This window comes from Eimeria tenella, genomic scaffold, assembly GCF_000499545.2.
Source record: "Eimeria tenella Houghton genomic scaffold, Eth_scaff30, whole genome shotgun sequence".
Lineage (NCBI taxonomy): Eukaryota > Apicomplexa > Conoidasida > Eucoccidiorida > Eimeriidae > Eimeria > Eimeria tenella.
In genome coordinates, this window is record NW_013542871.1 from 200046 (window position 1) to 322178 (window position 122133).

Genomic DNA, 122133 nt, shown 5'->3' on the forward strand with positions numbered 1-122133 from the left:
ATAAGCTTTCACGTGCCACCCGTGGCCCTATCGGAATTGGTTGTGTACATTTTTGTATTTGCAGGAAAGCACATCGTTGCTGCCTTGGATCGCCTTGATATTAGCGGCGGCTGTTCTGGTGAGGTGCCGGTGTCTACACCGGTCGGCAACGCGGCAGCGGCGGCGCTTCCAGTAAGGCGACGCGGGTCAACACTGCAGCCGCAGCATCAACAAACAGCACTTGCCTCTCCAGGCCGGCGCAGGACTGTGCCCCAAGAGCAACGCAGCCAGCGGCAAGGACGGAAGCAGCAGAAGCAGCAGCAGTCGTCTCCCCGAATGGGAGCCAGACCAAAGGCAACGAAGAATGAGGGAGGCCCACAGGAGACCTTTGACGGACTTCTAGACCGCAGCCTTCCTAAAGGATGGCGCAGCTCAAGGAAAGCCGCAGGAGTCCAGCGCAACCTTTCCGCTACGGCTCCTGCGGGAGCAATGCAGCAAAAGCAGCAGCAGCAGCTGTTCATGTTGCTGGACGGGCGGCGAGAGTCAGCTGAAGGAAGTCCTGCTGCGTACAATCTCGGAACGAAAGGCTCCACAGCAATGGCAACAGCTGCTGCACGGCTGCTGTTGACCGACACTCCGCAACAGGCTACTGCAAAGCAGAACGTGGCAGGAGTTGAGGGTCTGGGTCTCTCATCTGAGTTGCCTGTCAGCCCAACGCCTGTCGGATTCAAGGACCAGGGGCCTTCTGGCGATGTAGTGACGGAGCCCATTGTGCTCGGAGGAGTTCGTAGTAGCGGAAGCTCCGCATCCACCAGCAACAATTCCCTGTCAGATCTGCTGGGAATATGGGGGGGACATCAGCAGCCTTCTCTATGCAATAGTGCAGATGGCCGGAATCCTGCAGTGCCTTTTGAAGGACCCGTAGGCGAGCAAACGGACGGTCTTGCAGGAAGGCAAGATGAATGGGAATGGGGGAAAACTCCCCTGTTCTTCCACCAACCTTCGCCCCCAACTTGGTGACCTTCACGGCCGTTGAGGCAGCTGCAGCAGCTCCAGCGTCAAGTGTAGAAGATGCAACAGTAGCTACTGCGCTTCGCCGTGACAAATTAATAGATCCAGCTGCATCGCAGCTTCAGCAGCAAAAGCATTTGCCGAACTACAGCGTTTTTCAATGAGGCAACAATGGAGAGTTGAGAAAGAGCGGCAACCCCAGCGTAGGCTGTAGCAGCTGCGGAGGCAGCAGCAGCAGCAATGGACTGAGAAGCCTGTTTCGCCATGTACCAACAGCAGCTGCCCCTTCTATACGGCTATAGCAGAACCAGCGAGACAGGCATTTGAGGCTGTGCGCCTCAGTTCTTCAGACTGTTCGATCACAGCGTAAGAGAGGTTGAATCTACAGGCGCTTCCAGAACAGGTGTAGATTCCGACGAAGGTGGCAGTTGTGGCTTGCCCTTCTAGGGACTGGACAGTCACAGCATGTGTGGGGAGCCACTACGTAGCGTACGGAGCCTTTTGCTCCCATACAACTAATTTCCGTCAGATGAGTCGCCGGAGGAGGCCTGTAAGGGACATATGCCCTTAAGGTGGCCTAATGTGTGCGTCGCCAACAGAGCCAGAAGGGCCCGGGGGAACAGACAACCACGGGGACAGGGGTGCTAGCTTCTCAACCTAGATCTACCACCAACATGTTCTCTGTGTATATCTTGTGCCGGTCACCATGGATCAAGGCAAGCTTGTTGAGGCCACACTAGCACTACCACTGGCAGCAAATCCAAGTGCTGCTAATGATGGTGATGTACTTTCCCGACTCCTATTGAAATAGTACCTACTGCTTGTCCCACTAATTGCATTGTTTCAAGTGCGAGTTTGTCTTACTGGGCGTGGAGACAGCAGGTGCTGCGCCCACCGCGCCATACCAGCACGCCCACCCTTGCACACCTGGTTTTTATTGAGCGAAGTATACCCTTTGTTGAATCTTGTGTAGCGACCGGCCCCGGCGATACAGGGGTCTTGTGTGTTCCTGCATGATCTCCACCGAAAGTGTGGATGACATGTGCCATGTAGAGAGCAGCAAAAACGCTGCTTCATCCCCTTCTCTTGTGACATCCTATCTTCAGCAGAGGTGTCCTGCATCTAGAAGCAGCAACCAGGCCAGCGAATGACCCCAAAGCCCACGACGGTGGAGCGGTTTTCTATCGTTTGCCTCTCACCCAGTCGCCGCCTCTTATGAACGAACTCAACAACAAACGGACCCGCGTCGTCACAGCAGTGCTGTGCCTCCAGAAGTGGCTGCAGCTGTCGACAAGGGATGAATGTGTGCCTGTAAGATTCCTTCGTGCATGCACTCCGGCGCGAGTTGGAATGCGCTGCCAGAACGCAGGAGTCATACAGGTAGTGGCAGCATCCCGCTGGGATGCAAGCCTTCCTTTGCTTGAGGGGCAGCGGCTTGAGAGGTTTTGCAGCGCGGGCAGCCAAAGTGCAGCCGTCTCTTGTCTAACAATGTGGCCTCTGGGCGAGAAAGTAGCCCTCTTTGGAAGTGTTAATTTGAGCCCTAGGTAGCTAGCTGGCGAGCAAGCTAGCTAGCCGGATGGCTCTCCACGTAGCCCCTGCTCTATAGCTCTCCCGAAGGCGCTGCGCATTAAGGGGGGCGGGGAGGACTCCAGTAGAAGTGTTTCCGGGGGGGCTCTCAGACATCCACGTCGTCAGAAAGGGGCTGCACGGTAGCGGTGCTCGGCGGCATTGGGGATACAGGCTGAACTGGACATATGAAGACACCCGGCGAGATGATTCCTTCACAGACAGACGAGGAGGAAACCATTTGTCAACTCTTCCAGCTGGAAAGGACCACTGGCGTGAAGACACAGGAGACGAGGGCACGGAGCAGCGAAACTGATCAGGTGAAGATGCTTCATTTGTGCATACATGGAAGTGCACGCTGAGAAGCCTTAGCAGAACGGCGACAGCGTTTGGCTAGATGTTGAAAAGTTGTGTGTGCTACATGTTCAAAAAATTGCGTTTTCTTCGAGTTCCTGCGGCTACCACGTGCCGTAGCCGTGTGACTACGAGGCGCCTCATCCCGCTTATTGTGACTTGGCGATAGATGTGAGCTATTCTTGTAGATGACGTGTGCGTCTAGCAGTGGTGAGGCAGTTGAAATGTATGGTCGTTGAAGCCTCACCAGACCTACACAGACAAGACTGCAGGGCGGAACAGTCGACGTACACTGCTTCCTTTGAAGTAAAGATTATTTCCTTCAATATGAAGTGCATTTTGAAGAGCATTTTACTATCCCTATTAGACCAGAAGCAGCTCGTCGAGAGCATGGGCTGGCTGCTAGGGGCGAGCTACGTCTCTTTTAAAACTGTAACCTTATCCATCGTAGGTGGTCACACGGTTGCCAAATATAGCAGAGTGGGGCGGATTCCGGGCTTCGGCTACTACTGGAGACACTCAGATGAACTAGCTGCTTAGGTCACCCAGACATGGTACCCTAGGGGACATAAGCCTCGCCAAGCAATAGCAGCAAGGCGTGCCCCAAAGTCGCTGTCGGCTCAGTTTTCACGACCGCAGACAAGGATGTAGATTTTGAACTGCCGCAAAATTGGAAGATTTGGGGTTACATAACCGTGGAAAGCAAAGTACGGCTCCAACGCTCACCCGTACAGCAATGTTGTCTGCGTGCATCTCGGTGTTTACACCGAGTCCAATCGGAAATACCAACCATTTAAAAAAGGGAATTAAGCCGAATTTTTTTTCTTTTCAAGATTCGAGGAAGGAACTTCAAGCCTGTCAGGCTCCTACGAAGACCATCACACTGCTGTCGGCTTCTTTGACCAGCTGCCAGCGCAGGCACCAATCAGTGGAAAATGCAAGCAGCAACTAGCGACGAGTAGTTTGACCCTTTCGCTGTTTGTCTATGGGTTACTGAGTGTGCAAAAGTGGTCTGTAATGCCTCGACGGCAGCATGATTCCCAGTGTCCGCTCAATACCCCACATTATGGGCCGCGTGTGCTTGTGATGCCGCGGAAGCCTTTACTCTTGAATTGTTAAGATACGAATTCTTCGTAGGGGTCAAGAGAGACGGGTTTGACTGCGACTTTGGCCGCGGGAAGGCGCTGAGACAAGCTCAATGAACGGCTAGCTTGAAGTGCTCATTCAAAGCGATATGGACCCCAGCGCGTTCCGTTTTGTGATATCGAGGGCCCTTGGCGACTAATCTGCTTCTTTTTTTCAGGACCTGACGTGCGTAGCGACTCCTTGGGGGCGCTAAGCACAGTAATCGCGTGGCGGAAGTCAACCGTCGCTAGGGCTTTCATATACCCTTCAAAACGGCGAACACGGTGCACTTATGAGCTGTCTTCAATGACTTTGGCTGGCTTCTGGCTAAATGAGCAGCGCACGCGGAAACAGTATGTAGAGGGGCAGAGGCGTGAAGCAGCATAATATCTTTGGTAATGGGGCCGCCTCCAGATACACAGCAAGGACCAGCAAACCCGACTAACGCTTCTTCGGACTGCTCTGTCGCCCCAACTAGCTGTGCGCCCTACATCAGCAGCAGCCGCAATGTAGTTTCCAGCAATGAGGCCGCAGTTAGCTTGGCAGCGGGAGCTGCAAGTTCTGAGCGCAGCGGCCAGAGCCTCGAGGGCCCGCCACGACAGCGGTGCCCACGCCGCGAGCAAAGAGGAAGAAACGCGAACACAACGGAAAGAGCAGGCTCTGCATCTTGTGACTACAAAGGCAAGCTGCAGAAGCGGCACACGCAGAATGGGTGGACGCCTGCATTGCCCCAGAAAGTGAATCCTCTTGGGGGATATGGAGGATGCGACAGCGGGAGCGGTGCGCAGGCCACTACCCCAACAAGAGCAAAAAATGTAGCTGCTGCAACAACAGCAGAAGCAGCAGCCGGCAAGGAAAAAGCGAAAGATGAGATGAACTCTTTTCAATGGAGGTCCCGTGAGAGTTTTTCCTGCAGGGACTTTGACGCCTCATCTCCGTACTTACCAATATCATATTTGGGGAGAGACGCTGTAGGGCGCGTTTTCCAGTGTATCGAAAAGTCGACCGGGGACCGGGTTACAGTTAAAGTGGTATGTTGAGTAATGGAGATATTGCCCGGCCGTCTTTGGCGACAATTTTTGCTTGGTAGAGGATAGTTTCTGCAGCCCAGTTGCGACTGCTGCAGTTGCATAGAAAACCGTAGCATGTTTGTGTGAACACGCGCTCTGCAGCTTTTCCTACGCCTAGTCTTTTCTACTTTTTGCAGCAGCAGTAAGGTCATTGCTGCTGCATACTGCAGTCCATACGTACTATGCTGCGTGCATTGTCCTGTAGGTTTCAAAGCGCCCATTGCAGTCTCGCCATCGTCTACGACGGCAAGTGTTTGTAGAAAAGGAGACCTTGTTGTCTTTAAGCTTGGGGGGTCACTCTTCGCATCCTAGCGTGGCTTATCTGAGGCAAATTTACCAGACAGAAGAAAACTTGTACTTCGTGCTCAACTATACGGGCTGTGTGCGTCTGCGAGATGTGCTGAGACGCCTGAGCCGCGCGGGAGTCAGTCTCTCTATTGGGGCTGCAAGGCTATGGGCAGCCGAGATAGTGGCGGCACTTGCTACGTTACGGCAAAAGGGTGTGTTGCACAGAGACATCCGCCCAGAGAACATCGTAGTGAGCGAGCAGGGGCACCTCACTCTTGTCGATTTTTACTCTGCGCTGCACCTTGTCCCGGGGACGCAGCAGTGGCAACAGCAGCACGAAAAATTAAGGGAACAAGAAACAGAAAGGCAGGGGCAGCAGGTATTTAACATGCACAGACACGAGCAAAAGCAAGATAGACACTCAAAACAACAGCTTCAGCAGCTGCAGCATCGCAGTACGGTGCACCAGCGAGAGCCGAAAAGAGTTGGGGGGCTTTCATTTTCGTCGAGCTCGCAACGTTTTTACCGCAACTCCAGGAACGGTAAAAAAAGGTATCAAAGCGAACCAAGTCGCTTGCAGGTTAACCTAGAAATATACAGCCGTCGGCAAACGGCTGTAATTTATCCATATGCCGTGGTGCCTGGCTACGCTGCACCTGAGGCGTCTGTTTCTGTCGACTCTGATGGCGATTCCGTAGCGCAATACGATTTCGGATGCGGGTACGGGACAGACTGCTGGTCTCTAGGGTGCCTTGTGCACGAGTTATTGGTTGGTGAGCCGCCCTTCAAAAGCGTATCATCCACGGCTGTAGCCCAGGCACTCTGTGGATATCATGAATTGTCTCTGACGCAACAGATGCCTGCGGCTGCAGTGGATTTTATAAAATCACTATTGCGACCAAAGGAGGAAGAACGATTGGGATCCAGGGACATTAAGGAGTTACTGAAACATCATTTTCTCGAAGGAGTCGACTGCATGGCTTTACATTTTCAGCCTCTTCCACTGGACGTGATGCAGTATGATTTCGCCTTCCAAGGATTTGGACATTCTTGCCGTCTAGGAGCAACAGCGGCAAAGTGCGATTGCACAGTTCCCGTAGAGCGTGAACATAATGCGGTGAGAGCAGCTGCCTCAGCAGCAGGTACTCCAAGTGCCCTGGAGACTCCGGTTACGTCGTTATCAGGCAGCTGTGTCTCCACTTCGAAATCTATAGCATCTGATGCTCCACAAGCATGTTTATACCCCCAAAACAACGAGAGGTGCATCCGCAGCGGAGGACAGCCTGATATTGTACCCATATCACCTATAAGAAACTATAACTGCAGCAGGACGGGACAGCAACTGCAAATCCTTCCTGGGGAGATGTTGGATCAGGGAACGCCACTTGCTCCCAGTTGGAGCATGAAAAGTGGTAGAGGGTGCGCAGAAAACGCTGGCACCCATCAGCAACAAGAACTCACGGGCGCTCTGTTTCTTCGGCATGACGTGACAGAGGAGCCTAAAACTGTTTGCCGTCGTGCGGTCACGGAGGCAGTGCTCGGTTGGGGTCCTCCCTTGCGCCTTCGTCCCATCTCAAGCGCAGATTATTTAGAGGAAAATACTGACTGCCCTGGTGCAGCCACAGAGGAAACAGCAACATGGCGAAGCATAGGTACCAAGGATAGCATCAGGAAGATGTCCGAAGCAGCTGGTAGCAATCTTCCTCCCGAAAGCCAGCGATCATCTGGTTTGATGCTTAGCCGTTTAAGAGGGGCTGATCAGGGGCGCCTAAGTGGTTCATTTCCTGTCTCCCAGGAAGCTCCGCCGTATCTGGCAAAGTGGTTACTGAAGGGCGAGAGATTGCACTGCCATGGCGTCTTGTTGCGAATGCGCGGTGAGAAAGGTTCTTTGATATCTATCGCATACGTAGGAGACGCCCACAAAACGACGAGCAGCGGTTGCTAGTTTTGAGTAATATTTGCATTCGCCATATTTGGTCTTTGGAGCTTCCGGACGAGTGTGCCTGTTGTAGCCTCTTCAGCAGCGCGTCTAGGATGAATGCACTTGTTGTGATGCTGTATTGAATACAGAACATCGGAGCTTGTGTGAACGGCTCTTCATCCGGTTCTTTGGGGGTGATCACAAAAGGAACTGCCAGTTGCAGCCGCAGCGCTGCATCGCCTTATTGACGGACGCAGGAAGGCTTCTACTCTTGGATCCAAACGCAAGAACTCTACGCGTACGTCCACGCACACAGACAGAAAGACGAACAGATAAAAACAGGCCTTGATATGTAAGGTATTCCGGGAGCTGTAAAGGCCTAGGGCGAAAGCAATCATAACTTTTGTGAGCATACGAGAGGTCAATGTGAGGCAGTGTGAATACTCAAACGCTGCATCGGTTCCCAGCAAGAGTGTATCCACCGCAAGTAAGGTCAGTGCACCACTGAGTTGCTTGTCAGAGCGTGCCTGCCTGTTTGTTGAGTTGAATTTTTTGGATTCGCAGAAGACAGTCGTCCTTGCAACTGATGGTGAGATATATACGGAGGGGAAAGACATGCTCATTTATTCCAGTGCAGGAGACAACTGCTACTTGCTTTTCGCATCAGAGGAAGACACTGCCGCTGCTTGGGCTAGATCTCTTGCTATATCCATTGAAGTAGGTCTGTTCGTTTTCGTTCCTGTCTTCATTTCGCTTTATGCCGGCGCTTTCTGCGTATTAGCGTTGACAGAAGGGCCTGTTGCTTCCCCTTGTGCCTGAACCATGACCAGCGCTGGCAGCGCTTTGTTGCGTGCAGAGCCTGCGGTCTAGAGCAGCGTATTTTAGATCTAAAGGAGCGGTATGCAGTCTGCGAGGAAATACTGACGTCTTAACCGCTGCCTCGGTGGAGCATTCATCGCGGGGCAAGGCTGGTTCATTGTCAGCCTCTCGAGTGCAGGACAAAGGAGCTCCTGTCTCGCCGTCTTCGAGTGATGAGGGTGCGGCACGACAAAGTAACTTCAAAGGCGAACCTTTCTCCAGCGAAGGCGCGTCTGTACCGACAGCTGCCACTCCCACTGCACCACAGAATACAGACCCTTGCAGCAGCGGATTGCATAGTCCTCAGCACCCCATGGGGTGGCAGATGGAGTTGACCCGCTATCGCCGGGGTAGCGTTAGGTTGGCTTCTTCGCCAGCATGCTCGAAGAATCATAGGGCTCGCCGTCCGCTTTCGGAGGAACCCCACTTGCGCAATTCAAGCTGCGGGTAAGGCCACGAGGCTTGACGGACCTACAATGGTGATTCAGAGGAGAGCAGGAACGCTGACGGCGAGGTTGCACGCTTTTGATGTGCAAGCGCTTTGAGCGGCCGACGTGTTGCTTGCCTTCTTCCTGCTTACTTATGTGACGTCGGCGTCGGTTGTTTAAATTATTCCCAAGAAGATTAAAGCGTGTGCTGCGTTTTAGCGCTGTGTGGCTGCGAATGTCGCAGGGCGAAAGGCAATGCCTAGAAAGTGAACTCAAAGAGCGCGCACTGTCGGGCAGCTGGAAAGGAAATAGAGGATGCGGTGTAATTCATAGCCTACTGCGACACTGTACTGTGTACACAGATGTTATAGCAAAGTAGCCCGTTGGAAGAAAATGCCGACCATACGCTGCAGAGTGACCTTCAAATGCCATTCCGCGGCGGCGCATTCGGTTTTGAATCGGGGAATCCACACATTGCAGCAATGTAGAGTATGTTCTGTATTGCTTTCTTGCATATCAGCGTGGGAAAGTGATGCATTTTTCAGTTGATGTGGAGACGATGCTTGCACGCAATTGGACTAACTATAATTAGACCTTTCTCGTGTGGTCTGTCAATTTGCACGCTGTAGGACACAGTTGAAAGGAACTAGGTGGCAGAATAGCTGCCCAGATTGACCAATGTTCTAGCAGATTTTTGGCCTCTCTGAAACGGCGATATTGACGTTGATTCCTTTTCTGATTTTAGTGCGTAATCAAGGCCGTGCCGCCGGTGAATCAAGATGAATTTTGACATATTCCCGCGATTTGCAAATTTGGTAGACAGTTACACGATTTAAAAAATTTCCACACGGCTGTTTTTGCGTTGGTATTGCACGTTGCTTGTTGCGCCTGATGCTATGAAGTTTCGCAATGAACTGCATGGCCACTGTTAGCGATCGCCCAGTTGGTTTTAGTGGACGAACACCTGTTCTGTGGTAGAAGGCGAGCCATCACCTTGTTAGTGGTGTTTGGTTTATCGCGTACGACCTGAAGTTGGTTGAGTCTAAGTTAAACTGCATCTGACACTTAGCTCCTCACTACGAATGAGCAGTCCAACAAGGTAAGGTGTTCCCACCAGAGTTTTGACAACGGCCTTTTGCCATCTATTTTCAACACGCTGCGAGCGTTCAGCCTGCGCCTATTGTTGTTCCTGACGCTCTTTCCTGTCAGCTGCAAGTTTTATAACTGGATAGGGCATGGCTAAAGACTGAGCAAACAAACGCTTCGGGCAGGCAAACCCAATTTGCAGGGGAAGGCGTACTCACTATGTTTACGCATCACTTCGACAGGGGCACAAGGTCTAATTAAAAACAAAGATACCTTTGCATTGGAATTGATGCCATAGCGAAGGGACGGACAGAAGTACACTCAAATATGTACAGTTCGCTATTAATTCTGGTACCTGGAGCACACACTGAACAGGGGACCATATGGAGGCGGCAGTGCGTGCGCGTCACTGCTAGACTTTGCTCATCGGCGACTATAGTTTATTTGAAAGCATAAAGTGCGCTTCTGGACACCGGAAGTCTTTGTTGTCCACGGCAGTGGGTAGACGGAACTTCTTTATAAATGAACTTGGCATCACTAATGATTGACTCATCTTTCAACCAGGCACTTCTTCCAAAATGTATACCCGAAACTTTTCGAAGGGTGATTACGCAGGATTTTGTAATCGTCCCTTTCCAACCATTGAATCATATCTGAAAACAGCTCTGTCGACCTCAAAATATTCTCTCAGTCTGCCACAATTTGTGTTTAGGCGTGAACTCCAAGCCCGATTCGGGAGCAGCTACAAGCGTTCAAAAAACTATCATGTTCCATCGTACTTCAACACCTCATTGAATACGGGCTCACTTCCTAATTACATACATCGTCAGTCATAAGTAGAGCGAGGAGTGATTTTCGCTATCCCAGAAGAGCTCGTATCACGATTTCCGTTTCAAGCCGTACCGCAGCGTTGCGTTCCTCTGACTCTGCCAGAGGATTCGTGATACGCATTGCACTTCTAGCCTTGGGGATAGGATGCCGACACGGCTGCAGTTTATAAGGACAGCAGTTCTTTTCAAGCCCGCAGCTTTATGCCAGGCAAGTCCAATGCATCAAGTTTGGCCTTGAAAACGCAAAAGGCCTCCTAACCAACTGGGTAGCACAGGTCTGCGCAAGCTTCTGCATCTATGTGCGATGCCAGCGTTCGCAATAGATAACGGCGGAGAGCACGGGCCAGGAACTTCTGCGAATCTGGCCTTTGGCCTGCAATTGTCAACTTGCAGATTTTTAAAAATCTCAGTCTTTACGCAAGCATGCTGGACTCCACTAATTAAATCAATATTAGTGCGTGTGAAGTTGCTGACAGCAGGTCATGCGGGCACATTCAGCCAACGGAATATGCCTGAATGGTTTCATCGTGCTAGGTTGCATTACTGCGTGTGCAGCCAAATTGGCACTGTAGTCATGATTCTCCACATATACAACCAACAGGGCACTTGCTGTTTCCTCCAAGAATTAGAAACAGCCAACTCAGCTCCTGAGACTATGTGGCACTGCATGATAGGCAGTCAGCTACACTCTGCATCCGATATTTAGAGTTGCATATTGGGCCGTGTCATCAGCGCGGAGTTCGCGGCTATGACGAAGCACACATTAGAAAATAGGAGCAGCCAGAAAAAGCGTCGCGTGTCAGGATCACTAGTTGCAAACCTTTACTCTGGCAGCCCCTCTTGTTACAATCAACGTCCTCGATTTTGCTTCTGGAGTTCGTTGCAAAGTCACCTTGTTGAACGATAACTCTGCGGGATGTCCTTAGCCACGTTGACATGTTTCTTAAGCATCACGCCTACAGATGGTAAATATTGAAGATGATTCCTGACCACTTAAGCGTGTATCCTATAATAAAGCAGCAGAAGTTCGGAGTTTGTAAGCAGCTGCGCATACTCAAAGCATCCTGGCGAATCATACCAGTCACGGTTGTTTAATAAGAGATTGCAGCTGCCTACTGCAGTGACTTGTAAAACATATTTGCGCACTCCTGATGGCGTATTTGTGTATTTGTCAAGAAGCGTCAATTGAAGCACATCCAAGGCTGCAATACACTTGAACCTTGCCTGCACAAAATGCTATTTTGGATATCTTCACTGCGCAGTAACAGAGAGATACCATGAGATGCCCACACCGTAACTTGTTCCGAAGCTTCAGCACATGCTTTTGCAGCAAGGTACACGCTTGCTTCGCATTGCGAAGGCCCATTCAGTCACTGCCCCATCTTCGTGGACTCATGTACACGCGCACAATTTGTGCAGTACATGATGAAACAGTGCGCCCTGGAGTAGTTCTAGCGCTTGGAGCTTCGATTTGCCGTCGACCCGAATGGCTTATGGATACGAAACTTGAAATATATGCGCTAGCCCAACAGGCAATTGCTTCGAGGCCACACCATACGTGCCCAAGCTGAAAATGAGCCGCACATTATCAACCCAAGTCCGATACTCCACATTGTGATCATCTTTGACCAAGCCCACGGCTGCCCGCAACGAGAGCATATATTCATTTGTAAACGACTACTTGCGTTGTTCGACAGGCGGAAATGTTAGACGTTCTGCCACACCATTGTTTTGTAAGCCCACTTTCACGCCAGCGAATCCTGGCAGTGATCCCGTGCTGCATTCAGCGAGGGGAAATACTTCACAGAGGAACAGCCATAGTTGGAGTGGATCATACGGACGTTCCAAACAGCATCCTTTCAACATAATCGCAGCCTCCTTGCTCGGTTATCTTGGGAAAACAACGCAAAGGGACAGCTGTTGTTCAGTTTACGATGAGAAGAGAGCCAAATCGGAGGCGCACAACATTGGTTGCTGGCAGGCCACTCACAGTATTGCCGGTGCCAGCAAGAACGCGACAACTGCCTTCCATGCAGGACGGTAAAATCTCCACCAGGGATCTTGCCACCTGTTTTACAAGCGAGTGCCGCACTTTATTCATGATGCAGAAAAATGCAAAGTCACACATTCGGAGAGGCGACCAAAGCCTAGCTGCACTTTCGCTTGAGCGCACCATCCCTACAGATGCTTGTGCCCTACAAATGGAGTGTTGGTTTGATTCGAAGCCGAGCCATGCAAGCAACCCACGAGCACTGTTGTTTCGTTGCCAGTTCTGTCCCAATCGTGCCGAAAAATTAGCTTTTTACGCCACTTCAGTCTACGCGAGACCAGGATCTCTTCCGACACTACTTTGACGGCAGATCACGCGACCTTAATTTTAGAAGCAGTTACAGCGCTTTGAAGTAGCAGCATACTATATAGTTTGTCTATCCTGGCTTGAAGAGAGCACACGAAGAGCACATTCAAAATCGAACGATTTACAGAAGGGGAACCACTTGCTGAAAGCGCGCGTGCCGACAATTTCAATAGCAGATTTCCTTGCGAAAACCGCTGTAAATCTCCCATGCTCGTGTCTCACCTGAATCATAGCTGAGGTGCATTCTTCATAGAAACTTCAGCAATCTACTGATTTCAAGAATTCAATAACACGGGCACACCATTGTCCGCAGTCCGTGTACAGCAGGCAGAGCAATAGAGTGATCTCATAGCTCTCCTTGCTGTACACGGGCCGCAGACAATCGTGTGTCAAGTGCTTCAGGTCTTGCTGACCCAGGGTGAAGCTCAGGACCGCGAATGTCTGCTTCCTCAGCTTCCCATGCAGTGTAAAAGCTCTAAAACGATTGGCGTGATTGAAGGCTAACCTACAGTCAACATCGACAGGCGCCTACAGCACCCATTCTGCGCAGGCGTCATGATACATGCACCAACCCACTTCCTGATCCATAAAAAGAGACAGGTGGGTGCAAGTGCAATCTGCCGCGTCTTGATGTCGGCATATCCATCTGCAAGGCAGCTTCACTCTTCATTCGTCACCTTCTCTGCCAAAGCAGCCAGCAGGCTCCAACAAGCTAATCGTCGGTTCTCATTAGTTTGGAACCTAGAAATACGTACTCTCTTAGCCCATGAAACGCCAGTAAGCAAATATTATTCATCGAAGCCCGTCGGCACTTGTCAGGGTGACGTGACTGACATAGCAGCGGCAGACCACAACACCCGATAAACGGCAACTGCCCCTCATGCGCCTCGACAGATCAATGGTTCACAAATTCATTCTCGTGGCCCATTTCACTTCACAAGTTCACTGGAAGATTAGGCAAAATGAGGTGAAAAACTCACGAGCTGCAGGTCGACAAGGAGAACACCGTGCTCATTGCTGCGGTTGCGAGCATCATGTTGGTATCTGCCGCACATTGGCAAAACGCGTTGCACATTCGAAGCTTTTAAGTAGCTCAACGGGTCCAACTACCATGCGCTCGCTCTTCGAAAGCTTAGGAAGCACTGACACGCCCTGCGCCTGTTCCAAAATCAATACACTAATCAACACAAGCAGGGCCATCGAGCACGAGTCTCGCTGCATAAGACAGTGAGCTATTTGCACGCCATGCGCCTCACGAACCGCGGGCTCACCAGAACCTAATGTGGCTAGTAACGCAGTACGTACTCCCTTAAGTCATCGAACACCAGCTCCCGCGTACACCAGATCTCCTCCGTATGCAACTTAGCTGGTCACAGCTACAAGAAATGAGATAGAAACACACACGTCTGTAAACAGGAAAAAGAATGAAGAGCAACAAGCACGAACTCTGGCCATCAATGTCATGTACTAGACGTCCACATACAAAAAGCACAGATACGACGTACAGGAGCGACTGTAGGAGCACCAGCTTGTAGAGCCCCTTCGCTCATAGCTTCCCTGAAACAAGCAAGTGAAACTAGCACGATGCCGACAAACGTACCTCCTGCAAACCGTTAATAGTACAAAGAATACAGATGGGATACAGCTGACAAAGAAACCTGTGCAGAAGTGTGTGCAGTACGCTTTGGGCCAAAGAGAGCCGCAAAAACTCCCGAATGCCACGAGGCTGCAGCACTGTGTGTCATCTTCTGAAATCAGGAACAATCCGAATACTGCGCTTTTCCGCTTGCTCACAGATGATAACACGAAATTTTTTCATACACTTCGCCACATGATAGCGTCTGTATTTGCGAGTTTTAAATTGCCAGAGAATACCTCATTTCTATTCTGGTTAGGAGCTCCTGCACATTTTTGACCGTGCAAGCACACTGGAATCTTCAAGAGCAAGGAACGTGATTCTAAGTTAACTAGGCATCACAGCTTCGGCTCTAGAATGTGAACATGCAGTCCTGCAAGCAACTGGGTCCAGCGGTTTGTCATGTTCGTTGCACTTCAACACTGCGTCTTGTTAAGCAATTCCGCTTTCCGGCCGTCAACAAACCGCTGTCAAAACACTTCACAAACTGTATCTGAACGCAAGTAAAACGAATAGGATCTCAGAGCCGCTACTGCTGAGGGCCAGATACAACATGAGTACCCGACTACTCACGTTCTGCACCGGAGAAACCAAGGCTAAGTCCGCGTGACGTTCTGGGGAGATTCGACACAGTCTGTCATCGATTTCGTTGAGCAGCCCAAATAAAGATGATTAGCAGAAAACGCAGGCAGAAATGACGCGCTCAGAGCGCAACAACTCTTTTCCGTAAACGCGGCACACACGTTTCTCCAGTTCGGTACTGCAAATTCAAAAACGACAGCACACTCGAGTCTGCTGCAGGCTGAGGCTTCCGCGAGACGCTGGAAGGCAAGCAAATGGCCTACTTCCTGAACAGGTCACTTGGCATATTCTGTCAGTGTAATCTTGTTTATGTGGGTCTCCCCATTGTCTGAAGGGAAAGCTGCAGAAATTCCACGTAGAGCCTTCCATATTGCAGCATCACGTATGCCACGTCCTAAGCTTCACCTTTAGGGTCTAAAGCAACGACTGCCTCAGCAAACATCTACCTACGAGACGCCAGGCTGCCAGTCGATAACCTGCCACGACTAGATTCTGGACCAGACTACACGGTTCTGTTCCAGCGCTTCCCCACAAACACCAAAATGCACCTCAGCAGATGCAGAGAAACTCACCGCCTAAATGGCAAGCAGCGGACGCTTTATCTCAGTCAGATATAGTGTACACGTGTTGTGTCAGCCCATAAGTATGAGCGTCATTTTTAAAGGAATAAACGGATCCGAAGCTCTTCGAACCTCTGAGTCAGGTGTTCATGCGTAAGGGTGTTGCCGTTGAGGCAACTCAATCGCATAAATGTACCTACTGTACACATGCTTGAGCGCGCTAAACTTTGGCAAATGCGCGGGAAAGTTGCTGAAGAATCTTGAAGACTTGCTGCAAATGTGGTTCACAAAAGGGTAGGCCGTCAACCACTGCGTCCGCGTCAAGCTGCCGCAACTGACTTGCTGTCGCCGTACAAGGAACGATATTGGTGTGCCACATGAAATCAAAGTGACGGGTGAAAAAGCTTCGATGCATGTAACAAGCAGAGGCGCAAGTTACTAAACGAAAATGCACATCTTTAGCACTCAGCAAGTGGTGGACGCAACATACTTCCAGCCAGCGACACACTACAGACAGCCAGGGACCAACGCATCGAACATCCAGCGCAAGCTATTCAAGATACGGTAACACTGCACAGGCGGTCAGGCGACGGCCTGCAGCTGCCGCGCGGTTGTGCAACGTCACAGCAGCTGACACAATTTCGCTGCAGTGCATCGCGAGCTGCGACGTCTCGAGGCTCAGCAGTCGCAGAAAAGAAGAAGCTTTCCCTACTTGGCTCGCAGTCAACAAAGCACGCGTACCAACACAGCACACACAAGCACCATTGAGGGACCGCACGCTGGTCCGGGAAGTTAATAACAAGCACTACTGCTAAAGCTGCCAAAACGCACGCGCTAAACCAGTAGCTATTTTGCAGAAACAACGTGCAGCGTCCACATTTGCCGCTCTACAAGTTGCTCTTCCTAAGTGAAGCGGCTTCTAGCGAGCGGGACAAAAGCAAATACCTACACGACTGTCATGCTCAAGAACGCCCATCCACTGAATCCTGGTTGGCCAAATAATTGGCTTCAACGCGTTTGCACTGCGCCATGCAAGCGACTATGTAATGACTTGTACCATCACTACGGCGTTGCACGCTTTCAAGTCCCACCGGTAGCCTCTTCCTGGTGATAACCCTGGGCGACACTCAGCAGGTCGATCATTTGCAATGGGCGCCTACAGCCTGGGCACATCGCATAAAACCTTCAAGTCGGCTTCCTTCTGATATCCAAGCAGACAACGCCTGTGTGGTCCTAGCAGAATTTTATGCGCTGTGCGTGCACCAGTCTCAAACAAGATGTTCGTACTCATCACTGCCGGGCTATACGTTTGTCGCACTAATCAGAGCACTGGCCATGTCAACCGAACACGAGTGTCGGATCTCCAAGCAAACCAGTATGTACGCTGCATCGTTACACGATATTATGATGCGCAATCAGCGCGTTATGGCTTCCTCTCTGTGCATTAGTCTCAAGCCTGCCTCCCGGAAAAACGCTGCAAAATTGCAGGAGCACTGTTCTGTGCATTAGTCTCAAGCCTGCCTCCCGGAAAAACGCTGCAAAATTGCAGGAGCACTGTAAAGGTCTACAGTTTTGCGTAGAGACCCAAAACAGCCACAGCTGCGACCAGTCGGCTCAAACGGATGACAGCACATGAAGCCTTGCACCTCACGGCCATTCTGTTTTCAGCAATGGTGGGAATTGCGGGTCACAATGCGGGACGTAGCATCTGCGCCGAGATCCTAGTGCACACAAAGTACGCAGCGTCCGCAGACTTCTGCTTTGACCATAGAAACAACGAATCTTGCCTAGCCATGAATCGCGGCACCTAAACAAGGGCCAAATGAGCCAAATGCCCTAAGCCTTGAAACTCACATTCTGCACAATGCGAGCGCTTACTCAGGGCAGCAGCTACTCAAATAGAGCGCGTCTTTGTCCTCACTGCCGCCGCGTTCCTCCACGATTCCCAGATCGATTTGTTTCCCTAAAGTGTACCACAAACAGGACCAACGACTCGTTTAACAGCCACCGTCTCACTGAGAGCGACCTAATCCAAAAACACGGCACTGGGGGACACTCGGTTCGGAACAAACGAGTATTCGTCATGTTTTCATTGCATCTGCACTTCAGCTCATGCGCTTTCCCCAGGCTCTCCCAGAGTCTCGATTTTCCGCAAAGCCTCACCTCCTGCGATGCAACCTCCGCATATGCACCCTATCGCAGTATTGCTTAGGACGCTTGGCACCCCCTAACACTCGTTATTCCTCAGGCCACGGAGGGAGTCCACAGCATCCCGTTGATGCATGGCGGAAATAGGCGTTGCAGTGCCTTTCAAGTGTCCGTAAACGTACTTTCTGTTTATGCCAAATGTTTGCCATGCGCGAAACGCTTCGAAAATCACGTCGCATCCACGTAAGCCGTGTTTCCAGTGAAACTGACAAACTCTTGGAGACTCGGTTCCTTTCGGATTACACGTCGTCGTCTTCTTCGCCACACTACTCCTTATCGATCGCAACATGCTTGCTGATGTCCCTAAGATGGGATACGGTGGAGGCGTACCAATAGACATCCAGCTTTTTGCTACATCTGTCCCTATGCTGCAGTGCTCGTGCATTCTTTCTATGAATTGTGAACAACGAATCGAAAAAGAACGAACTGTCTGGCGACAAAGCAAAGATCGCCTTTTCCCATCAAGTATGATTGGGCCTCGAAAAATGCCTGAGTTGAGGCGAGCAAATACATAACACCTTAGTGTGAGCAGCAGCCGCAAAACGTCTTCGCTCTTCTCGGTGCTGTTGCAGATGCTCCTCAGTAGCAGTGGAAATGCCTGTAGGCTAGCGATGCAGCGGCACAGCATGCTGACGCACTGCATCACGGACCAAGTCAATCAAAACTTCAAGCATGGTGTCCGTTGGGGCTCCCATGTCGTTTTGCTGAGCGTTCGAGGCACTTCGAGTTCTCCATGCGTGGGAACGAGGCAAAGACTGTCCTCTTTCCTCGACCACACAAGTTCAGTTAAAACGTTCTCACGCCAGCTGCGAAGCATGACGCGACTGGCTGTAACTACACTGCAAAAATGCGGCAACCAATAGCATGTGCATTTTAAGCGCAAACAGCGGCACATTTCCTTGGATCCCACCTAAGGCGCAGGTAACAAAAAGTCAAAGCATTCACTCCATAATCGTCGAGTGGCTTGCAAAAACTCCAATGCCCACACCCAAACAAACAGGAGTAGCCGAAAGGCGCACGAGCTGCGAGGCGTACAGATTTGTTGCGTAGTGCACTTCCCTTCTTCTGTTGCAGAGCATGCAAGTGCTCCCACGCAACAAAGCCAGTCGCATCTTGGGGCTATCCAAAAACAAACGGCAAGCAGCATCAAAATATACCGACTCTATGGCGGCTGCGGCCATTCCAAGCTGTTGACGAACTGCGTGGCGTGTGCAGCCACTCATGCACGAAGTCATTTGTGGGAGGCCAAACACAAAATCGCTCAGTGTTCTCGCTGCGACACACCAAACGTCATGGAAAGTGGTGGTTTCCCGTTTTCCTTCAAATCAATATTCACCGTTATCCTAAGCGGGCTCGATAATTGAGCATCTGTGCAGCATTATGCCCAGCAGGACAAAGTAAAGCAGTGCTACGCATATATACTGAGCAGTAGCCCCTCTAAATAAATTCGCACACTCACCTTCTGTCCTCCGAAGACGGTACCGCCAAAGCTTCACGATTCGGTTCCTTCCCACAAATGCAACTTGTTTCGCGGCACTCTGCCTCGAGCAGCAGCAACACCTGCTCAACACGAAAAGACGTCCTCATTTACACCCCGCGCTTGCGATTCTAACACCGATCATGCTTCTTGCCCTCAATGCTGCCTCTTCCAACACAAACAAGTTCCAAAGTTCTAAGTCCCTCTCCGCAAACAGCTTTTTATTGGCTTCCCTGCATTGCGCGCCGGTGAACAACCCAACTAGCATACTTCCTGCGGCAAGCAGAAACAAGTGGAAGCGCGCCCGTCAACAGTCAGTGCGTTAAGCTTCAGCAGAACCAGCAGCGCGAGAGGACCAAGTATAAAATTCTTCCTGCAACGGCGACAGCCACTGAATCACTCCAGGCTCTCCTGCACTATCTGGCAGGTCCTGCTCCGCCCATTCTTCAATCACCAAGTTCTCTCTTGATCCAAGGGCTCACGAGCTGTTTACCCACGCCATACAGGCCACGTGCGTAAGCGCACTCCAAGCACAGCCTCAAACAGCGTTTTCTCTGACACACATGCACCAAGCGATGAACGTTAGCTAACGTGGACACTTTAGAAGCCACTTGGCTAACGGTTGCACTGTCACTTTGCTTCGCACAATTCGTGGCGCCGCACGCTAAACACCAGTGTCTGCAGGCTAGCTGTCGTTATTCTGCGGCCTGATCGTCGATTCGTGCATAGCCCCAAGGAAACTATGAAATACGCGATACACGTCGCGCTGCCGTGTTGTCGCGTCGCAATGGCATACATCCTGGGCAACAGGCGCCGCTCTACAGCAATTTAAACATACATCAAAGCCTTGAAGTTGCCCACTGACGCTCTTCGAGAGGCACCAAATGCTTCTAACTTGAGAAACACACTAACGCTACCTATGCCGCGTCCTTCAAGTCTTGTTGACCGAGGGTGAAGCTCAGGACCGCGAATGTCTGCTTCCCCAGCTTCCCATGCAATGTAAAAGCTCTAAAACGATTGGCGTGATTGAAGGCTAACCTACAGTCAACATCGACAGGCGCCTACAGCACCCATTCTGCGCAGGCGTCATGATACATGCACCAACCCACTTCCTGAGCCATAAAAATGAACAGGTGGGTGCAAGTGCAATCTGCCGCGTCTTGATGTCGGCATCTCCATCCGCAAAGCAGCTCCACTTCATACTCGCCATCTTGCCTGCCAAAGCACAAACTAATCGTAGGTCCTTTTCAGCCTGAGTGCCAGAAATACGTACTCTCTTTCCGCCAATAAAACACCAGTAAGCATGTATCATTTCGTAGACGTCCCTAAGAGCTTAACAGGGTCATGTGACTGAAGTCATAGCTGCACGCTGAGAGGCTCGTCGACAAGATGCTTAATTGGAACATGCGCGTGAGTCAACGTATTGTCACACTGTAACCAAGGATTCTACCAACTAAGGCGTAAACGCACGAGCTGCACATCGACGGAGAAAAACGTTGTTCACTACTGCGAATACGCACTGCACGTGGGCGTCTCCCTTACGTACGTACAGCAAGTTGCAAGCTGCAAAAGAAGTCAAGTCTCAAAGTAACTTGGCAGACCCAAGTGCATTGTAGTCACTTTTCGAAATCTGAAGGTGCGGTGGCAAGCGCATTACCTATTTAGAAGTGTTGACGCTAATCAGCGTGGGCAGGTTCGCTGTCTTGAGATAGAATTGGAAGAACGCAAGTCGCATTGAGCAATTTGTGTCTCTGCCAAGGACGATCGGAGCCTCAGCAGCCACCATTTGCATAGTTCGCCCAATTGCATAGAATGTTTGCAATAGCTTTACAAAGTGCCGCTGCAGTGAAGATGAGCTTCCTCGGCATAGTTCGCTATAGTCCTAAAAAGTTCCGTCATAGTGAAGATGAGCTTTCTCGACATAGTTTGACCAACCCTGCTCTTGAAAGAGCATCGGCCAAAGTAAAGAAGGCCAATTTCTCAATGAGTAAGGCAGTGAATTATTTATTTGTTCGGCAAACGTATAGGAGCATACGCCGGAGCCATGTGATGACTGCAGCTAATATGAAAATACCTACCTTCTGTAGAGACGGACACGTGCGCTGCATGGAGCACGTGGCGCAAACTACAAGCACCCCGAATGCACTCCTGCCCAGCGTTTGCCAAAATTTTCGTAGTTTAAACAGTTCAAGTGTGAGCAGACATGCACATAGCGACAGTGAAACGAAAACAGCACGCTTGTATCCATGATCAAACACGCCGCAATTTGCTACGAGAGCACGATACGCATAGGTATTTAAAACACTACCTTCACAGTAGTACTTTTGCCTCAGCAACCTTCTCCACAAGCAGTCCGTAAGCCGGGTAACTGGACGCGCTTGAGATTTGGCAGGCGTACGTTCTGTAGGCGCAATGAGATGCGAATTCGCAGTTGACCTGAACAGCTATACAATTCAAAATCCAGCGCAATGAGAGCAAAGCCAAGCCAAAGAAAGCTCACATTGTTGCTTCAATGCAGTAATCGTGGCATTTCCTCAAAGTGTCGCCGCAGTGAAGAAACGCTTTCTTGGTAGCGTATGCGGAGTTGCCCAAAACGTGTGCATGAGTCGGAAAAAGCAAAGACACTTTTGCTCTGCTTCTTTAAGTATTGTTAAGGGCAACAGGGCTAGCAAGAACAGCTATTCTGAAGTTGCGCCTTTGTGAAGGTCGAAACATGGATGTATGATGCTCGCTGGAAGACGTAGACTTCAAGTAACAATTCAGATTTGAGGCCACTAGCTGTTCCATGCAGTTCTGATCTAGAATGCTAGAAGTGGACTTTGCCGGGCATTTGACTTCAAACAGGATAGACGTGATATGACTTTTGCAGGTTCTACGCCAGCTTCACGATGCGCATGCGCACACGCGAATAGCTGCTTTCGCAGCAAGTGCTGGTCTGCTTTTCCTCTTTCTAACTAACGCCAAGTCTCTCGCGGCAACCAATGCCGGGAAATGCACTTATAAGGACTGTCTTTTGTTAACGACAATGAACTGTGAAGTCTTAAAAGCACTCCTTGATACGGCAAGCAACGCTTCTGGTGTCTGAATTCGTACGCTCTGAGTTAAACACGCCGCCAGTACCGTTGCGGAACGCGCACTAAAATCAGGAAGCTGCATTGCTAGTGTCCAAAACGATTGTACAGCGGAGGAACCTCAATTGACGTTTTCGCGATGCCCACCATTACTGTGCATACCACAAAATACAAGGATGAAATCTTGGTGTGTGCAAGAGAAGCTTGCTGCGCCCACGCTAGCATGCCACACGTAGGAAATAATTCCAGGCCGAATAGCAAAGTCAGCGGTGATTTGTAGTTAGCATAAAGTTACTACAAAAGGATATCCAGCACTTCAAGGTGGTGCAAAACCTTACAGGCACGGAGGCGCGTTGCAGTCTCACCTCCTGGCTCCAAAACTCGCTCTTACTCACAATCATCGTAGTCTTGGAAAAACTGCATGTCGGCTTCTACTGTTCAAATCTTCATAAAGATGATTCACTCGTAAAGATCTCTTGCTTTGTTTGAGTTATTTACGTTCATGCGTTCATGTATTGTGTCTTCCCAGCGTACACTCGAGGAAATATCATATTCAATCTACTTGGGCGGCTAACCTTTGTGAGTAGACTCCCTAATGACCCTTCATCATTGTTCTCAGGCTTAACCTGACTATTGTCTGCTCACCTGAATTGACGTACGTGCCGACCCACTTCCTGATTCATACAGGGAAATCTGCCAAGCACGTATACGATAGGTTCATCTTCGACAACGAAAATCTGAACTCCAAAGCAGGTTTGGCCGACCCCGCTACCTCGTAAGTCATTTTATCTTTTTTTGCGTGGCCATTATCAACTAAATAGAATAACCACTGGCCGTGACTCAGCTGTTGTGTGAAAGGTCATACTTCCTTAAATAAAGGAGGACACCAACAGGCACGCACATTTAGCGGGATTTCTTCAATGCTAAGATATACATATTGGAGTATGTAGCGGCAACAGGTCTCCCCAACAGAGGGAATGCCACTGCGTCCATCGTGGCTCGTTGAATGCAATTATGATTATTCTATCAAAATAAGTAGCAAAAATAAGTAGCAATCATTGAAAGCTTTCCGCTGAGCCATAGGCCCGATGAGATGGGAAACTGACAGCCTGCAGAGCGATCGAAAGACTAGGTCATCAACATGTAGATGCACTTCGTTGCACTGAATTTACAGGGGAGAGATTTATGTACTTGCGCTTCGAATGAAGCCGATCCGGGCGTCAAGGAAGCCTCTTTAAGCTGTAAACAGGGGGCTACCTAGAAATTCAGATCATACTCACGTAAACATGGATTTAAATATATATTCTTCATACTTCGATATCCGTGTGATGAGCAACGCCGGACTCACGATAAGCAACTGGAAGCCTTGGGGCTATAACATAGACGACCTGGCCGCTAACACTTATCGTGTAGCTTCAATGCTCAGTCAATGTTGCACTTTAAAACTGTCCGCTGGACCAGACAATGTCATGCGGACCAGTCGCTATTGCATCTTACGTGCATACTCCATAATTTTGCGTCAGCAAGCGTGGGAGGCAACTGGTGATGCCGCCTGTAAGGAGATTCCTACCTTCTGGTGACAGAGCAAAGCCGTGCCTTGAGCAATAAGGCGAGCAACAATCGTTCCTCTCTGCAACCGAACAAAACAAATAAAGACGCAAGTGAGCAAGAATCAAGCATTTTTTTCAACCAGCAGTTGCACCCACAGATGTTATGCCTGTACGCCGGCCACTGATATCCGTTAGCGGATACTCCATAACTTGTCGACACAAGCTAGCGTGGCTTCCAGCAGCTTGCTCAACACCAAAAGATGGACGATTTGCATGCTTTCCTGAAGCGGAAGAGCTGGATAACGGAAATATCATAGACGCACCTTCTAGAGTTCAACGCAAATGGGACATTGGCATGCCATGTAGTGCTACACATTAAATTTATTGACTGTTCTGCCCAACGTTTAAAGGTAGTAGGCCACTATTGTGAAATATAAACAACCGTGTGGACTATAGCGAACGAATCGCCATTTTTCCGATGAAATCCTTGCGTAACTATCCTACGCTCCTGGTTGACTTCGTCTATGGGCGTATCTTTGTCTGTAAAACTGTACTTGTCGGTAGACACGGTGAGGCCAGACAAGTCCAGGCGCTCACAGCCAGTCAGGCATACTTCCTGCATCAAGTACAAACATGCCACTTGGGTACTGTTAAGAATGGCCTGTTTTTTGTAGCGTACACTGTCAGTAGGCTCCACCTCCGCCAAGCCAACAACGTGCTTGCGCGGAAATAAGGATGTTTTGCACTGGCATTATTCTCGGCTGTTTCTCGTAAGACTACTCAGATTTTACCAAATTTTTCGTCTATTGCTCTGTAGTATGATAGGCACTATTATCATGACTTAATAGCAAGTTTTCTACATAGGGCGCTCCCACCACAAACAATATGTACCTATGCCTCACACTATTCCGGGGAGAAAAAGCTAGCTCCAGGCCGAAGAGTATTTCATCGCACTTTCTGTCAACCAAGCGGAGCGTCAAACGCGTTTTGAGCCTTTTGTTGGGGCATCGATGCGCTGTCCTCGAGATCAAGCTACATTTCAAGGATTAGTTTGCAGAAGCTCCATGGAGAGTGATTTGACAAATAATCGCGTAGTGTCGTCTTCCACTGCGTTACATATGATGGCAGCTATTACTGCCACTAGCTGGTAAGCACCCAAGGAAGCCAGGAGAATCATTTAAGGGAGTAAATTTCCCTGCTCTACAGTCAGCCTTCTGAGACAGGTAGACCCACGGCTGTTTCACAGGATCACGTTTTTGCGTAGCAACACTGAATCACAATTCGCAGCATTATACCCTTGTCCGTCTGCTTTGAAGTACTTTCCAAGGGTATGATGCAGGCCCATCCTACTTGTCTGCAAAACACCGGGCCGTCCCTGTGGCACATTGCAACAAAGTTCCGGATGTTGTACAGGTGGGATAAGCCCTTAAACACACAGCCTTTGCCAGATGTAAATATCGTAATGATGCACAGCAAGCCCGATGTTGCGTCTATTGATTGATTTTCCCCCAATTGAAACTCACTGAAAAATAGCATAAGGGGAAATTCGGCGTTGCACCGTATGCCAACAAGATGCACACACTCAAGCGCTGCTTTCATGTAACACCCACGCGTGCAGTAAATTGCTGTGCACGCTTGTGTCACTAGTATCGTGTTTGATTTGCATGGCTGCGGCCACGGCAATTATCTGCGCAAGGCCAGTTGCCCAAAACTTCGTAATGTGACGCATGCCGTCTAGCGGTCATCGTGCATTTTAGCCTCCACGACGCGTGTCAGTAAAATCTGACCCAAAAAGCTGCCAAAATACTTCATCGTGAGGCGGCTACACGGCGGTAAGCTATAATGCCAATGACGCAGCCCTTGGCTCAAAGGGTACAACCCACTCGCTATGGTGAGGGCAACAACCGTTTCACTGCGCACATTATGTGTCCCAATGCATTACGCTTCTACGTCAAAGTTCTGGCGTCTTTTGCATGACACAGTGTGGATATTGCTTCCAGATAACACACTGTAAAGAGCGAATGCGTGACTAAATTGCTAATATAAGACGCCTTTTGTGGGACTGTGTTAGACTATGACAGTGCTCCTGCCACCTGCGTGCTGCTGGAGTCAACAAGGAGCTTACCTCCTATATTGCGAGTGAGACACTATGTGCAAAAGCCTTTTGTTGAAGCATCCAAATTAATTATGAACGGCTGGATTCGGTGCGCGCACGCTTTACATCCAGCCCCTGGTACTGAGTCTGCAAATAGTGAGGAAAGAGCAAGACACATCACTATTCGTCTTCAGCATTGTCACAGTTGTATCGAAAGCCGACGTACCTTCTGTTGAAGGACACAGACATTCTGAACTTCCTCTAACGCGTTTAGGGACTTGCAAGTGGCAGATGAGGTCTATATGGACATGGCAAGGACCCGGGGCTTTAAAGGAAAAGAATATTTCTCTATAACTGCGACACTCTAGCTCAAATTGGAGGGACAGTTAAAATGACGTATACAAGCATGCACGGCCTTAACCAGTGTGCGTATACAAGCTGCTCACCGCCTAGCGAAGAGCCCAAGAAACCCAAAACGTCGGCGCCACTTGAAGCATGAAAGAGGAACCTATCAATTGAAAGCCATAAAAAAGCACTGAAACGCTCCAGTCTGACCCTATTTGCTTGTCTTACAAGTATGGGTGAGGCGCATGAGACGGAAAATCGGTGGAACCCACCAGCTTGACCGAAAAAGATGCTATCACCTCGGATATAGTCACTTCTGAGGCAGGCGCATGTTTTGGAAATGAATATATATACTTGAGAAATGTTCTCCTACCGCAGAAGGATGCACGTACTCTAGAGGCATGCATGCAGGAAAAAATGTAGAAGTCTAACCTGCAGTGCTGAGGGCTCAAACAAATGGTAAGATGAAGTGCATCGCAGTAAGCTAAATATTTTTGAGTACTAACCACTTGTCTTTCCAGATTACCAGGCCGAGCGATAGGCAAAAATGAAGAAATCCGTACTTCCTGCTCAGAATAGGGGGCAGCACTACATCACTTTGCTGCAGCACCTGTCTAGCTTTTGATGGCCCAGCCTGACGGTTCATAGAATATTACACATCCGAGAGCATCACGACAAAGTACGTCGAAGCAATTGAAGTGGAGGAGGTGCATCTACGCGGTCAAGCGTCAAAAGACTCTGTACCAAATTTGCCACGTAACAGCTCTGTGTTTTCGCACTGCCTGCTTTCGTGGTATATCTGCCAACAGCAATAGCTACCCCCACAAATTCTCTTGCCAGTGCACAGGTTTTCCGACTGGAAACTGCGGGGATGAAGTTTAAATACAGGGCGTTACTCCGTATGAAACTCGCTACAACTAATTCTCAAAAGCTTCGCCACTTGAACAATTGTTGTACCATAATTTGCTTTTAGAAGCTGACAGACTATGCTACCAAATGTTATAGTGCTTTATCTTCCATTGAAATAGCTACGCCTATCTCTACACGAACCCGCTAAGATGCGGACTCACATTCTGCAACCGGACAAAATGATGCGCTTAAGGCGTCACAGGGTATCAAAATGCTTCGATAAGCCAGAAGGTTATAGTGTCGCGATTAGGCAGAGGCCACTGTGAAGAGAAGCCGGAACAGCGGCAGCGACGAGCTCGACCGCTCAGGTGCCATATATCTCTTCCTTAGCTTAAACGTAAAAACGTGTGCAAAAGCGCACTAACTGAAATAATATTCAAGTCACTTAACTCCAGTGAGCAAGAGCAGGCCTGCGTAAACTACTCTGCCGCACGCCCCTAAGAACACAGTTTAAAGTGCTGTACAGATGAACAGGAAATCACACTTCATTCTATGCCTATGCCCCCGCACTGTCACTTTTGTTGAAGTTTGCCTCTAATTGTGAATACGTAAACGCACTCGCTGAAAAGCCAATGAAACAGACAGTGTGCATGTGAAGCATTCCTGAGACAACACCACATTTCAATAACTTTGTTCTCCATGGCGGCGCATATCTCAACATGCACTCTATGTGGCAGATTAATGCCGCAGCAAAAGCCTCGTAAATTCTTCAAATGCCGCAGAAGCAATCCCTTGGGTGCCAAAAAAGACCGTCCTACTGTCTGTGCACAATATGCCACCAACGTGGAATTCGAGGGATGCTTTTCGTTTTTTTTGCCGTGTTCGTCGTTTTGGCGACAAAAGCGCGTGCCTATGATGAAGCCGCAGGTAAACCACCAGCGCACCCAAGATCAGCAGGCAGCATGACACTCTCCATTCAAAGTTCATTTGACATTTGTCACTATGATTCTTACTGGATGGGACTGCAGGCTGAAAACTGCGTGCCCCATAGGTTCACTAAGATAGCTCATGCTCACAAAGCTCTTAAATCCTGGAGTCCGTGGCTTGACAATTCACCAAACTTAGTGTCACATGAATTGCTTATCGAAATGCCAGCAACAACCGGCTAATGCTCTGGTTCAGCTCAGGATGCAGTGGTTACACACGAGCTGCGGAGATTAGATGCAAGCCACAAGGAGTATACTACTGCTTTCACAAAAGAACGCTGTCTCGCTTCCTTCGACTATCCAAAGTGCATAGGAAGTAACGACAGCCAGTCCTATTCTCGAGCACAAGAAATTCTGCAGGCTTCATGAGGAATTCCTTGCACACGTTGCAACGGAGTGCTTGACTCAATTTCGGCGCGTGCAGCCGCATGAAAATCTTAAAAGCACGTTGGGAGGCGCCAAAAAAGCGCTCCCACAGGAAACACCAGTTTGCTTTGGGAAGCGCACTTCCTGGGCTAAGAGCATCAGTCATAGCTTACCGGCTCTGCAACCAGGCTCTGCGAAGGACGCTTACAGCACTTTCACGAAGCAGACTCAAACTGACTACGCACATTATTTCAACTGCTCACAGCGCAGAAATGTTTATAGCCTAAAATATGCTGTGCGGGATTCGAAGCACTTGCACCAGAGCGCACTTCCTAGCCAAGCAGCGATTTTTTTGCGCCCAGCGCTATCCATCATACAGCAGCAGGGAGCGATACCATGATCAAGAAACGCTTTCTGACTAGTGACTGGGAAGCAGCCCAATGTCGTGCATTTCATCTTGAGCCGATAGGGGAAATAAAGTGCAAACATAGAGAATCTTGCTCCTTAGTTTATGCCCTTCAGCTGGAGCGCACTTCCTGTCACAAATGTCGCGTAGCAAGTACCTTGTTGCTGCGTGTTTGCTTGCTCGCTCCACGTTCTGCTTCAATTCACTTCAAGGCGTTTGACTCATGTTAGACTGTAAGCTTCCCTATTTTTCCTCAGCTAGCCCAAACCCTTAACGGCTCTCTCAGCACATATGGCCTCAAATTGGTGCAGAAAAAACTGACGGCCTGAGGTCGAAAGTAGTGTCGCTAAATATAAACCCCGTTAAAATGAAGGTGGCACTTCTGGTGCACATGAGTGACTGTCTATGGGCTATACTTCCACTTTGAAAATCACGCAGAATAGCTGACTCTGCGTGACTTTCAAAGCGACACTAGGCCAAACCATCAGCTTGTTCACCCCAAGCTACGCTTCCAAATTAGCGCATTGGGGTGGTAAGCTCAACACAGCAACTAATTCATGAGTTTTCAGCAGAAGCACCGCCATGGAACACGCAGGGCCAGTGTCGGGACGAACTGCCTGCCGTGAAGGGAATCTTTAGGCGTTGGATTTCGTACATGCAATACGATCTCCATCTCCATTTCAAGAGGTACACCAAACATGTCAGCAACCTTCTAATGCGTACATTGGTCGGCCTGCGCAAAGTAACCCTGACCAGAATGGCGCTAAGCAATGTAACAGTTTTAACGCACTCTCTGTGCGTGAATGGTCCAGCGTCACTTAGCTTGCCTTATATGCGCCGTACTCACATCCGAATCTGCTGTGCTGCACTCTATTGAGCGCTTGTGTTTCCAGGTGTCTTTGCAGGCAAGGTCTCACTGTGCCACACTCACTGTGAAAGCGTACATCTTCCAACTGCTGGTTTCCAGCTCGCTAACTTTCATACGAAATACACAAACACAGTGTCAACACATATGAATTCTTTGTTGCATTGTGAGATGAAAGAACAAATCATAGGTTCCTACTCCCTGCGGTAGCACGCAGTGCGCCTGACGGCGATGTAACAAACACATCTTCATCCAGGCAGCTCCTAGATGCCAGAAACGTTACCCAAAATTTTGCAGAGGCACCTGCAAAAAGCAGTGATGCCTTTGAATGCATCCTCTTATAAAGGATGTTTTTCTGCAATAGTTCTCCTCCACGTGGCTAGCTCAGCAGAAAAGAACTAGTGCGAGCTCGTCAACAGTACACTCATTGAGGTTCGCAAAAGAGCCAACTTGAGGTCGATGCACTATGGCGCAAAATGGCCCCTGACGGTGGGCAACACTGAAATGCATGGCCAAGGAGATCAGTAGCTCCAGATGCCAAGCTTAACCACTGAGAGGCTTTCTCCCACGATCCCGCTAAAATTTCAGTGTCACAGGAAAGGAGGACATACCAGCTTTATCGAAACCAGTTTCAGCTAGGTAAAAAAGTTGAGAAGCCCATGACCGTCTGTGACTCATTCCACTGCTGCAATCACCTGTTTGGTAGCTTACGCACCGCCTGTGGCAAGTGAGCAATGTCCAAAAGACCGAGAAGTAATTTGTAAAGTTTTAGTAAAAAGTAGATCGCTGAAAACGCACGCTGCCTATTCCACGCACTCATTCCGTACCGCCCAATCAACAAGCAACTCTCAAGCGTAGATTCGCGCATTGACATAACACATACCCCCATACGAACGCCACAAGCTCCACGGCTACAAATTCATACCGCGCCTACTCCGCCGGTCACCCCAGCTGCACTGCGTTTTGCCTGATACCCAGCATGATACACACTGTCCCAGAACGTGGCACGCTAGAGCTCTCTGTGAATGGCGCCGCTCTGTGAACATACCCCTTGTCACGCTGCTGAAACATCACTGCTGGCCTGGCAACCAGTGCCAAACGTACTTGCTTCAGAGAGGACCACAAAGTCGCCTGCATAAGCTCGTCGGTACAAAGAAGTACCAGGCACGTCCTACCGGTGTCTCTGTAGCGTGTAGCAGTTCAGATGCCATGTTTCCCCAGTCAGCACGTCAGTGTGCAAGGACAACGCACATCCTGATCAAAATCATGCACCATCTTGCGTGATATTTGATATGTCACCCTGTAACGGGTTCTGCAGCTAGCTTTGATAATCTCGGGGAGAAATCCTCACCAGATTGGCTGTCTCTCCACAACTTTTGACTTTACACGCCTGGGTGCTTTAGAAGCTACTCCAAGTCAGCAGACCTCTTCGAAGGCACTGCAGATATGTAAATTGCATAAGAGGCACCCAATAATCTTGACGCAGCGTTCACTGTCCGACCACCGGCGAGAAAAGTAGCTATTCTCCCGCCAACTCGTTCCAGCGGCACTTCACACAGCAGAAACGAACAAGCAGTTGGGCTTTAAACATCAACTGAAACTCACGAAGAAGCACGAAGGCTCGCGCAGTTGTCTCGGAAAAGGCTTGAAATAGTCAGCCTACTTCCAAGCCACTATAGCTGAAGGCAGAGCCTTCACTAACGAGCCCCAGAGCCCCAAGCACAGCCCCAAAAACGTCACAAGAATGAGGAGCTTCAATATATGCCTCCGCAAGGGCGCCAAACGTACGGTAATGAAATGTCCAACGTTCAGTAAATAACATTGACACGCACCGCCTGCAGCGTGCATATCGGTTAAGCCTTCCAGGTCTTGAGGAAACGCAAAGTTCCGACACAACTAGCTTGCATCCCTCCACAGGCAGCAATGCTCTTGATATGCGTTCACCGGAAAATGACTTGGAGATCGCGACACAGCAGAGCTTCCCTGTGTTCAAGACAAATATCTTTTCGAGCACGTCGCCGTTCCCATTTTCACGAGATAGACACCAAATCAGAGGAGACGCAATGTTTCTTGAAGAAAGAAGGGCTCAAATATATACAAGCCTTGCTCATGCATTTTCACTTCACATTCAGGGAAACCCGCGCACCGCCTGAAAGATGTCGCATTGCGGCGTTCACAGAGGCGACATTCGTACTCCCACACAGCAAGTTGGAACATATTATCATACTAGGGGGGTTCACCATGTGGTGAAACACACACGATGAACCTGGATTGCTGAGCGGTGTGGATGTGCGAAACCGATGCACGGGCAAAAAGTACCATCAACCTGCATGAACCCACAAGTCACCACACTTTGGGTGATGCATTGCGGCTACTCCTATGGGCACAACAGCGCTGCTAATAGCGGCATCAAGTTTGACAGACTCGATAGTCAGTACGGCGACCGTTCCTCCTACGTTGTTACATCCTAAGATGCCTGACCCAGACTGACGAGCTGCAAAAAGGTTGGGTAAAGAGACGCTAGATCCTCCTATATGGTATGAATGGCTAACCTTCCTCCCGCATGCGCACTCCTTGTGATTCTTGAGTCCAACTTTCGTGTGGTTAGCTGATGAGCTTGCTGTCATCCAGAATGCGTCATATAGGCGGATGTGAGTAGGGAGAGGTGCTGTTAAGCCTTTGCATACTACGCAGGGAACGCACATCCTATAGCGCTCAGCGTAAACGCGCAGACAGCGGTCTTGCTTGTCACTGCGCACATTAGGCGTGAAAGCTATTTCGTGTCCTCAAGTATTCGTTCGTCGGGACATTCTACCACGACGAGTTGAAGGCAGCTACTGTGCGCTATTTCACGTTAATGCAGCGCGAAAATCAGCCCACGCTCACTCAAGGGAATTGCGCGCCTCTTTGACTGTAGGGGTTGGCGTCCCGAAGCCTTCATTTCGAAACCCAGTACCTACACTCTGCGCCGAGTATTCGGAGCGTAATATCAGGCTTTTCTACACGAAAATCAGCCCACGCTCACTCAAGGGAATTGCGCGCCTCTTTAACCGTACGGGCTGGTGTATCGACGCCTTCATTTCGAAACCCAGTACCTACACACACGCCACCGCTCACGCTGAAACAATACAGCAGCAGCGCTACTCGCCTACTGAATGATTTGCGCACAATCGAGCGAATGGTTGTTAGACCCTGTCTGCAGGCTTTTTAGTGCACCATGCACATGCCTCTAGAATCACGCAGCCAGCGAATTTGCGCTAAGTTGCAGAAAAGACTCGCTTCCTGCAGGCAGCAACAGAAACCTAGCACCCAAAGTTCCCTTTAGGAACACCTCTCGAAACTGGAACTGTCCTGTTTGAATCGATGGGCACAGGGCAGGCATGGTTCCCGTCACGCTTTGTGAGCGCACATCGCTCAAAACATCTTTCGAGTAAACGCGGCTGCTTCCGGTGTACTGCGCTCCTTCGACCTGCACTCCGGCCCCACGGAATTCGCAAGTGCACAACGCACGCTAATTCAAATAGCCAACGCCCTCCTATACAAAAATACATACGAGCTGTTCAACAAGAAGACGAATCATCCGCCAGTGGCCGCAGGTCCCCTGATGTCCCCTGGAAGGTTGCTTCTGCTCTCACTATCAGTGCCACGATGCCAGCACAGCTGCCCCCAGCATGAACTCAACTTCTAAACTAGTACTACGCCTCTCCAGTCTGTGAAAAACCTGGGCCGACTGCAATCTGTTGCGCCACTCCTCAGCAGTCCGCTGCACAGAACAAGTAACTCCTAGCTCGGACTGCGAAGCGCAAGTAAAATGTACTCGCCAACGCCGATGCTCAGTCACGCTAGCATTCACCAGGTGCCAAATCATACTTCCTGCAAAGGTGGATACACAGTACACAACTTGAAAGGCGGTATATGGACGTGGGCGAGTGTTGCAATGAACTAGTTGCCCTTGCAGAGGAGTTTTGAGCTCCCCAATACAGCCACACAGATCAAACGCTGTACACGGAGGAAAATGAGACATTTCCATTCCACAGCATCCCCTTGACGGCGACGCACGTGCACCAAAATCTGTATGTCGCAGCCGCATCCCAGCCGCTCTAGTTCGCAGTACATTACGGCGCCCCTCAACCTGCACGCAGTATTTCAACCCTTAAAGAAAGACAAACTTTCTGAACCGGAACTTGTCCAGATTTACCCGCATTGCTGGCCAACGAATGCTCATCCAGCGCTAATTTCCCGCACTTCTCGGTCAACTGCTTTTTTGCGTATCTGGGAACTTAGAGCGGGAGAGCAACATGCGTAGATAGTGCGAGGTCTCGTTTCTAGACCTCGCAGTACCTACACACAGATAGTCACCTTTGGCAAGAAGCCCGCACGCCCAAACTCGACAGGGCTTCTCACCTACGCATCTCGCAACACCTTTTGAGATATACTAAAGAATGCCTCAAGCACACCGCAATAAGCGTAACAGCATACTATCTATTCAAATGCAATACAAGCGGTCGCTGTGAAAATATAAAATGAACCCGAGACCACGAGACCCCCATACCCAAAGGGCCAAAATAGAACCAGCAATCACAAACCCAACTATATGACCGCGCTTGCACAGCCAGTTCTGCGTCGGCGTTGCGTGCTTGTGGCATGGATGACGCACGGATGGAGCATTGGGACTGCAAAATTGATAACCTTTTTGATGTTTCAGCGTTGCACTGTTGTTCTGCAGAGCAGCATCTACAAGAACTGCGTCCTCGTAAGACTATGCTACGCTTTCTTTCATGCGAAGGTGCCTTCGACTCACTCAAGCGATGCAGCGAGCTCCTTCCTACGCCTGCAAAGGTTTTGAAATCGATAAATCTCATTTAAGCGCAACAGAGCGTTCTACGTAAGGAAGCGACGACCAAACATCCGCTACACGCCGTGTGCAGCTCATTCTGCGAAGCTGAAATCTACAAATGCATGTCTAGCTAGCAGAATGATTTTGCAACCAACCGTCTGGACGGCTCACTTTCTAAACGCAGGAAAGCCTTGCCCTCTTTGTGTTCCGCAGCTTCCCCAGCCTCATAGTTCTCAGCTGGTTCCTAGTTACTTGAGCTGGTGCTGCAGGCTACAATTAAAACCGAGGAGAAACGAAATGCGTTACCGCACACTTACAGTGCACTGCAAAATACCAGAGCAAGCAGCAGAACGCAGACCTAATTCTTCAGCACATCCTGCGCACACTACAGCAGCGCAGGATGTCCCAGGACGTGAAAGCACACTTAATTACCAACTTACGGCCTGTGCGCATGGCGCCACCAATCATTAAACCTCGCATACCGATACTGCCAACAAACACTGAAAAACAGTGAACTGCGTCCGCAAAATCATTAGCAAGACTATCCTACAGACGGCCTTGAGAAGCGTGCAAATTCAAGAATGCTGCGTTGCTTCCAGTTCCAGACCTGTCACTTCTGCAACAAACCGTACGCCTCATTACACCGACATAATGGTCAATAAACGGCTCCTTGCACCGTAGTGCGCGAGACCCCGCCTAGCAGCTTTACCCCGCTAAAGCCACTCGCAGGAAAAAGCCAACTGGAGACAAAAGCAAAGCGCTATTGCTGTGGCGTTAGTCCAATTTTCACTTCGTCTCATCTGATACCCAGCACGATACGCACTGTCCCAGAACGTGGCACTCTAGCGCTCCTTGTGAACGGCGCCGCTCTGTGAACTTATCCCTTGTCACGCTGCTGAAACATCACTGCTGGCCTGGCAACCAGTGCCAAACGTACTTGCTTCAGAGAGGACCACAAAGTCGCCTGCATAAGCTCGTCGGTACAAAGAAGTACCAGGCACGTCCTACCGGTGTCTCTGTAGCGTGTAGCAGTTCAGATGGCGCATTCGGCCGGTCAGCACGTCAGTGTGCAAGGGAGACACACCGCCTGATCCCATGAGGGGAAAACACGTCGTTCATCGTGATCGCGAATCGCGTTTGCTTTTGAGAACACTGTGGCCAATGGTTATAGCCTCGATGCTCATATGCTCTTCGTGCAAGGTATGTCATACGAGTACAGTACTGAACACCAAGTGTTTCTATCATTGGAATCTCTCCGAAGAGATAGCAAACGTGTTTTACACAGCGGCGAAATCAGAATCAACAGTTGGGCAACAGGCGTTGAAAGGAGGCTCAGCTATAACATATGGAGCGATAGCGATGCTGAAGTGCGTGCAGGTACATAGTGAGGACCAATCACAAGCCGGACGCATGCTGGCCGCGCTAAAGTCTGGTACAATACGCCGATCAGCCAAGCAGTAAACCACCTGCAGAGCTCCCGAGACAATAATTCCTTCTGGGATTCTAAACACACTTCCTAGGATCAAATTAACGGTTCCCCGCCCAGTTTAATACGTTTGGCACGCCGACGTTATTTTCCACTATATACACATATGCGCTGCTGGTCTTTGCGCCTTCACTTTTTCCTCAGCTCGCTTACCTGGACCTGGTAGTGATTCTTTCGCTACCTTACGTTTGGTGTGGAGCAACATTTATCATCTAAAGTTTTCATTGATTGGCTTACATTCTGTGTCCTCGAGTACTCATAGAAGTCGTTTCGTAATTACGCACCTCGGTAAATCGCTACACCAGATAGAATTTACATTCTAAACACAGCGGGGAGCATACATTAGCGTGCTGCATTCCTTTGCTCCAGGCATACACTTCACCAATTGCCAACTGCCAGCATGCTCCAACCACTTCAACAGCGCAGAGGGGGCCAAGTATCAAAGCACTGCTTGCCGACGGGAAACCTTGAGCACAGCTCGAAAATGATATATATGCCTTTTATTACTGGCTTGCCCGAGTCTATAATAATCCCTTATGTAATGGTTGCCCACTGAAAGTCATGGATTTTATCCCAGAAACGCACTAGCTGGGCAAAGACAAATTTACTCAAGCCTTGAAGACAATGGAGATTTACTGCAAGTTACTTTGATCATCGATGAGCAAATTGCCCTGTCAACGTTCAAAAAGTTTGTGGAAGGGTAAATGCCTGGCCACTTCAACCGGCACTTTACATATCTTGACAGCAGCTTCATTGTAAACAATAAAAGGCAGCTTATACGACGTGGCTCTGCTGGAAGCATACACACTGCCTGTACCCCGATTGCTGTCGGTAGCTCGAAATCGTTGGTGCCGATACAAATTCCAAGGACCACATAGTTCACTTTTCTCCTAATTTTTCTCCGATTTAACATTCCGCTGATCGGATAACTATACTTCTGGCTGCTGCATTAAGGCTTTGTGCTTCTTATATAAAGCCTACGGCCTGCAATGATTAGGAAAAGCAAGCCCCCACCAAATCCGACATTAGCTTTCAACTGGTGTAGCAGTGTATCTGACCCGGCGGAGCTTTGTCGCTTGTACGGAGACACACTGTGATCTATGGACTACAAAGTCCTCAGATATCGGTTTCCTTCTTTGTCCCAATAACACCCGAAGAAATCGCCTCATGCAGATAGAAAAGGTCTCAATTCTAGAGTGCCGTTTGCTCTCAAGTTTGAAGGCCACGGGTATAACCCACAATCTGGAAATTCTTATGTCATTTGTCCTTTGTTTTTCGCATGTACACAGAAACCTCGAACGAGTGAGTGAATTCCCACAATCCTGTCAGTTCTCTCCGCTTCGGCAGTAGCCGCCAAGCAGCGTTCTACCACGACCCTTTAATTAAAAGGACACTTTACTTGAATTAAACTCTCTTGGTGTAATCTGCTTGTCACCGGAGAAGCCGAAAACATTTGTCACTCACATTCTACGCTCAATCACGCTAGCCTACATCCATTCCCAACGCATCGGCAATGCGAGAGAACAGACAGGCCACGCTGATTTGCCTTCCGTCCAGCGTGTTAAAATCATAGAATATTATGCATAATACTTCAAGTGGGGCAGTGGAGACGATCACGATATCGGACATAACGGCTACGTGACAATAAAAGAGCACTACTTGCATTAATCAACGTGCCAGCTCTCAGGTAACCCTATATCGTTCTCCCCACCCACATAGAAAGCCTGAAAGCCAGGTCTCATGAAAGTTTCGCACTGCCTGTTAAGACAAAAGTAGAGGCTCGGCTACTACTCCGCACTTATAGTCCACCTAGAAGCTCAAATCCACCTATCACATCTTCCAAATCTTCACCTGGATACAAAAACTACGACTACTTTTCACTGTGCGTTGAGGCTGCATGGACTGAACCTACGCTGTAACTCTGCAACTTTGTGTCGATACCAAATCCATGAAGTGTTATCGAATTGTCTCTCAACGTACAGCAATACAGACAGCTATTTAAATTTTCCCCTGGCGCACTGTGAGGCATGCAATGCTTCGCAACGTCGACGTGCAGCGTGACGGTATGAAAGGACTAGACCTTCAGCAACGCACAGCCTGGTACGCCGATGTACAACGCCACAATTTTCTCCCAGTATTGTGAAACCTGCATGGTTCTATTATCACGGCGATAGGCACAAACGCAGAAAATTCATGGTGCGTCTGCTACCATGAGAAAAAATTTTGGAGAAATTACAGCTTTGTTCATTTCCTACTGCCAAGTAGCGTTACAGTACTGCATGCAGCATGCTAGTCCTACGATTCTCGTAACCAATCTGGTAGTGTGCACTACATAGAACAATGTCAACTCAGCAGTTGGTACATATATACTCTTGAAGCAGAGAGCAACCCACATTCTGTTTTCCGAGCACACAAAGCGCGCGCTTTCCTCTCAACTTGGCAAAATATTTTGGAGAAACCGTCGATTGAGGCTCCACAGGACGGTAAATCTGTTCTGTAAGACACCAACCACAAATTGTCTAAAGGCTCAGATATGGCATAAAACCAATGCTCAAAACAGGCAAACCGGACTTTCTGGGCATTGCGGTTGTTATTGACACTCCGACCTGTCAACAAACACCTTGCCCCCCTTCACTTGTAATGTTCAAGTATGGCAGCCTACAGCCGCTACTGCACAAGCGCGAACGGCGCAATGCACTGCTGAGTTTATATGCCACTGAGCTGTTCTCTACGTCTACGTAGATGGGTTTGTGACTCAATACAAATCAACGTAGCTCTCAGAACCCACTATCTTCACGCGAACACCAAGGGTGTTCATTCTCAAGTCTCCTTTGAGCTACCGGCATGTGCAACTGTAGTGGTACTAAAAAAATTTTCCAGCGACGCTCGATTAGGGACCAAACTGTCTTAACAATGGTTGCTGCACATTCATCCGGCCTGAAACTACCATGAACGCCAATGTGCTGCAGCTTCATTCGACATTTATGCTGCTCTTTTCCGTTCCTCGACTCTTGTGCCTAGATTGGCTAACGCTGAGAGCCACCAAAGTGGGCAGTGCATGCATGCATCCAAACGGGAGCCGCACTTCCTGCTCACAAAAGTGGTCGTCTTAGCTCTCGTGCATGTCAGCGAGGATTCACACTGAGATATCGTGCTTTCCAGCGTCATGTTAGCGGCCGGCCTTAGTGCTTGTTTTTGACGAAATCAAGCCCAGCGGCTGTGCATCGTGAACACCACAGTTTCTCCGTCGAGTAGCATGACCCCCCGAGAACGTTATCTCGACCAGTAGAGACCATGGCTCAGTGATCAGCGTACTAGCTGTACCAACAGTGCAGTCTGATCCTCCATTTCTAGAAAACTCGTTGAGAATGTAATTTCACCAAAAGGCGAGAAGGTCATGCAACAAAAATGGGAAGCTTTGTAATGTGGATTCCGCCTTGAACCTGAAGTGATGCACGAACCAACAGTGGTGCGCCTCCAAACACGTGCACAAGTTTGCTAATACAATGCAAGTACTAAGCAGAACGCTTTAACGGAAACGCGTAGAGATCACGGTTGCTACCTAAGCTACTGAAATCAACGGAGCGTACTTCCTGGCATTACGCCGTCACGTACCGTTTTTATAGTTCCCTTGGCACTTTGATTCCGCAACTCATTCCGATCTAGCGCATCTTCGTGTTGGCAGAACGGTTAGAAAACATCTTGTGGCGTGCCCCAGGTTCTGTGAGAAGGGGTCAAGCCCGCCCGCGAAATAGCAGACTCGAGGACCACGTGGGAACAAAATGACTGGTAAGACGTACTTCCTGCAAAGAGCTTTCTTGAATTTCATTTGAAGGCACGTTGGCACCCAAATCCAATGCCTACAAGCGTGCTCTCTACCTGGAGTCAGTCGTTTGGAACCGCTTCTTCCAAACGGCTGGCTCCAGGCATGCAAACTGTTATGTCGTGTTCAAAACCTACGGTGCAGATCAGATGTAACCCACGACGTACGCCTTTCTCTAATAGCGGTTTGACAGCAGTCTGAAGCGCGAAGGTATTGTTAGGCGCAGTTCGTCTGGGAAAAGCTCACAATCTGGGTCCGAGCAAAATATGCAGCAATTTCCCCTAAATAAAATTACCTTTGTAGCGGCATTTCGAAGACAAAGCGAAGCTGATTATATTCACCATAAGGTAGTGCTTGCCGTTCTATTCGCCTGAGCAATTTCTAGCTTTGCTTTAACAAGAAAATAATGGACCACACGAGTCCGGCATGGAAGGGTAAGGTAGCGCAGGTGTCATCGAGCTTGTGATCTACTCCAATCTGATCAGGATGTCTCTTGGCCAAGTAAGTGAACATGAAACGCGTATCTGAGGTATCTGATACTGCTCTAATTTGGAAGAGGAGAGAGAGCTAGTTACGTTCATCGCATTGTAGGGCAACTACCAAGCCCCAAGCCCTTCTTTGCGTCCTAAAAGATAATGCTCACCCTCTGATGTGCAACACGCCTACCAGGAAGCACCTCTAGGGTGGCTCCTTTGATTCCCGCCAAATTGACGCTGTATTCCCGATGTAATCGAAGAGCCGACAGCTCCACGAACTAAATGGCTCTTTCCGCCTTTTAAAGAGAAATTGCTGCAGGGACGAAGCCTGGAAGTAACGCTGTGCCCTCTACTTTTGGATCTAGGACTTCTATTATTTCCTAAGTTCTGCGTGGTTCCTGCAATTCGCGTAGTCCTCGATTGGCTCATATGACGCGCTGCATCACTTAACGCACAGCCTACGTAAATCGAAAAATTCGAACTCGCTGGTCCAACAGGATGTCCGTCGATAGATCCGATTGGATTTCGCTTTAACATGCGAATAACTCACATAACGCCTACCCGGTCTGAAACTTCCAAGCAGAAGTCACGTCGTCACTGCAAACAGTGCAAGTTACAGTTGCTTGCAGTACACAATTTCAAGGCTGCAGGAAAAACACATAGTGGTCCAGTCTGCATGTGCGACTGTAAGCTTTCTGCACTGTGCAAGGAAAAATAAAGTCACTGTACACGCTGAATGCGTTCCTATTCTTACTTGTCACTATAACAGCTGCAGAGTCAGAAAAACTGCGAACAGAGCGGCAGCACTAGAATAGCATTAGTTTCCCAATGCTTCGATGATACACAGTGAGTTGCCTAGCGCCGCCAATCGCGCCTCATTTCTCGTTATCCACCCTTCTTTGCCTATGATTAGACTCACTTCCTGTATTGACGGTGCGTTGCAAATATGCACAGGCAGGCGAAAATATGTGCAAATATGTATACATAAAGGCGTTGCATTATTGTGTCGTCATGTGTAATTGCCGGAAAGGAATGTCCAGACACACTGCCTAGCCTCGAGTTGAAAACGCTGCATATACGAGCCTTTTTTTCCCTTTGCCTATCCAAGTTACAGAACCAGTCCCTTACTGCCCAGCACATAGCATGTTCTTATATCTGCAGCAAGCTCCTGACTGTGCATTCTCCTCCTACAAAAATGGTGAAGAAGGCGATCTATTGAATCGCGTTCTTGTTGTTTTTGGCGTCCTAGTCCATCTAAACTCGCTGTGCGCTGTTTAAATCTGAGATACAGAATGCGTATACACAGGTAAACTGAGATCACACAGCAAGCTGTCGTGGCCATCGTGGTATTGGATGAAATGTATAGTGCTTGGAACTCGGCACGCATTGAAGAATGCTGCTGAGCAGTCTCCTGCTTCCCTATGCCAAGGCGCGGCCAGAGTTGCAGTCAAGCAAAAATGGCATCGGCGCACTCCCTGAATTCGTGGCGTGCCGCTTGTAACGTTGTAATGCCATTCCTTAAGGCAACTGGGTAGGTAAGAGCCATATATTTGGTTGCAAACACAGTGTAAGCATTAGCATTTTGTGTAATAGGCCCCGTCCCACACGAAAGGCAATTGTACTTCGAAATTACTATCTTACAAAAAACACACAGACGCACCTCCTAATCCAAAAGGAAACGGAGCCTCTGACACAGAGGATCCCCTTGCATGCGCCGCGTCTTCAGCCCACCACCAAAGGTCATTTTCATCAGAAAACCAGCGTAGGGAGTAGCATTTGGTACGGTACACAAACTAGATTGCATTCGGCCCTCTTCCTGCCTTGAAAGCTTTGGGCCAATGCTTACGACTACATCGTCAGAAAGCTACCATAACGGATAACGACTTAAACAGTGCGCTACACAATCCAGACTGCATTCTGCTCCCTTCATGCCTTCAAAAATTTTGGCATAGGATACATATCACGCGAGGTACCGTTCCACTATTGCCAAGGTGACTTTCTGTTCAATGATAAACACAAAAGTCTCGTGGGGATGTAGGCGTGACTTCCCCGCGAAACTGCACTGCCTTCACCGGATTGTGGCTGTCCTCCGCAGCCAATAGCTCAACATTTCACCCATACGCAGTCTGGATGTGCAGGCTCACCAGCTGAATGAGCAGAAGCTTGTTAGGTTCTTGCGAAGAGCAATACATGACTTTTGGGACAAGTTTAATTTCTGTGCCGAATATACAGTGATTCTATCCAACCCTCTGACCCGGAGAAGGTCCAAAAAGCCACATCTTGTTCCTCCTCGCTTTGTCCACTACGAAGTAGCAAAGTACTTTCCGACAAAAAGTGGATTAAACTGCTGAAGCTCACTGACTGTAACAAGTAAATTACTGGAATTTTTGGCTTCGTATGACATTTCCATAAGCAAGCAGCACAAGTCCAGTGAAACGCATATGTGCAGCTCATTTTTCCCAGCAGGTCTGGAAAGCTGCTAGCCTATACCGGGGTCCTTTGAATTTGTGGCACTTCTGCTGCATGTATGTGCGAATGCAAACAAAACTCACATGCTGGAAAGGTCTCTGTAATTCAGAGCAGCGATATTCTCCCGAAGCAACGGGAACCGGGCTGCACCATCAATTTCCTTGTGGTTGCCTGCCTCGCACGTTTCATGTAGAAAATTCACCCAACGGTATGAAGCGTGAAGTTTGCGAAAACGCAATCGACTAGCTTTTGGCACCCAAAGCCTTCGATTAGCTTCCAAATTAATCCATCAGTCCCAAGCTCAGACCCTCTCCAGAACGCAAGATCGGCCACAGGATATCACATTTCATGCGCAAGCGTCAGCGAAAGCACGGCACTCACACGCTGTAGGGGATATAATCGAATGAAGAGTGAAGTCCAGCAGCAGTTGCATCGCTAGTTCACCAACGGTGCCCAGCACTTCCCTCATTAGCGCCACAATGAAGTCACCATTAAGGTTATCCCGGCGCTCTAGAGGTGAAGTCGTTTGTCCAGTTGTTTTAAGAGGTGTGTAGATTAAGATGGGAAAGGCATGCAGAGCTTTGCGAGTTTCTTTATACGGCTTCCCTGACGGCCCTAACTGTGCATCGTGGGCTGGCAAAGATTTGCAACAGTCGGAGACATACATGCTGCGCTCCAAGTACCACGTATCCTGCCATGTATTCGTAATGACCACACCAGATGGGAACAAACGTGCCGTTGTCGGCCCCACCATGTCTGCGCAAAACATTGTGTAACCGATAGGGAGTCACGGCTCTCAGCGACGTCAAAAGCGCAATCCCGCCGCCACCGGAACACCTGAAAGTCAGGTCTGGTGAGAATTCCGCTGCTTCGGAATCCCAGAGGCTGCGCCCTCACTGCCTATTAGGACAAAAGTAGAGGCTCGGCTACTACTCCGCACTTATAGTCCACCTAGAAGCTTAAATCCACCTATCACATCTTCCAAATCTTCACCTGGATACAAAAACTACGACTACTTTTCACTGTGCGTTGAGGCTGCATGGACTGAACTTACGCTGTAACTCTGCAACTTTGTGTCGATACCAAATCCATGAAGTGTTATCGAATTGTCTCTCAACGTACAGCAATACAGACAGCTATTTAAATTTTCCCCTGGCGCACTGTGAGGCATGCAATGCTTCGCAACGTCGACGTGCAGCGTGACGGTATGAAGGGACTAGACCTTCAGCAACGCACAGCCTAGTACGCCGATGTACAACGCCACAATTTTCTCCCAGTATTGTGAAACCTGCATGGTTCTATTATCACGGCTATAGGCACAAACGCAGAAAATTCATGGTGTGTCTGATACCATGAGAAAATTTTGGAGAAATTACAGCGTTGTTCATTTCCTACTGCCAAGTAGCGTGGCAGTACAGCACGCAGCACGTTACCCCTACGAATCTTATAATCAGTCTCGCAGTGTGCATCACAGAGAATCGTGTGAGCTCAGTAGTTTGTACATGACCAGTTTTGAAGCACAGCGCAACCCACATTCTGCTTCCCGAATACAAGAAGCACGAGTTTCTCGTAAGCGTTTAGAGGGCGAGCTTTCTTGTTAGCTTTACTGCCCAAAAAATTTCAGGAAGACAGCCTAGTTGGAATGCAAGACGATAGTGAGCAGCTGTTCTAGTAGTGTGAGCCCCTGATTCTGTAAACACCAGCCACTATGTGTGAACGGGACAACATTGCCCTAAACTCAATGCCACACACGAAGGAAACCGACTTCCTGGATAATGTGGCTGCTGCCGGAGTCCCATGCTGTCAGTACCTCGCCGTCCCAGTTGCTTTCATGAAAAGCTATTTATGTAATGCCACGTATTTCCGGTGCTGTGCAAACGAAGGCGACGCACTGCACTGCTGTGCTTACAAACCAAAAGCCTATTCTGTACATCGTAGATAAGTGCTCCTGACTCTTGTGCAGACCAACGTGGCTCTCAAAACGCACTATCTTCACGTACACACGGGCGACGTTCGACCAGAAATTTCCTCTCAGGTATAAGCATGTGCTATTGTAGTGGCATTCAGTTTTTTCTCTAACAAAGCTCATATAGGGCCCAAGCTGTTTTCTGGAGGAAACACTTCTAGGTTGGCCATTATGTGTAGTACTCAAGTGACGGATGGTGCTCATTCATCCGAAAAGCATTCATGAACGCCTGTGCGTCGTAGCTTCATTCGATATTCTGGCTCTTTTCTTCCGTTCCTGCACTATTATGCTTGGAATGGCTGACGCTACAAGCCAGCAGAGGGTGGCGCGTGTATCTGAACAGAAGTCCCACTTCCTGCTCAGAATAGGGATTGTTTTAGCTCTCACTCGTGTCAGCAAGAATTCACAGTAGGATATCGTGTGATTTAGTAAAATGCTGGCGGTTGGCTTTGTCGTGCGTCTTGAAATACTCGATCCCATCTCCCGCGTGCCACGAATTCCAGCTCCTCACCACCGAGTCCGACTTCAAGGCAAGTCAACCGGATTATGTATGGAAAATGATACATCGGAAACCGTACTCTCTGTTCCCAAAGTGTAGTTGCCTTCCTGTGCAACTAACTTTCTCTACAGCATGCCAAAAGCTTTCGGCAGCAGTTGTGCCCTTTGCCTGAAACACCCTAAATTTACGGGGATACTGTTTCCATAGAAGTTAATAGGTGCATATTAGCTTTGTCATTCGGAGTCCCTGCCCGCCTTTTGCCGGCAGCATAAGACAACAAAGGAAACATTGCTCTGCGCCCTTTCTGAGATGTGCATTTCACCGTACATCAGTATGCGCCATTTTCAGGGATCCAAAAGCGAAACGAAGGGCGATAGCCAGTAATAAAGCAACTCCTAAGATAGCCATACGGGTCTTCCGAGAACTCTGGCGGAAACTGGCTACGATACCGTTCCCCGAGCCCAAATCTCGCTGAGTTGTAGGCTGAGCTAGGGACTGTTCAATATCGGCATGTCCGCCAGGAGAAGAAAGCGTCGTTGAGACAGATGCAGCATTAGCAAGCAAACTTAGGAAAAAACGCAGGACTATCGCCTGCAGAAACAGGCTTTGTTTCGGATTTGCGGCAAAGCCTAGATAGGTGTGAGCCATTGTTCCAGACAGATACTATACTTGAAGAGTTCACACAAAAAATGAGGCAATTATTTCTGTCTTAAGATTAGCATCAATTATTGGAAACACCAAGAAAGAAGATGAAACAGCTATTGCGCTCAGTGGGTTCTGTCCTTAACGGACCTGTGTGAGTTCTGGGCTTTGAAGATACAGCCCTCCTGGTTCTTCTAAGATTTGGAGCTGCATTTACTTTCTTTAAAGCATATATATTTTTTTTGTTGCTTATATAGGGTTGTAACTATGCACAACTGAAAATTTATAGGGGTTCGTCGGCATCTCGTTAGAGGGACGCCCACAGTTGCTTCCTGGCCCACGACAGAATGAGTTCCGCCAAATCTTGCCACGCAACAGGCTTTCTACACATCACGGCAGGAAGGAGATTACTGGATTTTCACCAAGTCTCTAAACTTCTCCTCTGAGAGACACAGTGTGTACTGTCACACGTTTAGGTGGCACGTAAGCGCGAAAACATCACCCACTTGCGAAGCAAGCGCAGAGAAACACTGCAAGAACCTGTGATGTAGTTTTCTGAGGCGTCTAATACAGTTCTTTTGGCTCGTTTAGCCTTTCTCTGGTGTGCAGCTGAGTTGCAAGAGATTTCACAAGCATGCTACTTCATACACTCTGTAAAGGATGTGGAGCAACAACACATCTCTGGAGTGAGTGCTGCTTTTTGCTCGAGTAGCAGTACCCAAGGGTCAGGTCCAAGCTCGTAGCAGACAAGCAATAAATCACAGAAAATCTATATCAAGGGGAGTTGACGCAGGAGTTCGTCGTTGGAAACATGGGTCGGCACCATTCCTAGGCCGTGTATAGACTAGCCTGCAGTTCCCTAGCTTTTCACTGCATTGATGGTCATCCATCCACTTTATCTTTTGACTATTCAGCACCAGCCATCTTATGCCAACGTCGCGTCTTGAACGCGGGGTATCGGGTCCAACATGTCTGAGTTAGATCTGGCTTACATTACAGTGATATGTTTCAGTAATGCTCCGTTGTAGCATTTGTGAATCTATCGCATGGGGAAAAAGCAAGCCATAGCTTTCCTACACCATTAACCAGCGTGCTAGCCGCTGTACCACAATATACGACAAGGGTGGAAGGTGAGAAAAGCTGGGAATTCGGTCGAGGCGCAGGCCGTTAGGGCTGACTTTAGTGCTGCCTGCTAAGGCGAAACACGGCGTTTGCTAGACAGCCCCATTGAAAGACACGGAAATCCACCGCTCCCCTGAGTGTCAATGTCAACTTTGTTTAGGCTCCCAGACAGTGTGGCACTTTTTCTCTATGTATATTGAGCATTCTCATGAGATCGACATGCAGGTGGCGGTAATAACGACGATATCTGCTCAAGTCAAGAAGATTCCAGCGTTTTGCATCCAATGCGAGATTGGGCGCATGGAACAGTGCGCCATCCGCTACTTCATAAAAGGCATTACTTTCCCAATACCCGCCAGCGAAAATATTTTGTCCTTTATAAAGGTACTTTCAGCGGTGCACTATTGTCTCCTATTGTCTTTTCTTTTCTTAAGCCATATTAAGCAGGATCACAGCTCGTCATAGGTTTATAGACTCTGTAAGGAAGCTGATGCACAAAAACGTGCTTTAGAAACACTCAGTTTACGCTGAAGCATTTGCTCTGGTTAAGCTCCACCCGCAACAGGCCATTACGCTTTAACCAAAGCAGCCAATAGATCACTGCATCGTTGCACGAAGCAATACAGATAACTGTCTAAGTTTGGGCTGCTCGGGCTCGACAACTCTAGGATTCCTGTCTTGACACCGCAGTCTTGTCTTGACAAAATTTTACAGTGTGGAGGCCCTAGCGGCCTTTCCACAGCCGTATTGGCTCACCATTAAAAAGTAGAGGTAAATTTATTATAGCACTCAAATCTGTATGTGCTTGATTCCAGTGCACTTCGCAGATGCCGATTTAACCGCAGGCCGCTTAAGGCCAGCAGAATGGTGAACTACGCTCTGCTCCCACATTTTTCTCTTTGCTTCACCGTTTATTGCTACAAATTAAGGACCACATTCTGCATTAAAGAAAGGTTCAAACAGCATCGTTATTAGTCCCCTTCTCCTTGGGCATATCAGTTTTTCCTTATGTTTTTATTTTGCTCTATGGGCGTACCGCGTACTGGAGCTTCAGTGATCCTTGTGAGCCCCAAACTGCGAACCTAACTGCGAGGCCTTATGCTCTGGGGGCGAAATCCCACTGGATGTGCATTGCATCTGTTTGTTACTTTGTCAAAGATATTTTGGAGTATATCACCCTGGAAGCCACTTCCTGGCACTCCGCTCAACGTGGCTCTGATTCTGTTGTCTTGTCATTCAGCACTTTTATAAAGGCTGCTGTATGGATGCGCGCCTTGAGGCAGCCATATGTCTAAGGCAGCTACATATCTTATTTTGCGAAGGCACGACACAATTCCACATACGAGAACCATTGGCCACGGGACCATGGCAGCAAAGCGATATAGTGTGACAAGCAGCGAAGAAGTTTTTCGACACCATAAAGCATCTTCTCACAGATGTGTCAGCATGCTCTGTGTGTTTTCGCCGCGACCAGGGAGCTCCAGTAGGCAGCAAACAGTTCTTGCTCACTCGTACGCGTAGTGCACAGGGCGATTTATGGAAACACTCTGGTGTTCGAAGCAAAAGCTCTCCAGTTCATGCCATACATAGCCCTTAGTGGTATGTTAGGCGGAGCGTATCTTTACGAGGCAATTCACTGTGCACATCAAAACGATGGGCGCATGCCTACAAAACAAGCTAATCGGCGAGCGGACATCACTTTTTGACTACAAGCGAAGCTTTCAGCAACTCCAGTGAAGCATTGGTCATATATGCTATCTAGCAAGGCTATCTAGCAAGCATATTCTCAGTGGAAAGCTGTGATTGCCTGAATGCATGTTTTCATGCAAGCTCAAAACAAACTCGGTTTCGCGAATGACTAAAGGATCTGAAGCATCCAGACTCTCCACAGTGACAGGCAGAAAATTGAATTGAGTGATTTGTTGTGCTGCCGCTCACTTGCTTTAGCTTGGTGGCTGACCCAGCATGTGGTCGATTCTACTGGTCTCCCCGCCGCTGAAGCAAGAAACACCTAAAAGGTCGGCACCGTAACGCGTTCTGGTTGAAAATTGCCGCTTTTCCATTTCCAAGAGTATCTAAATACTTCTTTGCAAACTTTCTGCTTCACTGTCAAAGATTCATACTAAAATGTCTGTCTTGTCCCGACTCAATGCAAAGCGGCGAAATCGATACAGATCATTGTTCCAAAGTCTCTGAACTGTGACGCAGGACGTAAATCCCTCGAAAGCAACAATGAGCCTCGGTAATGAGAACAGTCTCTACTGGGCATGCTTCTTGAAATACACCTAATGTGTCTGCACGCATCGGAATGCCCAACACAGTGCAGCAGTGCACGTCGTGTCACGGTGCGCAGTGTTTCCTGCATAGCCCAGTGTTGCCTTTGACTGAGCGTGGGCTTATTTTCCTGCTGTATCAACGTAAACCAGTACATTGTATCAACTCATCGCGGTAGGAATTCTTGATGAATGAACACCTGATAACACGAAAAACATTCACTGTCTCCGATGACAACCAACACCATTGTATTCTGGGCGCTACAGGATGCACATCCCCTCCGTACTGTGTGAAGGCTGAGTGGCACTTTTCTCCTCATACTATTCCGAAATATAGTTTGCTTGTTCGTTCATTTGTTCATTTACATATTCACTTTATTCAGCAAAAGCGTTTTTCGTTCCGGCTGTGTTCTCACGTGCTTATTGATTTTATTTCCGAACATTATTTTTAGCTTCACTTTTTGTTTATTTTACTCTGTTACCACTTATTTTCGTCTTTAGGCTTATTCAATGTGTCAGATCCCCCTTGACAGCGTGCGATGCACAACAACTGTTTTCGTACCTGCATTACGTCCGTGCGTGGTATCGATATGCATGCTAAGGGAGGCTTTGTGAGCCTGCTCCTGGATTTTGAAGTTCTTTCGCTCCTCTTTCTTGCGCTTGCACGCGGCAGCAAAAATGCTGTCGCTGGCGAAACAGTGAATGCAGACTCAAAGATGCATTTGGAGAGCAAATCGAGCATAGAACCAAGAGGAACTATAAGGCATGGAGATGGAGGTGGGGGTAGCAGAGGATGCGAAAGGATACGAAAGCCCGGTACGCTACGAAAGGACAGGAACACCAGGGCTATGAATGTGTAGCTGCCCGTTGACTGTGGGTGTAGATTGCAGCGCCACGCAGTCGCTGCAGGGCAGCCAATGACTTTCTCAGCGGGTTCTCATGTGACGCAGCTTCAGGAGTGTTCCGCTGCTTAGTAGGATGTTGAATAGTGCCGCTTGTGTCTCGCTGGCCCAAGATATAGCCGATCTCACAGTGCTCGGTGGGGCTGCCGGCGGTGTCGCAGACAGGAAGCCAGGCAGGGGCTGCTTCTTTGGCAAACAAGTTAGAGTCCCAGAGCAAGTGGGGCAGTAGCTAAGTGGCACGAAAGATGTCACGGCAGCAGTACGTTTACAGCAGTGCCAAGCGATGCGCCAGTGTAACTACGCACTTGGTAATGTTAAAGGGGCCGTGGTATCGCTTCTCGAGCTTGGAGCAGGTGCTGAGGGCAGGCAAGTCATTCCTGCTGAACCACACCTCGTCACGTACAGCATAATTGACAGCGCGCCAGTTCGGGTCAGCGTATGCCTTTTTTGCTTCTTGGCAAGCAGCACGTGGCACTCCACATGATCACAAGTTTGCTGGAAAAGTGTCGTCACGGGAGGGAGGAGAATGGGTGCCAGTGCTCCAACAATGTCGATGTCGGCAGCCGTGAGGGAATTCTAATCATGATCTCGAATTGGGGAACCTCGGTGGAGTAGGTTTGTTTTGTTGTAGGCCAGTTCAAGGATGGGGAGATAATCCTTCCCTCCTCTATCCGGACTGAATATATATCCTTAGCATTTGTATTTGCCCGTTGATATGGAAGTGGTACGCAAAGTACACACTTCTCATGCTATTGATCCAAGCGCATAATTGGTGCCACAGTTCAGACTACTAAAGGGGGTCTCTGTCGGATCCGAGGAGCAGAAGAGATGATCTACAACCAGTTTGACAATGCCAACTGCTGTCGCTGCCCTCTTGACTAGGGAGCAGTGATTCATTTTGTTCAAGAACTCAGTGGTCACTCAAATAGAGATACTTCTCGATGGTGCGAGAGGCAGATCAATTAGAAAATCGAGGCTGACGTGACCTCAGCGTCGAGAAGGACTAAGTAACACTTAAGGAGGCTGAAGGCTTTCTCTGTGCGGGATTTGGAAGCGCAGCTATGCACAGAAACCGGCGAATGCTATAGTATAGTTGCCTCTGAGGCCGCAAAAGGCATTTTCTGCCCATGGCGACCCGCGATAACATGATCTTGCTGGGTACAAAGCACATTCTTTAGGAAGCCCGGAAGCTGTGACATATATATCCTCTACGGTCTTTTGAAAAATAGGTAATCGGGTACACCGAAACAGAACGGAAGGAAGCAACTGCTGAGCTCTCATCTGACGGGTTCGCGGGGATGTTTGGTGGCCTTGGGGTGTGGTTCTCGAAAAACCCAGCTCCGGCAGAGGCACGTTCTACAGCTCAAGCGCATAAAAGACGCTTGAGTTGGAAGCAGTGTACTCCGGCTGCTGATTCTCAGCAACGGCTTGCATTGGCGCTAGCGGCTTTGTTGAAGAGCACTTGCTATGAGTGGGTGCATACAAGCAAAATCAGCCTTGAGGTGGCTGAAGCTAGTGCTGTTGGATGTGTGCAGGTCCTTCTTGCTGCCTTGTCTTATGGCCCCAACCATTTATGATCTTGCGGACCCGGTTCAGTAGTAGACCTGGGCAAACAATAAGTGTACTCCTTGTTGCAGAAGGCGTTGTTTCCTCTGTATCACAGTTGCAGACTTCCCAAAGCGCTCTAGCATTCCAGACTCTGCAATCAATAATCTTGGAAACATATTGACCAGGAATAACGCATTATGCGGGATTTGAATGATCGGACCAAACCGACTGAGGAAGGACGGCGCCGTGAGGACTTCGACGAAGCAACTACAAAGCAAGAGCAAGGACTGTAGTGTACAGGCACTACAACAGCGCTTGCTGGTGACCTATAGAAGATAGTAAGGTAGCGACCTACAAGAGGTCACAACACTGAACGAGGACAGGACTTTCTTACTAGGTTCAAAGTAAGGCAATTCGTCTGGGAATTAGCATGCATACACTAGAGGTGCCTGCAAATACCGATTGGGGCTGGCGATGGCGCCGACGCCCGTCCAGGCCTCCTCCCCACAGGGCCTAGGAGGCGAGGACCCCGAGTAGGGGGGATTTTCAAGAGAACAGATTTTAAAAAAACTAAAAATAACTGTATTTTGTGTTTCAAGAAAATGTACCGAGGGTAAACGGTTATCATAGGCCCCTACTCGAGGGGGCAGGTAGCAGCGTAGTCACAGCAGTAGGTGCTGTGCATTACAAGGACGGCAGAACACATCAAATCCAGTGGGAAACGTCCGAAAGTTTTCACCAAGAAGATGATGCGAACGTCGAGCAAGAAAACGATGAACTGAAAACGAGCTTCTGGGGCGCTGTAGTTATTGCGCACTGGCAGACACTGGCTGGTATGAAGGCTATACAACAGAATAGTGCCATAGTAAAACTATGGCCTCCACGCAACCGCTACAGAATCTTTGAAATGAAGAAAAGCTAGTACTTACCAGAAAACGTATACGGGCAACTAAAGCGAAGCAACTTTCGGCTGAACTACATGAAGCAAAGGTTGTAAGTGTAGTCGCCGCGGGCGCCAATACCCTATTGCGTCAAAACAAAGTAGCCGGTAATGTGAAGGTTCTTTGTATAGTGGCCAGCAAAGGGCAATCGTCAAAAATAGAAGAGATGATGGACGGAAGTCTTGGACTCGGCTTTGTCACAGGCAGGAGGGGCCAGTCATCTGCTTTTCAGCACACGGCTTCCCGGAGAATGCAAACGATGTACTGCCAACCCCAAACGATTTGATATAGGGGTCTTTAATACTGGCTAAGCTACGCACTACAACACCGCACACAGCTAGTTACATCCTCAGTTCAAAGTGCTCTAGGTGCCAAAAACAGCCAAAACTTTCGCTACATCTTTTTGCAACGTGTAGCTTCTCCTAGTGCACAGAGTCCCTGTTGGCGGATGGCCGCTGCAATTCCCAGATCGTACGCTTCCCCGCAGAGCTTGCAGTGTGTAGCAACCCTTTATGAGCTTTTGCTATTGCATAGTGTGGGGCTAGTTCTTCCTGCGACTGCTTCTTTTTTCTACACGATGGCCAATCGCGTTCCATTATGCTGTGCAGCGATAGAAGCAGTTTCAAGCGGAAAAACAAATTGTTTTATGCAGGCGCGTTCAGGTACTTGTAGAAGCCGTGCTAGCAAAGATACCGGTGGAAGGAGCTACCCATCAGGGCATTACACGTGTGTCAGAAATATGGCAGGGCTGAGGGCAATCTATATATTGTCCTCATATTTACTGAGGAGAGCCTTGAAAGGTAGAGGGAAGCCTTGCAGAGTTTGGGCTTAGCAAAGGTAGCAACAGTGACATTCTCACTACTTTCTTCCCCAGCTCTGATTCTAAAGAGGAAAGATGATGGCACCTCATGGGCATCAACTGACGGGTCTTGAACGCGTCCACCGTGTGTCTGCGTAATCAATCAATAGTTCCCGCTCCAGACGTTCTGGAGGTGCTCTTCACGGAATTAAGCACCATCGACATGGACACTCCATGTGGCAACGTTAATTCAAAACCATGCCATATGGGTTTATACTTGCGTTGGAGACGCCAGGTGGCTCAGCTAGAGTCCGTTAGTCCTTAGGTCAGCAGATCCCAAGCCCTGCAGCCCGCACTAAACTGTAGCATACAGGAGTGGCAACAGCGTATGGAGTTGGACCGTAGCTGGTGCACGCTGGCCAGTTCTTGTAAATAGCCGGGAAGAACTGTTTTGAAAGCTATTCAGTTTTTAATAGTGAAAGTTCCGCTAAAACAGTGAACGGGTTACATGCGCGATATTCCCCACCGCCGCTACGCGCAGAGCTGACCATGAAGATTATCTGTAATTACGTGAATGCTCTTCTTATCTTCATGCGAAGTAAGAATAACGGTATGGGTTTTTCAAACGCATACATAGCGAAGAGAACTACCGACAAAGTTGCTAGAATCAACGGCCTGTTGTAGAAGGGAGCACTAAAGTAATAATAATCACTGAGTCGGGATTTTAGGCGTCCGTATTTTATTCTTTAAAACGTCGAGCAAAAGATAAAGCCCAAGCAAAAGCGTTTTATAAGCGATCACCACAGAAGATTGTTGAGTTGACTAAGCTGCTGGGCGACACCAGCATCTATCCGCACAGAGGTGTTTGCAGCAAGTGGAAGTTAAGAAAGAACAACGGCAAAAAGAGCTTCACCGACTGAAGCAAAGAAAAAGCTGTTATTCTGAAGATATCAAGGCGAAGCTGAAGCCCATTACCTCAAAACTGCAACTCACCCTCCTCCAGTTCCGTTGGAATGTGAAAGGGCACAAGCTGTGTAAACTGGGGAACCCCACTCGTGAAGTGTTAATATTAAGAATCTCAAGCTATAAAGATGGACAATTTAGGTCAAGGTTAAGACCTAAGCTATCAAACGGTAGAGAACATGATGCTCGCTTCTTCAAGCAAGTTCTGAAGCCCATGTCTACAGTTGTCACGCCGGACCTTATGCAGCGCCCTGACAGGAGTGCCAGCACACGCCTCTACTCTGCTGATTATTGCAAACCGTTCATCTGTTGCCAATGCACTACTACCAAAACCCACATGGCGTGGAAAGCAACCTCCGGTTTGCCAAATTAAACTTGCGCCGGCCCGTGGGTGTACCCGTGCATTTCATGCAGCCGTAGAGTGTTTTATGGCGTATCTGCCGGCGGCTGTGTAGCCGCGCTGAAAAATACCATGAGCACACAACGCTGAATGCAGCTTCATGCGTTATATGGTTGCCTCCGTCGACCGAAGAGCTGACAGTACATCCCGGTGGTGCACCGGGTTTTTCACAATTCAACAGTTCACAAAGAATCAACCACATATATTAATCTCACCAAAAGAAAACTCCTTCCAACTAGCAGCAGCAGCTGAAGAGGCCCCGCTGCCGGAGACACAACCAGTAAATCTGGGGGATGTGCAGTAGCGCCCCCCCTGCACTGTAGGGAACGCGGAGCATTGGCTGTCTAGTGAGCCAGGGGTCAAGATTCAGGGCTCGCAACCAAACGAAGATCAATTACGATACTGAAGAGACAAGGCAATGTGAATTTAAAGACCAATCCCTTCTTGCTGTCACGGCTACTGCGGCTGCTGGCACCCACCGCCAGCAGCAGCAGCCGCTGCGCGCTGCAGCAGGGGCTGCAGCAGCAACGGTAGCAGCAGCAGGACCAAGTCATATCCGGTTTCCTTGCTGTCTGCTTTACTGCTTGCGGCCCTTAACAGACTGCCAAGGAGCAGGAGCAGCAGCGAGTAGTGCTGCTGTCGCCCGGCAGCAGCAGCAGCCGGGCTGTGGCGCCACACGACGCTCTAGTTTGCTGCTCCTCTGCAGCTCCAGACAGAGCCAGATCTGTATGTTTTGCGGCATACTAGCAGAAGCAACAGCAGCAAAAGCAACCACAGCGGCCGCAGTCACGGGGGGCTCTTGCGCTAGAGTTCCGCAGAGGCCGCTGGCTGTAGCAGAGGGGCGTTTCTGGGAGGCGCTGTTTCCATCTTTGGGTACACCGTAGGGAAGGTTTGGTTCCCGCGTTTTTAGTGCCCTTTGCAACTGCTGCGAGGGGTACCGCTTGTCACCACTGTCGCCTGCCACACTGTCGCTCTTGGTCCGCATGAGCTGTCGAGGCTGCGTGCTTCACGCCGCTGCAGCTTGCGCCATCAGCTGCATCTTGCCTCTCTGCCGTTGATTTGTGGCTGTCACACCCGAAGCAACTGCTTTCTCTTGGTAGCAAGGGCCGACCAGCCACGTTGCGGCAGCGCACCATCCGCTTCCTGCGCCGGCGTGTTTCTGGTGTCCGTCCGCAGCCACCACCACAGTGTACAGCCGACGTAACTCTCGTGATTCCGTGTTCGTCGGCTCTAGGGGCCGCGTTGGGCTACGGCGCAGCTACAGTCACGGCAAGGGCCGGCTTCCAAAAACACCAGAAGGAGTAGCAGCAGCGGCTGTCATGCTTCAAGTCCACAGGGACGCTGCACTATGTCGGTGAAAGCCATAGATGGCGTTGGTCCGTGCTCTCTGCGTGTTCGACCGAGTTTTTCAGTCTCCGCACTAGCGGCGCGAACAGCTGCAGCAGCGTGTCGCAATTAGCAGCAGCCGAAGCAGCAGCCAGCAGAAGCACGAGCTTACCAAAAAAGCAGCCGTGCATGCAGGGTTGCCTCGAAACATCTATCTTTTATCTCTGTAGGGCGAGGTGCTGAGTCACCACACACTTGTGCGCCGCCGTGTCCCCCCAAGAGCAGCATTCAAAGCCTCATATCCAAGAGCTACGGCAGCAGCAGCTTTGGTGCTTGCGACAGGTTCGGAAGTGTCGGAGATCATATATAGCAGCAGCTGCCACGGCGATTGCAGCAGGAGCTCGTGCTGGCTGCTGCAGTAGGTTCTGGGAGTCCTCTTGTGTGCGTCAGTCGAGGCTCGTGGGTATTCTTTCGATTTTTCTGGGGCGATTGCGTCCAAACAGTCGGTTGAGCAGGCTATGTTCGGCATCAGAACTTAGGGAAGCAGCAGCGACAGTTTGTTCAGCCGTTCAGCAGCAGAAGCAGTTGCTGGGGGATGGCGCAACCAGCAGCAGCAGCGGCAGGAGATGGTATTGCAGCCGCCGCTGCTGCCGCTGCCGCAGCAGCAGCATCGCGAGAGCAGAGCAGCAGCAGCGGCTGGACAGACACGGCCAGCCTCGACTCTTCCTCTAGCGCCGTGATGCCGCCGAGACGCGGAGACAGCGCGGAAGTACAGGGTAGAACCTTTGTTGAGTCTCCCCAGGGGGTCTCTTGGGCGTCACCTGCATACGAGGGCAGGGAGCCCGTGGAGGGGCCAGAAGGTCAACTTGCCTCCCCGTACTCCTCATTGCATCAGCCGAGCAGCCGCAGCCGCAGCCGGAGCCGGAGCCGGAGTCTCAGCAGCACTAGTAGCACCGGCGGTGGCGCTCGGGCAGAGCAGCAGGGAAGCCGTCATGGGGGCAGTAGGAGGTCGGCTGCAGGCAGTGGCGGTGGGGCTCCGGATGAAGAGGCTGCTGCCGAAGGAACCGATCCATCTGCAGACAGTGACGTGTACTTCACTGAGAGCGATGACGAAGACCACAGGGAGTACAGAAGGGGTGGCTACCACCCGGTGTCAGTCGGCGAAATCTACGCTAACAGATACCGCATCGAAGCCAAGCTCGGTTGGGGGCACTTCTCCACCGTGTGGCTGGCTACAGACCTCAAGTGAGCAAGCCACATTAGCTTCAGCGTGGACAGGCATGACAGAGGCAGCTTCGGGCTTTTTTTCGAGTGGACGAACATTGCACCATTATTTAGTGTTGCCTTATTGCGCAGAGCGGTACCTCTCGAGTTTGTCGCTTTGAAGTTTCAGAAGAGCGCCCGGCACTACACTGAGGCGGCAGCAGATGAGGTGCAGCTCCTCACTAAGGTCAAGGACGGCATGCGCCATCCCTTCTGGAGGGAAGCAGCGAAGTCTTTCTCCGTAAGCTACCGGGCCCTTGCAGGAGAAGCGTAGGGGGCGTCGGTTCGACTGGTCTTTATAAGGACAGTGCTGTGGTCTGGGGTTGCCGTTGCTACAAGCGCTGCCGCCTCAGTATGTGGAGGCATTCTGGGGATCACGGGTTGGGTGTTCTGGATTTTGCAAACACCAAACGGATTTGAGTTGGTTTGTTACTGTTTATAGAGCGCCATCCGTGAGCGACACGAAGCAGCAGGCATACCGTACGAGGCACCGCGGAAGCTGCCACTGCCCCCAGTGGTTTTGTTTAAGGAGCAGTTCCAGCACACTGGGCCAAATGGCAAGCATATGTGTCTTGTCTTTGAGATGCTCGGTGCGTCGCTCCTTCCGAGCTCGTGCCCTGAACTTTAAGGAGAATATGCAGTCAGCGCGCTCCTATCCGTTTGTACAGTCTTTTTTGCAGATTTCTGCGGCAACAGGAATGCCAGATGAACGGGGGTTTGATGTTTACGTTTCGTGTTTCTTGGTTACGTTCAGGCCCGAACTTGTTATCTCTTATTAAGCGCTACAACTTTAGGGGCTTGCCTCTTCCACTGGTTCGCCGCATAGCACACGACATCCTTCACGGGCTGCATTACCTCCACGACGTGTGTGGGATCATTCACACAGACTTGAAGCCCGAGAATGTTTGCGTCTCGGCGTATCCGCTGCCACCTCCAAACCCCCTTGTCGCGCCGCCAGCAGCAGGGCAGCAGCAGGAGCAACAGGAGGTTGAGGGTCTCACTGCTGAAATGCGCAAAAGGCTCAGGAAAAAGAGTACGCAAGAATTGCGGGATTTTCTAGATCTTAGCCGGTTATTCCCTCATCCTATCGTGCTCAGTCGTCACTGTCTTTGTTTTGTTATTTTTACAGAAAAGCGAAAGCAGCAGCGGCTGAAAAAGAAAGCTGCGGCCGCGGCTGCAGCGGCTGCTGCAGCTGCAGGCGAAGAGGAAGCTGCCCATTCTGAAGAGGAGGGAGAAGAGGAGGAGGACGAGACGGAAAAACACCAGCGGGAAGCAGCAGCAGCAGGGACAGCAGCACCCGCAGGCGCTGCACCAGCATCTGCTGGGACGATCGGGGCTGCAGCAGAGGCAGCTGGCAACAACACAGCAGGGCAGCAGCAGGAGCGGGAGGCGGTGTATGTGCCGTATGTCAAGCACATGCTTAAACCGAGTCGTTCCGACCCTTCTCTTTTGACATCGTACAAGGACGAGATCCATGCTCTTCAGGGCTCACTCCAGAGGTAAGCACAGGAGAAGGTCTAGGGGTTGGTGGGGACAGACAGGCGGCAGAGAGAACAGATTCACTTTGGCTCTGAACAGCATCAGCAAGCTGGCAGCCGGGATTGTGGCCTGTGTGGGACAGACACGTCTACAACTACGTGGGATACTCACAGTACCAGCCACAGTCGGCATACTGCTGCCCCAAGACGGGAGGTCGCATCCTCTACTGGCTCCCCAAGGAAAGGCCGCAGGGCGCTTCAGGTGATGAGGCTGAGGAAGCAGACGCTGCCAAGAGTCGTTTGCCGCTGCTGCATGATGAGTTGCTACTGCACCCTGCAGCAGATCGACTGTACAACCAGAGACTGAAGGAGGCGGCGCGCACAACTGACAAGCGGGATGCACACGGCCATTTGCTCTACGGGCCTTATATCAAGCTAGAAAACGACCAGCAAGCCGAGGAAGACATGACTATTGTTCAGACTTCAGAGGGGCCCATCTGCATCAAGTCAGTTAATCAAGCCAGCCCTTTTCGTCCCTTTGGTGGTACCTGACTACTTTTGTGCGGTCATTGTTGCTGCAGGCTCTTCCGGTCAACCACGAACTATTTGAGCCCTTCTAGATGCACTATGTTCATGCTTTACATGCCTACGTACGCCTGAAGATGCACTGTGTGTACGTGTTGTTGCCTTTTTGCTATCGATAAACGCGTTGATGCGTTTTCTGTCGTCGCTCGCGCAGGCCATTGCCGCCGAGCTCGTTCGCCTTCGAGCATCCAAGCGCAGTGTATAAGCTGTGTGATTTGGGGAATGCTTGCTGGGCCCAGGAGCACTTCACTGATGACATCCAGACGCGACAGTACCGTTCCCCGGAGGTTTGTCGTTCTGCACCGTTTGTAGAAGCACTGTTGTTGCACAGGCATTCATCTGCTTGCTCCATTGTAGATCGTTTCTTTGCAGAATTTGGTGCTGCTGTGCCCATTGCTTTTGCCAGTTTTCGGCTACTACTGTTTTTCCTCGTTTCGCAGGTGATCATTCGGGCTGGATATGACTGCACAGCTGATGTGTGGAGTTTCGCATGCATGGTGTTTGAGTTGGTGACTGGGGATTACCTCTTCGATCCAAAGAGTACTGGCGACTTTGACAGAGATGAAGACCATCTGGCCCTCGTACGTTTCTCTTGGTGTTATAATGGGAGCTGCAAGGACAGCAAATTTGCGTTTAAAAACCGAGCAGCATCACTTGCGGCTAGGGCAACACTAGTTGCAATATTCCTGTCCTAGTGTCCTTAGTTCCAGCCTGTGAATCCCCAGGAGCAAAACAAAAAGTATTAAATACACAGAGGAATTAGCGAGATAGAGGGCGATGATTCAGACTCTGTGCCTTTTGTGCCTTTGTGTGGGCAGATCATTGAACTTGTGGGGCCTATGACGCTCAACTTCGTGTCGCGTGGCCGGCATTCACATGTAAGAGCGTTGGTAACACTCAGACTCAGCAGTACGGAAGGGGATGCAAAACAAAGCCGTACGGCTCAGGCGTAAGGGGTAAGAGGTATGGTCGATGGCGTAGGGCTTGACTGTCTTTGCAGCGCTTCTTCCGCGAACGCTCGACGGAGTTACGGCGAATTGACGACCTGCGGTTTTGGCCTCTTGTGGCTGTTTTGAGGGAAAAGTGAGTGCGGCTTTCATTGTCTAAAGTTTGAGTGTTATCTGGTGTTGAGGGCTAGCTGGGCTGTTGACGGAGGGGGTGCATTTGCGACTGTATGCTGCGGGATCTTCTGGGCAGTACGTTTCCCTACATATGCGGACGAACATGTGCTTATCTTTTGCCGTAGGTACCATATGGGCGAGGCTGAGGCTGTATCCCTCTCGGATTTCTTGGTGCCGATGCTGGCCGCAGACCCGCTGAAGCGCCAAGGTGCGAAACAGATGCTGGACCATCCCTGGCTCCGCATGCGAACTCCGGAAGATGAAATAGCTTACTGCGAGATGGTCAGTCCCAAGTTTGATGGTGGCAGCTGCCTCAGCTGCCGCAGGGCACAGTCTTTTGTTGTAGATGCCACGAATCTGATGGCAGCGAGTGCTGGTCAGGTGCCTGGGCAGCAATCTATACTAGCGTTGGGCTCAGTGAAGCGGAGTCAGTAACCAGCTTACATTTCCTGGGTCTGATGTGCTTGAGCCGGAGTAAAGCTTGTAGGATTGTTTGCACTGTTTTTGGTTGCTGCAGCGTAAAAACATGCACGTTTCGAGGCCTGATTTGGATGCGCCTCTCCTGTCATTGCCCTCGGGCCACTCGGCAGCCGAGCTCACTGTTGGTCCCAATCCTCTATGGTAGGCAGCCCCGATATAGGCAGCAGCAACGCCAGTGGCACGAGCAGCAGCCTCCATCCTTTCGAAGCAACGACAGAGAGCGTTCTCTTACGGTTGCTGATTTTCTTTGGCTGCAGCGGCCGTCGGCCCGAAGAGGTTCACGGATCTGTCGCGTCAGGAGCTGGTGGTGGGGGATGTATGTACAGCTCGGCGACTGGCTATGCCCAGTCTCCTCCCGTGATCGGGGTGTCATCCCCGTACGCGCTGCAGCAGCACCAACAACAGCTGCAGCAGCAGCAGCTGCAACAGATGCAGCAGGAACAACAGCATCTCTACGGTTCAGGGCCAGTGGTGTTACCCCCCAGTGGTGGCCCTGTGGACCCGAGCAGTGACTTGTACACTTTACAGCAACAGCAGTTGCTTCAGCAACAGCTGCAGCAGCAACAACAGCTGCAACAGCTCCAGCAGCAGCATCAGCAACTGCAACACATGCAGCACCAGCCGCAGCTGATCGTGGGTGGGCTTGGGCGTCATGTCGATGGAGACAACAGCACGAAGACCGCCCAGTCAACAGGAGGCATCCTGGGCACCGTGTAAGTGTCATATCTTTTTGTGATTGCTGCCGTGTTTCTTGTTCCTGCTGTTGTTTCCGCCTTTGTTCAAGCTTTGTGGAGTTATGAGTAAAAGAGCTTCCAAGGAGTTCCATTGTGCGGTATTCGCCCTCATGTCCTGTTTCTTTTTGAGGGTGGGTGCGTGCAGTGCTGGAACAAACACCGGCTGCAGCAGTGCAGCTGTGACGGCAGCAAGCAGCAGCAGCGGCAGAGCAGGCACAGCAACAGCGGCAGCAGCTGCTGCGGCCGCTGTCTCCGCTGCGAGAATGTTGATGGGCTACCCTGGAGCAAGTGATCCCCAGTACTTCAGTGCAGGTCGGGACTGCTGGGATGGCCGATCTGTTCCCGCCTTCCCTCCTATTGGCAGCAACAGTAGCAGCAGCAGCAGCAGCAGCAGCAGGGGGACGACGGGTTTGCGGCCAGAAGCAGCGGGAGTGGAATGGATGGTTCGTGGCTTTCAGGCGTCAGCTGTAACAGAGTCAGCTGATGCGCCGCAGCCGCAGCAGCAACAGCAGCAGCAGCTTCCATCGTCGTGCGTGGAGCTGCTGCCAAGGAAGCCCCACGATTCGACAGGGGCAGCTTGCGGTTCCTCCTCTGATAAGAGGTCGGATGGCCTTCACCAAATTGCAGGCACTCGCGTCACTGCCAACCCTGCAGAAACGGACACGCAGTCTGTCTCTGCTGCAGGAGGTGAGGCTACATGGTTTTCTGGGTTAGTTTTTGAGCCAAAGAGCTATCAGATCAGCCAGTACAGCGACCTGGAAGGATGTGGCCAAGAGCCTATGTAGTGGTGCACTTCTCCAAGCCTTGCCCAGCGATTTCGCAGTACTACCAATGTTTTTTTTCGTCTTTTGCTCACCACAGTGCGTGCGCTAGCGCACAAGTACTTGCATATTGTCTCAAGGGTTTGTCCTGGTTTGTGTTGTGGCTGCTGTGCTGACATGCAGATTGGGGAGGTGTAAGCGGACCGGTTTCTTGGATACCAGATGCTGCGGCGATGCAGCAGCAGCAGCAACTGGAGCAGCAACAGCAACAGCAACAGCTGGAGCAGCAGCAGCAACAAATGCGACGCCACGTCCAGGAGATGCAGGAAAGAAAGCAGGAGTTCTTACGCCAACAGCAAGAACTCAACAGAATGCTTAAGGGGGTGCAGCAGCTGCAACATGGCCTCTCAGGCAGCTCCTGAGGAAGCAGCAGCAACAGCAGTAGCAGGAACGACTGTAGTGTACGGCGTTTCCAGGAGCCCTTGTCCGGGAGACATCAGCAACTGTGGACTCTCGTTAATGAGGGAAGCTATGCGTGTTGGCAGAGCCAGTTGCAGCAGCGCCAGCTGCTGCAACTGACCTAGCAGCGACGGCTGCAAAACAGCAGGGTAACAGCGGAGGGGCCTTTCTCTCGCAGCAGCACAAAGCAGCAGCAGCAGAAGAGATCGAGGGGCTCCACAGCTTTCAAATCGTTGTTTCGTTTGCACTTTCACACCACGAACTCCTGCGGTGCGAAACGTTACTGCATCGGCTGTCATCAGCAGCAGTAGCAGGTCTGGTTGCAGCAGGAGCAACAGCTGCTGCTGCGGAAGTGGCAGCTGCTTCAGCAGAAGCAGCAGTTGTTTGGGGTCCACAAGTGCCCACAGCTGCTCACGGGAACGCTGGTGCTGCTTGTGTGGCTCTGAGTGCCTCATCAGGCAAAGCTGCAACAGTAGAAGCAGCAGCAGCAAGAGCAACAGAGGTGACGCCGATACGTGCAGGAGACATATTTTGAGTCTCCTACAGGGAGATGAGTTGCTGCAGTTGGTGGACAGGGCGTAGTAGCATTTTAGTCGGTCTGTCCCTGTCCTCATCACACTGTAAAACACAGACCGAAGATTGATGTCACGCGACAGCGGGTGATAAATCTGCAGGAGGCAGCTCGGTTTACGCACTCCGCAGCAGTTTTATTGCCTGCTCAACAAGCATGAAGTAAATACGGACATATTTAAGACATACGCTAAATGAGCTTCATAAGGTAGTCTCCACGGGAGAAGCAAACAGCGACAGAGGCTACTTCAGCAGCTACTGCTGCAGCACCGCTTTTCGAAGTTTGTGCTGTGGCGGACTACCCTCCTTGCTGTCTGTCGAGTTAGTTCCTGAACTGTTTGGAAGGTATATGTCCGCATGGCCGGTGGCGTGGGGACGAGGATTTCGGCGATGCGGCACAGAGCTAACTGTACAATTTACTTGGCCACGGACAGCTGCGGAAGCGTTACTGGTAAACTCTGTGTCAACCCTGTGGCATTCTCCACCCAACGTTCCTAGCAGCATTTCGGTGTAGGGGTATTATCGCACGTACAAAGGTCGAGCTGCACTCCCAGAATCGTACCGTTATTTCTAGGAACGTTACCGCTTCTAAGCAACTTGTGCCACATCCCTCGAGCATGGATAGAAACACAATATGTGGTGCGAAGTTTGGGGGCCTCGCCGGTATAAAAACTAATGGTCGGAGGTGGGCCTGGATTAGTTTCTTTCCTCATTTCCAACAGTATTCTCTCATGTAGTAAAAACAGCTAATTTGCGGGCAGAAACGCCTTCAAATGTTTGTGTTACATTCAACCAGCTCGTGCGGCAAGCCCCAGTTGAAAAGCCCCAAAGAACCTGGGCTCCCCACACCCGTACAGGTCCACATGGGGCCTACTTTGCTTGCTCGGCGTTGGCACAAAGCATTTTGTTCCATTAATAAGGGCGTCCTTTGCAGTTTAGTTCACTTTCTGCCCTTCTAATCTGGTTGGATTGTGGGAAGGTGGAGGGTCGTTGCTGGAGAACTCAATAGTTGTTTCCACGCTCTAGTAGGTTTGTGATTGGAATTTTGTGGTTCTTTGCCGAATACTGTACAAAATACATACAGGCAGTCTAGTTTCATGGCCTGTGGAGGTACAATGTTGTGTCATCGTTTGCAGTTCCTTCGTTCCTAAGCTATTCTGCGGGCTTCCCAGGAAGGCCTCACCAGAGCATTATTGATTGAGTAAACAGGCTGACTGTGCAGTTTAGCATAATATGCAGTCATAGTCATGTTTGTGGTACTCTATTACTAGTGTTTAAACTGCGGAAGTAGGCGAACATATGCGCGACTTCTCGTCTAACGCATGGTCTTCTCCCGCCATCCTTTGGCCTCGCCATCATGGAGGGCCGGGCAGTCCTCTTCATGCGAAGAATGAATTCCAGTGCTCCCCATCAGCGACACTTGCTGTAGATCATGTGCATTTGTGTTGTTTGACTGGGGGCGGACAACGATGAATCGCTACTGTTGCGCTCGTGCTTTCAGAAAATATCAACTTGGCGTACTCCCGGTGTCGATTGTATGCGTTTGGACTTCCTGAAGTGGATAAAATATCGATGGAGCACTATGTTTTGCGACACTAAAGATTTGGAAGTGTGTCCAGTTTGCGTGCTGTCTAATGTAGGCCTGTGGTTGTCTCAGAGGTCCTTCCCCCCGTAGATCAACCACAGGCCCGCAGCATACGGGGAGCTGTTTTTCGAGTGTCCACTTCCTGAAACAGCAAGATGTGTCGTGACGCAGTGGTATTAGACCTCCTCCAGATGTGTCGTGGGCGACATTGATGTGCGTACTTGTACGTCTCCGAAATATCAGTCTGGTGTTGATATCGAAGCGGTACTGACGTCGAAGTTTTTGTAAAGCTTGAGTTCAGGGGCAGGAGAACGGTCAGGTAACCCAGTAAATGGCTCCTACAGCAGTTTCTCTCCAGGTAGCTGGAGTTCAGGTACTGATGGAACGGATCATCCGAGCCCCAGAAGGTGCCGTCCTCTGGACCGGTTGACAAACATTAAGTGGGTTAGGTAGAGCGGCTACTTCGCCGCCCTGCTGACTTGAACTTGAGCTACATGTCGACCCTATTTGGTAACCAGCACTGGCGGCAATGAATTCCTCTGGAGCTTGGTCGTTCCCCAGTGCCCGCCGTAAGATGGCCTAAATGGGCTGCTGTGGAGGAGTAGTGAACATGTTGGCCACAACCCGCTAGGAACAATAAATTTACGTGATGTCCAAGCCCGGGGATGGCTTTTGCACTGTCGCGTGCTTGTAGACAGTTGGGCATTTTCGGTGACGAGAAGAGAGGAGTCACGATTGGTGTGACTGTATGAGCCCGTCAGCACTGGTCTCAAGTGCAGATCATCGTGGCAGTGCAAAATAATACTGAGAGCTGTGGATGCTGAAGTGCCAAGGTCTTTCAAACGAGCAGCCGTTGGACGTGGGTTAGCCGGTCCTAAACAACTGCTTAACCGCGCTAATTTCGGCTCCCCTGCTAAGTACTTTACCCAAAGCGGCGAGCACATACGAATTTTCAAGTATAAAGAGCCAGAAGTGAGAAGACAAGTGCCATTCCGGGTTTGTTTCGAGACGGCAAAATTTGCTTTAGCGCGCCCAGCCCGACAGATGTTCCATTAGGAATGAACGGGACCCACACTCCTTCATTTTCCATTAGAAGTGAACGGGACCCACCGCATACCATGGGTGTTGCTTGGTATTCCGGCACATCACAGATCTACGTAGTGTCAGGGGCCCGAACACATGCTATGTACCCCATGTTAACTTCTGTTTTCCCTGAATAACTACACTGAGGCCGGGCACGCAGGTGTAGTGACGAGAACGTCTGGTATTTGGTCTGCCGCTTGTCAAATGCACTAACCAGACCTAAGTAAAGGCTCCAGCCTAGGTTCCAAGTGAACGCCCGTCATTTATGACTGCATGTGTACATATGTCTGCTGCACACAGGGTCTGTGCAGATGTAAGATGTACAGCTGCGCATGGATCAAGCCCTCCCTCAGGCGCGGCCCTTAGCAGCCTCTGCGCGCTTCTGCATTTGTTTAAACTCCGACTCTATTTCCTCCAGCTCCTGCGCATAAGAACACAAATCAGTCACAATGCGACTTCATTCCATTCGCTCTGGGGTCCCAGCCACCCCTAAACGCACTAGTGCTTGGCGAAATGCAAAACGGATCCACCATCCTGGCAAAACGCAGAGCACATATGTCTCTTTTCAACACAGGAAATGTTCATTTGACAACATATTTGGTTAAATGCGCACCCACAGACCGACAGACGACACAAACGGGATGCTGGGCTGTGCGTGCGCTGGGTGAGGTTTTCTGTACCCTATTCTGCGAAAATCTAAATTTAGGAGGTACGGCACTGCAGGCTGTAGCTACCCTACCCTGTGTTTCTCTATTGTATACAAAGGCAGGAGATTTTCGAAAACCAATATGAACCCACTTGTTGCAAGGCTCGTTGCAGCGCCGTCTCATCGAAGGGTGAACTCTGCAGCGCCGCCATTTGCCCCTTGACGGCTTTTGCTATTAGCTGCAACAACTCCAACTCCGATAGCTGTTTTGCGTTCTTGTAGCAAGGGCGCCCCTCTTCAGGCCGTAAGTCTATCGCGTTCCCATGGGGGTCCCGGAACACGCCTAAAAAGGACAATTACTGAAAAGGCTCAGATAAAATTGGCATAGCCACAGTGCAAGCTCCACATTCATGCACAGCTGGCCAGCCTCTGATGCGTGCCAGGGGTAAAGACACCTGGATTTAAAATGTCACAGGGTCATATGGCTCACCCGGAAATGCGGAAATCTGGTACACTTTTGTATATCCGTTATTATCCACATCATCCAAGTCTTCGTACTCCTCTAAAGAGACCCACTTCAGCTTTCTCTTCTCCAATTCTTTCGAATAGTCAAAGTCCTCCGGCGGCCACTGCGGCCACGCATACCACCATCTGACAGCACCAAAAACACCGAGCAAATGCAACAACTGCTCCATGAGCAGACGGTACTGCTACTGCGAGGGGTGCCCCTGGTGTACATGAGGCTGCAGCTGATGCTGCTGCGGTTTCGCCTTGGTGGAACTGTGGAAGCGGAACTAAAAAAGACAAACACGAAGCAAAATGCCCTCCCATCGTTGTAACACATATCTGTACATACAGCTCTATGCGCATACAGTACAAGTATACTTTGTGCGCTAATCCAATGGGCGAGGGTTGAAAGAGTTTCTCCGACTTGCCGTCTGAGGAACTGAGCGACGAGCCTGTCCTTTGCGCTCCTCTTTTTGGGATCAAACGCCCCCATGCTGATCTCTTCTTCTTGCCCGTCCTCGTCGCTGTCTGCAGTGTCTCCGTTTTTCCTGCCAGCTGAAGGTGTACGTACATTCCGTGACTTCCCCTGCTCCGCCTTTGCATGTTGAGGTCTCGCCATTTTTGCCTTTCCTGCTTGCTTCTTCTTGCCTGGAGAGGTCCGGGACTTGGCCCGGCTGCTGGATCGGGTATCGGACTCCTCCCCACTGCTGCTTTCGCTGCTACTCTCGCTGCTGCTACTGCTGCTGCCGCTGCTGCTGTCACTACCGCTGCTGCTGCCGCTGCTGCTGCAGCTGCTGCTTCCACTGCTACTGTCACTGCCGCTGTTGCGTCTTTTAGATGCTGCGAACAAACGCAGCGAAATCAGAAAGCCCCAATCGCCCCTGCCTTTAAATACTATTTGCAAGGCTTGATTTGCGTGCACCACGCATATACAGAACAGCTCCAAAGGCCTCAAATAAAGAAAAAAGAACAAATAACGAGACGCACACCTAGAGCCCGTTCTGCCTTACTCTGGGCCTTGGATCTTGCTGGTGGTGCTGCTGCTTTGCTAGTCCCGTTCTGCTGCTGCTTTGGCTGCAGGCTCCCCTTGGCCGCCGCTGTTTCGGATTGGGCGCGGGGAGCTATGCGCATTTTCCGCAGAACAACATCATCATCTGAACTGTCAGATACAAGCCGGCTCTTCTTGGGGCCGCGAGGCCTCACTGGAGAGTCATCTTCACTGTCCAATAGCCGACGCCGCCCAGACCCTGCAGGTGCGGAGTCCGCCGCTCGAGGGGAAGCTGCATCTGTAGCTGGAGTAGCTTTGGGGCTTCCACTCCCCGCGGCTGCAGCAGACCCTGCGGGAGCTGCAGCGGCGCCTCCAGCCCGCTGTGGGGCCGCCGCATTGTCTTCAGAAACGCCGGCTGTGGCTGTCCCTGAGGAAGCGGTGCGTGCAGCAGCTGAGGGGTCTGTTCCTGAAGTTGCGGCAGCAGGAGGTCTTGCAGGCTCCTTTGAGGGCTTCAAGACGCAGCAGCAACAGAACGACAGAAATAACAGAATTACAAAGACATCCGTGGCGACCTCAGAATGGAGAGTCTCACTACTCTGCAGTTCGTTTTTGTGTTGTCCTGTCTTTTTCTCCGTGCAAAAGCTGTTCAACAATTGTGGAAACAGCCAATCAATCAGCTCTGTCCACTTCAGTGTGATTTCATTTATCTCTGTTTTTGTCTGTGGCTAACCCCTGCCTCTGTCCGTTGCTAATCTCTAGCCTGCATAGCAGAGAGAGCCACAAGACGGGACTAAGATGCTAGACGCTGAGACCGCAGCACTCGAGTTTGTGAGGGAGAGTTCACTTACTTCCATACTGCTCAGTCAACTTTTCGTGCACAGCCACGAACAGCCAGCTGCGGGCCAGTAGCAGCAAGAACGCCCTATGGAAGCGAAGACACAGCCCGCGGGACAGCGCCCTCCTATTAAGCCCAGCTACAGCACTTGCAAGCTGCTACAAAATATGTGGCGGCCTGCTGCCTGCAGGAGTTGCCTGGTGGAGTGCTGCTGCGTGTTGGGTGAGACCTAGGCAAGTCTAGCTGCTGCTGCTCCGGCTCATTTGGAAGGGGCCGCGAGGGGACTGCATGGCGCTTCAGAGATATAAGCCGCAAGGAGAAGGCCCGTGAGAAATTAAACGAAGGCGCGAGTCGTGCAGTGGTGTGGAACGACAGTCTCCACTCTAGTGCAACAGAATATGGAGAACCAGCCCCCGTCTGCGCCGGCACATTTGACGGAAACTTATGCGGCGAAACAGAGAAGAGACCCCAAGTAAATAAATGTAAAAGTATGAGGTATCCATGAACGGCGGCGTTCAAGGCTCCTGCTCAACTTGTAACTTACTCTGGTGTCCTGTTGGCTTTGCATGCCTTGGCTGGCGCCTTCACATGCGTTGCCAGGCCACGCTTAAAAGCGTAAGGAAAAGCTCACACAGATAAAGGAAGAATTTATATGGAACTTTAGTTGGTTCTTAATAAATGTAGGTCGCCTGGTCTTGGTATGTCCAATGTTCATGGAAGTTTCAGAACATTCAGTGCACTGCGTCCTTACGGAAGTCTAACGGGGCCTTATACTTTTCATGCAGTTGTCCCATTATCAGATAAAGGAGGGTGTCCAAAATTTCATAGGAGTGACAAGCTTGAGCCTCTCTCTGTTCCCACTTTTCGCCCCCGGTGTACCCCATGACGCTTCTGCCAGATGTTAAACGAGCAAATCAAGGGGAAACAGCAACAGAAGAGTTGCTGAATTATTCAGAAGAAGATGAAGATGATGGCTGGATGCCTTTTCGTCGCGCAGCCCCTGATTTCGTAAGCCTTCTGTGAGATGTAGCTTGCATTTGTTCTTGAGCAATATGTGTTTGTGGGTACTCTAACAGTTTGCATCGACATAGAGTAGGTTACCAGCAGAAAACCTTTATGTCAGTTGCGCCATTCTTATAAATAGCTTTTTGTGTTACCCGAGTCCTCAGGTGGAGGCAAAAGGAGGTTGGGACCTCGGCGGTTTCGTCTCTCCCTTCCAGTGCGCCATCACAGCATGCCTTTGAGCTGCCCATTTCTACAATGCTTCTTGAAGGAACTTTTGTGCAATTCTGGTTTTTTAGTGGTGCTGTTTCTTTTGTGTCTTGTGTTTGCTTTAAAAACGACCGCAGGGGCACGCCAGTGGTGGGCGCAGTTACTTCCACACGAGGGCTAACCTCCAAAACCCAACGATCAGTCACGAAGCCTAGATCATTTTGTCTTTGCCTATCTATTTTTAGGGGAAAATACGCCATATTGCGAAGGCCCTAGAACTGACGGAGAAAGACCTCGTGTATGAGTGCGTCTCCTTTCCCCTTATCATTCCCACAAAATACCGGAGATATTTATTTCATCCACTTTCTCCCAATCAAAGTATTATTATGGCTTCTGAAATGTGGATAGCAAACGGTATTTTTGCTTTTCTGACTGGCATGTTGTGCAGCTTAGGATGCGGCGACGGAAGACTTATCATCGAGTGCTGTCGCCTCACCGGCTGTAGGGGTACGCATTGTTTTCATTCTTTTGTTTTTTTTCGTTAATTTCTATGGCTCACTGCCTCCCATTATCCGTGACTGGAATAATTCGACGCAGCCGTTGGCCAGGTGGCACTAGGGCTGGCCATCTTGTGGTGTCTTGAGCTTTTGTGTCTACGCACATGAGTCAGCTACTTTATGACTGTAACACAAACTGCGTGGCTTGTACAGGTGTTGGAGTGGATTTGGACAGAAATTTAATCCAACGGGCGCAGCGCAACGCCAAACGAGTCGAAGGCATTCGCGCCGAATTCATTGAAGGGAATTTTCTTGACCCCCAACTCGATATTTCGAAAGCCTCTGCGATGTACGTGCCCTTTAAATTTGAAGTTGAGATATACTACAATTTTATGCTGCATTCATTCTCTCGTCGGCATCGTTATAATCCTTCTTCGTTTCTTGTTTCACGGCGTATCTGTGTCGGAGCTTCACAGGTAACTGTCTGATGGGCGTGACACAATTTGTCTTTTCAATTCCATGTCTTTGAGATTCTTTTTTTGTGTTTAGCTTTATTTACCTTCTTCCGGAGGCGCTGCAACTTCTTTCTTCGCGACTTGCCGACCTCGTGAAGACTTCGTCAACCTTGAGATGCATCTTGTCTCTCTGTTGGGCTCTTCCAGGAGTGTCACCTTCAGTGCACAACTCTGAAATGAACTTTTTCGTGTACAAAATCGAAGAACTAAAGCAACAAATGACGGCAGATGCGTAGCGAAAGGCTAGAATGCGGACCTTTTCAGAAGCGACACTAGTTGCAGAAACAACCGCAAGACACAACGACTGCAGTGAAGAACACAGCAGTTGAAAAACAACTGAAAAGAGAGCTATAATGCGAACTGCAGTAGTCCTGATGCAGCTTCCGCTGCAGCAACTGATTGACGCACTGGAGCACCAACTGCAGTAACAGCTGCAAGCGCATCTGCAGTTCTCATTTTGTTTTGAGACTATTTGAAGTCAATGTAGTGAATAACTGATGCGTTTCGGGGCCAGCCAAGCTTGCTTCCTCTTTTACCTGACTCGATCGAACACCAGCAGCATCAGGCGTCGCTGAACTGCGCAGAGGAATTTCTATTTGGTTTACTTGCGCATTGACAGCCTCTTGAAGTTATTTCGGTGTAGGAAGAGGCCGTAGTCATTTTTTTCTTCCTGAGATCACACAAGCGTGCGTATGAGCGCGCCAATTAACCAAATTAAGCCTTCAATTTTGCTTGTGAAGTAGACAATCCCACCTCTTCAGAGGCATCTTCCTCGCCGTCTGCTTCTTGAGCAGAAGCTTCTTGCGGCGCTTCCTCTGGCTCCGCTTCTGTGGCTTTAAAAGGGCAGCAAATGAAGTTTATATTCGCATTTGTGCGAAGTTCTCAGGCTAACGCTCAGAAGTGAGAGCCGCGGCTTCGTTTGGCTCAGCGGTCTTCTCCTCAGCCATTTCTTCTGCCTCTTCGGCTTCGTTTGCCCCAGCGCTCTTTTCCTCAGCCTTTTCTTCTGTGGCTTCGGCTTTGTTTAGCTCAGCGCTCTTCTCCTCAGCCTTTTCTTCTGCGGCTTTTTCTGTTGGGGAAAAGAAATGGATTTATTCAGCCATATGCAGTTTTCTGGTGCGGAAGCTGCTGTGGTTTCCTGACCCTCAGCTGCGTGCTCTTCTGGGGGCTGCGCCTCTTGTTCAGCGAGTGCAACTTCTTGTGGAGTCTCCTCCTACAAGTTTTGCAACTTCAAATCTGCATTTAATACCATTTGTTCATGGGGAACACCTCAGGGGCTTCCCCTGTCAGTTTTTCTATCCCCGCTGCAACGCGCCGCTGAAAGGAAAGCAAGATGCAACTTCAAAAAAAATTGAGTTGGAGTTATGTGGAGCACCTCCTCTTCAATAAGACTCTTAAGGTTTTGTTTTTCGTGGTCGAGTTCTTTCTGCTTTTCCATTTCGTTCAGCTCAGCAACAACTGTTCTCAGTTTATTCTTTGCCAGTGCCATTTTGCCTATATGGAATGTTGCTTGCCCGTTGCCTCAGCTTCCTCGTGTTTCGCTTTCTCTTCCTGTGCCTAATGTGCATTTCGCAATATACTAAACAACATTAAGCAATGCACCTCCTCTCTGAGCCTGCGAGAGAGCGAATAACTACTTTTGTTTCAAGTTCGCCTTTAGTTGGCCTTACTCATGTGCTGCATCTGCTTCAGCTTCTTTGGCCTTCGTGATCCTCTGCATTTTCCATGGCTTTTGTCAGTAAACCCTAAAGAGGAAAAAACAGCTGTACCTTCTCTGCATCTAGCAGCTCGCTCACAGCTGCACAGGAAAGTGTAAAAAGGAAGTAAAAAGGAACAAAATAGGAACAAAAGCCTTCGAATGAATTTGAAGTACCTTCTTTGTGCTGCTTGGCCTCGGCGTCTTTGGCCTGAAAGGATTGAAGTTAAAATCGCGCGATAATTTTGTGTGTAGCGGCATGAGTACTTTGTGCAAATTTTTTAATTTCATGTTTGCACTTCTTGCACTTCTCGTACCAGTTTGCGAACGAGCGCGGATTCCTCATGCTCTAAGTGTGCATGATGATATATTTGCTCCCGAATCGCTGAAATTGTGATGAGAAAAAGTAGATCTTTGTTTCTGAGCCAAGTGCATCGATGAACTGCTTGTTTCACCTTTGGCCACTTCACGGTCGCCAGATGCTGGAATCCGGAAAGGGAACACGTTCGGGTGAGAATCTCACACACTTGAAGAATATAAAGTACCTTCAAGTGGAATGCAGCATTCTCCGGGCTCATCGCCACGACAAATGCTTAGAAAGAACGTTGCCTCCATGGCCAACCATGCAGGGAAAATCCTATAAAGCCGCATCTCTTGCCCTCCTGAGTGTCCGTTCCATTACTCCTATCTTGCGGATCTACATAAATATAGCTGCAGTGAAAGTATTTGCTCAGAGTGTCGAGGAGCAGGCCATCACACAGCCGGTAAAAGGCCCGTCGCCTCCAGCGCCTTCGGGCATTTTCACAGCTGCGCATACACCTGAACTATCTATGAGTAGGATGGAGGAATTAAGCTATAGTTCGCACCCTTAGAGTGATACAACGGCATTTTACTCCGGTGGAAGTAATTTGTGGCTTCAACAGCGGAGATTCTCCTACGGCTCGATATGTTTCAGTTTCATAGTACCATCTGAGTAACTCTCCCCCTCCAACTGCTCTGAAACCTTCCCCTCATTATTGAAGGCTTTGCCAGCTCTTCTGCAATTTTTTGGCTCGGGAAACAGGGGCTTATTCCGCGTAATTTCTTTAGCACGGGAAACCGAGGTTTGTTCCGCCACGCTAGGCGCTCGACCAGCAACGCAGAGCAGTGTACTGCTTCACGTGCCATTTACGCCAGCTCATTGTTCCTCATTAAATACCTGCTTTTTGTTTAAGTGTTAAGCGTGAATTAGGACGTGAGACCTCAGCTTCAGGTGTTAGAACACCAGCGATCACCTCCACAATGGAGGCTCTGCTGTTTGATGTGTGATCCAGCCAGATTTTATTTCACCCACAAAGTATTATCAGCTTTCTATCTATTATTCGAGTAAGTTTTTCTTTCCGCAACGCATTTCCGTGCCTTTGAACCTGCTACAACGCAGTTGCGGTAGTGGCCATGAGCACTGTAGGCGCCTTCACCTAGACGGCAGCAACACTTTGAACCACTATTATATTCAGTTCACTTCAGAATCACTCGAGGTTACATGCTCCGATTAATGAATCAGTGTTGCGATTATGCAGCGAAGCCTATGCTTGATGACAGGGGGCCTCCTTTGGCTCTCCCTCTTTTCGCGGTGCGGCAGCGCCCACTTTTGCCAACGCTGACGAACCCAGTTAGTAAACGTAGGTGAAGGGCTTCTTAAGAAATGTCTTCGATGATACAATTATAGGATAAACATAAAAGCTGCGTCTCGGTAGGCACACGAGTAGCCCTGTTGGGGATGCTTTTACGAAAGGTCACTTCCCAACTGGTTGCTTGGCACCGACTAAAAATAGCGAGTAAAACACAGGTTTCGCATAAACTGATGCTCCAAGAATCCACTCTTACACAAGCATATCAAAAGCAAGTGAAATTTTCGTTGCGAGCAACGGCCCTTGGCCTCTCGATGGTAGCTTCTTCCTAAGTTGCCCTTCCACTGGTTCTCAAGTAGCCCTGTACTGACAAATACAAACGCTCTAGAGATGTGTAACAAGAAATATAAGCTCATAGGAGGAAGACCAAAAGACAGGAGAGTACACTGGCACGTCGCGCGCTCCCCTTGAGCTAACTTTCTGCAATAGAAGTCCCCTTCAAATGAAATGGCAATTCCTTTACCCCAGGTGGTTAACAGGAACGGTGCTCAGCCAAGACAAAGCCAACCAGCTCACTTTGTGTGCCTCTCCCTGTCATCGTAGATCTGCTTGTGGGACCTTCCTTGACCCCTTGACCCCGTTTATTCAGCGGCAGAACAAAAACAGCACTTCCCCCGTTGACCCCTCAAGTAACAGTTGAGAAAGGGAAAGAAAACCCTCGGCCTCAGGCTCAAGAATTGTTGTTTACTTTGCCCAAGGCGAGGAGTGCCTTGCAAACTAGGCCTAGGAAACGCGGGGTTGCTTGCGCCAGAGGCAAAGCCCCTGGGCGAATAGCCGAGGCAAAAGGCCTGCACAAAGCAGCTTTAAAACCCTGGGGGAAGTCATCTTAGTTGCTGCTCCAGAAGCAGTGACGACATAAGTAAGAAGAGGGGACAAGAAAGATGGCACACCTTCCCCAACGGGTTGAAATGTTTTGGGACATCTCCTCAGACAGCCGCCGTCCCTCCCGCCGAATTCCACCGTCTTCCGGAGCCCCCCGGTTAAGTTTAGACAGAAGAATAGGAGAGAAGGAAGCAAGAGGCACTTCCATTCCAGGGAGTCCAGACTCTGCTTCTGTAAGTCCCAGTGGGTCACCATCAACAGGCCGTCTCCTGTCTTCTTCGACGTGTCGCAGCTTCTATACAGATAAGCAGAAAGACCTGCAAACTGCAGCGTGGGAAGAAGAGGAGCTACCTGACGTCCTTGGCGCTGAATTCCCAGGGGACTTGTGGTCTCAAGCGCTTCTTCAGCAGCACTACAAACCGTCGAGCAGCTACACAGAGGCCCTCAGCGCCACGCACGAGTCTCTACGCAGTAGCTTCAGCAAACGCAATTCACGAGAGTTTATGGACTACAGAGGACAAACCAAAGAGCCCAGCAAAGTGCCCCCTTGGCAGCGCCCTTTGAAGAGCTCAGCCAGGCCCCTGTCCTCCTATTCGGAGTTAGGAGGGCCCCAGCAAGTGCGCCCAGGGACTTCAAGGGCCCCAGCTGGCCCAGCAATTCCGGCTGAAGGGGCCTTCGAGTCAGAGCTGCTGGCAGCCCGTGGGACCGGCATACTGCACAGATCCAGCGCTGCAGATCTGCTGCAGCACAAAAAGAAATCCTTGCAGGGACCGAAAAGGGGGTCCTCGTGGTCGCACCCAGTTCAAGAATACACACTGCTGCAAATGGCCCAGGCCCAACAAAACCGATATGGGACCAAAGGACCTCCTGTATCAGTCTCAGGGGTTCCTGGTGCCTCAAGGCTTCCCGTCTCTTGCTGGAGCATGCTTACAAAGCAAAGGTTTTCTACATGCGCAGGTGAATTGGCACAAGCCGCAGCCTCTGCAGCAGCAGAGGCAGCGGCTGCAGCTGCAGCACGACGACCAGACCCCCCGCTGGCCTCCTCTGCAGCAGCACAGGCTGCAGCAGCTGCAGCAAATGCAGCCGCAGCAGTGGCGGCAGCTGCAGCTGCAAAAGCTGGTGTTTATAGCTCAGCTGGAGCAAGTTCCGTTACCGCTCCCCTGCCTGGGGGCACTCTTGATTCAAAGTCACTTCGCAACGAGTCTTCAAAGCTGGCGGAGCCAACAGAGGGTTCAGGCGAAAAGGACCTTGAGGACTCTCAAGAGAACGAAACCCCAATGACAGTTCAGGGGCATTCCGGCTTTTCTTTTGCTTCACTGGCAATAGCTGCTGCAAATGCTGACTCTCTAGCGATGTATGCTCCCCCTTCTGCAACTGCCAGCACTGCTGCTGCAACAGTTGCTGCTGCTGCTGTTGCCGCCATGTCGAGGGAACCCGGTGCTCCAGAATGCGAAGCGGAGGGTCGCGACGGCGCTTTTTGTGAAAAGAGAAAGAGCACTCCAATGGCAGAGGCAGTAACAATAGCAAGCGGACCAGCCGCATTAGGGATGGCAGCAGCAGCAGAAATGACAACCATAGCAGAATCAGGATCATCAGCAGTTGCTGCAATCTCATCGGAGAAAACAGCTTCAGCAGCGACCAGTCCGAATGACAGGCCCATATCTGAAGATATCGCAGCGAGAGGGGCAGTTGGAGCAGCAACAATAACCACGGCAGCCACAGCAGCAGCTGCAGTAGGACGGACTGAAGCAGGAGGCATCCAGAAAGCTGAATCTCCTTGCACCATGAATGATGAGCAGAAGCAAGACGCTCGCTCACGCGTCCCCCCACTCTTACTTGGAGCTATTGCACCAATTAATGCTGCCCGCGAATCTATTTGCCGCAGCGAGAACAGTACATTGGGCAGCAGCAGCAGGAGCAGCATCAGCAGCATCAGGCCACAGATCCCAGTCATTCCTGTGCCCCAGCGAAGGTGGAAGGTTCTGGACATGCCGATGCCTCTTAGACTGAAAGTGGTGACTGCGGGGCCCCCAGCAAGCGGCAAGAGCTGCTTGGTGCGGCGCTTTTGTGAGCGGCGATTCGCAGGGGTTTCCCTTCGGGAAAGGGGAGCGAGAGGGGGAGCTACGGGACCCCGCACAATCGCCTGTGACTTTGGCTTGAGAGACGTGGTGCTGCCTACCAAAGAAACGGTGCGGCTGCACTTCGTGGACTTGTCCGGGGAGCCAGTGTTTGCCGAGGCAACCGAAGGAGCCTTCGAAGGAGCTGATCTGCTGCTCATGGTCTTCGACTCAACGGACCCAGCTTCCCTTACTGCTGCGCTTGAGGCATTGCAGCAAGCCCAAGAAAAAACAGGTGACTGCACTTTTTAGAAATATGGCTGAGATCCTCATAGTACATCACTTGCTTCACAATATTCGTTAGTTCTCATTCACGGCTCTCTCTCCACTTGTTCAACCTGACGCAAACAAATTGAATACCACTAGCCCATCCCAGGGAGAGGCCAGCTTGTGTTGCTTGCTTAGTTGCGTCTCTAGACAGCATTCAAGAGCATCCGACCAAATGGACAGCCGCAGCAACAGTAGTGTTCGCTACAGCAGCAGAGGCAGTAGGAGCAACGGTGGCGCAATCTGTATTGCTGCTGACAACCACAGCCAATCAATACTTCCGCATGCAACTGGCTGTAAACTAAAAGACCTGTGTAACGTGCTTCTCTGCAACAGGTGATGCACTTCTTGTTCTAGTCGCCGCCAAGGCCGACGGCTCTGATGCAGCGAAAACCGGCGTTGCAGCAGGAAAGGGGGCAGCAGCAGCAGCAGGGACTCGCTTCTACGCAGCATGTGCTGAGACAGCTGACGGAGTTGATAAGCTCTTCCTTGAGACAGCTACCGAAGCAGCAGCAAGGGCTAGGGCTCGTTGCAACGTGCGGATCCCCAGAGTAAATAATAGAGGCGCTCCCAAGCAGTGATACGGACAGCCAAGCTTCCCTCCTCTGCTCATGCTGCCTCCACAGCAAAGCATTCGCCTGCCCGGAGATCCTTCCTCTCCTCTGCTGGACAAATTCTGTAAAAGTTGGGTCTTTTTGAGACCAACGAGCTACCACGATTCTAGGCCAAACTAAGCTGGGCAACCGCATTTTGTGGCCCTAGGCTGGCACTGGCATTTTGGAGTAGCTAAGTCTACTCAGCACAAAAGCCAGCAAACTCTAAACAAGAAAACAGTTTACCTTGAGCAGAACTGCAGCAACTGCAACGGCAGCTGTTGCAGATACCGCCGTGGCTACTCGTGCTTCTGCAGCTAGGAATGACGATACAAAGCTACAAACAGAATTATCACTGCAGCAGCACCAGCAGCAGCTGCGCGGCCACTGGCCTGAATGCGCTACTTAACCAGCCACCCTGTTGCTGGTGTTGTTATGGCTGCTGCAGCGGGCATGCTGCAGCTACTGCTGCAGCTCGCGCACACTGCAGCAGCAGCTGCCTTCGCTTTTAGCTGCAGCAGCAGCAGCGACGCACCAACTCAAAGTCAATTATTACTGCGCCCTCTTTCACAAGAAGCATGCCCAGCCCGAACGGGCCAGCGGCCTTGGCGCTGTGGAGAGACAAACCAATACAGCGCACCGCAAGTGCAACAATAACAGCAGCAACAACTGGTGATGCTGCTCCTGCTGCAACCCACTTAAACCCTATACCCTACGACTGGCAAAAGAACAACCCTCTGCCCCACCCCTTCCTTTGCATTGCCAATAAAACAAAATAATGCAGAGCTCAGATGAGCAGGCTTCAGCAGCTTGTAGCTGCTGGCGTAGTTGCTGCTACTGCTGCCGCTGCACGCGTTGGATCCTATCTAATGCGACGGCAAAGAGTGCGGCTGCTTTCGTCAGGTGTTGTTTTCCCCAGCGTCCTGCTGTGGCTTGGGGCGCTGTTGCTGCTGCTGCTGCGGCTGCTGCGGCTGCTGCGGCTGGGGGGGTTGCTGCGGATGGAGGTGCAGCTGCTGCTGCTGGCAGTGGAAGCGAGCTGCATGAGAACAAAACGCCTCCCATAAAGCCTCACTTCTCCTCTCTAGAGAATGCCTTGCTGTTAAGAATGCGTACACTGAAGCTCCAAGTGCCTCAGATCGCATGGCTGCCCACGCAGGGGCCTCTACGTAGACAAGGACTTGCTGCGCCAGCGCAACCTGCTGCTGCAGCGGCTGCAATAGCATCTTCTGCTGCTGCAGACGCTGCTGCTGCTCACCGACCTGGGCCGCTTTGTCTTTCCACCGCAAGTGAGTCTGCAGCCAGCAGCCCCGAGGGGATCTCCGCAATGCGGCCAGCTCTACCTGCAGCTTCGCTGTTGCCGCTGCTAGCTGCTGCTGCTGCTGCTGCAGCTGCTCCACATAGTTGAAAGCACTAATCATGGCATCACTATCTTCTATCCCGCGATTAACAGCAGCAAGCAGCAAATCCAGGTGCTGCTGCCGAGACTGACGCTGACACAACAGGCCACAGAAAAACAACGCAGATGACAAATCCTGCAGAGCATCGCTACCAGATATTGTAAAGCCTTGCTGCCGTAGCTGCTGCTGCTGCTGAAACTGCTGTTGCTGCTGCTGATGCCGATAAGAATTAGCTGGTGCTGTCGCTGTAGGGCCAGTGCTGCTTTCCCCGGAGAACTGAACTTCTTGCTGCAGCTGCGGCGAGCTCCTCAAGTTGGGGAGAACGTCGTTCTCCCGGGAATCAATTTGCAGCTGATGCATCGACTGCTGAAGCCCCGTAATGCCCCGCAACGCAGCGATAGGCCCATTTCCCGGGGTACCGCGGAGAGGCCGCTGCTGCTGAAACGCCACGACACCCCGCGATGTAGGCACGGGACCATTACTGGCGCTTGGACGAATCAGTGGCTGCTGCAGCTGCTGCTGCTGCTGCTGTTGCTGCTGCAGCAACAAAGGCTGGTGCAGCTGCTGCAGCGGGTCCTCTAGCCTGTGGTCTAGCAACACGGCTTGCAGAGCTTCAATGCTCCCTTGCTGTTCTTGTTGCAGCTTACAGATGCGCCGCAAATGCCCGCGCAACATCGTCAGGAACTGATGGTGGTGTGTCACTAGGGCTTTACTCGCAGCCATGCGGGGACCTGCATCTGCACCAGCAGCAGCTGCTGCAGCTGCTGCTGGTGCACTTGGTGATGCAGAATCTGAGCCCCATGATGCAGGCGAAGAGGACGCTGAAGACGGTTGTGATGCTGCAGCTGCCGCAGCTGCACTAGGTGCAGAAGCAGCAGCAGCTGCTGCTGCAGCTGCCAGCTCATCGACAAACATGCGCTTGTACTCAGCTAGCTCTTCCTCTATTCGCTGAAGCTCCGTCATGTGCTGCTTGCGTTGCTTCAAAGCTTCAACAGAGAATGATGCATCGCTGCTGTTGCTGCCGTTGCTGCTGCTGTTGCTGCTGCCGTAGGGTGCCACCTCGAGCCACGCTCTTACAACAGAAGTATTCGCGAGGTGTGGCCTGTTCAGGACTCTCGTGAGAAACATGCAGAGACCTTGCCTTCTGTCTGCTGCTGTCTCTGCGTCGTCGCGACAGGTAAGCCCCTGCTTCTTAGGCAGGGGCGGGATGAACACTCCTGGCAGCAGCTGCTGCAGCTGCTGCTGTAGCCACTGGAAGTCAGCGTGTCGCCGTCGCACAGCAAAGGGCCCCACGCCCTCGGCAGTTCCGGTGACGGCATACAGAGGCCCTCGAGACCACAACGATGACCCAACAACCACAAAGCTGTTGGTACTACTGCTGCTGCTGCTGCTGCTGCTCACAGCCTCCGTCACCCGCAGCTCTATGCGACGACGCATCCGCTCTGCTGCGCAGCTGCCGCCCCAGAAGGAGCCCTGCAGCAACTGTTTCAGAAAGTCGCCGCAGCAGCAGCAGCAACAGTCCTCACACAGCATCTGCTGTGCGCCCTGCGCAGTGGCACTGAAGCTGCTGCTGCTGCTAGTGCTCGTACTGCTGCTGCTGGTGGTGCTGGTGCCGATGCTGCAACAGCAGCAAACGGCACGACCTCGATGCCGAGGGACACCTCCTGATGCCTCCTCTGGCAGCAGGACTGCATCTGTCTGGTCTCCAAATGGGTCAGCAGCAGATGCACTACGAGGAGCTACGCAGGCCAGCCCTTCTGCCGCAGCAGAAGCACCAGCAGCAGAGCCGTGCGCTACATGCGGGCAGTCCTGGCGGCCACAGCTGCGCGGCTTCAAAGGATGGCAAGCACCTACCACTGCTGCTGTTGCTGCTGCTGCTGCACAATGTGACAGCGTATGACTGGAATCTGTGTGCAGCAGCGTAAAAGAGTCAATAACGTCCCCATCACTGCTAAGGGACGGCTCTCGAGAGTTTGACAGCGGCTTTTGCTCTTGCTCCTGCTCCACCTGCTCCAGCTCCAGCTCCTGCTGCTGCAGCTGCAGCAGCTGCTGGTCCTGCTGCTGCTGTTGCAACAGCTGTTGCTCTTGCTGTTGCTGCAGCGGCCTGCCGCTGCATAGCGATGAAAATCCCAGGCCACTCCGCGCCCCGGAAACTGCGCTGCTGAAGCGCTCCCGGAAGCCAAACCTGACGGGTTCCTCCACAGCAGCAGCTGCCTGAGATGACTCCGTGGTCGCCGCTGCTGCTGCTGCTGATGCTGCGATCTCAGCCCCATTTGTCGCGTTCGCAGATGGCGCCAATGGGGCCACATTGTGGGTCAGGAGGGTCTCAGTCCTAAGACTGTCCGGTGGCTTCTGCTGCTGTTGCTGCTGCTGCTGCTGCTGCTGCTGCTGCGCACTCGCCGACTCATCAGCTGGCGAAGCACTCACTGTCTGTTCCGCTGTGGCAGTTTCCCCGTCGCTGCTGCCCACTGCCGCCCCTGAGCTCCCGCATGTTGCTGCTGGCTGCTGCTGCAGCTGCTGCTGCTGTTGCGAAGGCGACTGTGGGGTGTTCACGCTAGCTGCAGCCGCAGCAGCCTGCGCCGAGGCAGCTGCCAGAGCGGCGGCCGCAGCAGCAGCATTTGCACGTTGCTTGTTGTTGCTGCTCCGAGAACCTGCTGCCTGCCTACCCATATTGCGACGAACAGTTGCTGCAGCAGCAGCAACAGCTGCTTCAGCCGTTACTGCTGCTGCAGCAGGTGGAGCTGTCTTGCGGTCGCGAGAAAAAGTCCTTCTTGGCCCTGAGAGCCTGAGGGGCAGCGCTAAAAATGCCAAGCAAATGCTGGTTGTGCCTCGGCTGCTGCTTCTCCTGCTGCGGCAGCTGCTGCTGCAGTCGCTCCTTAAGGATAAATTAATGTGCTGTCCGTGCTATATAGCCCGGGCACAGGCAGGGCCGCAGCTGCTTCCGCCAAGAGAGCGGAGGGCCCTTGACCAACTCTGCAGCAGCAAGTGCTATAGCCGTGTGCTGTTTGCAGCAGGTTCACTAGGCAAGAGTCGGTCGCTGCCACTGCAGATATGCGCTGTCTGCAGCAGCTATGCAAAAGCTGCGCTGCAGCAGCTAGTTTTGCTGCTCTAAACGCAGCGGAAGCTGTAGGGCAGAGCCCCTACTACTGTTTTTGAGGCTTGTGGGGCCATCAGAATGACAGCAAATGCGCAAGTGCGAGATAATCGACAGCTGTGGCCCTGCTTTCGGTGATGCCTCCCCTGCTGCTTCCGCTGCTGCTGCTTTGGCCTGCTGCTGCCACTGCAGTTGCTACTGCCGCGCTCACACCAGCAAATGTGCGTTGACCACAAAGGGACAATTACTAAGTGAGACGAAAAATCAGATTCCTGCTGTTGGTGTTTGGCTCGCTGTTGCTGCTTCCGCTCAGCCGCCGGTGCTGCCGCTGCTGGTGGTCTGAACCAGCAGGAGGCGCGGCTTGGGCCGCGCTGAGGCCGGAGGACAGTGCGGTCCGTTCACCGAGAGATAAATAAACAAAAATAGGCAAGATAATGTGAAAATGAAAACAACGCTTATTAAAGAAAGCCTGCGCTGCTGCTGGCTTCTATAGCAGCACCTGCTGCAGCAGCAGCAGCAGCGCAAGCACCGTACGATGGAAGCAGCTGCCCACCGCTCGCAGTGTGTTGCACGAATACGCGGACAAAGTAGTATAATAAATTAGGGAAAACAGTCACAAGTATACATCAAAAGGGCCTCTGGAAATAGGGGTGAGTTGCTTCAAGCAGACTAGCAACACCGCAGTGGTCGGCGCAGCGGCTGCAGCAGCGGCTACTGCTACTGCTGCTGCTGCTTTCGGCACAACAAAATTGAATACAACTGGAACCCCGAGATACAATACAAGTAGGAGAAAGGAATACGATTGATTCCACTAGAAACAACTAGAGTATCAACTTCAAGTATACTACGAAACTGCATCAGCGCTCATCGCCGCTTCGCAGGTGGTGCGTGCATTGTCTCGACGCCACTGCTTTTGCCAAGCTCAATACGGTAGCGAAGACAATCCTTTATATCTAAAATTATTGCTAAATGTGTAATAACGGATTCATTTGCCTGTTTAGACTCCGTTTGCCGGCGATCAACCTAGAAGCGCTACCCCCCACATGACCACTGGGTTTGGGGGCCCCCCAGCGGATTAGGGCCCCACGCCCTCTGGTTGTCCGTTTCTGCCCGGCTACCCAGTATTAGTTGGTTTGATTCTTTTTCGTGTTTTTTGAACTATGTTGCAGTATTAACTTGTGGTAGCGTCTTTATCTGCGGATTGAGCAGTTGAGGGAACGGGCTCTGTAGGGGCCCCCAGTGAGTACAGTAAACTCGACGGCGAAGCCCGCGCGGGCAGCAGCGCATAAGTTTCTGTGAAACGATATGTGTCTTTACTGCTTATGACTCTAATGGTGTTGCTGGTGCGCTTACTGTGCCTCCATTGGCACGCAGGCTTGAAGGGACATGGTGGCATACCCCCAGGTACACAGCCGGCGACAAGCTGCTGAGGCCGCCCTTGCAGCAGCTGCAGAACTAAACGAGCCGCCCAAAGCAACAATAACAGCTCCCGCTACAGCGCCAAGCTGCCGTACCAAACTGGGAGAAACAGGAGCGGCGCATTCCAATGCAGCAGGAGTCGCAGGAGCCAGTGCTGCAGCGCCTGCAGAAGCAGCTGCAGCTGCAGCAGCAGCCGCAGCTCCGAAGCCGCCCCTCTCTACATTCACTCTATTAATCAGTCGGCGCTACATACTCGCTGTAGGGAGCACAGATCAGCTGTGGAACTCATGCGAGGGGCCTCAGCAGCAGCAGCAAGCAGCGCAGCAGCGGGATGAGCAGCAGTCGCGGCAGCAGCAGGTTTTGGAGCATATTTTGGGGCGCGATGGGGCGACATGGAGGCGGCTCCACTCTATTCTCCTGCTACACAAGCAGCCAGTGTTGCAGCAGCGGCAGCAGATGGAGCAGCACCTTCGGCAGCAGATGCAGTCAGAGCAGCAGCAGAGGCAACAGCAGCAACACCAGCAGCAACCTCAACAGCACGAGCTGCTTCACTTCAGCCGTACCCCAACATGGGAAAGGATCGGCTCTAAGTTCATGACTACGGAGGTTGCGAAGTACTGCCTACGGCAAAGTCAGCTGCCGCTGCCTCTTCTTGAGCGCCAAGACCTTGCACGAAATTTGCTTTTCTTTTCTTTGTTGCTTCGGTTGCTGCTGCAGTTGCAAACTTTGGAGTTGGTTTGTGGTGTCGCTCAAGTTGCATGCAATGTGCTTCTGCTGCTCATGGGCGTGCAGCGCTGCAGCTGCTGGGGGAGGCCCCGGAGCAGCAGCTTTCCGTGTCGGGCCTTGTTGGCTTCCTGCCTCTTCTCTGCGGCTTTCACCTCGTTGCTGCTGTTGGCGCGCGACCGGTAAGACAGCAGCAGCAGCAGCAGCAGCAGCAACGGGTGCACAAGCAGGGGCAGCGACGGAGCGTGCTGGCAGCACGCAGCAGCAGCAGCTATTTCTACTGAGACAGCAGCAATAGAGGCATACGCAACGCAGCAGCGAGGGCTGCTGCAGCGGGAACAGCTGGGGCCTTGAGTGCGCAGCTGTAGGTGCTGCAGTGGTAGAAAGCAGCAAAAGGGGCTCTGCTGCTCTGTCTGTGCAGGCTGCGCGTTTGCTGGTGCACCACACAGTAAACAGTATCGACGATTTGGTTCTTCTGCCCCTTTTTTTCACGGCTGATACGCCGCAGGAGGCTGCTGCCTTCTGCTGCAGCAGTCCTCCCACGCTGCACTTGCTGCACTCGCTGCAGCAGCAGCAGCAGCAGGCTAAACGAGGACAGCAAAAGCAGCAACAACAGCAACCGCCAGAGGATCAGCCGCTCAGTCAGCAGCAGCTTGAGCTTCTGCAGGAGGTGCAGCAACTGTGCAAAAGACTCTCGGGACTATCCTTTAGCGCAAGCACAGCAGCAGCGGCAGCAGAAGATGCGAAATACAGAACTTCAGTTTTGGCTTACCGCGCCGATCGCGGATTTTACTTCTGCCGGACTCTCTGCATCAATCTCTCCCTGCAGCAGTTGGCTGCCAGGAGGCGTGCTGCATGTGCAGCAGCAGCTGCTGCTGCTGCTGAGCGAACTGCGGCAACAACTGCTCAAAAAGGGGGAGAAGCAGCAAGAGTTGCAGCGGCTGCTGCTGCTGTTGCTGCCAGCGGAGCCGAGTTCCACGGACAGTATCTGAGCTGCGAACTGAATCCTGAATGCTGCCAATGCAAGCGGCAGAAGCAGCCTCCCCAGCAGCAAGAAATGCAGTGGCAGCAGCGAGAAGCCACCAGTCGCTGGCATTGGTCGCCTCTACACCGGGAGGAATGCCGTTTTCTGTGGAACCGCGAATTGTTGTCCTTACTGCTGCAACAGCAGCAGCAGGACTTAATATCAGAGGGGTTCTTTTTGCTGTTGTTGCATGGGTCGGTGCAGCAGCAAGTGTTGCAAACCCAAGGGGTCCACCTGCAGCTGTTAACAATCTCAAGACGTTCTGCTGCTTTTGCGGGACCCCGGTAGGGAGGCACTGCGACTCCTTGCTGCTGCCAGTGGTGTTGCCCTTCAGTGCTGTTTGTGCTGGTGCATCTATTGCTGCTTGTGTTTCCACAGGTGCTGCTACTTCTAGGGTTTTCTGAGCATTCTTTTGCTGAGTGGTCTCGCTCCTGCATCTCGTGTTGTTGTTGCGGCTGCTGGTGTTGCTGCGGCGTCTCAACAGATACCGTAAGAGGGGGCTCAACGACGCCGGTGATGCGGCAAACGAAATCGAAGTTGAATTTATTTGTCAGGCGACGATTCCCTCCCGAACAGCCACAGCAGCAGCAGCCCGGCAAGCAGCAGCTTCAACAGCAGCAGCGGCAGGAACTCCTGCTGCGCTGTGGAGGCAAGTGCTGCTGCGAGGGGGTGGGGGATTCGAGTTTGCTGTTGCTTCTCACGTCTTGTCGCGAGGCAGCGCTCCGCTGCTTTGGTTCCAAGACACTGCAGTCATTCCTTCACGGCCCAGAATCCGCCGCAGAATGGTGCGTCTCGCTGCAGCATTAGCAGCTGCAGCGCCTTCAGCTCACTTTGCAGTGGCCCATGGTCCCGCCAGAAGCTTCTGATAAGATTGACCCTTCTGATAAGATTGGTCTCCTTGGCGCTGCTTTTGTTAGTTATTTAAACATTTATTTAGTTATTTAGACAAAGGTGCTGCCGGTGCACTGGTAAGGTGCTTCTCATTGTTGCTTTCCTCGCGGCTGCCACAGGAATTGTTGCTGCTGCTTTTGCTGCGCCCTCAGACGGACGTCAACTGCAGCGCTATTAGAAGGCATATGGCGAGTTTGCTGCAGCGGTATGGAGCTCCGCTGCTGCTGCTGAACCTACTGCGCAGCAGCCCCCGCGCAGCGCATTCTGCGGAAAAGCAGCAGATAGCCCCACTTGGTTTTTCTGCAGCAACTTCTAGGCTAAGTCGACAGAAGCATTCGCAGCAAGGCCTGGGATGCGCAGCAGAGGCGACTGTAGCAGTAGCTATAGAGGCAGCAAACGCTGCTGCGCGGAAAACAGAGGATAGTCCCAGCGAAGAAACAGCAACGGCCACAGTAGCCGAACAGGAATCTTGCCTTGGAAATGAATATCGCAGGGCTGTAGCAGCCCTAAATTCGGTGAGTTATGCAGTTGTAACCGTGGCAGCGGTAACTTTTCTGCTTCTGTTACCACTGATGATGCATTACTTCCTAGTAATGAGGAATATGCTGTTATTATAATTTTTCAGCGAGGTGGTGCAGCAGCAGCTGCTGCCACCATCAAGCTCTAAGCGTTCAGTGATTTGAATAGCACCTGCCGAACTATTTTTTGATTCTGCCAAGACACACCGTGGCAAACATTAGGCGTTGCGCTGTTGGCTCATTGCTGGACTTGGTGCAGTGCCATGTTGTGCTTTTTGCAAGACGTTCTGGGCACTGCAATGCCGCAGGCTTGATGGAGTGTTGCTGCTGCTGTGCTGTTTGCTGTGGTTGCCGCAGGAGCTTCCTGCGGCAGTGCAACTCCGATTTGCTGCGGTGGATATCGAGGCAGCAAGGAGAGGGGACCCGGCAGAGGCGTCGTCACGAGTGGGCGGCCTGGCGGCGAAGACTTTGGAGGAGCTGCAATTCTTTGCCTCTCAAGAGTCAGTGCTTAAGACCGCGGGCTCAGACTTTGGAGCAGCAGAGCAGCATGCGAACCAGTGCACCACCAGAAACCTTGGCTCAGCAGCAATAGCAGCAAACGGACTTCCAGCTGAAGCAGATTGAGCAGCAGTGGCGACAGCGAAGTTGTTATGCTGTGGCTATTCTGCGCATTCGAAGAATTGATGTTCTAGCAGTAACACATATTTTCAGTTCTGGTGACTGCTGCACTTGTTTTTTCTGTTGTTTTTACGTTTTGCTGCTATTCGAACTGCACATGCTTGTGTGGTTCAGCCTCTGGGGCCTGTCGCCTTGTCAGCTGCAGCGCGGGGTGTGTCGCCTGAACTGTTTGGACTCTTTGGACCGGACCAACGAAGTGCAGCTGCACATGCACAGGGCTTTTGCGCTGCGCTTTCTCCGGAGCCTTCCAGCGGCGGTGACGATAGACAGCGCCCTAGACGAGCAGGCAGGGCTCGCCATAATTGCAGATTGCAAAAGAGCTCAGCTCCACTTTCCCCTAGTCACGAAGGCATACTCATGGGCGCTAGCGCAGAACAGGGTAGCTCTTAAAACGCAATTGTGGTGATACGAAGAAACAGACGAATGCAGAGGCAGGGGTGCAGCGACACAAGCAGAAATGCAGGAGGTCTGTGGCAGTGAGATAGTAAAGAATGCTACGGCGAGGAGGGCAGACGGACACTTTTCGTTATACAGCCAGAGACAGGTACAAGGACTGCGAATACGCATAATGGCCATGGGGTTACATTTTCGTTCTTTGCTGCAGGTTCTGAATGCAATCGCTGTTCTAACAGATGCCAGTGGGGACGACGTGGCCCTGCAATATGGAGGTCAGAAAATTTGGATCCTTACCGGTGCTCCTATTCTTTTGCTTTCGAATCTACTGTTCATAGTTAAGGGCTCAGGGCTTAGCGCTGCTGTACCTGCGTCGCGGTGTTTCCACACAGGTTCAGTAGCCCACAGGAAAAGACTGGAGCCGCTGGCCTGGGCCGCACAGTTGCCGGTGGAGTCGTGTAGTGCAGACGATCCCAGAGACAACCTCTGGGGCCTTTCTTTTGAGGCTTCAACAGGCAGCAGATGTAGCAGCAACAATGGAAGCAACGGGGATGGCCCTCAGCTGCGGTCTCAGCCCTCAACAAGCTCTCTTACCGCGGATGATGCCGCTGCACCAGAGGGGCCACGAAGTAATGACAGCACCAGCACTACTGGCAGCAGCAGCAGCAAACCCGGAGGCCTTTTCAGCGGCGCCTTAGTTGCTCTTAAGGGGGTCTCATCGGCCCTTGCTGTCCAGTGGGTAGGAAGGAAGGGCACCACAGCAGCCTTTGTGCCGCTTCTGCCTGGCCTGTCCACATCTCTCCAGCGCAGGTAAAAGCCTCAACACTTGGGAATATCAGCAGCCAGAGACCGGCTAAGACCGGAATCTTTTGAATTTTCTGAGGGAAGAGCACCAGATTGAGCACCAGCGGCCACAGTACAGAGAGAGCTGGAGAGTTTTTCCCCTATGGACAGGCGGAATTGCACTTAGCTTGAAACTATGGCGTTGAAACACCAGAGAATTGGAAGAAGGTGGATAGGGTGGTTGTATAGAATCCACAGACAAAGCAGTGCTGGCCAGGACGACTAGCGGCGCTGTCGAAAAACAGGTGCCACCCAGCAGCAGCGATGAACTGGCGCTTTGGAATCGCTCTAAGACTCAGAGTTTGTTGTGTAGGGTGTTTGGGCCTGCGCACTTGCTGCAGGTACAGCAACATACTTGAGGACGGCAGGAAGCAACAAGCTCTCAACATTTGGTTCTCCTTGTACCCTCCCATCAAAGAAGGTCAGCAGCAGCCGCCTATTTGGAGGCTCGAAGACGGATACGATGTTTACATACATCACAAGTGAGGAGCAACACGGAGATGAGTTTTCGCGCATTCAACAGTGTGCTGCTGACAATGAGAAGTAGCAGCATCAGCAGTTGCTGCTGTTACTTCTTTTGTCCTCCAACGATGTGTGTGCTCTTCTCTGCGCTTGAACACACACTGACAAGTGCCGCTACTTCATTGCTGCATCTGCATCTACACTGTTGACCCCCCATGCCCTTCCATGCATCTTTTTACTTGCTGTTGCAGCTGCCGTTGCTGTTGCGGCTGCTGCTACTGTGATTGTTGCTTCAGCTTTCTGGAGCCATCTTTCTCACCGAAGGATTGGTGGGTGCTGCCCTTGCAACGCTTTTTCAACGGCATGAGATCAGCTGTCAGCATCTCCCACTGCTGCTTCTGTTGCTGCTGTAAGCTGGAAGGTTCTGGGTCGGACGCAGCAGCAGCACGGGGAGCAGCTGGAACTTACAGTGATGAAGACTTACAGGCACCAGCAGCAAAGCAGCCAGCGGCAGCAGCGGCACCAGCAGCAAACCAAACAGCCACCAAGTGGCTTGGCTGCTGCCGTTGCCGATCCGGGGATATTATTGCAGCGCAAACGGCGGATGCATCAACTGGCTTTTTGCTTTCTTCTGGACCGTCTTGGGTGCTGGACTTCTTGTCCCCCGAATGTACAGGAATTCTTTTGGGCTGCAGCTGCGGCAAACACATTGAGTGCAGCAACAGCAGCAGCGTCAGTATCAGCCACAACGATTCATGTGACAATGGCGCATGTTTTGGAGCTGGAGACGACATAGCCCACCTCTTAGATGTGTTCACGTACGGCCCCTGGCGTAGGAAAGCAGCAAATGCTGCTGCTTCATCTGCTGCGTCTGTTTTGAGGGCAGCCCCTAAGATTGATTCTGCTGCTGGTTGCCTGCAACTCAGCAAGCGTGGGCTAGCCGCACCGCCAGTAGCAGTTACTGCGGCGGGGTCAAAACATGCCTACAGCAGCCAAGTGGATGCTTCTGAAGCATCACTTCGTGCTGCGTTGGAGGATCACAAAAAGGCTGAGCCAGATGAATCTCAGAAGACTAGCAGCAACTGCAGCAAGGTGTCCACAGCTTGTGGGGAACAACGGAAGAATCTTCAAGCCTGCACGCATTCCAGGGGCCGTTCTCTAGCATTGCTGTTACCAACGCTTATAGACACTGCGACAGCTGCAGCACGGGCGCTGCAGTGCTCTTACGCACTGCAGCTGCGGGAGAGCGAACAGCTATGGTCGTACACTGCACTGCAGCAAATGCAAGAGCAACAAGAGAAGGAGGAGCGAATGGGCAGTAGCTTCATCTCAAAATGGACCGCAGCTCATCTAGTCCTGCAACAACGCAGCTGCAACAGCGCGCTGCAGCAAAGACTTTTGCAGGCGCACATAGCGAGACGGCTGACAAAATACCCACGCGATGTGGTGGCTTCTTTCGAATTACAGCGAGCAGCAGCAGCCGCAGCGGCAGCGGCCTGCTGCTGCCATCCTCCTTGTAAAGTACCTGGAGTAAATCGGGACTCCAATGCGTTACTTTTCCTGCTACCGCCACGTGCTGGGGAGACTCCAAATGCTGATGAGCAGAAGACGGACACAACCCAGCAGCAGCAGCAGGTCCGGCAGCATCAGACCGTAATAACATTCAAAGGCATCCTAAAAGAGCAGCTGCGGAGAACCCTGCAAGCGTATTCGCAGCAGCGGCGACAGCAGCATGATAAAGCTCTGAAGGGCCTTCCATACGAGCTGCAGCAGCAGCTGCAGCTCTGCAGCGATGGAGAAATGGACACTCTTATGGACACTCTTAACTGCGACTTTGGTGCAGCCAGTAGTAGTAGTGTCACTAGCTGCTGGCATCGAGCAAGTGCTGCTGTTTCCGAAACGATGCTGCAGCCTATCGAGCTGCATGCATTGCAGCAAGAAGCTCATCTCTTGCGGCTACAGAGGCAGCAGAAACAGCTGGAGGTAGCAATGCTGCTCCCGGCCATGTACGCGTTTGCTGCTGTGGCTGCGCAGGGCCCAGTGGACAAACAGCTGCTTCACCGTGTCCAGCAGCCTATGTGAGGGGCCACGGTGCTAGCAGCGGCTGCGTCGACCCGAAGCTGGCGCTAGGTGCACTTTTAATGCCTCGCATTCGCTTTTGTCCTCGCCTTCAAATTGTTTTGAGCTCTCAAAACTGCAGTAGTCACAGGAGTGACTGCTGCAGTCAACGGCTGCTGCAATTGCAGAGTGCAGGGGGTACTCTGCAGTTGCAGCAGCCAGCGCAGTGCTGGCGGCAGAATTTGCCTCGAGTCTGTAGCCGGACACGAGTAACGGACTTCAGTCGCGATTTAAACGTTAAGGGAACTCTAAAGGCAACCCGTAGTCTAAATCCCAAAAGATCTGCCACTGATTAGAGCGACACAAATGATGGGTTCTACACTTTATGAGGCCCGCTCAGAGTGGAGCTGGTTGCCCCTTTTTAATCAAGAACAATGACGTAGAAGCCGCATTTGGTGGGGTCAGTCACGAGAAGGGGATGCGTCTTTGCTCCCCAATACTTGTAATGAGTGGGGAGGCACACATGAGTGAGCTAGGCATGCGGCCTGGAGGAATACTAAAGGCTCTCTGCTGACGAAAACGGATTTCTTGCTGCCCACATGTTGTAATGTGAGTTATAACAATGCCAAGAACAGGTGGACAGCATAGATGAGTGGCTAAGACCCGAATTACAACACTGATGCACCAGGCGCTGCAGCGGAGCCAAGAGCGCAAGCAGCACCGCGCTCAGCAGTACCCATTTACTTATTTGGCTGGCTTTGCGAGCTCTGTAGCCGCAGCCGCTCTAGCAATGGAGGAATGAAAAGCAAGCTGCTGCGTTCGCCGTTGCTGTTGCTGGTGCATATGGAGGCGCCAGCAGAAAGGGAAGCCGGCGGCGGTACTCCCTCTTTCTGCGAGAAGGAAGCGTTTTCTTCCCTGCATCGCTTGAAGTGTGCGCCTTCAACAACAGCAGCTGCAGCAGCTGCACCAGCACCGGCACATCCCGCCATAGCCTGTGATGCCTTTCGCTTTGCTGGGGGATCACCAGCACTTTGACAAGTAGCGGCTGCTGCCGCATTGCTCGGAGTGCTCTCTGCTGCCTCTGCTGCACCAGCAGCAACAGCGGCACGAGATGGCTCTGTCACTGAGCCGTCGTACGGAATCTGCCCTACGCAGGCCGCAGTTTCATTGTCAACAGTACTGGTAGCTTGTGCTGCCGCTACTGCCGCCGCTGCTTCTGTCTGTGAAGGGCTCCTGCTGCGTCTTTCAAATAGGTGGTTTAAAATGAAGCCCCAAAACACTCTGCGACTGCAGGAACAGCACCACCAGTAGGCGGGGACCAGCCGATAATGCTCATCGTCATCATCATCAGTTGCTGCTGCTTGAGTAGCTCCATCAGGTGCTTTCGACGCTGTTTCTGCAAGCTGCTGCTGCTTTCTTGCTTCAGATTCCTGCTGCAGCGCAAAACGGCCTGCGCAGGTGAGGTGTACGTACACTCCGCACTGCGGGCAGGACAAAGCCCTATCTTTATCTTGAAATGACGATAAGCACAACGCGCAAGTATCACCAGCAGCAGCACACGTTGCTGCAGCAGGTGTTTTAGCACCGCCTGTCGCAGCACAGCCCGCTATAGCAGCACCTGCTGCTGCTGAAACCGCTGGACAAAGTGCTCCAGCAGCTCGGATACTGCTGTTGCCGCTGGTGAGGGCTCTGAGATCAGGCACCGCAGCATCGCCAAAGCAACAGTTGCAGCCACTGCTGCTTTTGCTGCTGCTGCTGTCCCTGCTGCTGCTGGATTTCGTGAAGGACCCAACCCGTAGTCCTGGACACCGAAGGCTCAGAGAGATTGCGGGGCCGCTGCTGACAGTCACCTGCGGCGGCACTCTTGTCAGCGCGCGGCCGCTGCTGCTGCTTCTTCCTTGCTTCCTTGTGCCTCCGCCGCAGCAGGGATAGACCAGCAGGTCTTGAAGAGTATCTGTCACATCTGGGCAGCAAGCATGCAGCTGCAACGGGAGGTTACAAAAAGGAATCCCGTGCAGCAGCAGCAGCGCTTGCTGCAGCTCAGCCTCTAGCCGCTCCTGCGGAAGCTTACTGCGCCGCCGCCTGAGGACGAACGGGACGCGGCAGCAGCGAGAATCGTCTGCTGCTGCTGCCTGCTCATTGAGCAGCTCCCAATCAGCTGCTGCAGCGGCTGCTGCTGCAGCAACCGTCTTCGGCGCTGCGGCTGCAGTGGATTGGCTCCCCCGAACACGCGACTGCCCTCGGCCACGGCGTTGCTTGGCTATCTGTCTGCGTCTTGCTGCGCAGCTGCTGCAGTTGCTGCAGCTGCACACAGCCCCAGTGTCCCCGCTGCAGCAGAGAGAGCGAAGGGCAGCAGCGGGGACCAGCGTTTGCTGCCACCTGAATTCAAACTGCAGAGCGCCAACTAAGGAAGGAAAACCGGAGATAAACAAACAGAGACGCCAAGGCCTATGCCTGCAAGGGCAGCAACAACCGTAGCAGCAGCAGCAGCAGCAGCGGATACTTTGGATACTTGGGTTAACACACTCATTGTGGCTACGGCAGCTACTCCTGCTGCAGCTCCTCAACACTCAATGCACTGCGATGCTTATGGGCAGCGGAAACAGCATTATAATCGACAGAAGAAACACGAGGGTCAGCTGCAGCAACAAGAGCACTAGGAGCCGCAGCAGCCTCAGCAGCAGCAGCAGCACGGGGCTGCTGACAATGAGGTTCTTCTCGCTCCTTGCTGCAGCTCTCCATTGTGCTGCCGCAGCCTCCGAAGAGGATTTGTGGTGCAGCCGACGTAGAAGTGATGGGGAGAGGAGACAGACTGCAGTAAATAGACGCAAAAAAAGCCACGAGGTAAAGAGCGCCAGTCTGACGAGTAGCTGCTGCTGTCTTCCCTTCCTTCGGCTTGATGATCTTCCGCTTCGTCTGCGCTGCTAGGGTCTGAAATCGAGGGGCAGCTGCTGCCTACAGAACTACAGCTGCTGCTTCTACTGCGGTTCCCGCTGCAGCTCCTGCTGCGGCTCCTGCTGTGGCTCCTGCTGCGGCTCCTGCTGCGGCTCCGGGTGTGGCTTCGGCTACGGCTTCTGCTGAAGCAGCTGCTGCTGCTGCAGCTCAAGTTCGCGAGGGGGATGCTGTTTTCGACAGTGTTGCCATGTGCGGAGGCACCACCAGCAACTGGCACGTCGGATATCTCTTCAGCGATCGACTCTTCTCTCTCCATATGCCCATTAGCAGCCTCTCTTACTATGGATAAATTTTCGGGAGGTTATTGTGAACCAAGGAAGACAGGCATGTACCTTTTCTGGAGATGGTGCAGCTTTGCACAGCCGTTCATATCATTGAGGAGGCTTTTCGTGTTTGGTGTTTTTGCGCGTGTCCGCCTGTCTGGTTGCAAGCTGCATTAACACAAATTGAATATATTAATTTGCGCAAACCAGAAGAAGCATAGACGGCAGCCTTAAATAGAGTTGCTCCCAGCACTCGTGGGGCCCTTGAGGGCTCGCGAGGCGGCGGCGCTGACGTGACCGACGCGGTTGCGACTCCTTAGCTAGTCGGCTCGCAGGGTTTTTATTCTAGTTTTTTTTGAGTTAATTCAATGTGATTAAGCTAATTTGTTTTTTTTTCTTTCGCCTATCGCACGAATTCGGCGAGTTGGATCTCATTTTACGTGAGCTTCGCACGATTGAGGCCCTGAGGGTCTCTCGGAAGCTCTTCGTGTATTGTGCAGCAAACGCGCCGTAAAGGCGGCGAAAACACCGAAAAGGGCGTTCTTGTTTTATTTCCCCTCCATACATGAAATAAAGGATGAGGAGACAAGGGCTCGCGTACGCCTATGGCATAGCGCTGCTCACTGTAGTTCTGGTCGGCGCTCCTGCTTCTGCTGCTGCTGCTGCTGGCGTGCTTGCTACCCCAGATGACCAGCCGTGCAGCTGCAGCGGGGAGACGCCCGCAGCAGCAGGCGTGAAGGTGGCGGCCACGCAGCCACCTCCTTCCATTTCGGGCTTGTCCCCTGAGGGCGTATACTTCATCCCCGAGCCTCTCCCCGCTGAAGAGACACAAGAAGCTTGTTCGAAGAAGCAGGATAAGCAGAATCAGCCGGATCAACGGGAACAACAGGGAGAGCAGCAGCAGATTTTAGGCCCGCTCTGCTCAGTGGTTGGCTCACAGGGCTGGGAGCACCCCTCTTCGTACACTGCCAGTATCGTTTTTGCCCCCGTGAGAGCGACTCATGCAAAGGCCCCACAAGGACGCCCTCATACTGAACTTGCTGCCTCTGGAAGCTCCAAAATAGCAGCAAAAGAAAGAGTGAGAGAGGGCCCCAAGACTGCCGACGAAGGGGTACCTGCTGCCGCCCAGAGCCCCCGTCCCGAGAGCCCCGACATACTGCCTGAACACATAGAGGGTGTGTTCTCTGCTGCCCAGAAGGAGGTGCAGCAGCTGCTGGCAGCAGACAGCCAAAGGAGCAGCAGTAATCGTGAAAGGGAACACCATCCGGAGGGCCTATGCAGGCGCGGCCGGGCGCCGACGCATGCAGAAAGGAGGCAGCAGTTTTTGCTGCAGTTCGGAGAAGAATATTCACTCAAGGCAGAAGAAACTGCTCAGAAGGAGCTGCGGAGGCTAAAGGGAGATATCTACATGGACTATGCGGGTCAGACACTGACACACACCAGGACTAGGACACAAACTAAGACACAGCCTAGCACACGGGCACAAACAAAGGTACCAGGAGAGGCAAGAATACGGAGGAAAGTGCAGGAAAGCATTTATACGTTGATTATAGTTCCCCTGTCTCGGCTGTGCCCGTCCATCTGTTCCGTCTGCCTTCGCGTTTTTCTGCTGTGTGCCGCCGTTTCAGTCGGATTTGAGTGTGTGCACGCTCTGCACCCAGTAGCTGCATTCCTTTGCATATCTGATCTACCAGTATCTCTGCATCTCTCGCTTTTCCTTCAAGGTTTTCTAAGTTTATATGTATTTTTGCGCCTCTCTTTGCGTCTGCACTTTCTGCCTGTTGGTTTCTGTGAATCTGCATCTGCCTCTCTCTCTCCATCTATGTAAGTCTGTGTTCTTCTTGTATCCGCGTATGTCTTTCTGTATCTGCTTGCATTTGTGCCTGCGCCTACCCACATGCTTGTGCCCCTGAGGTGTCTTCTCCCTGGTATGAGGGTCCCTTAGTTGCCTCCTGCATGTTTCGTTAATCTTTGCGTCTGCAGGCGCTGCCCCTTATCAAGAGCAGCAACTGCTGTCGGTCTTCAAGGATTTGGGACTGCACGCGTTCGGCAATGCGCACTCCCGCAATCCCTCAGCGAAGCTGACAGGTGACTCCTAGGCCTTCCTAGAGTCCAATTAAGCGTAAATCGCACGTATGTTTGCCTGTCATTTGCTTGCGTATGTATTGCTTTATTTGTGTGTGTGTGTGTGTGTAAGCAAATGTGAGTTTCTTTCTGCGTACTCGTTCTTGCGTATGCCATGCGTGCATGGACTTCAACATGCGTTATTCCGTTGCAAGTATATGTGCGTTAATGCACGAGTGAAGTACAAAATGAAACACGATTTTGCACGGGAAGGAAGGAAAGCAAATCAGGCAGTTGAGGTTTTCTAGATCCTTCCGCATGCACCGAAAACGCCAGAGGCCTCAGCCTTCAAGCAAGGTCCCACACACAAATAAATGAGTTTGTACACAATAATATGTACAGTCTTTTTTACACATACATGCACTAGTGAATGTACAGATGCAACTAAAGAAGAATATAGGTGATGTATGTATGAACGGCTGTACGTGGAAGTATATGCTTGTCTTGAAAGGTGCATATTGCCGGCAAACGTACTGCTGCAGCTTCTGCTGTAGCTCCTGCCGCTGCTTCTACAGTTGCCTTTGTTCCACAGATGAGAGGACTCGAGAGGCCCGCGAATTGACCCTGAAGTTTTTTGGTGCTGAGGAAAGTGATTTTGCAGTTGTCTTCACTTCCGGTAAAGCACCGAAATATTAAAGAGAATTTTAAGTCATACCGCTTTGGACCAGCCTCTTCTTGTTTCTGCCACAGTTATTTCTGTACTTCTTGCTGTTTCTTTCTAGTTGGTGTTGGCATCAATACTTTCGCTGCGGCTGCTGTCGCTGCTATCGTTCCGACGTGCTGTGCTATCATTGCTGCTGCTCCCCCTGTGTTGATGCTACTGGTGTTGCTGTTTGGTCAGATGCCTGTCTCTCTGCGTTCAGGCGCCACTGCAGCAATAAAGCTGGTTGGTGAAGACTTTCCCTTTGGTGAAAAATCGAATTTTTTCTATTTAAGAATAAATCACAACTCCGTCTTGGGCGTTAGGTGAGCTTTCTTCTTCCTAGCATTCCATTTGTGTTCTCGTTTTGTTGCTTTGGGTGGCTTGAGATCTGCTTGTAACTTGCAAGTATATGTACTGCCTTTCATCTCTTTTGTTTCTAGAGGGAAACACAGCCCGAATGGACGCCAGAAGTACCCGATACAACAGCCACTCGCACCACAGCTCGTGGTACAACTGCATTTGCGCTTGCGACTCCGTGTTTGTCTGCTTTTTAGAGAACTTGCATACGCCGCCGGAGTGGAGGCCGTGAGAGCGTTATCAGAACGCGAGGTGAACTCGATCTTGGCGGAGAGGGAAAAGGAAGGCTTGAAAACCGACTGGAGCGATAGCTCCTCCCACCCTTACTGTCTTTTTGGTTTTCCTCTTAAGGATAACTTCAACGGCACGTCATACCCCCTTGAATGGATTGAAAAAATTCACAAGTAAGACAGCACCCGCCCTGCCAGAGCGTTTTCTCTCTTTGTCTCATCAGCCTTGCACCTTGTTTGCTCGTACGTGCCTGGAAGTTCCACCACTGAACTAATGGATCTTAGATGAATTTCCCTTAATTTGCTCAAGTAGGTGATGTCACTGTCTTTTGGCGTCGTCTGTGGCTGCGCACTGCAGGTTCGGGCTTTCCGATGGCTGTCGGTGGCTCGTCCTCCTTGATGCAGCTGCTGCGGCGCCGACGACACGGATTCAGTTATCCGGGAATGGGCTGGAGAAGGCTGCAGACTTTCTAGCGGTGTCTTTCTACAAAGTGTTCGGATACCCCACAGGATTGGGAGCTCTAGTGCTTAAACGCAGAGCCGCAGATGTTCTCAAGAAGGTGTGGAGCCTTTGCTGCTCCCTAGCATTTTAGAAATAGGATTTGCGGTGCTAAAGTCAATTCGGAGCGATTTCCGCCAGCAGTGGCTCTACTAAAAGCGCTTAGAATGGGAAAAATGTGTAAATCTGGGCGGGTGCGGATACGGCTGCAGGTCTATTGGGGGGGAGGCAGTGTTTCGGGCTCTCTATGCGACGCGCGGTGGCAAAAGCCGAAGAAGGACGTCTCTGCTCGCCTAGAGGACGGCACTGTCAACTTTCTTTCCATTGCTGCCATTAAGTATGGCTTTGCAGCTCTCCAGGTAGGGTTTTTCAAACTTACCGCAGAAAATCGCTCTTTACAGCTTGAATAGGGATACCTCGAAGGCCGTGTCGTGTGCACGTGCCATGTATGTAGGCAGTTGCTAAAGCCAAAATCAGGGGCTTTTAGAAGGGCATTTTGTCATGCGTTCTGTGCTTCAATGTCCCAGGCTATTGGAATGGACCAAATTGAACGGCACGTAGCGTCGCTGACTCGCCATCTCTACCGATCGCTGAAATCTCTCCGTCACCGAAATGGAGCTCCGTTTGTGTTTCTTTACTGGGGACGCACGGAGGAACCCTCCGGTAAGCTGAGCGTGTGATCGTACGCAGCGGGTCTGTTTGGTTGTGTTTTCTGCTTGCACCTTAGTGCTGTAGGTCAACAGCAGTGTCTTCGTGGTCTGTCATCCAGGTGTAGTGCGCGGCCTGCTTGGCCTTTGCCATCTCTCTCATTCTATGACCATTCCATTTTTCCCGCAGAATCTATCGATTTGCCTTCGGCTGGTGACGGGGTTTGGCTCACTACTGTGAAAATTTTATGTGGGCTGGGAGCATTCAGGCGGAATCGTGAATTTCAATCTACTTAAGCCTGACGGTTCATTTATTCCATTTGGAGAGGTGCGGCTCGACGTGGAAGTGTGGCTCGTCCACGATAATTTGGGCTTAGTTACGTAGGCGTTTTTGTTTCCTCACGTGCCGCTGCCTACTGAGAGCACTTTGGCTGTGCGCTTCTATCCAGGTTGAGGCCAGAACGGCTGCTGCAGGCATTCACCTGCGCACAGGATGCTTCTGCAACCCTGGAGGCTGCCAGGTGAATCTCCAAGTCCCTGTCAGTGTAACGTTACCCCCTGCATTACTCGTATATGTTGCCTACCACACACCTAGAAGGTTGCCTTCTTGCTCTGTTGTCCACTTTCCCTCAGGATTTTTTAGGACTAACTGGTGCCGAAATTGTCAATGCAACTCGCGCAAGAGAAAGTTGTTCAGACCCCAGTGGTGCCGTGCTCGTTCGTCCATCTTCAGATTTCGGTTGGATTGGATCTGGGCCACGGATTCATTCAAAGGCTGTTGGGTCTGTACGGATTTCTTTGGGGTATCTGAGCACGTTTGCTGATGTAGACGGTTTGGTTGACTTTCTTGTGCATGCATTCCTGTGGCAGTGATGAGGGCGAGCCGTATACGGCAAAAGCTGACAATGTATATGACGCTCAGCGGAGTCTGAAGTTCGCTGATGTGTTCAAGTGCCAATTCAAGTGATCCTACTGAATTGCGCGTTTCCAGCATGCAGAGTCCTTTGCTGTGGACCTAGTACACATGCAGTTTTTATAAAAGAAATCTGGACTCGTGAAAAGCCATGGAATAGAGATATGCAAATGCGGACTAGCGACTGAACATGCTGATTTCGTCCATGCTTGCCATGCTTGCGGTTGCCCCTCTGTGCAACATGTCGCATAGCATAGTTTTTCGGCCGTATTCCTGGCTGGCAATTGGACAGTATATTGACCAGCAGTGTAAATTTCATTTCTGCCGATATTTCATCGCGTGATTGCGAAGGTGGAAGCTTACAGCACAAACAGTCTACGGACTGGGGTGCAGCTCACGGCTGTCTAGAGTGCGAAAGATGGCTTCCTCTGTACGCACGATTTTCTCATTTGCCTGGTGATCTAAGCCTTCCTTTACCACATGAATTCCAGCGTCGCCACTTGCCAGCATTGGCAGGCATGCGCTCCAGATTCTCATATACACAGTTAGCGCAGCACTGAGCAGCGCTAGAATAGCTTGTGAGAAAGATCTCGCCTACAGAATACGATTCGTGACCCCGCATTCTGCTAAGTAGCATGAATACTGCATATTTATTCCTAAATTTATGTTTGTCAGCTATGTCAGACACTGTTTTAGTATCACGGAGGAGAACTGGCGACCTAAGGCGCCTCTGACTCCCATACTTTGCCGTTGAGTAGGTTGAAGCAGTTGTTTCCCGTCTAATGAGTACTCAGTTTTGACTAAAATTTGGCTAGATTTGGAGTTGTGCAAAGAAGCACCCAGAGGGCAGACACGCATTTCGGAAGAACAATGCTGCCGACGGTGTTATGCGCGCTGGGTCACTTTGCGGTGTCTTGACAGCCGAGGGAACTTCACTGTGATTACTGAATCAGAAAGCACACCAAACTTCGATTCTCACTTGGTAACTACAATTTACTTCCGGTAATTTCAGGTATTCAAGTGTCAGTTCCCTCAACAACTCACGGGCATCAGGCGCCATCTTGCAGTCCACCGGTGTCCCGTGTTCTTCAGCAGGCAGACCACCTCTCTGCACTTCTAAGCAGGTAACGACAGTTTGCGCAAATCCAAATTTTGGCCTTCTCATTTTCATATGGTGCCTCTTTTTCAGCCGTTTTTTTAGAACGGAGCCATCGGCGCGCTCCCTTTTTGGCCGACCGGAAGTTACGGGCCATCACTCCGATCCCTCTTTTCCCTATTCGCAGCTTCACTCTTTTTCACGAAAATGACGATCCTCTCTTCCCTTCGGAGATATTCAGCCCCGATTCTACTCGGTAAGCATTCCACTTTTTTTCTATGATTAAGGTTGAGTTCCGTAATTATTCGGCAATACCCTTGTTTTCCTTTCTCAGGTGTAGCCCTTCTCTGGACGCAGGATTCTTGGGCCATGTCGGCCAAAGGATCTGGTCCCCGCAGAGAAGTTGATTTACAGCAAATACTGGCGATTTTCCCTGGTCTGGACGCAAGATACCCCGTGATCCGTGAAAGCCCTGGCCTCTTGGAAGATATTACTGATTTTCTCGAAGAATATGAGGAAGTCCCAAAGGAGGAGCTAGAGGCTGCTCTCCGCAGGTTCCTCTGTGAAAAGGGATACACAGCTTTCTGCTGCAGCGCATGCTTCACCACCACAACGACATCTGCCCCTGTAACAGAACCGTCCACAACGGAAGCAGTTACAACTGAGCCAAGTACAACTGAGGCATCTTCAACTGAGGCATCCTCAACTGAGGCATCTTCAACTGAGGCATCCTCAACTGAGGCATCCTCAACTGAGGCATCCTCAACTGAAGCATCCTCAACTGAAGCATCTTCTACCGAGGCATCTTCCACTCAGGGATCAACTGAGGCATCTTCAACCGAGGCATCTTCAACTGAGGGATCTTCAACTGAGGCATCTTCCACTGAAGCATCTTCAACTGAGGCATCCTCCACTGAGACATCTTCAACCGAGGCGTCTTCTACCGAAGCATCCTCAACTGAGGCATCTTCAACTGAAGCATCTTCAACTGAAGCATCCTCAACTGAGGCGTCTTCGACTGAGGCATCTTCAACTGAAGCATCTTCGACTGAAGCATCTTCGACTGAGGCATCCTCAACTGAGGCATCTTCCACTGAGGCATCTTCTACCGGGGCATCTTCAACTGAAGCATCTTCAACTGAGGGATCTTCAACTGAGGGATCTTCAACTGAGGCATCTTCCACTGAGGCATCTTCCACTGAGGCGTCTTCCACTGAGGCATCTTCAACTGAAGCATCTTCAACTGAAGCATCTTCAACTGAAGCATCTTCAACTGAAGCATCTTCAACTGAAGCATCTTCAACTGAAGCATCAACTGAGGGATCTTCAACTGAGGGATCTTCAACTGAGGCATCTTCAACTGAGGCATCTTCAACTGAAGCGTCTTCGACTGAAGCATCTTCGACTGAAGCATCTTCGACTGAGGCATCTTCCACTGAGGCATCTTCCACTGAGGCATCTTCCACTGAGGCATCTTCTACCGGGGCATCTTCAACTGAAGCATCTTCAACTGAAGCATCTTCAACTGAAGCATCTTCAACTGAGGGATCTTCAACTGAGGGATCTTCAACTGAGGCATCTTCGACTGAGGCGTCTTCCACTGAGGCATCTTCAACTGAAGCATCTTCAACTGAAGCATCTTCAACTGAAGCGTCTTCAACTGAAGCGTCTTCAACTGAAGCGTCTTCAACTGAAGCGTCTTCAACTGAAGCGTCTTCAACTGAAGCGTCTTCAACTGAAGCGTCTTCAACTGAGGCATCTTCGACTGAGGCATCTTCAACTGAAGCATCGTCGACTGAAGCATCTTCAACTGAGGCATCTTCCACAGAAGCTTCGTCCACTGAAGCTTCGTCCACTGAAGCTTCGTCCACTGAAGCTTCGTCCACTGAAGCTTCGTCCACTGAAGCTTCGTCCACTGAAGCTTCGTCCACTGAAGCCTCATCTACTGAAGCCTCATCTACTGAAGCCTCATCTACTGAAGCCTCATCTACTGAAGCCTCATCAACTGAGGGGTCTTCAACTGAGGGATCTTCAACTGAAGCATCTTCAACTGAGGCATCTTCAACTGAGGCATCTTCAACTGAGGTATCTTCAACTGAGGGATCTTCAACTGAAGCCTCATCTACTGAAGCCTCATCTACTGAAGCCTCATCTACTGAAGCCTCCTCTACTGAAGCCTCCTCTACTGAAGCCTCCTCTACTGAAGCCTCCTCTACTGAAGCATCTTCAACTGAGGCATCTTCAACTGAGGGATCTTCAACTGAAGCCTCATCTACTGAAGCCTCATCTACTGAAGCCTCATCTACTGAAGCCTCATCTACTGAAGCCTCATCTACTGAAGCCTCGTCTACTGAAGCCTCGTCTACTGAAGCCTCGTCTACTGAAGCCTCGTCTACTGAAGCCTCGTCTACTGAAGCCTCGTCTACTGAAGCCTCGTCTACTGAAGCCTCGTCTACTGAAGCCTCTTCAACTGAAGCCTCTTCAACTGAGGCATCTTCAACTGAGGCATCTTCAACTGAGGCATCTTCAACTGAGGCATCTTCAACTGAGGCATCTTCAACTCAAGCGTCGAGCACCGAAGCGTCGAGCACCGAAGCGTCGAGCACCGAAGCGTCGAGCACCGAAGCGTCGAGCACCGAAGCGTCGAGCACCGAAGCGTCGAGCACCGAAGCGTCGAGCACCGAAGCGTCGAGCACCGAAGCGTCGAGCACCGGATCGTGCAGCACCCAAGCATCGACTACCGAACCGTCCACCACTGAGCCATCTTCTAAACTGTGCACAACCAGCGTCGCAGAGCCGGAACCCTGTAAAATCACCGTCACTACCACCATCGACTGCTTTGTCTCTTTCCTCTACAAGATTCTCCCCATCTTGAGGCCTAATGAAGCCGAAGCACTCACTTCCCACCTGAGAGGAGGCCGTGCATGAGCGCAATTTCAGCTCCGCAATGTATTTAATGTCTTTTTTACTTTGACCGAGCGCGTCATTTGTTGCTCCCACGCAATAACTCGAAACCGGAGAAGTTTCGCGTTTGAATCTTGTTTTTGTCAGTGGTCACATGTTCGTTGGTGATTTGTTTTTAATGGAGACGATTTTGACTCCCTGTAACCAGACTATCGCTCTCTCACTGCGAATCATTCAGGTGTGCAGGCAACTGGAGCGAGCCTTCTCGTCTTGTTTTAATAAAAATCCTTTCTGTAATGAAATAGAGTGGTATGATGAGAATATGTAAATCAGGCACTTCACATTTCGGCCTCTGCCTGGTGATTGATTTGTTCCATTCTGTATAGTAGGCAAATGAGATATAGTACGTTTCTAAAACGCGTTGCGACTTTGTGAGAACATTCGGTCAATCAATCGAAAGACAAAACAAAGTCTGGTGATCTATTGTTCTTATCGTCTTCACTGCTGCCTAGATTCATTCTTTTTCTCCTATGGCGTTCTGGGAAATCGGGAAAGGACGCTCAGTGGAGGTGTTTGTGACATTCAGACGAATCTCGCATTCAGTTCTCGCGTCCATTCAAATTGTAGTTTATATGCGCTCGAACATTATCTTCCAGCGCTTCAGACCGAGAAACTCTCATTGCGAGGCGGCGATTTCTGTGTTTTTGTGCACCTCTGTCTTGGTCTGGGAACTAGACATGAGAAGTCCACAGTGTCGACAGGAGCCCGAATATTTGGCATGTTATCTGATTCTCATATACAGGTTCCAAGATGCGTGGGCGATATGCAGCAATTACGCGAAGCCATGGGATGCTTATCTCTTAAGATGCAGCAAAAATCAACTCCAAATTCAGATGCGGCAGCGGGAGTTCTAACGCCAGATACACCCCACAGCGACGCCCGCGCATTTAGTCACCGTCTACTGTTTTGGCTAGTGCCGAGATACTGGGAAGCTCGCAGGCAAGAAAAAGCCTTGCTGAAGCTCTTCACGATGGGTGAAGCCGGGCAACTGAAGGGTGAAATGGCTGATTTGTCCCACGCATAGCACTCAGAACTGCATCATTCGCTGGACTTGCTACTGAGGCAGCCACCACTGAAACATGTAGCACCCAGCCCTGCAATATTGAATCTTCCTGCAACAGCGCGCCCAGCCCTGTGTAATCAAGCCCAGAATCACCATGTGTACCATAGACAACTAGGTTGCGAGACCCAAAATCGTGCATGTCACGATAAGAATGTCCACTGCTTCGTCACCTTCCTGCACACAATTTTGCCCACACTGAAATTTAAGAGTACTCATACATTTACTTTTCATATGAGAGGAGATCACTCACAAGCGTTGTAGTATCTGCTCGGTAACTTACCCGTACCAATACCAGTACCTTTCAAGGGGAACGTAGAAACGCAAGAGTCCTCACAAGTCACAGAAAAGGAAGTTCTATCGAATTTCCCCTTGGGAAGGAGTGGATGAACAGGATCGCTGCTGTAGAGGGTGGTCTAGACAAAAATTTAAGATGACAGGACAATACTGCATTTGGTTGCCGATTCTACTGCGAATACGGCAACTAGATAGGTGAAAAATGTTACAGGCAGCCAGTAAGCTATGTGCTAGTCAGGACTGCTTTCATTTGAACCACATGTTTCTTCCAAAAATGTCGAATCATCTGAGTAGCATCGGTGAGATCAGCGCTAATGTTCGCCGCGTTCAGCAAGCATCGCGATTCATAGTCCATCAGTAAACTAACAGCGCTTGTTTCTCTCCATGGGTGCCTGCTCGAGGTGGCAATGGTGGTTGTTCCACACCACACACAGCCAACTCTAGGCTGTTCGCATAAAGATATCGTTGTTTTTCTCAACAAGAGCTCCATTACACTTCTCACCCTGCAAAAGCCCAGCAGACAGGGGTGCCAGGGAAGAAGAAAATCCAAAATAAGTTCGCGTTCATAGCTTCATCGTAGTGGCTGGAATTGCTGAGCAGTTGCAGTGCCGTTATTTCTGGCACCCTTTCGGTGTGTGACGTTCCTGGCTGAGGTTAGCCATAGGCAGCGATGTTTCTCCGTGCCTTTGTCCGTCCTTTGAGCTCTCGCGGTGGCAAATGGCTGTGTGGAGAGCACCGCAAAAAAGTGAAAACTGCAAAGCTTGTTCGTTGTGGACGTTTTACCCTCTGAAATAAGGGACGGTCTACGTGGAGAACACGAAGCGTTTGAACAGAAACGAACTACGGCGTCATCATATTCGAATTGCTGTGCCGCGCACCTGTTATAGTGACACTGGAGACCATAGCTCGAGCTTGAGACTAGAAATGCCCGAAAATGAATGTAGCAATTCTTTGAACTTTGAGGAAGAAAGTGAACACGAATGCAGAAAAGCAGCTTCTGCTCTTTGCAATAAGGATATGAAGCGCCACCAGTGGCAGAGCACGTGCTTCGGCGTAATCTACCATATAACCCTTTTTGTTTCAAATATACTAGAGTACCTAGTGGCCAGTGTCCTGACCCACCAATGGCGAGTAATATTCATTCCCTCACTCTTCAACTTGAATCGTTTTCGTCGTTCTTTCGCACTATTGAGAGCTTTGTGCATGGCAGAGGCCCCTGTTAATTAAATTCTACATAAAGGAGTCAACAGTAGTAAAAAAAGGAGGATATGATCTTTGAATGAAGTCGAAGACTACTGAGGTGGAGTACACGATACGATTGCACCGAAACGCACTTCTCACCAAACACCACACCCCGCTTGTCCAGAAGTCGTGTCCGGGCGCCAAAGGCACGATCAAGGGTGACTTCAACTGTGTCCCAAGTAAACGTTGTAAAATTTGTGTTCTTCTTTATATTTGCATTGCTCTGCTGAGTGACTTTCTGCTGTGTCCTCTGTGTGCGCGTTTGCCACTGGCCAAGCTTGCGCCCCTTTTCTTTTCGTTCAGAGTGATCCAATTCGCTAAACTTGTATTTGGTTTTTTTAGTATGCCAATCAGTTCGTTTCTTTCGGATTGGCGGCTGAGATTGGCGGCTGAGATCGCTAATTCAAAGGCCTTGGCCTTGGCATCGTGCCACTTCACACAGTTGCTCAATTCAACCCAGGTACTATCCCACAGAAAAGCCAGCGCCAGCCCAGTCATTTAGTTCTCCCTCCCCCAATAAAGTGGTGGAAGACAGAGAAGCCAAGAAAATCACTTAAGAATTAGTTAGGCAGCAGGTTCAGGCATGGCGAGACAGGCACTCCTGGCAGCTATAAAGGGGAGGAAACTACTAAGATGACTTATCTCGCCTAGAAAACAGTCCACACAGGCAAAAGAACAAAACAAAATTGAATTTATTGCTCTGTTCAGAAAGAAAATGAGGGCGAGCGAATTACCTTTTCGTTTCAGTGATGGCCGCTCGCACACTGTAGTGCCAGGCACTACAATTGACCTTCGTCGCCACCCCTCGAGGCTTAGTAACGCGAAAGGGCATGAGTAATATAGAATATTTTAAGGTATAAGGCACCGTTGGATATTAGGAAATCATACAAGCGAATAGTGTGCTCGCTAGCCAGCACCGGGTATGGGGCTGGATGCGAGGTTGGTGCCGTGACTCAGGCACTGACCCTCAGCGAGGGTCAACAGTCAGTTCTATTATTTTGGGTTTTTCTTACCTCTCAATAATATGAACTCAGTTGTATATGGCCATTTAGGGTATACAGTAGTAGTTCGAGAGAATCATGGATTTTAGATAGTAGATGCAGAGTGTGCACTTAGTCAGACTAGCCCAGGGACCATACGTAGTAACAGTGTAGGCCAGCTACACACACAGCCCACAGCCCGGGGAATCCAGTGGCTTCCCTAGGCCACAGAAGTGTTTGTGCCATCTGTATTATAAATAATCCTAAAATCGGAACTTTTTAAAACTAAATTTTCAATGCTCGGAGGGATTTTGGAGCCATTTCACCCGAGAGAGCTTGTCGCGTTCTGAACTGTTCAGCTCTGGGGCGCTGCTGTCAAGTGTAGCTTTGGCTCAGTGAGATATACAGGAAAACTTCGTTTGAGCTGCACCACCAACAAAAGTAGCAAATAAATTCGAAGTTTGTGCGGGCGAAGTGCCATTTTTGCAGATTTTCTTGTCAGAACATAAAGTGGAACAACACACATTCAATGTGCCACAATGTTCTGCAGCTCCGGTGAATGATGTATATTCAAGAACCAGAGAGTTCCTTTCTAGATGGAAACATGCATCAATTTATTTGCGGTTTGAAGGAAAAGGCTTAATAATGTAATCCGATGACTTAATTCCTTATTTATTCATTATTTATTCATTTATTCGTGCTTCACTCAGCAGAACTGGCACAGAAGTGCAGCACGTGGAGAGCAACAACCCCTGTGGATTGACTCCTCGATTACCCCGAATGCTAATTAAAACAACAAATAAGAAAGGCAAAAGGATCGACGAGTCGAAGCAACAAAGCGACAAATCAAAAGTTGTTCCGACCCCACTCCTGAATATTCCATTTCAAGTTTGCTGCAAACAGGCAGCCCAAATCAGTTTAAACTTTTCCATTTTTTTTTGCCCCAGCATTTGCAGCTCCATTTTCAACGGCCTATTCAGCATTTACTTTTATTCTCGTCTATTCTGGCCTGCCTCTGCGCACCACCTTCTTGAACAGGCTGGCTGCCACAGCAGCAGCAGCAGCAGCAAAAGAACTGCAGAGAGAACTATTTAAACTGCTCACCAGCACACAAACCCTAGCCAGCAACTCGAGCCAAGAAATATCTTGCAGCCCTCCGCTGAAGGCTTCCTCGACAAAAGACCAAAATTAATGATTAAATGAATATAATAAATGAATAAAGGAATTACAAATGAATAAAGGAATAACAAATGAACAAAAGAATAATAAATGAATAAAAGGACAATAAATGAACAAATAATTCAGCAGAGACACTCTCTAATGCGCACAAACTTGAAAACAGCTTTCTTCAGAAAAGATGCAATGTGAGGCAAATGTAACTCCGCCTTTTTAGTGCTTCTTTTTCTGCACTTCTGCACTACAAGTGGAAAGCTAAAGGAGAAAAGAAAGGCATTTGCAGCAGTTTATTTGTCTACATTTGTCTACACCTGGGGCTGCATGCATTGCATGCATGCGCATGCAGCGGGGCTAGCTAGGGGCAGCACTTCTGCATGCATGCATGCAGAGCTTTGGCCCTTTGACTTCCACCAAGTGGGACTTAGCGAGAGAAAGCCCTCGAGGCAATTCGGGAAAGTTGAGACAAATAGGCCAGCCGCTGGGCCAGGCTGCAGCACTGTGGTGAGGGGAAGAGCCCCTAGAGTTCATCTCGGAAGTCCCCCTCTGCTGCTGCTGCTGCTGCACCCTCAGCAGCAAACAGCAGGTGCGGCTGCGCCACCCACAAGTCCGGGTCTTTGCCCCACGACCAGCCCGAGGGCCTTGCCTTCGAAACAGAAACCTCCAAGTGCTGCGCAATGGGGCAGCCCCTCCCGCAGTTGCTGTAGTTGAACCTGCGCGGCCCCAGCAGCAGCAGCAGCAGCAGCAGCAGCAGGTCAGCTGCTGCAGCTAGAAAGCGTGCAGCGTGGAGACACAAACGAAGCAGACACTCGCCACGTCGCCACGCGTGTACAGACGCAGCAGCAAAGTGGCAAATTCAAACGAAGAATTTGTGTTCTCGAACTCGAAAAATCTCCACAAAAAGAGGTAATTAAACATTAAAACTTAGCATAATAATAAATAAAACAGCATGATAATAAAGCGAAACAATCCGCCAGAAGACCCAGCAAGCAGCGCCACTTCGGGTCCCGACAAAATGCAACTTTGCAAGTTGAACAAAACCGACTTTCCGCGACAAATGCAGCAAATGCGGAATATTCAGTGCGAAAACTTGCACATTTATTGCCTACATATGCTGCGTTGAGGCCTGAAGATTGGAATTCAAAAGTTTGTTTTTCAACTTGACTGGCTGCCCCGTTCGCCAGAAGTCATTGCTGTCTGTACACTCCACCACGAACACCCCAGACAAGCCTTCAGGGTTGGGCGCCGCCGCAACCTGAAGCCTCACAAAATATGAAAGAACACTTTTGCAAAAGGAAATAAACAAGTACTTTTCGTAAAAGGAAATAAATGAATACTTTTTGCAAAAGGAAATAAATAAAAAGAAAGCAAAAGATGCATGGAGTAGAAACGAGCGGCGATGCAGAAGAATGAACACCCAGTGGTGAGGAAAGGTGGAAATAGAAAGCGAAGAAACACTTTTCATTTTATTTCTTCTATTCATTTTTACTTATTTCCCAATAAAGCCACTTTAGAAGTTCAAATAACCCTTAATGGCGCAGCAATGAGGCTGCAGCTGGGCACAGCAGTAAGAAAGCCGCGGTGTATGTACACCAGAGAACAGCAAAGACAGACAGAAGGCATGGGCTTGTCGACAGAAAGAAAGGCAGAAAGAGAAGAAAGTGGGGAATCCAAAAAGGCCAGAAAAGAGCTGGCTGGGGCCTCAGGTAGGAGAACGAACAGCAGCAGCAGCAGCAGCAGCAGCAGCAGCAGCAGCAGCAGCACCCACTTCGTAGTTGGGCGAGAGCGGGGCCTCCGCCTGTGCTGCTCGCAGCGTCGCCCAGCTGCCGACGTGCTGCAGCGCAACAGCAGCGCCGCAGGGCACTGCAGCGCCGGCCCCCGCGTACCCCGCAGCAGCAGCAGCAGCAGCAGCAGCAGCAGCAGCACCCCCCTTTTGCTGCTGCGGGTCAAAGGGCTCGGGGCCCTTCAGCGGCGGCGGCCGGACGAGCCAGAAGGAGGGGGAGTCGCTGCTGGGCTGCGCTGTCTGTACACAAGAGAAGCAAAGAAAGCAGCAAAGGCCTACTTCTCCTTCACTTTTATTTCCTCAAATATATTTCTGTTAATTTAATTCATCTTTTGCTGCTGCTTCCGAGGGCCCGCTGCCCTCCAGCAAATCCACGCATGAGGCTGACTCCGCAATTGAGACTAAACGCGGAAGCAGCAGCAGCAGCAGCAGTGTTGCAACAGCAGCAGCAACACTGCTGCAGCAGCAGTGCTGCAGCAGCACCAGCAGCAGTGTGGCAGCAGAGACCGGCGGAAAGAGGAGAGGGAAGTGGAGGCCAAAAGGACTTAAAGAAAGAAAAAGAAAACAAAAATGAACTTCTGAAACTCACCACTGCCTGCCCAGCCGAGGCGGAGCTCCAGGATATCTTCCCCGAGTACAGTCTGAGGTGTACAGACACCGCAGCAACAGCAAGCAACGCAAAAGCTGCAACAGAAAGTTGGCGAAAGTGGAGAACAATGACAGCTGCCGGGACTGACTGCAGCAGCAGCAGCAGCAATAGCTGTAGCAGCAGCAGCAAGAACTGCAGCATCAGCAAGAAAGCAGCTGCAGCAAACGGCGACGGCGGATGCAGCAGCAAAGCCTGGAGCCGCAGCAGGGAGTGGAGCTACAGGGTCGCCGCAGCAGCTGCAGCAGCAGCTGCAGCAGCAGGAGCTGACTTGTGTCGCGTGGCCTCGTGTTCAAGAATAATTGCGCTGCCGAAGGTGACGGGCTGGTGCTGCTGCTGCTGCTGTGCTGCTGCAGTGCTCTGCAGCCAACTGACTGCGGGGAGCAGCAAAGAAAAGAAGTGCAGCGAAGCCCCCATTTGGCTGGGAAAGCCTTAAGGAAAAGGCAAAGGAAACTGAAACGGGGGGCCCGCAGCAGCAAAGAAGGGCGAGACAGCAGCAGCAAAGAAAGAAAATGCCACAGGGGAGGCAGGAACTGCAGAAAAAAAGAAATGAATGCGCAGAAAGCGAAGGAAACCGGAAAGTGAACTGCAGACAGGTGTCGAGACACCCCAGCGTCCCGCGGCGAGCCAGCGAGCCCGCGGCCGCCGCCCGCGGGCCGACGAAGAGTTTTGAGAAAATAAATAAAAGGGAAAAGTAAAAAAAGAATAAAGCAAGCAAAAAGAAAGGGCGAACTGAAGAAAGAACTGCGAAAGATGCGAGCAGCAGGGCTCAGTGCATGTCTCGCGAGCCGCCCGTCCCCGGGCGAAAATAAATGAAAACCGGACTTTCGCGTCTATTCACCTTTTAAATCTGCAAATACTTCTTTCTTTTTAGTTCAACAGAAAAATAAACGCGACTAACCTACACAAGTTCTTTGCCTTGGCAGCGCGAGGTGGCCGCGGTGGGCGCATGCGTTTCCGTCGGTTGCTGGAGCCCAACCTCCGAAGAGCCCGTTTAAACCCTTCTTTCAGCTTTTCAAAATGTTAGTTTCTTTATTTCAATCATTTAAAAACATTCAACCCGAATTTTGCAAATAATCTCCCCTCCAAGACGCCCAGTTCAAAGTGTCAAGACACCCGACTCGTGTGCAAGCAAAGCTGTGTGGCGAGGCAGCAAAAGCTGCTGCAGTTGAGCGCTCTTTTTGTTCCTCCTCACTTCCCATTTGTTTATTTGTTTCCTTTTTAAGAAATTTATTCATTTGAGCTTTTAAAGTCGCAATTCTCTGCATTCAAGGATCGCTTCCCAAACCCCTAAGCCCGTGCGGGATCCGATGAAGTCCCGGGTGAATTCAAAGATAACTAATTGGTGGAAACTTTCAGTAAATAAAGACTCAGAAAATTAAAAAGAAAAGTGAAATTAAATAAATAAATGAACTCCGAAAGAACTGCTCACTGCCCCCGGTATGAAGTCCCTCCTTAAATTCCCAGCGAAAACAGAACAGCCGAATATGCACAAGGCCGCTGATGGCCTCCTGCGCTGTTAAAAGGAAGCAGCAGCAGCAGCAGCAGCAGCAGCAGAGGAAGCAGCACCTAACGGCAGATATGAAAGGCAGCAGGTTGCTGCAGCAAAAAGAAAGTCCGCTGCACTACAAAACTGACTCATTTGCTGCTACTCTGTTACGCCCCTATGGAGAGTTGCCGCACCCTCTAAGTCTCTGTGCTGGCAGCTACACTCTAAACCCTAAACCCTAGACCCTAAACCCTAAACCCCAGACTCTCCAACTGCGTGGCGGTTCTTCGCACTCCCATCTGGATCTGGCTGCCGCTGCAGCAAATAGAATGAAGTGCTGTTCGCTGCTGCACTTTCCTTGCAGTTGAGTTTCAAAACGCCTTCTTCGTTTTCCCGCGGAGCAGCCCTGCTGTTGCTGCTGCTGCTGCTGCTGCTGCTGCTGCTTCCGTGCGGTGCTTCTGTCCGTCTCTTTATACTTGTTGGCTCTGTCGCTGTTTGTCCTTTTGGACAAAGACAAAAAGAAAAGCAGACAACAGACAAGCAACAACAGCCGCACGAACAGCCGCCTCCTTAACCCCGACGCACACAAAGTCCCCCAGCTAGCTGCGGCTAGCTGCAGCTAGCTAGCTGCAGCTAGCCGCAGCTAGCTGCAGCTGGCGGCAGCTAGCTACAGCTAGCTACAGCTAGCTGCAGCTGGCGGCAGCCAGCTAGCCGCAGCTGGCCAGTGGCCCAAGTGGCTAGCTGGAGCAGCAGCTAGCTGGGGAGGAGCGAGCCAACAACGAGCTGCAACTAGCCAAGACGCTGCAGGCAGGTAGCTAGCTGGCTGCAGCCCGTTGCATGCTTGCGAGGGCTGGCTAGCCAAAGGCCGCCTGCAGCTAGCCAGCCGCCAGCTAGCTGGGCGCCAGCTAGCCAGCTGCAGCTAGCTGCTGGCGGCCAGCCGCTGCAGCCGCCGCAGCTGCTGCAGCTGCTGCAGCAGCCGCTGCAGCTGCTGCAGCTGCTGCAGCTGCTGCAGCTGCTGCAGCTGCTGCAGCTGGCCACCCACAGACGCCCCACAAAGTACTTCAGCACTGCGTGGCCCCAAATGCAAATGGAGAAAAGCCGGCGACGAAGAGAGCACAAAAGAGGATATGAAAGGCAAAGATTTCAACAAGTTCAAGAATTCAAGTTGCGACAAGACGCAGAGTCGAAGTCAAAAAATAAAACAGCAAGCAGCCAGCAGCATTAAACTTCGCCTTAACAACACAAATAACTCGCATTCTAATGCTGTTGAAATGCTCAACTACTTCTTTCGGGTTCATTTGCTTCTTTGGCGGCTGCGGGAGGGAGCCCCAGCAGGCGCGCCGGACTGCCTCTCCGGATTTCTTTATTCTTTTCTTTTCTTCTTTTAATTTCATTTTATTTTCTAAGTTTCTTTCATTGCCTGTTGGATGCGAAAGCGGCTCCACTGCGGCGCGTCGCCGCCCCTCGGATTCAAATTCAGCAGTTGCCTCACGGTAGCCAGGAACGGGAGCTCCGTCCTCATTTCCTCACTTTGTCTCTCCGCTTTCCAGGGATAAAAAGCATCATTTAAATGTTTTAAATGCTTTTAATTCTTTTGCTAGTCCATTGCGTCCTCTTCATCCTCGTTTCCGTCCTGCGGCTTCACTTCCTGCGTGACCAGCTTCGTGCCGTACTTCGTTCCCGGCTTGCAAACGCCTTCTTCGTTCAGCTCGCACACCTGAAACAACAGAAACATTTGCGAAAAGTACTAATCATTTAATCCATTATTCATTTATTGATTATTTAATCCATTCTAAACCATTATTCGATCCATTCTCTGCCAATTCAATCGTCATTCCACTCATCCGGAGGCCTCCATGCATGATGCGCTCTCGTTAGCAGACAGCAACGAGAAGCGGAGGCAATCAAAAAAGAAATATCAAAATGAACAAATATGTCAAAAAAAGAAACACAAATGAAATAAAATATAGAACGCAGCCCAGTTGGTGCCCCACACTGCCCACATGAACTGATTCACAGTGCTGCGGCATGTGAAGAAGCAGATAGATATGAACAAAGAGCAAACAGCCAAGGAATAATTGAGCTAATAGGAATATGATTAAATAGATAAACCCTTTTCCACAAGCTCAAAAAGATAAAGCGAAAAAACAAGCTGACAAGCAAAAGAAAACATGAAAAACACGAACGAGAAAATGACAAGTGGCCTACAATCAAGTTGAGCTGATTGGGGTTTGTGTTGGAGCGCGCCAAGACGGCTCTGTCTCCCGCCTTGAGTTTGCCGGAAATCAAAAGCGGCGCCACTCGGGGCTTTATGTACTTCTCCAGGTACCTGAAGTGCAGCAGCAGCGCAGCAGCAGCAGCAGCAGCGCAGCAGCAGCAGCAGCGCAGCAGCAACCCGCAACAATTTTGACCCCATTTGCCACTTCTGGCTTCTCACAGACACAACATGCAACTGCGGAGAGCCCAAGAGAACAGCACGGGGGAAGGTTAAGACTTGTGCAGCCCAGCCCAAGTCCTGCACAGCCTAAGTCCTTCAAACCCTAAACCCTGCACAGCCCAAGTCCTGAACAGCCAAGTGTTGCAAACCCTAAACCCTGCTGCAGAGTTTAAGGCTTGAAAGCCCAAGTGCTGCAAACCCTAAACCCTCAAACGGGAAGTGCTGGCCTCCAAGTGCTGCAAACCTTAAACCCTGCACAAGCTAGCTGCTGAACAGCCAGTGTTGCAAACCCTAAACCCTCGAAAGAGGAAGCTCTGGCCTCCCAGTGCTCCAAACCCTGAACCCTCGAGAGGCTGAGTCCTGAAGCCACGGCGCTGCAAACCCTAAACCCTAACGCCTCACTTGGCCATTCTGCGGCCTCCGAACTTGTGGGACCAGGCCCTTTCCAAGATGTAGCCCAGGGCGGAGTCGGCGACTTTGAAGTCAATTCCTTTTGCTGCTAAACTGTTCCGCAGCGCCGAAAGCTTCAAGTTCAAAACCCCCTTCATGGCGGTTTCCCCCAGAGGCTCAAATATCTGCACGAAGCAGCAACAAAACCCTTGCTGCACTTAAACCTCCAATTCAAAGAAACCCTTTTCTTTTCGTCGCAAATGAAAAGACAAACAAATCTGGGGCCTGCTGCTGCTGCTGCTGCTGTGCTGCTGCTGCTGCGTTTCGTTGCCAGAGGCGTCGGAGCGCGCGGGCGCCTCAGCGGAAACGAGCAGCGAGCTGCTGCTGTTGAGGCCTTTATTGATTCGAATGCAAATTGAAGAACAAACTGAAAAAGTAATTATTTGATTTGGGATCTAATTGGGGGAGTTTGCTGAAAGAAGACCGGCGTTCACTCACGATGATCTCGCTCATCCTGCCGATGACCTGCGGCTTGAAGTAGCCGAAGACCTCCTTAAGAACCTTCTGGCGCATTCTCCGGAGAATGTCTTTGGGGGATTTGCCCGTGCCTTTGAAGGAGGACTTGCCGGGCTCTTCGCCGTTGCTGCTGCTGCTGCCGTTGCTGCTGGCCTTGTCCTTCTCGTTGCCAGCCGTCAGCGCCCGCACTTCCTTGTAACTGTCCAAAATGTACTGCTGGCCAATATTGGAAGTCAAAATTATCAAACAATTCGTAAAGTCCACCCGGTTTCCCTTCGAGTCCGACAGGTGGCCCTCGTCCAGCATCTGCGGCACCCACAGAAACCACAAAATTCAAATTCAAATTCCAATCCAAACAAAATCCAAATTCAAATTCGAACTCAAACCCAAATTCAAATATAATATAATTCAAATTCAAATAAAATTCGAATTCAAATTCAAATGCAAATGCAAATTCAAATCCAAATTCAAAGTCAAATGAAACTCAAATTCAAATTCAAATTCAAATCCAAGTAAAATTCAAATTCAAATTCGAATTCCAAATCAAATTCAAATATAATTCAAATTCAAATTCAAATTCAATTCCAATTCAAATTCACGTCCAAATTCAAATATAATTCAAATTCAACTCCAACTGATCCCCTCTCCTCTTCACGCCAACGCCCTCGAATTCAAAAAAAAGAGAAAGTTAATTTATATAAATATAATTTAAAATATATTACTCGAGATGATAAAGATAATAACAGCAGACTTAAATACAGATCCATTCAATTTCAAAATTCAACTTCCGGCTGCCTCCTCAAACCCCCTCGCCTCTTTTCTTAGGCCAACGCCCTCGTATTCGTTAACATAATATACATATATATATTTGTAAATAAATAAATATATATATATGTATGTTCAAGTATATTACTTTACACTATGACAACAGCAAACTTGAATTCATATTTATGCACATATATGTCTTATATACATATAAATATATGCATGCATATATATATGATATATATATATCTATATTTAAACATATTAGTGGATATTTATATGTATTCGTATGCAAATAAGATGCATGTATATATTTATATGAACCGAATCAGCCTCCCCACTGGCAGCGGCGGGGCTGTTTCAAGTTAAGAAGCTGCAGCCTGAGAAGCAGCTTTTGTTTTATTCTTCACTTTTATTTTTATTTTTATTTTTATCTATTTGCATTTTTTTCCGTCTTTTGTCAGTCCCTTCCCAGTTGCCAAAGAAACTAAGCTCCCTAACTCGTTGAAACCCACAAGTACAAATGCATGCAAACCCCCTCGCGAACGAAACATAATAATATGCAATCTTATATAAATATAAATAAATAAATAAATAGACAAATAAACGAATAAATATATATACCAAATACGTATACATACATGCTTTCAACGCGCACATGAGCGAAAGCAAAAACATGAAAATAAAACGAAGTACATAATCGCAGAGCTGCGAGCTTTAGCTACAGAGGCTGGGGGAAGCAAAGCCAAGGCTTGCGAGGCCCACCGGCAGCAGCAAAGACCACAAGTTCTTGTGCGCGTTTTCGACTTCGTCGAACAACACCACGCTGTGGGGCTTTTGGCGCACGGCCTCCGTGAGCTGCCCGCCCTCGTCGTTGCCCATGTAGCCCGGCGGCGGGCCGATCAGCCGCGAAATGCTGTGGGCTTCTTGATATTCCACCATGTCCAGTCTGATTAAGTTCTTTTCAGAGTCAAACATTTCCTCGGCCACCGCCTTCGCCAGCTCCGTCTTGCCCACCCCTGAAACAGGCACGAACGCGCGGCATTCCTCCGACTAAACGCGTCGTAAATGCAAAACTTTCACCATTTCAATGAAGGAAAAGCAAATTCAGATTATTTTCTGGGCTTTGTGGCCCCATCGCGGAAGCGGCGCCTGTGCTTTCAGCGGCGGCGCTTCAGGTGTATGTACACCCCAAGTTGCACAGCGCGCGAACTTCCACGCCCTCCGCTGATTCGCATTTTCTCTACTTTGCATTTTGGACGGCTCTGCTCGTTCAATTCTGGCTTGAATGCAGGGAATTCTTTGAAATGCATCGAAACATTCCAAATACATTCTTGAATTAATGCGCAAAAGACCATATTTCAAACTTTCCACCATTCAGTTTCAGCCCTCTCACCCGAAGACCCCAGGAACAGGAAAGTGCCCAGCGGCTTGTTCTTCGGACTCAGCCCCGCGCGCTGAATAGCCAGCGCGTCGGCCACGGCCTTCACTGCTCGGTCTTGTCCAACAACCCTCTGAACAAAAAAAGATAAAATCCTTTGCAGCTATTGCATTTTTGCAAGAATATACTCAAGCCGGGGCTGCTTGGCCGCGGGGCCAGTTGCAGCAGTCTTGCCCACAAACGAATTCAACAAAGATAATAACAGACACACAGCACAACCAAACAACAGCAGCAGCAGCAACAGCAGCAGCAGGTGGATGCCAGCAGCAGCAGGAGCAGCAGAAGCAGTAGCATTCACTAAAATTCCTTCCTCCCCACGAGGCTCGCATGCATGCATCCCCTTCCACTCCTGCGTGGCTTGCATCCATGTCCACGCACACTTTGCATGCATGCACGCATGCACCCATACATGCATGCACACATACAACACATTCCATACATAATATGCATGCAATGAGTGGCATGCAGACGCCGCATGCAGCCCCACCAGAGACAAAATGTCGGCGAGCCTCAACACCCGCGAGACTTCGTCTTCCGTCATTTTGCCCATCGGGATTCCAGTCCACTGGCTCAAGATGTGGGCCACGTCGTTGGTCTCCAGCACCAGCCGCCGCCCCCCCTGCAGCCCAAACGGCAAAAGAGTCAACAAAGTGAGTCAAAATTGATCGAAATGAATACAAACTAATCGAACTTAGTCGAAATAATGAACTGCTGGAGAAATGCAACAGAAAGAGCCTTGAAAGAAACAAAAAGAGGAAAAATGACGAAAAGTGCGATAACGAAAGCCAGCGCCTTTACAACGGGGTGTATGTACACCAGACGGCTGGCAAGAGGACAGCAGGAAATCCGAAGAACAAAAAACGGAACTCCAATTCAACTTCCGCTGCTGCCAATTCAACAAATGAAACGAAACTAAAGATAGGACATTAAATTAAATGCAAAAGGGAAAATAAATAGAATCGAAATGGATAAAAATAAAAAGAAGAACTTGAAATGAAGTGTCACGGCACTGCAGCTGCGCACCGCAGTGAGCGCCTCGAGAGCAGCCAACTCCTCCTGCAGTTTCTTCAGCTCCTCTTCTTCCTGAAAAACGAAAGAGAAATCATTTCCAAAAAGAACAATAGATAAACAAGTAAATAAATAAGTGAACTGCTGGAGGAGAAGACCAAAAACGGAGGAGAGCAGCTGGACAGACACTGGGCCAGCGGTCGAGGAGGAACTATGCTGCAGATGGAGAAACACTAAAGCGTTTTAAAGAGAAGAAAAGACAAAGAAATAAAGAGTTTGAAAGCGAAGAAAAGACAAACAAATTCCACAAGTCGAAAGGAACATTCAATTGAAATTAGAATTCATTTAATGTCCAGCAAAAGCACTCAAAACACCCGCAAGTTTCCGGGGACTCGGAAGCAGCAAACTGCAAGAAGAAGAAGCAAAGCCGGCGGCGAGCAGCAGCAGAGAAGCAAAAGAAAGAAAAGAACCAAAAAGAAGACTCAGAAGGGGAGAACCAAAGGTAAGCCCAGAAGAAGAAAAGCAGAAAACGAAAAAAGAAAGTGGAGAGGGAGGAGCGCGGGCGGCGCTGGCCGGGTGTCTGTCCACCTCGGGGAGCTTGTTCTTCTTGAGCTGCGCGATCTGCTTGTTGAGGACATTTATTTTTTTGTTGTGGGAAACGCGTTTCCAAGAACAAGACTCGTCGAGGAGGTCCAGCGCCTTGTCGGGAAAGGCCCGCTGCTTCACGTACTGGTCCGACATGTTCGTCACCGCCTCCAGCACTTCTTCCGGGATTTCCAGCTGGTGGAACTGCTCGTAGTGCGGACGCACTCTTTGCAGGATTGCTGCGCGCACACCCCCGCTGCTGCTGCTGCTGCTGCTGCTGCGGCTGCTGGGGGTCGAGACGGGATGCGCGCAGCTGCCAGGGGGATGCCACGGGCTGTTCGTGGCGAAGAAGACGGAGAGATGCACCAGCACCAGCACCAGCACCAGCACCAGCACCAGCAGCAGCAGCAGCACCAGCACCAGCAGCAGCAGCAGCAGCAGCAGCAGCAGCAGCAGCAGCAGCAGCAGCAGCAGCAGCAGCAGCAGCAGCAGCAGCAGCAGCGCCTTACAAAGGGCCTTCTCCTTGCTGGGCGCCTCCACGACGATGTTCTGGAAGCGGCGGCAAAAGGCCGCGTCCTTTTCAATGTGGAGTTTATACTCTTCCAAAGTCGTGGCCCCCACAAGCCTGAGCAGCAAAACACCAGCAGCAGCGGCAGCAGCAAAGTGGCAGCAGCAGCGCAGCAAAAGGGTCTCACGCAGCCAGCCAAGCAGCAGAAGACATCAATATCCACTTGTTTGCAGTTCATAAACAAAAACTTGAACCTCTGCATTGCACTTTAAGTACATAACTTTAGTTTTACAATTCAAATTCTATAAAGGACCCAATTTTATTTATTTAAATCCACTTTTGCACTTATTCAAATCGCCTTAAATGCACGTCTGCCCAGAAGCTGAGTGCAGCAAGCGCAGCAAGTGCAGCAAGCGCAGCAAGTGCAGCAAGCGCAGCAAGTGCAGCAAGCGCAGCAAGTGCAGCAGGTGCAGCAGCAGCAGCGGGAAGTGCGGGAGGAAGCGGCGGCGGCACTGGGGCGGGGCGCGGCGCAACCCCGATTTAGGGTTTGGGAGGGTTTGGGAGGGTTTGGGAGTTTGAAAGGGTTTGGGAGTTTGGGAGCTTGAAAGGGTTTGGGAGGGTTTAGGAGTTTGGGAGGGTTTGGGAGCTTGGGAGTTTGTGCGCGTTTGGGAGTTTGTGAGGGTTTGGGAGTTTGTGAGGGTTTGGGAGTTTGTGAGGGTTTGGGAGCTTGTGAGGGTTTGGGAGTTTGTGAGGGTTTGGGAGTTTGTGAGGGTTTGGGAGCTTGTGAGGGTTTTGGGAGTT

At 50.7% G+C, this 122133-nt stretch overlaps 15 protein-coding genes across 15 annotated transcripts in view; 9 read left to right on the forward strand and 6 right to left on the reverse strand.

Moving 5' to 3' along the window:
• Window positions 1-999, forward strand: part of ETH_00035070 (pumilio-family RNA binding repeat domain-containing protein, putative) — a gene marked incomplete at both ends in the record, with an annotated part of 5799 nt that extends 4800 nt beyond the window's left edge. The window contains one exon of the mRNA XM_013375924.1: window positions 65-999. Coding sequence (XP_013231378.1) covers window positions 65-999 — 935 coding nt within the window. The remainder of the gene's footprint in view (window positions 1-64) is intronic.
• Window positions 1000-4433: 3434 nt separating this feature from the next.
• Window positions 4434-8863, forward strand: ETH_00035075 (AGC kinase, putative; the record flags this gene model as incomplete). Its single annotated transcript, XM_013375925.1, has 6 exons — window positions 4434-5066; window positions 5311-7267; window positions 7464-7612; window positions 7879-8031; window positions 8171-8619; window positions 8845-8863. The coding sequence occupies 6 exons, from the start codon at window positions 4434-4436 to the stop codon at window positions 8861-8863; spliced, it is 3360 nt and encodes a 1119-aa protein (XP_013231379.1).
• A 48072-nt stretch (window positions 8864-56935) lies between these two features.
• ETH_00035080 (CMCG kinase (incomplete catalytic triad), putative) lies at window positions 56936-63184 on the forward strand (the record flags this gene model as incomplete). Its single annotated transcript, XM_013375926.1, has 15 exons — window positions 56936-57585; window positions 57697-57844; window positions 58046-58193; window positions 58358-58636; window positions 58733-59102; window positions 59225-59587; window positions 59821-59953; window positions 60107-60247; window positions 60485-60544; window positions 60667-60749; window positions 60913-61069; window positions 61305-61408; window positions 61525-61980; window positions 62147-62688; window positions 62946-63184. 15 exons carry the CDS (start codon window positions 56936-56938, stop codon window positions 63182-63184), a joined length of 3873 nt encoding a protein of 1290 aa, XP_013231380.1.
• A 3624-nt stretch (window positions 63185-66808) lies between these two features.
• ETH_00035085 (Chromosome I, complete genome, related) lies at window positions 66809-70907 on the reverse strand (the record flags this gene model as incomplete). Its single annotated transcript, XM_013375927.1, has 6 exons — window positions 66809-66880; window positions 67258-67448; window positions 67596-67734; window positions 68037-68452; window positions 68623-69109; window positions 70593-70907. The coding sequence occupies 6 exons, from the start codon at window positions 70905-70907 to the stop codon at window positions 66809-66811; spliced, it is 1620 nt and encodes a 539-aa protein (XP_013231381.1).
• A 1466-nt stretch (window positions 70908-72373) lies between these two features.
• On the reverse strand, window positions 72374-73094 carry ETH_00035090 (uncharacterized protein; the record flags this gene model as incomplete). Its single annotated transcript, XM_013375928.1, has 5 exons — window positions 72374-72492; window positions 72552-72725; window positions 72800-72869; window positions 72926-72973; window positions 73032-73094. The coding sequence occupies 5 exons, from the start codon at window positions 73092-73094 to the stop codon at window positions 72374-72376; spliced, it is 474 nt and encodes a 157-aa protein (XP_013231382.1).
• A 695-nt stretch (window positions 73095-73789) lies between these two features.
• Window positions 73790-74224, forward strand: ETH_00035095 (uncharacterized protein; the record flags this gene model as incomplete). Its single annotated transcript, XM_013375929.1, has 1 exon — window positions 73790-74224. One exon carries the CDS (start codon window positions 73790-73792, stop codon window positions 74222-74224), a length of 435 nt encoding a protein of 144 aa, XP_013231383.1.
• A 1679-nt stretch (window positions 74225-75903) lies between these two features.
• On the forward strand, window positions 75904-78809 carry ETH_00035100 (Ras family domain-containing protein, putative; the record flags this gene model as incomplete). Its single annotated transcript, XM_013375930.1, has 2 exons — window positions 75904-78196; window positions 78565-78809. 2 exons carry the CDS (start codon window positions 75904-75906, stop codon window positions 78807-78809), a joined length of 2538 nt encoding a protein of 845 aa, XP_013231384.1.
• Window positions 78810-79720: 911 nt separating this feature from the next.
• Window positions 79721-82888, reverse strand: ETH_00035105 (PX domain-containing protein, putative; the record flags this gene model as incomplete). Its single annotated transcript, XM_013375931.1, has 1 exon — window positions 79721-82888. One exon carries the CDS (start codon window positions 82886-82888, stop codon window positions 79721-79723), a length of 3168 nt encoding a protein of 1055 aa, XP_013231385.1.
• A 1810-nt stretch (window positions 82889-84698) lies between these two features.
• Window positions 84699-88511, forward strand: ETH_00035110 (uncharacterized protein; the record flags this gene model as incomplete). The annotated part of the gene is made up of 6 exons (XM_013375932.1): window positions 84699-85362; window positions 85524-85636; window positions 85876-86762; window positions 86963-87263; window positions 87522-87884; window positions 88245-88511. 6 exons carry the CDS (start codon window positions 84699-84701, stop codon window positions 88509-88511), a joined length of 2595 nt encoding a protein of 864 aa, XP_013231386.1.
• Window positions 88512-89133: 622 nt separating this feature from the next.
• Window positions 89134-92345, forward strand: ETH_00035115 (uncharacterized protein; the record flags this gene model as incomplete). Its single annotated transcript, XM_013375933.1, has 4 exons — window positions 89134-89233; window positions 89351-89768; window positions 90143-90283; window positions 90560-92345. 4 exons carry the CDS (start codon window positions 89134-89136, stop codon window positions 92343-92345), a joined length of 2445 nt encoding a protein of 814 aa, XP_013231387.1.
• A 716-nt stretch (window positions 92346-93061) lies between these two features.
• On the reverse strand, window positions 93062-95532 carry ETH_00035120 (uncharacterized protein; the record flags this gene model as incomplete). Its single annotated transcript, XM_013375934.1, has 3 exons — window positions 93062-94725; window positions 95027-95133; window positions 95186-95532. 3 exons carry the CDS (start codon window positions 95530-95532, stop codon window positions 93062-93064), a joined length of 2118 nt encoding a protein of 705 aa, XP_013231388.1.
• A 584-nt stretch (window positions 95533-96116) lies between these two features.
• On the forward strand, window positions 96117-100912 carry ETH_00035125 (molybdopterin cofactor sulfurase, putative; the record flags this gene model as incomplete). Its single annotated transcript, XM_013375935.1, has 11 exons — window positions 96117-96960; window positions 97523-97627; window positions 98196-98279; window positions 98527-98629; window positions 98861-99067; window positions 99252-99453; window positions 99605-99751; window positions 99920-100055; window positions 100309-100367; window positions 100489-100560; window positions 100673-100912. The coding sequence occupies 11 exons, from the start codon at window positions 96117-96119 to the stop codon at window positions 100910-100912; spliced, it is 2199 nt and encodes a 732-aa protein (XP_013231389.1).
• Window positions 100913-102255: 1343 nt separating this feature from the next.
• ETH_00035130 (uncharacterized protein) lies at window positions 102256-104976 on the forward strand (the record flags this gene model as incomplete). Its single annotated transcript, XM_013375936.1, has 2 exons — window positions 102256-102304; window positions 102383-104976. The coding sequence occupies 2 exons, from the start codon at window positions 102256-102258 to the stop codon at window positions 104974-104976; spliced, it is 2643 nt and encodes an 880-aa protein (XP_013231390.1).
• Window positions 104977-110284: 5308 nt separating this feature from the next.
• On the reverse strand, window positions 110285-112610 carry ETH_00035135 (uncharacterized protein; the record flags this gene model as incomplete). Its single annotated transcript, XM_013375937.1, has 5 exons — window positions 110285-110477; window positions 110874-111019; window positions 111533-111787; window positions 112137-112188; window positions 112465-112610. 5 exons carry the CDS (start codon window positions 112608-112610, stop codon window positions 110285-110287), a joined length of 792 nt encoding a protein of 263 aa, XP_013231391.1.
• Window positions 112611-115279: 2669 nt separating this feature from the next.
• Window positions 115280-121449, reverse strand: ETH_00035140 (heat shock protein, putative; the record flags this gene model as incomplete). The annotated part of the gene is made up of 10 exons (XM_013375938.1): window positions 115280-115399; window positions 115891-116011; window positions 116522-116694; window positions 117008-117331; window positions 118556-118809; window positions 119187-119304; window positions 119719-119850; window positions 120255-120314; window positions 120828-121063; window positions 121334-121449. Coding segments are annotated over 10 exons (1654 nt in total), but the record flags the coding sequence as incomplete, so codon positions are not given.
• Between the last annotated feature and the right edge of the window lie 684 nt (window positions 121450-122133).